Consider the following 144,179-nt stretch of genomic DNA (forward strand, 5'->3'; position numbering starts at 1 on the left):
GTCCGCTGAAAGCAGGAAGAACAGCGCTGAGAAGATGGAATAAGCGGGGGGGGCTGGAAGAGACATGCAGGAGAGGTGAGTATGTACTTAATTGCACTTCCCGGGTAGCGCCGATCGGAGCCGGGGACCCGGGCCCCTATATAGGCCGGGCCCCAAAGCAACCGCTTCAGCTGCTACCCTGGTAGTTACGCCAGTGATGTAGACACAGACTGTACGGGCTCCTGTCAGATATATATTATTGTAGATATAGACTGTACGTTCTGCTGTGAGGTATATCGACTGTATGGGCTCCTGTCAGGTATATACAGTGCTGTGCAAATTAATTGGGACAAAGCATTTTTTTTAAGTAAAATCGTAAGTTGGTTACTAGTAAGTGATTCAAGCCAGTTTTAACTGCTTTGAACAGGCACTCACACCTGTTCAAAGCAGTTAAAACTAGTTTGAATCACTGACTGGTAACCATCTTACGATTTTACTTAAAAAAATGCTTTGTCCCAATTAATTTGCACAGCACTGTAGTATTGTAGATCAACTGTATGAGCTGCTGTCAGGTATATATTATTGTAGATATAGAATGTATGGACGCCTATCAGGTATATATTAGTGTCACGCCGTCTCTGCATACTCACCCGGCCACCGCTCTCACGCCGCAGCCCCCCGCCATCCTCGGAGGTCACCTCTGACAGGCTCGCGGCCAGCGGCGTCTCTGCATGCAAAGCGCATGCCCCATAGGCCATGCCTCCCTCTTGCTTCTTGTGCTCCGGCTATGTCCTGACCCGGAAGCACCCCCTGACCAATGGCAGACCAGACAGGGGCATATCAGGCCGCTTCCCCCTGAGGGAGGCGCCTGATCGTTGTGTTTCCTAGCACACTGGGCCTCGCTTCATCGTGTGCTCTCTGCAGTCCCGTTCTCGTCTGCTCCCTGCAGTAGCCTCTCAGTCCTGCTATCCATGTTCCCTGCTGTATTCCGCAGTCCTGCCTCCGGTGCTCCCTCCGTCCTTCTCCAGTCCTGCCTGTGGTGTTCCTGTTCCATCCTGCTCCAGTCCTTGTGTCCTACTCCAGTCCTGCCTCCGGTGTTCCTGTTCCATCCTGCTCCAGTCCTTCCATCCTACTCCAGTCCTGCCTCCGGTGTTCCTGTTCCGTCCTACTCCAGTCCTGCCTCCAGTGTTCCTGTTCCATCCTGCTCCAGTCCTTCTTCCGGTGTTACAGTTTCATCCTGCTCCAGTCCTGCCGTCCTACTCCAGTCCTGCCACCGGTGTTCTCGTTTCATCCTGCTCCAGTCCTGCTATCCTGCTCCAGTCCTGCTGTCCTACTCCAGTCCTGCCTCCGGTGTTCCCGTTCCATCCTGCTCCAGTCCTGCCGTCCTACTCCAGTCCTGCCTCCGGTGTTCCCGTTCCATCCTGCTCCAGTCCTGCCGTCGTCCTCTAATCCTGTCTCCTGTGTTACTACTCCAGCCATCCCTCCACATTCCAGTCTACTGTCTTGATCCATTCCTGTCTTGTGTTCCAGCTCTGTTCTGTCATCTACACTTCAGTCCCACAGTCCTACTCCAGTCCATCCTGAGCCGCCCCTCTCGGTACCGGCTACCGTGGTACTCGAACCCCTGGGCCTGCTCCTAACGGTCCCTGTATAGGGGTCGGTTCCACCTAGCAGCTAACCCAGGGCCCCTCGGTGCCACGGTCCAGAGGGTCCACTCCTGGAAATTCCGGCTTCAGATCAGCCACACTAACAGTACGATCAGGCCATGGACCCCGCTGGTACCACTGCTGCCACCCAGAGAGAGTTACTCTTCCTGCGGGAGAATCAGGGACACATTATGTCTATCATGAAGTCTATGGACACCCATTTGTCGGCCCTGCAGGTGGCCGATCCTGGAACTGCCACTTTACTGGCCAGTCTTCAACAGGAGCTGGGCCAGCAACAAGACACTCAAGCCCATATTTTGTCTCACATGGTCTCCTTTGATAGCCGCTTGTCGGCTCTACACTCTGCCGCCTTAGCTCTGACTCCTCCCTCCGCTCCTACAGCTCTCCCGATGCCCCGCCTGGCCAAACCGCCTCGCTACACTGGGGATCCTAAGCTCTGCAGGGGGTTCTTAAATCAGTGTAGCCTCCATTTTGAATGGTTGCCGCAGCAATATCCCTCTGAACGGGCCAAAGTAGCCTTCATTATGTCCGATCTGGAGGGAGAGGCCCTGTCCTGGTTGAATCCCCTCTGGGAACGTGACGATCCCGTTGTTTCAAGTCTTCCGGTTTTCTTGGATACTTTTCAAGGGTCTTCGATGAGCTGGGTCGGTTAGCTGCCCTCACCGAATCACTCTTTAACCTACATCAGGGTTCTCTCACAGTCGGTTAGTACACTATCCGCTTTCGCACTATCTCCTCCGAGCTCGGCTGGAATAACACGGCTTTGGTAGGGGCGTTCTGGCGCGGTTTTTCAGGCAGAAAAGATGAACTTGCAGGTCGAGATACCCCGACCACCTTAGAGGACCTTATCTCACTGGCTACCCGCATTGACCTACGCTTCCAGAAGCACGCTCGGGAGTCAGCGAGAGACAGGAGATCCACTAGGCCAGCTCCCTTTTTCACCCGTTCTGCCAGTCCCCGTTCGGCCGTGTCTTCTTCCTCCTCGGTCGAGCCCATGCAGATAGACCGTATCAACTTGGCCGAATTGCGTCAGCAAGAGGCGGGCACAAGGTCTGTGCCTTTATTGAGGAGCTTCATCACACTATATCCGCACCTGTCCTAAGAGACAGGGAAACTCCTCCGCCTAGGTCAGGTAAGAGAGGCCTCCCTAGGTGACAATGATCCCTCTCAACCTCTTACTATTTCTGTTCTTCTGTTTTCAGGGGAGAGACGTGGGTAAGAGGCGGCCAACGTGGATTCGGGCTCGGCAGGTAACTTCATTCGGCCAGAAGAAGTGGACAAATACCAAATTGCCGTGGTTGCTCTATCTAACCCTCTCCAGATTGCCACGGTGGATGGCAAACCGCTACAGGTGACAGTCACCTTGGTCACTGAAGAAGCGGAGTTGCAAGTCGGTGCCTTACATCAAGAGAAGATAGCCTTTTACGTTTTGCCTAAGCTCTCCCACGCCATTCTACTCGGTCTCCCATGGTTAAGGACTCATCAGCCTGTCCTCGACTGGTCTTTTGGGGAGATACTCCTCTGGGGGCACCCGTGCCAAGCCTGCTGTCTGGCTCCTCTCCGCCTGGCGGCCGCTCCCCGGTCACCCCCAGACCTTCCGGGTCTCCCTCCAGCCTACAGTTCCTACACCGATGTCTTTGATAAGAAGGAAGCAGAGGTCCTTCCTCCACACCGGCCTTTTGACTGCCCAATTGAACTTGTTCCTGGTTCAACCCCCCAAGGGGCAGAATCTACCCCGTCTCCCGATGAGACCACAGCCATGTCCGAATACGTCCGGGAGAACCTCGCCAAAGGTTTTATACGGAAATCCTCGTCGCCCGCGGGAGCGGGGTTTTTCTTCGTCAAAAAGGACGTAACTCTACGGCCGTGCATTGACTATAGGGGCTTGAAGGAAATTACAATCAATAACAGGTACCCTCTTCCACTCATTCCGGAGCGGTTTGACTGTCTCAGAGGAGCCCGGGTCTTCTCCAAGCTGGAGCTCAGAGGAGCCTATAATCTGGTCCGTATCCGCGCTGGAGACGAGTGGAAGATTGCCTTCAACACTCGAGACGGCCATTACGAGTACCTGGTCATGCCCTTTGGTCTCTGCAATGCTCCTGCGGTGTTTCAAGAGTTAGTCAACGAGATCTTCCGGGACCTCTTGTACTCCTGTGTGGTCGTGTACTTGGACGACACCCTCGTCTTCTCGCCGGATCTCTCGTCCCACAGAAAGAGTGTCCGCTTGGTGTTACAGCGTCTTCGGGAGAACCGCCTGTATGCGGAGATTGAGAAATGTCTCTTCGAACAGACCTCCCTGCCGTTTCTGGGATACATTATCTCCGACGCTGGACTAAGGATGGACCCTGAGAAGTTGTCTGTCATTCTCATATGGCCTCGCCCCGTCAGGGTAAGGGCGATACAACGATTTCTCTGATTCGCCAATTATTACCGGCCATTCATTTCTCACTTTTCTGCAATCACAAGACCTATCTCTGCTCTCACCTGTAAAGGGACTACTCCCAAAGATTGGCCTCCTGAGGCGGAAGAGGCCTTTCTGACCCTAAAACGGGCTTTCTCCACGGCTCCGGTCCTGCATCGCCCGGAGAGCAACCGACCTTTTGTACTCGAGGTGGACGCCTCCTCGACAGGTGCCCAGGGCAGTATTGTCACAGAGATCCGCCTCTGGTCATCTGCACCCTTGTGGCTTCTTCTCGAAGGCTTTTCTCCATCCGAGTGTAACTACTCGATCGGCGACCTGGAACTTCTGGCCATCAAGTTGGCCTTGGAGGAGTGGCGTCACCTCCTGGAGGGAGCTGTCCATTCCTTTGTCATCTTCTCGGATCACAAGAATCTGGCCTATCTCCAGTCTGCCCAGAGACTCAACCCTCGTCAGGCCAGATGGTCCTTATTTGTCTCCCGATTTGACTTCGAGCTCTGTTTCCGTCCCGGCAACAAAAATACCAAAGCCAACGCTCTCTCCAGGGTCTTCCAGCCACACGAAACCACAGAGGAACCCTCGCATATCATTGACCCCACTAGGATCATCACAGTGGCTCCAGTGAACTGGCTTGCTCCTCCTCCTGGCAAAACGCTTGTGCCTGAGAACCTCAAGCGAAAAGTCCTCGTATGAGGGCACTCCTCCAAAATGGCCGGCCATGCCGGAACTAAGAAGACCCTGGATCTTATCGCGCAACACTACTGGTGGCCCACGCTTCGCCAAGATGTACTCGATTTTGTGGCTTCTTGTCCATCCTGTGCAAAGAACAAAGTGCCACGAAGACCTCCGTCCGGCATGTTGCTTCCGTTGCCCGTCCCCGCGGTCCCTTGGGAAAACATTGCCATGGATTTCATCACCGACCTACCCTGTTCTTCCGGCTGCACAGTCATCTTGGGGGTGGTGGATCGTTTTTCCAAGATGGCCCACTTCGTCCCTCTGCCCGGTCTCCCCTCGGCTCCTGAGCTGGCCAAAGTCTTCATCCAGCAAATCTTCAGACTCGATGGACTACCTCAACGCATTGTGTCTGACCGAGGGACTGGAAGGGCTTTGGTCCTGAGGAGAGATCCCGGGAACCTCGGGAGAATATCAATGCTCCCCGTATCCTCAAGAAATTTCTTGCTAATCTCCGGGGAGGGCGGCTTAGGGGAGGGGGTACTGTCACGCCGTCTCTGCATACTCACCCGGCCACCGCTCCCACGCCGCAGCCGCCCGACATCCACGGAGGTCACCTCTGACAGGCTCGCGGCCGGCGGCGTCTCCGCATGCAATGCGCATAGGCTGCGCCTCCCTCCTGCTTCTTGTGCTCCGGCTATGCCCTGACCCGCAAGCACCCCCCTGACCAATGGCAGACCAGACAGGGGCATATCAGGCCGCTTCCCCCTGAGGGAGGCGCCTGATCTTTGTTTCCTAGCACACTGGGCCTCGCTTCATCGTGTGCTCTCTGCAGTCCCGTTCTCATCTGGTCCCTGCAGCAGCCTCTCAGTCCTGCTATCCGTGTTCCCTGCTGTATTCCGCAGTCCTGCCTCCGGTGCTCCCTCCGTCCTTCTCCAGTCCTGCTATCCGTGTTCCCTGCTGTATTCCGCAGTCCTGCCTCCGGTGCTCCCTCCGTCCTTCTATCCGTGTTCCCTGCTGTATTCCGCAGTCCTGCCTCCGGTGCTCCCTCCGTCCTTCTCCAGTCCTGCCTGCGGTGTTCCTATTCCATCCTGCTCCAGTCCTTCTGTCCTACTCCAGTCCTGTCTCCGGTGTTCCTGTTTCATCCTGCTCCAGTCCTGCCTCCGGTGTTCCTGTTTCGTCCTGCCGTCCTACTCCAGTCCTTCCTCCGGGTGTTCCTTTTCCATCCTGCTCCAGTCCTGCCTACGGTGTTCCAGTTCCATCCTGCTCAAGTCCTTCCGTCCTCCTCTAATCCTGTCTCCTGTGTTCATGCTCCAGCCATCCCTCCACATTCCAGTCTACTGTCTTACTCCATTCCTGTCTCCTGTGTTCCAGCTCTGTCCTGTCATCTACACTTCAGTCCCACAGTCCTACTCCAGTCCATCTTGAGCCGCCCCTCTCGGTATCAGCTACCGTGGTACTCGAACGCCTGGGCCTGCTCTTAACGGTCCCTGTATAGGGGTCAGTTCCACCTGGCCCAGAGGGTTCACTCCTGGAGATTCCGGCTTCAGATCAGCCACGCTAACAATTAGTGATGACATCAGAATGTATGGGCTCCTGTCAGGTATATATCAGTGATGTCAGAATGTATGGGTCCCTATCAGGTATATATTAGTGATATCAGAATGTATGGGCCCGTTACATATATATATTACTGATATCAGAATGTATGGGCCCATCTGGTGTATATTATTGGGGGAAGCAGAACATATTGGCCCCTATCAGGTGTATATTAGTGATGATCGGATTGCTGATGTTTTGGATTTGTGAGCTACAAAGGCACAGGAAACTTGGTCAGAGTTGAAGGAAAGATGAATGCAGCATGTTATCAGCAAATACTGGAGACAAATTTGCAATCATCAGCCTGGAAGCTGCGCATGGGACGTACTTAAACATTCCAACATGATAATGATTCAAAACACGTAGGCCAAGTCGACCTGTCATTGGCTACAGCAAAGCCAAGTGAAGGTTTTGGAGTGGCCATCTCAGTCTCCTGGCCTCAATATCATTGAGCCACTATGGGGAGATCTCAAGTGCACAGTTCATACAAGACCGCCCTGGAATTTACAGGAACTGGAGGCTTTTTGCCAAGAAGAGTGGGCAGCTGTACCATCTGAGAAAATAAAGAACCTCATCCACAACTACCACAAAAGACTTCAAGCTGTCATTGATGTTAGAAGGGGGAAATCCACAGTATTAAGAAATGGGGTATGTAAACTTTTGATCAGGGTCATTTGGATGTTTTGGGTTGTCATTATGATTTAAAAAGAGAAAACACAGTAGCTTGACAATAAATGGCTTCACCCAACCACTAACCATGAGTGAAGAAGAAGTTTTGGTGTTATCATTCATATTCTCTGAAAAAAGGCCAAGAAAGCAAAAATTCTGCCAGGGTATGTAAACTTTTGAGGAAAACTGTATCAGTGATGACATTAAAAAATAGAAATAAACAGAACTTTATTCAAAGCATATTAAAATCACAAAATAATGCCCACAGGTATCAGCTCTACCAGTGATCCACAGCCCACACTGAAAAAAGATTGCAGCACTTGTTAATAGTGAGTTGTATGGCAGGTTGTGAGTTCAGAAGCAGATGACATAGGTGCACAGAGATACATTGCATCTCTATGTTACTATACTGTACAGTTGAAGAAAATATTAGTTTTTTTTTATAGAAAATAAAAAATAAATACAACTGAAAAAATGTAAATTTCTTTAACCTCTTCATCCTCCAGCATTTTTTCACTTTAATGACCAGACGACTCTTGTGAAGGTTCACCACTGTTCCATGTTTTCTCCATTTGAGAATAATGGCTCTTACTGTGGTTCGCTGGAGTCTCAAAGCTTTAAGGCTGTGTGCACACGTAAGCGGTTTTTTTTCGCATTTTTTAAGCATTTTTAAGGGCAAAAACGCTTACAAGAAGCATCCCATTCATTTTAATGAATTCTGCACTTTTTGTGCATATTGATGCTTTTTTTCCGCAAAAAAACGCATTGCTGTAAAATCCGCATTACTAGCTATTTTCTATGAGATGAGACGCGTGGAAAAAAACACGCTTTTTCTGGGAAGGAGTCCGTTTTTCTGTCATGAACTTTCTGCATACATATGCACGTACCCTAAAAATGGCTTTATAACCTTTTTCCAGACTGATAGATCTCCATTCCTTTGCATCTCATTTGTTCATGAATTTCTTCGGATCGCAGCATATCGTCTACCTTTTGAGAATCTTTTTGTCTACTTTACTTTGTCAGACAGGTCCTATATAAGTGATTTTTGATTGATAACAGGTGTGGCTAGGGAAACTGAACTTCGCTTTTCAAAGATGTGAGAAACCACAATTAAAAAAAAGTAGGGGCAATCACTTTCACACAGGGCTCTGTATTTTTTCCCATTAATAATAAAGACCTTCATTTACAAATTGAATTGTGTTTCTTTGTCAAATATTTTAATTGTTACTATGAAACAATTAAGTATGACATCCATACAAAAGAGTAATGCACACTTGTGGGGTCTGGTTGGCTCCTGGGGGGGGTTAATGCAGGGCCCAACCAGATCTCACAAGCATGCATTTATCTCCCCTCCCCTTGGGAGCCCAACCCCCCCCCAGAGCCCAACCAGCCCCCACAAGTGTGTATTAAACCCCCCAGGACCCCACAAGCATGCACTACCCTCCCCCGGGACCCCACCCACACCCCACAAGCGTGCACTCACCCCCGCCGGGGCCCTACCAGACCTCTCAAGCGTGCATAACCCCCCCCCAACCAGACTCCGCAAACATGCATTAATCCCCCCAGATGACCAACCAGACCCCATAAGCATGCAAGAACCCCCCTGGAAGACCAACCAGACCCCACAAGCGTGCATTAACCCCCCCGGGACACCACCCATACCCTACAAGCATGCACCAGCCTACCCCGGGACCCCACCCATACCCTACAAGAGTGCACTAACCCCCTCGGGACCCAACCAGACTCCGCAAGCCTGCATTGATCCCCCCCAGATGACCAACCAGTGCCCACAAGCATACACTAACCCCCCCAGATCACACAAGCATGCACTAACCCCCCCAGACCCTACAAGCATGCACTAACCCCCCTCCCCCAGACCCTACAATCAGGCATTAATTCCCTCGGGAGCCCAACCAGACCCCAGAAGCATGCATTAACCCCCCCCCCCAATCAGACCCCAGAAGCATGCATTAATCCCCCCTGGGATCCCAACCAGACCCCACAAGCGTACATTAACCCCCCCCCCCAAAAAAAAAACCCAAAAAGCTCCCAGATGACCCACACATTAAGCCCCTAAATCCCACTAGATAGCCCCCAGTATCAGCCCCATCAACCCGTTAATTAATGAACACTCTTGTCACTGACGACGATGATCTCGCTCCCTACTGCTTACAACGTAGGCACCAGACGACCAAGACAAAGCTTCTCTTCCTTCATGCCTTTGCTAATGCTTAAGTCAGAACACGCCCCTTCCCTGTAACACGCCCCCCGGAAATGACGTCACACCTGGAAGCGCCAAACAGTTTCGCTAGCATTAACCATTTACCCACTAGACAGCGATCTGCACATCCATATTACTACTCCTCTGTTCCGGTCTGTAAGAGTCACAAGATGGCTACCAAATCGTTTCCGGTCCGTCACTACTCTGTTCCGATCCGTAGGAGTCCCAAGATGGCTGCCACAGCGTTTCTGGTCCGTCACTACTCTGTTCCGATCCGTAGGAGTCCCAAGATGGCTACCAAATCGTTTCCGGTCCGTCACTACTCTGTTCCGATCCGTAGGAGTCCCAAGATGGCTGCCACAGCGTTTCTGGTCCGTCATTTCCGTCGTGTGGTATCGTTAGGACACGGCCGGAAGTGGTGAGGCAGCTGTAGCTTTCTGAGCTTTGGTTGGTGTCTGAAGCTGAGCACGCTGTGAAGATGGGGAAGAGACAGCACCAGAAGGATAAGATGTGAGTGCGGCGCCCACTGCTGGAGCATGAGTGTAGTGATCCTGCCCTGTGAGCCCCTCCTGTGTGTGGTCCCTGCCTGGGCTGCACTCTGATCACACACAGAGATCCCTATTGGCAGTGTGTTTGGATCTGTCCCAGCATCCCACCACAGTGTGAACAGGACCTATATACACTATATGCATCACGGCCTGCGCACATTGCGCCTACGGGGGCTTTTATGGCGCCATACACATTAATGACTTGTGGATCTGGCAGCTATCGCTGCTGGGAACACTGGCTACGTGATTTTGGAGTACGGGGGGGAATTTTTGGCTCTTCCTCCAGAAGAGCATCGTGAGGTCTGACGCTGATGTAAGGGAAGAGGCCATAGCTCACAATCTCTCTTCTGGTTCTTCACAAACATGTTTGAAGGACCTGAGGTCAGAGCTACAAATTGTCCTGGTGAACCCTGCGGCCAATCAGCGCTGGCTTCACTCTCCACACTTACAGATCAAAGACATGGAGGAAATGAGAGCAGCTGCAGCTCTGACCTTCTCCGGATGTGTGTGACTTGTCTGAAGGCGGGAAGAGCGAAGCCAGCGCTGATTGGCCACAGGGCTCACATGACACAACAATGTTACGTCATCCCTGGGAGAGCCAGTGCTGATTGGCTGCAGGGATCACATGACACAACAATGTTACGTCATCCCTGGGAGAGCCAGTGCTGATTGGCTGCAGGGATCACATGACACAACAATGTTACGTCATCCCTGGGAGAGCCAGTGCTGACATCTGGAACGACACCAGACTTGAGTACAAGGTCGGAGATACACGTTCAGTATTTGGTCAGTATTGGTAAGCCAAAATTGTGGTGCGGAAGCCTTGAACTATCGGGTCCAATATGTTAGAGAAATCCCCGGTATAGTGCTAGTCTGCAACAAGCTTTAGTCAGACAGCTGCCAGTAGTCTTAAAGGAAACCTGTCCGGTCTGATAACGCAATTAATTTGCAGATACGGGGTTAATCTGCAGGTTAATAGCGCTATGATTGTTCCCGGCCACAGAACTGAATGTGCAGCACCCCGGACAAAATTGACTTTATTTTTCCTGTGAGCCGCCGGCTTTCAGTTGTACAGGCAAGCCTGGAGCAATGACAGTGACCGCTCACAGGACTGACAGTCGCGGCTGTATTCACACTTGGCACAGACTGACAGCTGGCTCAGCAATGCACCAGTGCAGACCTGGCAGTCAGTGTCCAGGCGTGCTTATTGCCACCACTTTTAGTACTGTGAGTCAGTCATAGATGCATGACTGAAAGCCGGCAGCTCGTGGGATAAATATAGTTCATTTTTACTGCTGAGCAAACGTGTCGAGATAAGGTGTTATCCGAGCATGCTCGGGTGCTAACCAAGTGTCTTCGAGTCCCCACAACTGCACAGCCGCAAGATATGTAGCTGCGGGCATTTGATCATTGTCTTCAGCGTACTCCAAACAATTTTGGTTAGCCCACGAGCATGCTCCGATAACACCTCCGAGCTCATCACTATTTAATTTTCTACCAGGTGCCACACTTTCAGTACTGTGGCAGGGCACCTTCATGACTCTAACCTGCGGGTTAATACCGTTATCAGACCTGAAAGGTTGCCTTTCAAATCTTTAACTTTTTGGGAGAAAAAAGGAAAACCGATTGTTTGGATTATTTTCTTATTCTATGCATAATACTGTGTGCTACTGACTTTTAGAAATGTTTAAAGGGTGTAAGGCAGTGACCCCTGTTACAGCTAGGGGCGCTGTATGTGCTCCTCAGGATATGCATGCAGGCGTTTCTTTGATTGTGATGGTGAAACTGTGACCGGCATGATTGTAAATGGCCGGTAAGTGTCGCAGAGGTCCTCTACGCTGTAAACCCGAAATAATATTGTTATCCTGGGACTTGTAGTTCCTTGAGTGTATTTACCTATAAGGGGGGCTTATAGGGCTAGTCGGGGAGCTGGGCGGGATCAGCTAGCCACACATTTACCCCCCACATATGGGGGTGGTTTTGGATATATGTTACTGAGGTCTGGTCACATGGAGTGTGTGAACCTAAGTGGTCAGAGTGCAAGGTCCTGGAAGGGCCTGTGTGTTGGAAGTTGGTAACTTCCTGAAGAGCACATGGTGAGGCCTTGGACCTGGAGGCCTGTGTGTTGGACGGTCCCAGGGGCGGACGGACGTCCTGAATAGCACCTGGAGAGGCCATATGTGAGCAGATTCTGTGACGGCCCTGCGTTGGGGAGCTACCGACCTTCTGAGGGTCTGGAGTGCCCTGGTCACAAGGACAGTGATCTCAGTAAGGCAGCTTCCCTGGGAGAGAGGATTGACAAGGAGTCAGCGGGTGGAGGAGGAGCTTCCATAAAGTACCTCCACAGACTGTTCGTGCTTATTATGTTCCATGAACTAATGAACTGTTTGATGTGCGGTTGCCCACGGTCACTGGACAGTGAGGTCTGGCGTGTTTAGGGACCGCGAGTTAAAGCTATCTCTTGTAAAGGTCTCTGGACTATGTACTTGGAGAGGAAAAAAAAAAACAGCAAGAAGGTCGCAGTCTAAGGCTGTGTGCACACGCTGCGGATTTTGCTGCGGTTCCGCAGCGGTTCTGGTGTACAGTACCATGATTCCCTATGGGAATCAAAAACCGCAGTGCAGACGGTGCGGAATTTTCCGCGCGGATTATCTGCGGTTTTCAATCCGCAGAAAGAATTGACATGTCAATTCTTTCTGCGGATTCTGCTGCGGTTTGCCATCTCCTCTATTGAGGAGATGAAAAACCGCAGGGCAAAACCGCAGAGCAATCCGCAGGTAAAACCGCAGGTATTTTGACCTGCGGTTTCACCTGCGGATTTTACAAAATCCGCGCGGATGAATCCGCACCTAATCCGCAGCGTGTGCACACAGCCTTAAAGATAACCTTTAATCCATTAGGTTAAAACATGAATAGCACGGGATAGCCGGGCATAGAAAAAACACTGTGGTTTATGATGGCACAATAAGGCTATGTGCCCACGTTGCGTGTTAAAACGTACACTGAAAGCCGGACTCCTTCCCAGAAATCGCACGTTTTTTTTCACCGCGATTTTGCTGCGATTTTCTCAAGCACTTTCCAAGCGATTTGAAGCATCGCTTGGAAAGTGATTGACAGGTTGGTCACACTCGTCAAACATAGTGTTTGACAAGTGTGAGCAGCTTTTTACTATTGAGGCCGCATATGCAGCATCAATAGTAAAAGATAAAATGTTAAAAATGATAAAAAAATAAAAAATCGGGGTATATTTACCTTCCGGCGTCCCGCGCTGCATTCCCGGCCTCAGCGTTCCCAGTAATGCCTTGTGAGACCTGTGATGACGTAGTCTCGCGTTGCTATAGCGATCTCGCGAGACCAAGTCATTACAGGGCCTTGCCGCAAGGCATTACTGGGAGCGCTGAGGCCGGGAATGCAGCGCGGGACTTCGGAAGGTAAATATACCCCGATTTTTTATTTTTTATTCATTTTTTTTTACAGGGGAATAGTACCCAGGGCCTGGAGGACAGTCTCCTCTCCTCCACACCGTGAGTACCAACCGCACATGAGACGCTTAACTTCCCGCATGGTGGGCATAGCCACATGCGGGAAGTAAGCGATTCTCATGCATTCCTATGGATGCTGAATCGCGGCAATTCTTTGCGTTTCCGCACAAAAGAATGACCATGCTGCGATTTTTTCCGCGGTGCGTTTCCACCGCGGAAAAAAGCGCAGCATTAGCACAGCATGTGCAGAATGCCATAGGAATGCATGGGGGGGCGTTCTGTACATGATTTTTTAAACGTTTTCGCACCGAAAATCGCAGCAAAAACGCTTAAAAATCGCATCGTGGGCACACAGCCTTAATTGCATGGACTGTTTATGTAAGAAAGCATCCTTGTGTGCCTCAAATCGGTTGCCAAGCGAGTGTCCCCCAACACACTCAGTAGGCGCTGCACTACAAGGGTAGATCCAGGTCTTTATGTAAACACAAAAAATGCACTTAAGCATTAACAGACCGGTAATTGCAACTTACCTGCCTGTTGTGCCGTTCTCCCCCGGCACAGAGCTGTCGCAGACCACTCCTGCTGAGGATTCCGCTGTCTCTGTTGACATGACGGAGCAGGAATTCTGACATCATTCTGATTGACAGCCGGCTCCACCAGTTAGGCAGCGGGGATCCGGCTGTCAATCAGAACGGTGTTGGAAGTCCCATCCCGTTGACAGAGCGAAGCAGGAAAGAATCCTCCGCCCTGTAGACGTGATGTCAGCAGAGGCTTCTGAATCCCTGGCAGGAGCGGACTGTGAGCACTCTGTGCCAAGGAAGAACAGCGTCGTGCACAACTGGCAGGTAACTTGCATTTACCTGCCTGTTAGGCTAAGTGCACACGTACCGGAACTCTCGCGGAAATTACTGCGAGAATTCCGGAATTCTATTCCGCGGGAAAATCGCATTTTAAATTCCCGCGATTTTCCCGCTGAAAAAGTAGCATTTTGCAAGCGTATTTAGCTTGCAAAATGCTAGCGTTTTCCAAGCGATCTGTAGCATCGCTGGGAGAACTGATTGACAGATTGGTCACACTCGTCAAACATAGTGTTTGACGAGTGTGACCAGGTTTTTACTACTGCGGCTGCCTATGCGGCATCAGTAGTAAAAGATAAAATGTAAAAAAAAATAAAAAATAGTCTTATTCTCACCTTCCGGCGTCCCACACATCCGTTCCCAGTAATCCTTTGCGAAAATGCCCGCGATGACATCCGTTCTCGCGGGATCGCGATGTCTCGCGGTAATTCGCGATGATGTCGCGCGAATGACCGCGAGACTTCGCGATCCCGCGAGAATGGACGCCATCGCGGGCATTTTCGCAAAGGCTTACTGGGACCGGGAGCGTGGAGAGAGGCGGTAATGCTGCGCGGGACGCCGGAAGGTAAGAATAACAATATTTTTTATTTTAAATTCTATTTTTTACAGGGATATGGTACCCAAAGCCCGGAGGACAGTCTCCTCTCCTCCGGACCGTGGGTACCATCCGCAATTGTTCTGCTTACTTTCCGCATGGTGTGCACAGCCACATGCGGGAAGTAAGCGGAACAATGCATTCCTATGGGTGCGGGATCGCCGCGATTCCGCAAATTAGTGAGCATGCTGCGGTTTTTACCGCAAAGCGATTCCGCCGCGGTAAAAACCGCAGCATTAGCACAGCATTGCGGAATCCCATAGGAATGCATGGGATGCTTATTTTTCGCGGCAAAATCGCGCGGATAAAACCGCCACGGAAACGCAAAAAAAAGCCACGTGTGAACTCAGCCTTAGTGTTTCGGTACATTTTTTTTCTTTTTTTTTTTTTTTTTTATAAAGTTTTATATCTAACCTCTATATGGTACGTCTCACTGGGGTACTGCCTTTTGATAACTTATTTGAATAATTTTCTTAGCTATTTTTCACTTTGTGCTCATTTCATCTTCTAGGGAGTCCATATTGTAATGAGCCCTTTTAGTGTAGGAGCGTTGAGTGGTATGGTCGTAATTGAAGTGATCGTGTACAGCTACACTGTGTTCCAAATTATTATGCAAAAAATATTTCCTCATATTTCCTCTAAATTACCTATATGAATTGCAGTCATTGTTATTTTCCAGTCATCTAATATTCTAGTATAATTGCAATGTTTTTGAACAAACTTCCTATGAAAACAGAATATTTTTAAAAATAAGAAACACTCAAAATGCATGTTCCAAATTATTATGCTCAGCAGAGTTTTCAACCTTTTTATTTTGAACAAAAAAATGGTCAATTGTGAAATTATAAGCATCAGCTTATTACAAAATGAAATCAGTTTTCAAGGCAAAACTTTATTCTAGGTGATGTTATATTTGCACATAGGACCCCTTGTTGGAAAGAAGCTTCTGAACTCTCTCGTCCATTGAATTTGTCCGTTTTTGGATGGTTTGTGCTTCAATTGTTTTGCATGTGGACAGAATACCCTCCCAGAGCTGTTGCTTAGATGTGAACTGCCTCCCGCCATCATAGACACTCCTTTTTGATGATGCTCCAGAGGTTCTCAATGGGGTTGAGGTCAGGGGAAGATGGTGGCCACACCATAAGTTTGTCCTCTTTTATGCCCATAGCAGCCAGAGATGCAGATGTGTTATTTGCAGCATGAGACGGTGCATTATCATGCATGAAAATTATCTTGCTGCGGAAAGCACGGTTCTTCCTCTTGAACCATGGCAGGAAGTGCTGTTTTAGAAACTCCGCATAGATTATGGAGTTCATCTTTACCCCTTCAGGGATCCTAAAGGGGCCGACAATCTCTCCCCCCATGATTCCAGCCCAAAACATTACTCCACCTCCTCGTTGGCGCATTAGCCGTGTTTTCATGGGGTGTCCATCAACCAGCCATCCTCCACGCCATCCCATCTGGACCATCGAGCGTTGCACGGCACTCATCGGTGAACAAAACAGTTTGGAAGTCAGTCTTCATGTATCGTTTGGCCCACTGGAGCCGTTTCTACTTGTGTGCAGTGGATAGAGGTGGTCAACAAGATGGCTGCAAACCTCTGAAGGACCCTGCATCTTGTTGTTCGGGGGAAGTTGGAGGCACCAGCAGCTTCAAAAACTTGTCTGCTGCTATGACAAGGCATTTTTGCAGCTGCTCTTTAAACCTGACGCAATTGCCTGTTGGAAAGAGTCCTCAATTTTTCCTTATCAGCACGCACACGTGTGTGCTGGGAATCAGCTACATACTTCTTGATTGTGCGATGATCACAATGAAGTGTCTTGCAATGTTGATTGTAGTCATGCCTTGACCTAAATACTCCACAGTTTGTTGCTTCTCAGCAGCCGACACATCCTTTTTCTTTCCCATTTTGACAAAAAATGTAGGCTGCTTAATAATGTGGAACAGCCTTCTTAAGTAGTCTTGCCTTTATTTGGACACACCTGCCAAACTAATTTGCACAGGTATCTGCAATTGCTTTCAGTGATATAAAGAGCCCTGACACACATCACCATCAATGAGTTTAAATGACAAACAAAAAAATTCTAACCTTATCACTCCTAAACTCTTTTTGCATAATAATTTGGAACACAGTTTAAGTGTCGCTTATTGATTGTATGAGCGGATAAAGAATTGTTGTGGTTTTGGGCAAATCCTGATCGGCTGCTTGCTCTAGGTTATGGATTTTCTTTTCTTTAATAGGTACATCACATGTGCAGAGTACACAAACTTTTATGGAGGAAAAAAAGCAGGTATGATCTTTCTGGGACAATGAAAGCAACTTTCTCTCTACAGGTGTAAAAAAAAATACTTACAGGGTTTTATTCATTATTGCATTTGCACTCTCGTTTACTTTTTGCTGATTTTTTTTTTGTAGCCTGTTTTTGATTTGTACCAACTTCTTTTAATTTGTTTTGTTTTTTCTGTTTTATGTGTTTGCCCATGTTTTTTTTATACAGTGGGTACAGAAAGTATTTAGACCCCTTTAAATTTTTCGCTCTTTGTTTCATTGCAGCCATTTGTTAAATTGAAAAAAGTTCATTTTTTTTTCCTCATTAATGTGCACTCTGCGCCCAATCTTGACTGACAAAAACAAAGATGTAAAAATGTTGGCAAATTTTATAAAAAAAAAAAAAAACAACTTAAACCTGAAATATCACGTGGTCATAAGTATTCAGACCCTTTGCTAAGGCGCTCATATTTAAGTCACATGCTGTCCATTTCCTTGTGATCCTCCATGAGATGGTTCTACTCCTTCATTGGAGTCCAACTGTGTTTAATTATTGATTTGTAAAGGCACACACCTGTTTATATAAGGCCGGCTTCACATTTGCGTAATGGCAGAGCTGCGGACTTCCTCCGTGAAGCTCCCCCCACTGCCGCACCTCCTCCGGTCTGCTCCGCCTACGTCGGCCTGCGTACCTATCTTTAACATTGGGTACGCAGGCCGTGCGGATGTATGCGGATGCCTCCGCACGCGCCATTTTGACAATGCGGCGATCCGCGTCGAACGCAACATGTTACAATTTGATGCAGTCGCCGCATCGTCAAAATGACGCATGCGGAGGCACCGCATACATCCGCACGGCCTGCATACCCAATGTTAAAGATAGGTATGCATGCAGATGTAGGCGGAGCTGACCGGAGGAGGTGCGGCAGTGGGAGGAGCTTCACAGAGCAAGTCCGCAGCTCTGCCAAATGCAAATGTGAAGGCAGCCTAAGACCTCACAGTGCATGTCAGACCATTTGAGAATGATGAGGTCAAAGGAACTGACCAAGGAGCTCAGAGACAGAATTGTGGCAAGGCACAGATCTGGCCAAGGTTACAAAAGAATTTCTGCAGTACTCAAGGTTCTTAAGAGCACAGTGACCTCAGTTTGGGACCACCAGAAGTTTTCCTAGACCTGGCTGACCAGCCAAACTGAGCAATCGTGGGAGAAGAGCCTTGGTGAGAGAGGTAAAGAAGAACCCCAAGATCATTGTGGCTGAGCTCCACAGATGCAGTAGGGAGATGGGAGAAAGTTCCACAAAGTCAACTATCACTGCAGCCCTCCACCAGTCGGGCCTTTGTGGTAGAGTGTCCCGATGGAAGCCTCTCCTCAGTGCCAGACAAATGAAAGCCTGCATAGAGTTTGCTAAAAAACACATGAAGGACTCCCAGACTATAAGAAATAAGATTCACTGGTCTGATGAGATGAAGATAGAGTTATCACCAAAAAGTACTAAGGGGTATGTGTGGAGAAAACCAGACACTCCTCACCTGCCCAATACAATCCCAACAGTGAAACATGGTGGTGGCAGCATCATGCTATGGGGGTGTTTTTCAGCTGCAGGGACATGACGACTGGTTGCAATTGAAGGAAACATGAAAGTGGCCAAGAACAGAGAGATCCTGGATGAAAACCTCTTCCAGAGTGCTGTGGACCTCATACTTGGCGAAGGTCCACAGCACTCTAAGCACACAGCTAAAATAACAAAGGAGTGGCTTCAGAAAAACTCTGTGACCATTCTTGACTGGCCCAGCCAGAGTCCTGACCTTAACAAAATTGAGCATCTCTGGAGAGACCTGAAAATGACTGTCCACCAACGTTCACCATCCAACCTGACGGAACTGGAGTGGATCTGCAAGGAAGAATGGCAGAGAATCCCCAAATCCAGGTGTGAAAACTTGTTGCATCATTCCCAAGAAGACTCATGGCTGTACGTGCTCAAAAGGGTGCTTCTAGTCAATACTGAGCAAAGGGTCTGAATACTTATGACCATGTGATATTTCAGTTTTTCTTTAAGAAATTTGAAAAAATTTCTACATTTGTTTTTTTTTTTTTTTCCAGTCAAAATGGGGTGTAGAGTGTGCATTAATGAGAAAAAATTGGACTTTTTTGAATTTACCAAATGGCTGCAATGAAGTAGAGTGAAAAATTTAAAGGGGTGTGAACACTTTCCGTACACACTGTATGTTTGTCATTGTGGTAAATCAATTGCCAACAATTGCAACTTTTTTCAAAAGTCGCAAATGTTTTTTGTAAATGTGCTCCTGTCACCCCTAGAATGCACACTTGTGAATTTTAGGACATTTTGCTCTTAAGAGGCACAAAAAAGTGAAACACAAAAATAATTTGCTTTTGTGCAAAATTCACAAAACGCATGCAACATTTTGAGATATTTGGCACACAAAGGCAATGAATTTCACAAGACATAAAAAAAATTCAAAAGATGAATAGGTTCTATAGTCTCCACACTTGGCCATCGTTACAAAAGTATAATTTGTACATTTGACTGCATAAGATGTTAATGGCAATGAAATACAGATAAATGTTTCAGATTTTCTTTTTCGTTGAACAGATATTCCGAAATCAAACTTCAGACGCTTACCATTCGATCACTGCAGGTTTGTTATTTCTGGCTAAACAGCGATTGGAATTATTTACCGTATTTTTGGACTATAAGACGCACCTAGGTTTTAGAGGAGGAAATTGGGGCAAAAAAAATTGAAGCAAAAGATGTGGTCAGTTCTGTACTTAATTTCCTCTATCCTGGTATATATGGTCTCATCATCCCCATCCTGATACACATGCCCCCCTCCTCCACCCCTGCCCTGGTGTGCGTGGCCAGCCACACACCCCTGCCCTGGTGTCCATGGCCCCCCTCATCCCCACTCTGCTATGCGTGGCCGGCCCTCATCCCTACCCTGGTGTGCGTGGCCGGCCCTCATCCCTACCCTGGTGTGCGTGGCCGGCCCTCATCCCTACCCTGGTGTGCGTGGCGGGCCCCCAGTCCCCACCCTGGTGTGCGTGGCGGGCCCCCAGTCCCCACCCTGGTGTGCGTGGCGGGCCCCCAGTCCCCACCCTGGTGTGCGTGGCGGGCCCCCAGTCCCCACCCTGGTGTGCGCGGCGGGCCCCCAGTCCCCACCCTGGTGTGCGCGGCGGGCCCCCAGTCCCCACCCTGGTGTGCGCGGCGGGCCCCCAGTCCCCACCCTGGTGTGCGCGGCGGGCCCCCAGTCCCCACCCTGGTGTGCGCGGCGGGCCCCCAGTCCCCACCCTGGTGTGCGCGGCCGGCCCTCAGAAAACATTAAAAAAAAATTACTTGCCTTCCCGGCGCTCCCTCGCAGCATCTTGTTCTTATGCCAGCCACTGCTTTATGCTTGTAAGCAGCGCATGGCAGGGACATCCTGCACTGCTTGCAAGCCGAAGGTCAGCTGCCGGAATACTCAGTGCTCTGCACGCCGGGACTGTGTGCACAGAAAGCAGTGAGTATTTAGTGCTCTCCAGCGTTCACATGTCAGCCGGAGCCTTACTGCTGCTTCCAGTGGTCACGTGTGCCGATACTTAAGAGAAATGAATATTCATGGATGGATAGGACATCGGACTATAAGACGCACCCCTATTTTCCTCCACATTTTTGGAGGAAAAAAGTGCGTCTTATATTCCGAAAAATATGGTAGTTAAATTGCACAAAATCTTAAACATTCCTCCACCCTTTTGCTTGCACAGCTCCTATGCAAACTATGGCGCTGGTTTACTAAAACAATCTAATTTTTGGAAGTGCAAACTTACAACTAGAAAGTATTAAAATGCAACACATTTATCAAAAAGCCTTGTGCTGGATGATAAATTAGTTGCATCTGTAGATAGTCTAGTCTACGTTCACACCACCTCTTGGAGGCTTATTCTGATCAACTATTTTGTATCCGGGACCCTGTGCACCACTCCTTCAGGCTGGGGTGCTCTTGAGACAACCTCCATTGAACTGTCAAATACTCCAGTAAAAATATCCAAGGCATCTTCCTCAATAAACTTCTTTATGGAAAAAACGTATGCGTTGTGATAAACTGCCTTTTTCAAGCCATGTCAAAAAGAGTAATATATACACAGACATGCAGAGCTCATTACTGTCATTATTATGAGGTATCAATGGGCCTCATTCCTCCCATTAATCCCACCTCTGTCATCATAGAAACACTAGAGGTAGATGAAAACCATTATCAAAAATTGCAATCATGTAAAATCAGAGACAATCATATTACCAAGACGACAATATAATTATCACCATCGCTATAATTGTCAAATACACCACCGATGATCCAGGAAAAGGTTCTTTATTAATATTGTTTGCACTCTGCTGCCATATCAATTCGAACTAGTCACACACCATTGTTGGTAGCCAGTACCTAATTATCACAGTTATAAAGCTGTCCAGATGAATGGGGCGTCAAGTAATAAACCTCATTCTGATGAAAAACACGTGAAGGTGGTGGCCGTACAGTGGGGTGTAGCATCAGGACGCAGATCGGGAGCGGTATGACTCAATCTGTGGCTCACAATGGTGTAATCGCTGTGATGGTCACAAGGCTAAATACCAGTCACGTAACCAGCATCCCCACAGTGTAAAAGCATGTTATGACAGAATCGACAATAAGTACAAAAGGCCGCCACCTTGCGGAAGTGCGTTTCTAACCCCGCCTATCAGCGCCCTTTCTACATCTGCTATGAGCACCGCCCTGTGGCTGGCATTTATAGCTTATGAGCTGAAGCCCAGCTATGTGTAGCACAAGTGAACAGATGAACGTATATACGAAAATTTGGTATTGCCACATTCAGAATCGCCTGATCTACCAAAATATAAAAAGAATTAATCCGATCAGTAAACGGCGATCAAAACAGCAGAACTATTTTTTTTTTTAGTCTCTGCAACATTTAAATAAAATGCAATAACGGGCAATCAAAACCTCATATCCACCCCAAAATAGTATCAATAAAACCGTCAGCTCAGCACGCAAAAAAATAAGCCCTCACTCAGCCCCAGATTTTGAAAAACAAAACAGGTTTCGGAAAATGGCGCTTTTTTTTTGCCTTCGCCTCATTTGGGGACACAGGTACTGTGGGTGTATGCTACTGCCGCCATGAGGCTGACACTAAGTGGAAAGAAAGAGGTTAGCTCCTCCTCCGCCGTATATACCCTCGCCCCGATTGCGGGCGGAAACCAGTTTTTTGCTTAGTGTCTGTTGGAGGCACACGTCGTTCTGTCTCAAGACTGATTCTTTTTTTTTTTTTTTTTTCCCATGAAGATAAGACAGGGGCGACGGAACCTATTGAAAGGGTCCGATCTCCCCAAACCAACAAAGGGCGAGCACGTGCGAGTGTCCCTCCACGTATCCTCTGCTACAACGGAGATTTTTTTCCGCATGTTCCATTTTTCAACAACGGGTGAGCACGTGCGAGTGTCCCTCCACGTATCCTCTGCCACAACGGAGATTTTTTTCCGGATGTTCCATTTTTCAACAACGGGTGAGCACGTGCGAGTGTCCCTCCACGTATCCTCTCCCGCGACGTGGGATATTGTCAGACCACGGAGGTGAGATACGGGTGACGGACCCTATGGAAGGTGTCCGATCTCCCCAAACCAACATTGGGCGAGCACGTGTGAGTGTCCCTCCACGTATCCTCTCCCGCACCGTGGGACATGATGCCGGACTTAGCCCTGTCCACCCTAGGGTATTGAAACCCTAGGCTGCACAGAGGCATAAGCGTAGACCGTGCGGCCCCCACTTCCCCACCAATGCTAAAGACTGCGGTGGGGCAAGGTGGCGGACGGTCCCTCTCCTCACCCCTTGAAGGGGTTAGATGGAGCTAGGGTGCCTGCACCGTCTTTACTTCACACGGCCACCTTCCCCTCTACCGGAGGTGGATGGCCAGAGAGGGCTCCTGCAGAGTCCGGCAGCGGCGGATTGTGGGGTCCAGCGGTAAACATCCCCCCCCCCGGGTAGATGGGGGGGGGGGGGAAATCGAGGCTGCGGCTTCAGCCGGTGCTAGGCCGCGGTCGGAAGTCCCCGGCATTGCGTCACGGCGGCTCGCCCCCCCCCCCCCCCCTGTGGCCTGGGCTGACGCCGAAAGAAATTTAGGCCTCGGCTTCAGGCCGAAGCTAGGCCGCAATAGGAAGTACCGCCCCAGGATCCTTTTTTTTTTTTTCTTCCGGGGGACGGCCTGCAGTGGTGGCGCACGGATTGAAGCGACGCCTCGCACGCTGAGGACACGGGACACAGGACTGGTGTAAGTGCTGCACCCCAGCCCCACGGAGAGGCCACGCTAACAGGATCAAAGGGCGCCCTCCCCCAACGGTTTTTTCAGCACGGAGCCCTGACAGGTACAGCATGTCAGGAAAAGCTAAGACGCATACGTTCTTATACGCTGCATGCATCTCCTGTCAGTCTGCTTTTCCGCTGGCTCAGACCAAGCGAGTATGCGAAGCCTGCGAGTAGTAACGCGCTCAGGAGCTCTCCCCTGCGACCCAGGAGCCCAGTGTACCAAGTCCCCTGGAATGGGTGTCATCACTGTCGCAATCTGTGGCGTCACTTACAAGAGCAATCGAGTCCCTTGGGCCCCAGATAGGGACAGGGACTCGCCTGTCTTAGATGGGTCCTCTACCTCACAGGAGACTCCGGCCTGCAGGGGCCGCTCTCACTCCAGGCAGACGCAAGGGAAACGAACCCAGATGGCGTCTTCTGGTCCATCCGGTGCCTTGGCATCCGTGAGCTCTGCTTCCCGCGCCCCGTCACCAGCAGTCGATAGCGAGCAAGGCTCGGACTACGACTCGGACGAACCCCTTGACCTAGATACGCCAGGTGGTCAGGAAACGGTTAACAGTCTCATAGAAGCTGTTAACCAGACTCTGGGGATTGAGGATGATTCCACTCTGGCTGCGGGCCATAAGGTGTCATTTAAGCGGGTCAAGCGTCCCCATAGAGTATTTTGCACTCACCCTGAATTTGAGGACATAGTGCAAAGACACAGAGAATGGCCGGACAGGCGGTTCTCGGGCCAGAAGGCACTTGAGGCGAAGTATCCTTTTGCCCCGGATCTGCGTAAAAAGTGGACAGAATCCCCAATGGTGGATCCACCTGTGTCGCGCTTGGCTACAAAAACTCCACTATCCGTGCCTAGCGGTTCTTCTATTAAGGATCCCACTGATCGTCTCATAGAGAACTTGGCTCGCTCAGTGTTTGAGGCATCAGGATCAGCACTCTCTCCCTCGTTCACAGCAACGTGGGTAGCCAAGGCCATGATTTCTTGGTCAGAAACTTTGAATGGAGCCTTGCAGGACATAGACCTACCAGTGGAAGTATCAGAAATCACAGATCAGATAGCCATGGCGGGGGACTACTTTGATTAATGCATCTTTAGATGCGGCCAACTGCGCTGCACTTGCGGCCACAAATGCAATCTCCATTAGGAGAGCGCTATGGTTAAGGACATGGCGGGCTGATTCAGCCTCAAAAAAGTCCTTGACAGTGCTACTATACCAGTGTGGCCGCCTGTTCGGAGAGAAGTTAGATCAGCGCATCTCCGACTCCACAGAAGTCAAGAGCGGATTTCTTCCTCAACAAAAGGTCAAACCGCCATTTCGTCATCAGTTTCGGGCATGTTTTTGGGCCTTTCGCAACCCCGGGTGGACGACAGCGGCTAATTCCGCCGCATCAGGGCACCCCAACCAGAATAGGGACCGACAAGTCTCATATAGAACCAACCCATTGAGGAGGATGCGTGCTATCCAGTCCAGGTCGAGGGGATCCAGGTCCCAAGGATCTTCAGCCAAATGATTCGGGGCATTTGTCAGGCGACACTAGCAAGGTAGGCGGCCGCCTACTCCGGTTTCACCACGCCTGGCTCAATGTCGCACATGACACATGGGTAAGAGAGCTGGTGTCCACAGGGTACAAGATAGCATTTGTCAGGTACCCCCCCAGATGATTTTTTTCTTTCCCGTCTTCCCAAAGTGGATACCCGGGCAAAGGCTCTACTAGGAGCCATTGATTTGCTCAGCCACAACGGAGTTATCATTCCTGTACCGAAAAACGAGAAGACGCAGGGCTTCTATTCCAATCTGTTTGCAGTCCCCAAAAAGGAAGGGACTGTGAGGCCCGTTTTGGATCTAAAGCTCCTGAACAAATTTATCAGGGTCAGACATTTCTTGATGGAGTCTCTCCAGTCATATCGGCAATGGGGCAGGGAGAGTACTTGGCCTCTATCGATATCCAGGACGCCTATCTACATATCCCCATTTTCCCTCCGCATCAAAGGTTTCTACGCTTCGTCATCAACGGTCTACATTTTCAGTTTGCAGAGCTGCCCTTCGGGCTAGCCACTGCCCCCAGAGTGTTCACAAAGGTCATGGCAGTCCCCATGGCCATCCTGCACTCCCGGGCATAGTCGTATTCACCTACTTAGACGACCTCTTGGTCAAGGGCCTTTCAAGGCGGGCATGCGAGGAAAGTGTCAGTATTACTCTAGATACTCTTGCCCGCTTAGGGTGGTTGGTCAATGTAAAGAAGTCCTCCCTTGTTCCAGCTCAGAGAATTTCCTTTTTAGGGATGACCTTCGACACTTGCTGAGGGTTGGTAATTCTCCCTCAAGACAAGGCCCTAGCCGTCCGGCAGGGAGCGCGGGTACTGCGCCAACCAGTCCCTCACACCATCCGTTTCTGCATGAGGATGTAGCGATGGAAGCGATCCCGTTCGCCCAGTTCCATCTTCGCCCCCTGCAGCATGCCCTCTTGTCAGCCTGGGACAAGAACCCATTCACACTCGATCATCAGTGCCGGTTGTCCTCTCAGGTCAGACTAGAGTGGTGTACAATCAGTTCCTCCCTTCTTCAAGGAAACCCTTTCACCCGGAGCAGTGGCTGGTGGTCACAATCGACGCTAGCCTTTTCGGCTGGGGAGCGGTTTTTCGCCACCACACGACCCAGAGACGGTGGTCGCCGCAGGAGGCATGCCTCCTGATCAACTTGTTGGATATACGGGCGATCCGGCTGACTCTGCAACGGTTTCATCACCTTCTAGCAGGCCGCCCCGTCCGGGTTCAGTCAGACAACGCCACGGCGGTGGCTTACATAAATCACCAAGGAGGCACCCGAAGCAGGGCAACCATGTGCGAGGTAGGGCACGTGCTTCGCTGGGCCGAGAGGAACCGCTCGCTGATATTGGTGGTCCACATCCCGGGGGTAGGGAACTGGGCGGCAGACTTCATCAGACGGCAGGGGCTTGTGTCCGGGGAATGGTCACTACACCCAGAGGCCTTTCAGCAGATTTGCCAATGGTGGGGAACACCGGCTGTGGATCTGATGGCCTCCAAGGTAAACTCCAAGGCGTCCGTATTTGTCGCTTGTTCCCGGGACCCGCAGGCAATCACCGTGGATGCTCTGGTTCTGCCATGGAGTCAGTTTCGCCTCCCATACCTATTCCCCCCCCCCCCCCCCCCCCCTGCTGCCACTACTTCTGAGGGTCATCAAGAAGATCAAGACAGAAGGGGTGCCAGTGATTCTGCTGGCCCCAGATTGGCCTCGTCGGTTGTGGTACGCAGATCTAGTACAGCTGCTCGTCGACGTGCCATGGCGACTGCCAGAGCGCCCAGATCTACTTTCCCAAGGGCCGATCTGCCACCCGAACTCAGGGGCCCTGTGTTTGACGGCTTGGCCGTTGAATCTTGGATTCTGATGCAGGCAGGGTTTGGGCGCAAAGTGGTTGCTATGATGGTTAGCGCCCGGAAGCCTGCCTCAGCACGAATTTGCCACCACACCTGGAAGGTGTTCTTTGCATGGTGTCGAGGCAACGGTTGTTCACCACTGAGATTCTCCATCCCTAATATCTTGTCTTTTCTCCAGTCTGGCCTAGACTCAGGCTTGGCCCCCAGTTCTCTCAGGAGACAGATATTGGCTTTATCCGTCCTTTTTCAGCACAAGATTGCACTACCAACTTGCAAATAAAGACTTTCATCCAGGGTGTCTCCCACTTGGTACCTCCCTATAAGGCACCTATGGACGCGTGGGACCTTAACCTGGTCCTAAGTATTCTGCAAGAAGCTCCATTCGAGCTGCTACAGGATATCTTTGTCATACCTTTCCTGGAAGGTGGTGTTTCTGGTAGCTATAATATCAATCAGGCGTGTCTCGGAGCTGGCAGCATTATCTTGCCGAGCCCCGTTTCTGACCTTTTACAAAGACAAGATGGTTCTTAGACCAGCTCCTCCTTTTTTGCCAAAAGTCGTTTCCTCGTTTCATATTAAGGAGGATATTGTCTTGCCCTCTCTTTGTCCAGCACCGGTACGCCGTGTGGAAAAGGCCCTGCATATGTTAGACCTGGTGAGAGCACTCAGGAGGTACGTGTCATGGACGGCACCCTTTCGTCAGGCGCTGTTCGTGCTCCCTGAAGGTCGCAGGAAGGGACTCGCTGCCTCAAAATCGACCATAGCCAGATGGATTCGTTTGGTTATTCAGGAGTCCTACCGCATCGGAGGCACGCCAATTCCAGCAGGGATCAGAGCACACTCTACTTTTGCACTGGGCGCCTCTTGGGCGCTTTGGCACCAGGCTTCAACGGAACAGGTTTGCAAGGCAGCGACCTGGTCCAGCCTGCACACGTTTACTAAACATTACAATATCCATACTTAGGCTTCGGCGGATGCGAACCTGGGTAGAAGGATTCTACAAGCAGCGGTGGTGCACCTTTAGACAGGAGGTGCATGTAGCCTGTAGCTGAGTCAACTTCCCACCCAGGTACTGCTTTAGGACGTCCCACAGTACCTGTGTCCCCCAATGAGGTGAAGGACATACATGGATTTTTGTGATAACTCACCGTAAAATCCTTTTCTCTGAGACGCTCATTGGGGGATACAGCACCCGCCCTGTTAGCCAAGTTGGCTTCTGTTTAATTAATATGCTCTCTGTATGAGATTAGGGTGGTTATTTTCTAGACATGTTGTTACCTGCATTAAGGTTGATGTCTGATTTTTGTTTGATCTCCTACTGCTTTTGCACCAAACTGGTTTCCGCCCGCAATCGGGGCGAGGGTGTATACGGCGGAGGAGCTAACCTCTTTTTTTTCACTTAGTATCAGCCTCCAGGCGGCAGTAGCATACACCCACGGTACCTGTGTCCCCCAATGAGCGTCTCGGAGAAAAGGATTTTACGGTGAGTTATCACAAAAATCCATGTTTGTTGTTTTGTTTTGTTTTTTTTTTTTTATATAAGCTTTGGATTTTTTATTTCACCACTTAAATAAAAAAGTAATTTATACATGTTTGGTATCTGCAAACTCGTAATGACTTAGAGAATCGTAATGGCAGGTCAGTTTTAGCATTCAGTGAACATGGTAAAAAAACAAAAACAAAATGCAATTGTGGGATTGCACTTTTTTTTGCAATTTCACTTCACATGGAAATTTTTTTCTGTTTTCCAGTACATGATATGGTAAAATCAATGTTGTCATTCAAAAGTACAACTCATCCCTCAAAAATCTAAACTATAACATGGCCATATTGAAAAATAAAAAAAAGTTATGACTCTGGGAAGAAAGCGAACAAAAAACGAAAAAAAACAGAAAATTTCCTGGGCGTGAATGGGTTAATGTGGAGGAAGCAGAGTTAGGCACAGTGCAGAAAATCTTGGTCCTAGTGACATGATCATCACTGAATTTGAACAGAGGTTTATTATTCAGGTATCTTTTCTACATACACAAATGCTGGTTATATTTCACATGTTTTGAAGTTTGTTTTAATCTTAGTATGTAACTCTGAGACCATTGTGAGAAAAGTGTAATAAAAATGTTTATTGTAGAAAATATTGCTCGAACGGACATATTATTGTGATAGTTCCAAAATGATATTTTGCCTTCCTGTTAATAATTAAAAACTTGGCTTCAGCTTGTCTTTGCAGCCCTTTGAGTATCCTGTTTGCACCCCAGATGGAATCGTGTTTGATTTGCTGTAAGTATTTACATGTCTTTGAAGGTTTTATTAAAGGGAACTTGTCAGTAGGATTGTGCACAGTAACCTACAGTGTCAGGTCGGCGCTGTTATACTGATTAACATGATACGTTGATTGATGAAATCCGTCTTGTGATTGTTGTGTAATCTTTATTTTCAGTTTTGCGTTAATGACATGCTCATGCTTCAGGGTGGGCCTCTGGGGGGTCTTCATGTGGTGCTCTGATTAGGTATTCATGTGTATGGCTTCTGACGGGTCACTGATCCCTCACTGACCTGCCCCCTAGTTTACATAATGAATACCTGTACATACTGAATTAAAAAATAAAAAAACCTTGTAGTTACTACATGTGGTTGAGCTTTTTCTGAGGTGTATATCAAAAAATAAACAATTTTAAAATGGCGCCTGCTCAGTGGCAGCTAGCGGTGTACATAGCTGAGATCTGATAACTGCTATTGCCCATGCGTCGGCGGCGCCATCTTGCTGGAGAAAAAAAAAGTTTCCTCCTCCAAGATGGCGCCGCCTGCGCAATAGCAGTTCTCAACCATCGCAGTATACCAGAGGTAGATAATAGTGACAAAAATCAACTATTAAAAAAAAAAAATTGCTTTATTCTTACAAAATTTTGAATTATTTATGTGGGGCTCTTCATTTTGCCTATCTCTTTTTATTGGTATAATTTAGGGGTAAAAAACAATGTTTCTCTATCGCTTCATTGAAGGACACAGGAATCCATGGGTGTATGCTGTTGCATCTAGGAGGCTAACACTATGCAAACAAAGTTATCTCCCCCCAGCAGTATACACCCACCGACTGGCAAGAAACAAATCAGTTTTAGCTTAGTGTCAGTAGGAGGTGGACACAGGGCTGCATTCAGCCCAGTCTCTAGCGTAGGTTTTGTTGTTTTTTTTTTATTCAGATACAGCTTATGATTTTGGGCCTCAGAGTGGAATTGTCACTGTTCTCCCCCCTAGAGCCCGGGAGCACAGTATGGGATTGCATCACTACTGTAGCCTCTCATGTCTACGAATCAAGACCGTATTCTCCCTAACGCATCGAGTGTTTGGGCATCCGCACTGAGGACCAGCGAACTGGTTCTTGCCATTACACCCGGCCTGCTCGCCCTCCAGAGCCAGACGTCCGGGGTAGGAAGACATACATTACCTGCCAGCCGCCTGACGTTCTGCGTCCAGGTCCCTTGAGAACATCCATCCAGAGGTTTGCATTCAGGTCCTTCGATGTCCATCTTACACCGCTGGTTTGCGAAGAAGGATTTGGGATCTTTAGGACAGGTATATCTATGGCAGTGAAGGATGCTTCATTATATAAAAAAAAAAATTTCTAGTGAGAGACATCATATAACCAGCTCCTGCCTGGTGTCCAAGAACTCTACCACCACTGACCAATCAGAACAGCCCTTCCTCCCATCACATGCCTATACTCCCTGACTAACCGAGCTGGAAATCTGCATGCCTCCTCAGGCTATTCCCCTCCTGCCCGGCACCATCTTATACGCTCTCCACAGCTCAACCCCACCTCGTACCTCACTGCAGACTTAGCCGTCCAGACCCCAGCTTCTCCAGGAGTCAGTGGCACCGCAGGCTCTGCCTTCCAGACCTCAGCCAGAATCTCAGCTCTGAGTAAGATGTGCATCTGGGGTGTGGGGGCAGCTCTCATTTCTCTCAAGCTCATCCTGGCACATACTTTCTGTATCTCTCTATGCCTAACCTCAGGGAGTCTCACTCTCTTCCTCTCCCTATTGTCCTGCACATCACATACTCCACCTGTAATAGAAAGTTCCCCTCTGGTCAGACCTTGTCCCTCTGCCCAATCCATCCAGTATGCCACCCAAAGAGTGCGACTCCTGCCGAGTGAGCTGCATCTCTCTCCCAGTATGTAGTTAACCTAACTAAAGTATCCCACACGTTGGTCTCGGTCTTAGAACGGCAACCCAATCCTGTGTCTGCCAGCAGGCTCCTGTTAACTCCCCCGGGTGTTTTGAATCTTCCCTCCTCCCATACTCTTGGAGTTTCTGCAAGGGGTACTCTTAAGAGTTAAAGCATGCCTGTACCAGCTCATCATCTAGTTGCCCATTTGAGTCCTGCCCACCAATCTTCCTTAGTGTCCAAGTTTTTCAAAGCTATCAACTCGCTCTCTAAAGCAGGTGCCATCATTCCTGTACCCCCCTCCAGAGCGCTTTTTGGATTTCTATTGAAACCTGTTCGTAGTTCAAAAGAGGCTCAGTTCATCCCATCCTGTATCTCAAATTATTTGACACATGCGTCTGCGACATTTCAGGATGGAATCTTTTCGGTCGGTAATGGCCTCCATGGAGTCGGAGGAATTCTTATGTTTAGTGGACATTCAGGATGCCTATCTGCACATACCCATTTTCCCTCTCAACCAGAGATTCCTCCACTTCGCAATCCAAGAATCCCACTTTCAGGTTACAGCACTGTCATTTGGCCTAGCCACAACATCCAGGGTTTTCTCAAAGCTAATGATAATGGTTATGCCCATTCTTCAATGCAGAGGCATCACACTCTATCTAGATGACATATTCATGAAGGCTGTATCCCCCTCAGCGTGCCACGAGTGTCTACAGATCACTCTGAACTCTCTTTCTCACTTTGGCTGGATCATCAACACCAAAAGTAGTTTCTGATCCCGATCCAATGAATCGTTTTTCTGGGAATGCTGTTCGATACCGCATGAGTAAAGGTTTTCCTGCCCGAAGAAAAGTACTTGACGCTTAACACGTGGACTTCGCTATTTGAGGTCCATCTTCTTTCTCTCTCCGCTTCTGCATGAGGGTACTAGGCAGGATGATTGCTTCTATGGAAGCTGTTCCATTCGCTCAATTTCACACACGCCCTCTTAAACTTTTTCTTCTAGCAAGATGGGACAGATCGACCCATTCCCTGGATTATTTTTTCACACTTCCTCTCCCCCTGGATAAAGAAGGCCCTAAAATGGTGGAAATGTTCTCCCTTAGTTCGTTTTGTAAGATCATTTCTGCCTCTACTTTTGAAGATTGTGATGACGGACGCCAGTCTACTTGGTAGGGGAGCAGTTTTTCAAAACTTAACAGTCCAGAGCTGATGGACCTCTCAGGAATCGTCTCTTCCCATCCAAATTCTGGAGCTCTGGGAGATCTTCCTTGCTATGCTCCACTGGCATAACATCCTCTACAGTCGTCTTAATTCGAGTCCAGTCCGAAAATGCCACGGTGGTAGCATACATCTATCATCAAGGGGGAACCTGAAGTCAAGCAGTGATGTCAGAGATCACTTGGATTCTGTTGTGGACCAGGGAGAATGTTACTGCAATTTCAGCAGTATACATTCCAAGAGTGGATAACTGGGCCACAGACTTTCTTAGCCAAAAGTGTCTCACCTTGGACGAATGGTCCCTGAATCTGTTAGTTTTTCACAAGTTTTTTCTCAGATGGGGAACTTCCAACGTCAACCTGATAGCATCCAGACTGAAGCACAAGGTTCCGAAGTTCGAATCCAGATCCTAAAAATTGGCTCCAACTCTCTAGCAATTCCATGGACACGGTTCTCCCATACCTGTTTCCGCCTCTACCGCTGATTGCAATGGTGGTCAAGAAAATCATACTAGTCACTCCAGAGGGGCCCAGAAGACTCTGGTATGCAGAAGTAATCAACCTTCTCACGGACACTCTGGGGAAACCCCCAGATTTTCCAGACCTTTTGTCGCAGGGTCCTTTCTTCCACCAGAATTCTCAGTCGCTCAATTTAATGGCATGGCTTTTGAGGCCGCGGTCCTAAGATCTGCTGGGTTCTCTGATCAGGTCATTCAGACAAAAATCGGGGCAAGGAAACCCTCCCCTTCTGCATTTACCACCGTATCTGGAAAGCCTTTTTCCGCTGATGCAGAGCTAACTGGACCACACCGATGGTTTTTCATCTCCCATCCATTTTTTTCTTTTTATAGTTGTGTCTGGAATCTGGTCTGTCCCTCGGTTCTCTTTAAAGCACAGTTGTCAGCTCGCTTTTCAAAGGAATCTGGTTTCTCGTCTGCAGATCAAGACTTTCAAGGGATCGCGCATTCTATTCCTCCCTACTGGCCTCCGGTAGAACCCTGGGATCTCAACCTAATTCTCAACGTTTTCCAGGATTCTCCATTTGAGCCATTACGTGATGTTTCTCCCACCTTTCTTTCCCGGAAAGTTGACTTCCTTTTTGCTATTAGCTCCTTAGCCGAATTTCCAAACTCGCAGCTCTCTCCTGTCGTTCACCTTACCTTGTGTTTCACCGGAACACAGTGGTCCTACATCCGATTCCTTCTTTTCTTCCTAAGGTGATTTCCGCTTTTCACCTTAATGAGGACATCGTGTGTCCTTCCTTTTGTCCATCCCCCTCTCATGTTTGAGAGCGCTCACTAAACAGACTGGATCTGGTTAGAGCCCTCCATATTTACCTTTTTAGAACAGCACCTTTTAGACGTCCGTGGAAGTGCCTCCCTACTTCCAGGTCTACCATTGCCATGGAAGTGCCTCCCAGCTTCCAGGTCTACCATTGCCCGCTGGGTTTGTTCTGCTATTCTGGAAGCCTACCGACTAAGGGACAGAATGCTTCCACTCTGAGTCACGGCATTCTCCACCCGCGCAGTGGGGGTCTCGTGGGCTGTTCGACACGAGCGTCATCTGGTCTTCCATTCATACTTTCGCCAAGTTCTACAGGGTTCACCCCTACGCTTCGTGTGATGCGAACCTTGGTAGAAAGGGCCTGCAAACCGCAGTGGCCTGAGCTGACTTGAGGGTACTACTCCTTTACCCACTCTTGGGACTGCTTTTGGACATCTCATGATATCCTACGTCCACCAATGAAGCGATGAATGGAGATTTTGAGTACATACCGTAAAATCACTTTCTCTGAGCCGTCATTGGGGGACACAGCATCCGCCCTTTTTATTGTTGTATCAGTTATGTTATAGTTTGTTATATTCATGTTGCTTCTCCTACTGCTTTCTCACTAACTGGTTAGCTTTGTGCCAGTTGGTGGGTATATACTGCTGGGGAGGAACTAACTTTTTGTGCATAGTGTCAGCCTTCTAGTGGCAGCAACATACATCCATGGTTTCCTGTGTCCCCCAATGAAGGCTCTGAGAGAGATTTTACAGTAAGTACCTAAAATCTTAATTTTTATAGCTGTTTATTGCATTTCTGGAAGGTGGTGCAGTGGCCAAATGCGTTCAGTTCTGGCATTTAAATATTTTTATTCTTAATGCTGTTTACCATATGGGCTAATTAATTTGTATATTTTCGTAGCTCAGACTTTTACAGACGCACAGTACCAATATATTTAGTGACATAGTATTTAAGATTAAAGGGAGACTTTAAGTCCATCTAGTTCAACCCATAGCCTAACATGTTGATGCTTTTTTATTTAATTTTCTTTCAAACTTTTGATATATATATCTATATCCTACAGACCAAAAGTTTGAACACACCTCATTGAAAGCGTTTTCAAAGCAGTAATCAAAGCAAATGGTGGCTACTTTGAAGAACCTAGAATATAAGACATATTTTCAGCTGTTTCACACTTTTTTGTTAATTATATAATTCCACATGTGTTAATTCATAGTTTTAATGCCTTCAGAGTGAATCTACAGTTTTCATAGTCATGAAAACTCTCTGAATGAGGTGTGTCCAAACTTTTGGTTTGTGTGTGTATATGTGTGTGTGTGTGTATGTGTGTGTATATATATATATATATATATATATATATATATATATATATATATATATATTCATATTATCTCTCTCAAGAAAAAAGGGCAGCACTACCAAAATAATATAGTAGGTGCAAAACCTATTCAGCAGTGTCCAAACAGCCAAATTAACAAAGTCGGGCCACCGTTGAAACGTTGCCACCTGAGGATCAGTAAAGTATCCACTGTTTTCACATTTAATTTGAGTGCTGCCTATTTTTTTCATATATATATATATATATATATATATATATATATATAATATAATATTCTCACCAACCAATCACGCAGATTGGGACGTGGTTGGAGAGCAGGGCTGAGGACGGAGATACAGCAGGACAGTGCATGGAGAGCGGGGCTGTGAGGAAGACAGTCTTCAGGAGTCAGGACAGGGGCCGAATTGTGCCGGCACCCTCCCAGCCCTGTCCCGGCTCAGTCGGCGCTCCCCGTCGCCAACTGCGCTATCCCCCCTCTCCCTTGCAGCTTCCCAGCCTAAATTTAGCCCCGGCTTCTACTGCGGCCTACTACAACGCTAGGCAATGCGCCCCGCAGGCCGCCCAGTCACACACGCTGCAGCTCCGCTCTAACTCCGCCCACTCCAGCAAGCTCCGCCTTTGCTAGGCCACGCCCGCAGGCCGCCCAATCGCATGCGCTACATGCTCTTCCTTCACAGCCCTGCTTCTCCCCTCCACAGCCCCGTTCTCTTCCTGCACAGCCCTGCTCTCCCTGTCTACAGCCCCATTCTCTTCCTTCACAGCCCTTCTCTCCCTCTCTCCCTCTATAGCCCCGCTGTCTTCCTTCCTCCACAGCCCCGCTCTCCATGCACCACACGCGGTGACGCCGGGACCAGGAGAGAGGTGCGCAGATTGTTCGTGCGGGCGGAGCTGCAGCGCAAGTGATTGGGCGGTCTGCGGGGTGTGGCCTAGCGCAGCGGCTGGAGTGGGCGGATCTTGCCGGAGTGGGCGGAGCTGCAGTGCATGTGATTGGGCGGCCTGCGGGGGCGTGGCCTAGCGCTGTAGTAGGCCGCAGTAGAAGCCGGGAACAAAATTTAGGCTGAGGAGAGGGGGGATAGCGCAGTTGGTGACGGGGAGCGCCGACTAAGCCAGGACAGGGCTGGGAGGGTGCCGGCACTATTCGGCCCCTGTCCTGAAGACTGTCTTCCTCACAGCCCCGTTCTCCATGCACTGTCCTACTGTATCCATCCTCAGCCCTGCTCTCCAACAGAGTCCCACTCTGCTGTTTCATGATTGGTTGGTGATACACACACACACACACACACACACATTCAGATTTATATATAGAGATTGCTTATATTTTGTGTGTATTATTATTGTGCTGAAAAATAGCGATTTTATTTTTTTTACATGCAGTAAGGCACGCTATTGAAATATTTTATGACTTGGTAAATCTAGTTAACTAACTCTTTCCTTTTAGTATAGACAGTGGAATTGAAGGATTAGGCTGTAACTGCATAAGAACAGTGAAGTCTTTCTGTGATGCCAGGCATTTAGATGTGTGCCAATTAGGATCTTTTTCCCTTTGCATTGTGTATAAATACTTTTCTTTTAATTTAACCTGCCTATTTGTGTCTTCTAGAAGCATTGTTCCGTGGATAAAGAAATTTGGAACTAATCCCATCACAGGCGAGGTGAGTGTTTTACTGGGTCTAGTAAGCAAAAAGTGGATCCTTTACAAATGGAAGAAAGAGATGGGTAATTAATGGATCTGTTCACCATAGACTTCACTGTTAAAGGGGTTGTCCACTACTTTAAATTAAACTCCCCCAATGTATCCCCACGGGGCCTCTAACAAATTTTGTAAATACCTCATGTTGCCTATACTGCCTGTGAGCGACGCTATCGCTGGCCGCTCACAGGCAGCATGTGACCTCCTGCTGCAGCCGGCTTTCTTCCGCTGACGTCCCGACAAGTGCTGGAAGCAGCCGGGGGTCCCTCTTCCTCCTGCCGCGCTGGCTGCCAGACTGTGGGCGGGGTTATTCCCCCACGTCACACCTGGCATCCACCACGCACCCATTCATTAAGAAATCGCGCGGTGGATGCTGGGTGTCACGCGGGGGGTAACCCCGCCCACAAACCAGCAGTCACCGCGGGGACCCAGCGCTGGGTCACGCCTCACTTGTCGTGACGTCAGTGCTGGGTCACGTGCTGCCTGTGAACGGCCACGGATAGCGCCGCTCACAGGCAGTATATACCGTTCATAAGTTTAGGGTCACTTAGAAATTTCCTTATTTTTTTTTTAAAGAAAAGCACAGTTTTTTCCAAATGAAGCTAACATTAAATGATTCAGAAATACACTCTATACATTGTTAATGTGGTAAATGATTATTATTATAGCTGAAAACATCTGGTTTGTAATGCAATATCTTCATAGGTGTATAGAGGCCCATTTCCAACAACCATCACTCCAGTGTTCTTATGGTACTTTGTGTTTGCTAACTGTGTAAGAAGGCTAATGTATGGTTAGAATACCCTTGAAAACCCTTGTTGCAAGTATGTTAGCACAGCTGAAAAGAGTTTGGTTGATTAGAGAAGCTATAAACCTGACCGACCTTTGAGCTAGTTGAGAATCTGGAGCATTACATTTGTTGGTTACATTAAACTCTCAAAATGGCCAGAAAAAAGTAACTTTCATGTGAAACTTGACAGTCTGTTCTTGTTCTTAGAAATGAAGGCTATTCCATGTGAGAAATTGCCAATAAACTGAAGGTTTCCTACATCAGTGTGTACTACTCCCTTCAGATGAGAGCACAAACAGGCTTTAACCAGGGTAGAAAGAGAAGTGGGAGGCCCCGCTGCACAACTGAGCAGCAAGACAAGTACATTAGAGTCTGTAGTTTGAGAAATCGATGCCTCACAGGTCCTCAACTGGCAGCTTCATTAAATAGTACACACACAAAACGCCAGTGTCATTGTCCACAGTGAAGAGACGACTCCGGGATACTGGCCTTCAGGACAGAGTGGCAAAGAAAAAGCCATATCTGAGACTGGCTAATAAAAGCAAAAAATTAATATAGGCAAAAGAACACAGACATTGGACAGAGGTAGATTGGAAAAAAGTGTTATGGACGGATGAATCCAAGTTTGAGGTGTTTGGAGCACACAGAAGAACATTTGTGAGATGCAGAACAACTGAAAAGATGCTGAAAGAGTGCCTGACTCCATCTGTCAAGCATGGTGGAGGTAATGTGATGGTCTGGGGTTGCTTTGGTGCTGGTAAAGTGGGAGATTTGTACAAGGTAAAAGGGATTTTGAATAAGGAAGGCTATCACTCCATTTTGCAACGTCATGCCATACCCTTTAGACAGCGCTTGATTGGAGCCAATTTCATCCTACAACAGGACAATGACCCAAAGCACACCTCCAAATTATGCAAGAGCTATTTAGAGAAGAAGCAGGCAGCTGGTATTCTATCTGTAATGGAGTGGCCAGCGCAGTCACCAGATCTCAACCCCATTGAGCTGTTGTGGGAGCAGCTTGACCGTATGGTATGCAAAAAGTGCCCATCAAGCCAAACCAACTTGTGGGAGGGGCTTCTGGAAGCATGGGGTGAAATTTCTCCAGATTTCCTCAGTAAATTAACTGCTTGAATGTCAAAGGTCTGCAATGCTATAATTGCTGCAAAGGGAGCATTCTTTGACAAAAGCAAAGTTTGAAGGAGAAAATTATTATTTCAAATAAATCTTTTTTTTCGAACCTTGTCAATGTCTGGACTAGATTTTAAACTCATTTGGCAACTCATTTGATTAATAAAAGTATCAGTTTTCATGGAAAACACAAAATTGTCTGGATGACCCCAAACTTTTGAACAGTAGTGTATTTACAAAATTCATTAGGTGCCCCGGGGGGGATACATTGGGGGGTCATTTAAAGTAGTGGACAACCCCTTTAATAAAATGGATCCAGCAGAGATCAATTACTTAAAAACAGACTAAAAAGTTATGCAGACAGATTGCTGCTGGATCCATCCTAACTGATCACTACTGGACATGTGAACATAGCTGTATATGTTTTTGCAAGAATAATATAATGAAAATAAGAAAATGCTTCTTAAATTCTACAGTCCTGGATCTTTACATGTAATAATGGTGATTACATATTCAGAGCATAATTGTGTCCAAACATTCGCGCCACTTCCCCCTCCGGCGGTCACCAGTTGTTAATTTAGGCCCCGGCTTCTACTACGGCCTAGTCCTCCTTAGCTCTGCCCCCGTCTTGTCAGTCTTTGGGCGGGCTTTTCTCCTACTCGTCTCGTCTCCGCTTCCTGCGCCCGGCGCAAGCTCTGCCCACTCCACCCAGCCTCACAAGTGGTGCAGGGAAAGTAGTGATCGACGCCATCTTTCTGCCCCCAGAGCAGGCGGTTAGCTCCGCCCCCCTTTCCGGTTGTACAGAGCGGGCTTTTTCACAGCACGCCCAATCTTCTGCGGCGCGCAATTTCTTACACCGACCTAGTCATCCTCCTTGCGGTTGCCATTTTTAGGCGTGTGGACCCGGATGGTGCCTTCTCCCAGCAGGACCAGCTCTTCTCTGCCTATCTTCGCTCAGCAGCCTCTACAGCCTGGAAGCAGACTACGGGACAGGATACTGTGAGTAGCTCTGCTTTGCAGACTGACGCCCTCCTCTGCATCTTTTCTGTCCCCTAATCTTCTGGCATCAGTTAGTGGGTTTTCTCATCATGCCTAAGAACAAAGCAGAGCCTTCTCGTCCTACGGCTTCTTCTTCCTCTTCTCTGATCAGACAATTTTTGTGCTCTTCTTGCCAAAGCAGACTCCCTTCAGGTCTGTCCTCTCCTCTGTCAGGAATACAGCAACCCCACAGTATCCACTGCCTAGGAGTCCCTTCTCACCCCAGGCGAGAACGAGACCCCTATCCCCAGGGTGGGTTTCCTCTCTGTCGCAGTCTGTGGAGGACCTCACCAGGGTGTCACAGACCCTGGTGTCTGTGCGTGACAAAAATACCCCTTCCACAGGTCGCCAGTGGGTCACAGGATTCTCCGTCCGGCCCTTCCAACACAGGCCATAAGAGACCCAGACAGGAGCTCAGTTCTAGGCACTCTTCCTGCTCCATCTCACCATCCGGTCTTTCACGGCGAGATCCCTCTCCTGGATCCTCCTCTCCTGAGTCAGGCGAGGCGTCTTCGGACGTGCTTTCAGAAGATGAGTCGGACCTAGATTCAGAACAGGCCTCCAACATGGGAGAAATGGTCCAGAGCCTGATTGTTGCGGTCAACTAGACCTTAGGCATCAAGGATGCCTCTACGGAACCTGCAGATGAGGCGGTTTCATTTAGACAGTCAAAACCACCTTCCAAGCTCTTTGCCCCACACAGTGAATTTGTGGAGGTACTTAAAAGGGAATGGGAGAACCCTACCAGACGCTTTTAAAGAGGGAAGCGCCTCAGCATCTAATATCCCTTCTCCCCGGATCTCACCGCTAACTGGACGACTTCCCCTGCTGTGGACCCACCAGTCTCTAGACTGTCCATCAACACGGTCCTCCCGCTTGCTAATGCAGCATCCCTCAGACTTCAATGATAGGATTATAGAATCATTGGCAAAGTCAAGTTTTGAAGCGGCTGCTTCTACATTATGCCCGGCCTTCCCCTCTACCTTGGTCTCAAAGGCCATAGCCAGATGGGCCAAAGAACTTCGCAAGGGCATCCTTGCGGGAGCTCCTCCGAAGGAGCTAGCTGACCTTGCAGACCAAATTTCCTATGAGTGGAAATACTCGGTATCTGCCTCCCTGGATGCCGCTTCCTGCGCTTCTCAGGCATCCAGCAATATGGTGGCCATCCGGAGGAACATTTGACTGAAAGCATGGCAGGCGGACCTATTGTCAAAAAAATCACTTACCAGCCTCCCCTTCCAGGGGAACGGCCTGTTTGGCTCCATGTTGGACCAGATTATTAAAGATGCCACAGGAGGTACGAGTTCTCTCCTTCCCCAGTCCAGGCCTCTCCGGCCTTCCCGGAAGTGGCAATGCCGTTCCTTTCGCCATTTCGCGGCGACAGAGGATTCTTCCTGTCAACGCAGGCTGCAGACCCGCCGGGTCAGGAAAAAAGCTTCCTTTATGCTCACTCCTTCCTGGCGTCCTCAAAGCTCCCACAGTAGATCCACCAGGTCCAGACCTGGAAGATCTTCCTTGGCATGACTCGTGTCCAGATCCCAGTGTATCTCCCAGGCTAGGCGGTCATCTCCTGTATTTCAGGGACGTTTGGCTAGCCTCGGTGGAGGACGCATGGGTCAGAGAGATGGTATCCTCAGTATACAAAATAGTTTGCTTCGCGTCCCCAAGATCGATTCTTCGAATCCCGTCCTCCAAAAGATCCTGCTCAGGTTCCGGGTTTCTTTGCTTCCGTCGCCTCCCTTCTCAGTTCCTCTCAGTAATTGCTTCCATGGAGGCGCAGGAATTCCTGTGTTCCATAGACATCCGAGACACCTACCTCCACGTTCCGATTTTCCAGCTCATCGAAGGTTCCTACGTTTCGCGGTGCGGCGGAATTATTTCCAGTTTGTCGCCATGCAGATCGGTCTCGTAACCGCTTCCAGGGTCTTCACAAAGATCATGGCGGCATTGATGGCCATTTTCGAGATCAGGGGCCTAGTGCTTATCCCGTACCTCGACGACTTGCTCATCAAGGCTCCGACTCTTTCTCACGCCCAGGAAAGTCTGTCCATCGTCCTTGACTCCCTTGCGCTGTTCGGGTGGCTAGTCAACAGGAAAAAGTCCTGCCTTGTTCCGACTCAGCGCCTTGACTTCCTAGGCATGCTGTTCAACACCCAACAGGTGAGGGTTTTTCTACCTGAAGAGAAGAGAGCAATCCTCCAGCAAGAAGTTCGCTCTCTTCAAGGCCTTCGGCTTCCTTCCTTCCGTTCAGCAATGAAGGTCTTGGGCAGGATGGTGGCAGCCTCGGAAGCAATCCCCTTTGCGTAATTTCATTCATTGAACAGGCTAGACCTGGTCAGGGTAGTGAGGATCTATCTGGCTAGGACCGCTTCCTATAGGAAGACGGATCTTCTATTCGTCATTCCAGATGGTGCGCGAAGAGGCCTGCCGGCCTCCAAGGCTTCGATTGCTCGCTGGATCAGAACTGCAATTTTGGAGGCTTACCGGGATAAGAACAGAGTGCCTCCCCCGGGGATTAAGGCTCACTCTGCCATGGCAGTGGGCGCTTCCTGGGCGGTACACCATGAAGCATCTGCCCTACAGCTTTTCAAAGCGGCAACCTGGTCTTCTATCCACACGTTTGCCAAATTTTACAAGGTCCATACCTACGCTTCAGCAGAAGGACCTGAATGGGGTTTTCTGCTGTTTTCCTCCCCAGGGACTGCTTTGGGATGTCTCTTTATCACTCTTTATTCTGCTTTTAGGGAAGCAGAATGAACAAAAAAACAGCAATTTATGAATTTGTTTTGGGGGAGGGGGGGCATTTATGCCGTTCCACGTGTGGTAAAATTGATAAAGCAGTTTTATTCTTCAGGTTAGTAGAATTACAGCGATACCTCATTTATATAATATTTTTGTGTTTTGGCGCTTTTATATAATAAAAACTATTTTATATAAAAAAATAATTATTTTTGCATCCCTTTATTCTGAGAGCTATAACTTTTTTATTTTTCCTGTGATGGAGCTATATGGTGGCTTGTTTTTTTGCGGGACAAGATGATGTTTTCAGCGGTACCACATTTATTTATATCCGTCTTTTTGATCGTGTGTTATTCCACTTTGTATTCGGTGGTATGATGATAAAGCATTGTTTTTTGCCCTTTTTTGTGGTGTTCACTAAAGGTGTTAACTAGTGGGACAGTCTTATAAGTCGGGTCGTTACGGACGCGGCGATTACAAATGTGTACTTTTATTGTTTAGATTTTTTTTTTTTTTTTAAATTTTGATGGAATAAATTTTTTTTTTTTTTTTTTTTAAATATTTTTACAATTTAAAAAAAAAAAAAAAATTTTCATTCTTGCTTTTACACTTTGTCCCACTGTGGAACACTCATTTTGTGCAGGCTGATCGATTCTATAGCATGCAGATCTGCATGCTATGGAAGCTGTCAGCGCTGCAGCTTCTGTAATACTAACCTGAGAGACTTCCCGACATGACAGGAAGTCTTTCAGCTTTGGAGACATTGGGTCTCCATGGCAACAATCGGGACCCCGCGTCATGCCGTGGGGTCTCCGATCCAAAGGCAGAGGGGCCATTAGAGCTGACAGCCCCTCTGCCTGCTCCCGGAATCCTGCGATCATGTTTGATTGCAGTGTCCCGGGGGTTAAAGTGCCGGGAGCGGTCCGTGACTGCTCCTGGCACTTAGTGCCAGGTTTCAGCTGTGAAAATCAGCTGACACCCAGCTGCAATCAGTCGCGCTCCCCCCGTGAGCACGGCTGATCACACATGACGTACTATACTGTCCATGGGAATTAAGGCCCAGGGCACATGGATGGTATAGTGTCTAATGTTGTGAAGGGGTTAAAGGGAATCTGTGAGTTTGATTTCACCTCCCAAGCTACGGTATTTTTATGTGTATGTAGCTCTTTCAAAGCAAAGACCAGAAATTCCTTCAGTCAGTTCCTTTGTTACATAGAAATCTGCGTTGGAAATGATATACAAATAAGGCTGAAGAACTAACTGTATATATAGACCTGAATCCTCTGTCACTCCAGCTCTATTTCCCACTTAACGCTGCCAGTTCCTGCTTGATTGCCGGCTCCGTTGACTGATATCTCACAGTATAGAGGCTGTCTGTAAAGCAGGAGACAACGCTGGCGCTGAGCGAGGAATAGCGCTGGAGTGACAGAGGCTTCAGATTTACATCCTAATTTGCATATCATTGCAAACGCTGATTTCTAAGTAATAGATGAGAAAAGCCAGCACCAAACAACTGAAAACATACCTTTTCCAGCTTACTCGGCAGACCAGCAGTGTACAGCTAGCAAAATCCCGGGTGCAACACCTGAAACGATCAGCGTCGTACAGAGTCCAGGCCAAAGGGGAAAAAATAGGTGGCACTCCGTGATGCAGAAAAACAATCCTTTCTTTATTCAATGCAAGTAGTACATGGATGCAGGGGAGCAGGTGCAGCGGAGGCCCACGGGACAAGGTCAGTAGAATAGAAGACTGGATATGTAATTCTTGAACTTGTCTTTGAAAGAGCTACGTGCACGTATAAATAGTTTGTCATATAAAAATCTGCTGACAGATTCCCTTTTAACCCCTTAGTGACTGAGCCAATTTTTAAAATTCTGACCAATATCACTTTATGTGGTGATAACTCTGGAGCGCTTCAACAAATCCCATTGATTTTGAGATTGTTTCTTTGTGGCACATTATAATTTATGATAATGGTAAATTTAGGTTGATATGTTTTGTGTTTATTTATAAAAAATATCAGAAACTAGACAGAAATGTAAAAAAATTGCAATTTTCAAACTTTGAATGATCTGTTTAATCCAGATAGTCATACCACACAAAAACATTAATAAATAACATTTTCCACATGTCTGCCTTACATCAGCACCATTTTTAAAACGCTACCGTATATACTCGAGTATAAGTCGACCCCCCTAATTTTGCCACAAAAAACTGGGGGAACTTATTGACTCGAGTATAAGTCTAGGGTGGGAAATGCTCCATAGATTATTCCCCCATATGGTGTCCTCAGAAGAAGCTCCATATATTGTTCCCTCAGATGCTGCCCCCATAAATAGCTCCATGGATTGTTCCCTCAGATGCTGCCCCCATAAATAGCTCCATGGATTGTTCCCTCAGATGCTGCCCCCATAAATAGCTCCATGGATTGTTCCCTCAGATGCTGCCCCCATAAATGGCTCCATGGATTGTTCCCTCAGATGCTGCCCCCATAATTAGCTCCATGGATTGTTCCCTCAGATGCTGCCCCCATAAATAGCTCCATGGATTGTTCCCTCAGATGCTGCCCCCATGCCGCTGCTGCTGCATGTAAAAAATGACATACTCACCTCTCCGTCGCTGGGTGTCAGATTCTCACCTGTCCTGCGTCCATGGCTGCTCACCGCTATCTGCCACGTCATCAGTCAGTGACGTTCAGACTGCAGGGGGCGCGTCGCGCACTATCCACGTCACCGCACCCTCTGCTGTCCTAAGTCACTGACCGATGACAGACAGCAGCAAGCAGCCATGGACGCAGGACAGGTGAGTATCGCTATACTTACCCGTCCTGACGCTGTCTCTTGAGCCACCAGCTTCTCCGCGCTCTCTCTTCCTGCATTCAGCGGTCTTGTGATACCGCTCACTAAAACTCATTAATATGCGCATATTCATGAGTTTTAATGAGCGGCACGACGTGACCGCTGAAGGCAGGAAGAGAGAGCACGGGGAGAAGCTGGGGGCTCAAGAGACAGCGTCAGGACGGGTAAGTATGACCTGACACCCCCTCCCCCTCCCCCTCTGACCCCCTTTGTATATGACTCGAATATAAGACGAGAGGGGGACTTTCAGCCCAATTTTTTGGGCTGAAAATCTCGACTTATATTCGAGTATATACGGTAATTTATTTTTTTTCTAAGGCCGCTATTTGGCCATGAACTGCTATGGCAAACATCAGGACCACACAATCATGATCTCAGTGTGTCAATTAGATTAAAGCGGAAGCCCCCACAATCTCTTAAACATTTTTCTGATGTAGTCACTTTTGACAGCAGCAACACTGATTGTTTGTGATACAGCAAGTTGTCAGCTATAGTGGACTGCTGACAGCTGCTGGATTGTCACCTGTGTGGGGATGATATTCTCTTATATCTCAGGTCAGTAAAAAGACGTATTTTCTGTCATTAAGGGGTTAAAACAAAAAAAAAACTTGCTATTTACCTGCAGGTAAAAGTGCCCCTCCTATGTACTGTGTAATGGCTGTGTCTGACCGTACAGGAACACGGTCTGATCATACCACATCTCCTGGATGGGGGAGGAAGCAGAAGAGTATACAGACATTACAGCAGGGGATCAAAAATTATTCTTTATTTGAGGTAAAACATTTTTTTAACAGGCAGGGAAATTTTTTATCTCACGAAAAGAATCAGCTGTGATCTTATGCTGTAGTATCTGTATAAAAAAAAATATAGAAAAGTTGTATATCGGCTCACCAGCTGTTGAAAATTGCCTTCTGGGTGTAGATATAGCAGCAAATTGCAAAAATTCAGCATCCGCAGGAGATGAGGTAAGTATATTGATGCATTATTTTATATAGCAACACGATGCGTTCGGCGGGCACGTCAAAACAACGCACAGGGACGCATCCGCATACAACGCATGGCCCTGCGTACACAATGTTAAATATAGGTACGCAAGACTCATGCGGATCTTAAGGAAAGAAGTACGCAGGCCTATGCTGTGCACACAAAGTATAATGTGAAACCAGCCTTACACACAAAAATTGTAAGGCTCATTTTGAGATTGCCAAAAGACGTGGGAGACTCCCCAAATGTATGGAGGAAGGTGCTGTGGTCAGATGAGACCAAAATTTTAACTTTTTGGCCACCAAGGTAAACGCTATGTCTGTTGCCAAACCTGCACAGCTCATCACCCCAATAACACCATCCCCTCAGTGAAACATGGTAGTGGCAGCATCATGCTGTAGGGATGTTTTTTGGCAGCAGGCACTGAGAAAATGGTCCAAGTCAAGGAGAAGATGGATGGTGTGAAATACAGGGTTATTCTTGAGCAAAACCTGTTTGTCAGTGATTTGAGACTGTGACGGAGGTTCACCTTCCAACAAGGGAATGACCCAAAGAATAGTGCTAAAACACTCGAGTGATTTAAGTGTAAATGTTTTGGAGTGGCCTAGTCAATATGTAGACTTGAAGATTGTTTTTCACTAGAGGAAACTATCTAACTTAAAGGAGCTGGAGCAGTTTTGCCTTGCGGAGTGGGCAAAAATCCCAGTGGCAGGATGTGGAAAACTCATAAAGACTTGTCAAACTGACTTGCAGCTGTAATTGCTCACAGCCCAACACCGTGCAGGACTCTTGACATTTGCCACAGAACACCAGGATTGGCAAATTCGCCACTGGCGCCCTGTGCTCTTCACAGATGAAAGCAGGTTCACGCTGAGCACATGTGACAGACGTGCGAATCTGGTGATGCCGTGGAGAGTGATCTGCTGCCTGCAACATCCTTCAGCATGACCGGTTTGGTAATGGGTCAGTAATGGTTTGGGGTGGCATTTCTTTGGAGGGCTGTACGGTGTTGGGCTGTGAGCACAATCCCCACCTGTGGACGTCGGGCACTCAGACCATCCTCATGGAGTTAGTTTCTAACCGTTTGTGCAGACACATGCACATTTGTGACCTGCTGGAGGTCATTTTTCAGGGCTCTGGCAGTGCTCCTCCTGTTCCTCCTTGCACAAAGGCTGGCTTGCTGCCCTCCTACGGCCCCCTCCACGTCTCCTGGTGTACTGGCCTGTCTCCTGGTAGCGTTGTTATATAGGTGACTTGGGATAAGCACTATAACATACGTCCTGACATTTGTAAATAAGAGGGACAAGTATGTGTCATATTGTGCTATGCACGCAGTAAGAGCACCCTTTTCTGCCAAAGTACTGAACAGAGGTATGTTGGCATTAGACGCCACCTGTGAGATCTGGCAGAGTCACATTCCAGGACAGTGGGTCAGTGCTGACAATGCAGATCCTGTTCTCGACCGCTGATATGTGGGAGTATCATTATTTGTAGCCTGTGAATCATGCAATCTATGGGAACTAATCTTTGACAGAAGGTTAATGTAATATAACAACAAACGGGTTCAACTGAGCACAAAGACTACCTAAATGTCCCACTATTCTTCTATGCAGGTCCTAGTTTCACCACTAGATGGTAATAGCTAGCTGGGGATCTACGTGTAGTGCATTACTTACAGCACTCAACATGTTAATTCGGGGACAGATCATAATGGTGCTGAAAAGTGACTCATCACATGCTCCAGCAAATATGTTTAGAAGGGTTATTGTTTTTGCTAGACTTAAAGTTGCAGAGATGTTGTAACTGGATCAGTAGGTTAATGATTGTGTGTGATCACCAGCAGTGTTTTTTACGGCCATACCCTGAAGACGAGGCAGACTGAATTCATGGCATGTTTCAGGTTATGTTACTTTTTTTTTTCTTCTCATAACTGTGGTTACCAAAAGTAGAATAAATTTCCCGTATTTACTTTGTAGTAACAGGTTTAGAGCCACCCGAGAACAGATGTCAGCCTGACTACAAATTATGTGACAATTTTTTTTTTATTCGGATTCCTAATTCTTTGCCCCCCATTCAGACAACCGAAGTTCTGGCATCTCAAGGAGATCTGTGCATATCCTGTTACCAGCATATTAATACACACATAATTATAGACTCTATTTTCACCAGCTCCTTGGATATTAATTATCCGTTCCACCCTGGCCGTCTGCATGCTTTGAATATCTTGCATTCTATGAGTGTGCATAAGCATGTCTTGCACATGTCAGCCTTTATATGCAGAGGCAGTACATGCTTCATTCATGTCCTACAGGTATTTGGCCCATGTCACAACCTCCTGGACCAAGGCCATTCTAAGTCCTCTATGGTGGATGCCAGGTGTGCCGAGGTCTCCTTAGCCAAATGGAGGTATACAAGATACCCCATACTGTATGGGGTCAGACTTCAGGCACTCCCTAGAGGGTGCTGGACTCTCTCTAAATTCTGCCTGTAGAGTATTCTCCCATTTTCTATGTATACTTAAAAGAAGCCTGTCATGCACACACACCCTGCACAATCGTATGTCACCAAGCCTTCAGGCTCCTAGTGCCGGCTTCTTAGAAAGTAGGTCATGGACTCTCCAGTTGACTATTAATTAACCTGCCTCCTGCCAGAAGCAGAACCCCAGATAAATATTGTTGTGTATATTAGTTCACTTCTTGCACGTTCTCTTGCCAGAATTGCCTGTGATACATGGTTGGTTTTGGATGATGGTGCTAGGGAATGTAAAAGGGATGGGTGTTGTAATACAAGAGCTAACAGATTCTAGGTAGGCATTAGAGAAGTGGCAGCTGAATGATCTTTTGGCCCTTGGCTGTCAGCTCAGGTTTCCCTGTATAAGCAAAAATAGCATATTATTTTCATAGATCAGGGTAAATGAATTTCACTTATGTCCCAGAGAAACAAGCGGCACAATCCATCATGGTGCCCTTTTCCTGCCATTTGGTCTCCAAAGCCCTCAGAGGCTTTTAAGAGAGAGGTGTAAGGATGGATTGCAGAAGAAATGTTATCTAATGTCATATTTTTGCAGATTATGTAATTTCTCCTTTAGAGAAAATTTGTCATCTCTACTGACATGTTAGTTTTAGTAGCACCTTGAATTTTGAGGCACATTTTCTCATTTCTTTGTCACTCCTCCGTAGTTGTCCCTGATTGTTTATAAATAAATAGACAATTGGGTGTTGCTATTCCTTTTGTAGGACACACCCCAAAATGGTAAGGGGAACGGGTCAGTTGGGTCATGCTGTACAAACCAGAGGCCCTCATGAGTCAGAGCCTGGCTGCACCTTTTCAGCCAGGTTTATTCAACTCCCCGACCGGTCCCAGCACCGCTGCAGGTGATTGACAGGTCCCTCCCATAGTGAGATACCCGTCAATCACCTCTAACTAGGAACTTCTAACTATATTTTCTCAGCGTGCAGTCATGCAGAGGGCTCTGATTCATGCTGCCCATGGTTTGGGCCACATCAGTCTGCTGTCAGGTTCTCTTTAATAAACTCATCCATTTCTAAAAGGAATTCCAAAGAACAGCGCAAACCAGAGTTCTAATAACACACCATTATTATATTGTAAGGAATGGCATTATTTACAACAATTTGTAATGTCACTATTTCAGTATAATAGACCATTAACCTTTACACTCCTGCCTTGCTGTATTTTTATGGGCCACACTAACTCTTGTTACTTTTATTTTCTGCAGAAACTAGAAGCTAAATCTCTTATTAAGCTGAACTTTGCAAAGAATCAAGATGGTAAGTTGGTTGTCTTTAATGGTGGCACATGTATCTATATAATATATGGCTGTAACATAAACTAAGAAGATGATAGTTCTACTTAAAGTACACTTCTTGAGCCTTTCTCTTTCCTACTCAGATATTGACTTGTAAGAGTTAAATTTAGTGGCAGTATTCCCTGTCCCTATATGATTTGCATGTGCTTAGATTACAAGCGAAACGTGTCCAAAGGTCGCTAGCACCAATTCTGTTCTCCCCACACCTTTTTGTAGAAATGTTGATACTCTACTCCTAAATATCTCTTTTATCAGTCTATAGAGTGACATACAGTACAACTAACAGTATGCTATAACATACTTCTGCAAATCTGGTCAGCACAGCAGGGTTTGGCAGTCATGGCTTCAGATGATTTTCTGAGAATCAGACTGAAGGAGAAACACTACTAAATACGTCACCATACGTGATGATAAATATATTTCAATCATTTATCTGGGACATCATACATTTCTATCTAATAGCCTAGCCTCCCGTACCACTGCTCAGGTAAGTCCTGCTGGGGTGTATTTTAGGTTTTACAATACAGTATTCTGTAAACCACCAGTGCAAACACAAAGTTAAGGGGTTCTCTGAGTCTAGAAAAATGAAATGATTAAATTAAGTGTCATTGCAAAAAAATGTAATAACTATCTATAATTTATTTTTATTTTACTCACTTATATAGCACCATTAATTCCACAATCTAGATTCCTATCAGTATGTCTTTGGAGTATGGGAGGAAAGCCACAAACACGAGGAGAACATACAAACTCCTTGCAGATGTTGTCCTTGTTGGGATTTGAACAGAGGACCCAACACACCAAGATTGCAGTGCTGACCGCTGTGTCACCAGCTGGCCATAATTAGGAAGTCACATTTGTTTTGTCTAGGGAGGTAATTACTATAGAATTAAAATTGTGGCCATTCAGAAAGACAGGGTTGGCAACATTGTAAGTAGCCACATATTACCTCTGCACCCCCTGGTATCTCCAGTATTAGATCAGAAAGACAGGATGGACAGCAGTGTGAACAGCCTCTTACCCCTGGATTCTCCAGTATTAGATCAGATACAGGGTCTATAGAAGTGTGAGCAGCCTTTTCTTACCTCAGCACTCATGGTATCTCCAGTATTGGATCAGATGGGCAGGGTGGACAACAGTGTGAGGAGCCTATTCTTGCCTCAGCAACCCTGGTATCTCTTATATTAGATCAGAAAGATAGGGTAAACAGCAGTGGGATTAGCCTCTACTTACCTCCGCACCTCCTGGTATCTCCATTACTGCATCAGAAACGCATGGTGGAAAGCAGTATGAGCAGCCTCTTCTTACCTCAGCACTTCTAGTAACTCCAGTATTAGATCAGATAGATATAATGGACAGAAGTATAAGCAGACTCTTCTTACCTCTGGATCCCCTGGTATCTTCATTTATTAGATCAACTATAAAGTGAATAGTAGTATGAGCAGCCTCTTCTTGCTTCAGCACCTCTGGTATCTCCAGTATTAGATCAGATAGACAGGATGGACAGCAGTGTGAGCAGCCTCTTATCTCAGCACCTCTGGAATCTCCAGTATTAGATCAGATAGACAGGGAAGAGAGCAGTGTGATCAGCCTCTTCTTACCTCAGCACCCCTGGTTTCTCCAGTATTAAATCAGATAAAGAGTGGACAGCATTGTATGTGGCCTCTTCTTACCTCAGCACTAATGGTATTTCCACAGTAAAAAACAATTGAATATTCACCAGGAACATGTGTTCCTACAAATGAAGGGAGGGAGAGAAGCTTCCTACCTGATATGCTTACAGACACCGGTCATTTTATATTGTAGGACAGGTCTTTGTCAATGTTATAAAATGACAACCATTTTAATGATCTACAGTGAAGTGTGATCTGTTATTTATAGTGACAGTGATTTTTTTTTTTTCTATTTTCATAGAACCCCTTTAAGACTTAAATAGATTTTGAGAGTTCTATGTTAACGTTTTGTAATATTTTATTGAACTGGATGTAGGAAAAAAAAAATATTTGAAATATACCGTATTAATCGGATTATAAGACGCACTTTTCTTCCCCCCAAATTTGGGGGGTGGGGGGGGTGGAATGGGGATGCATCTTATAATGCGGATATACCTTACTGGCCGCGGTGGAGCCAGGGTCCCTGCTGGAGGAGGCAAGAGTGGCGCGTTGCTGCAAGCCACAGGCTGGAATGGGGGGATGTTACGATGTGCGCCGCTTCAGGTGAAAATGGCTGCTCTGTGGTGCGGAGGGGGGGCTCTGCCAGCATTTTAGGAAAGCCTGGAGCCCCCCAGAATATTCACTACTGCGATGCGGTAGCCTCCGGGAAAATGGTCGCCGGGTGCGGTGCATGCTCAGATTGAGAACTCTGCAACAAGATCTTGTCCCAAAATCTCGAGAGACGAGATCTTGGCACCCAAGATCTCATTGCTGAGATCTCAATCTGAGCATGCGGCGATGTGGTGGCTTCGGGGAAAATGGCGCATGCTCAGATTGAGAACTCAGCAATAAGATCTCGTCACGAGATATCGGGAGACTAGATCTCATTGCCGAGATCTCAATCTGAGCATGCGCCGCTCCTGGCAGGCATTTTCCCAGAGGCCACTGCATCGCAGTAATGGACTTGTGAGGGGGGCTCCGGACTTTCACAAAATGCCGGCAGAGCCCCCCCCCCGCTCCAAAGAGCACTGCAGCCATTTTCACCCAGAGCGGCACACATAGGAACATCCCCTCATCCCTGCCTGCGACCTGCAGCAATGCGCCTATCTTGCCTCCTCCAGCAGCGACCCTGGGACCCCGCTTCACCGCAGCCACCACCCCCAGTAAGCAATAGGACGCATGGATTATAAGAGGCACCACCATTTTATTTACGGTATTTAAAAAAAAAAAGTTTTTATTTATTTAAAGATTTAGTTATTTATTTTTTTTAAAAAAATTTCTCCTAAAAATTTGGGGTGCGTCCTATAATCCAGTGCGTTTTATAATCCGCAAAATACGTTATTTACCGTCCCTTGCATCTATTGAGATGTTCCATTGACCATGGCAGACTGCCTTGACATAATGTCGTGGATACTACATAATTTCCAGGCTGTGGTTGCCACGGTCATGTGAAACTTAAGGGGTTTTCCAGTCCAAATCGATAAGTGTGCAGTCACTCTGTGTGACTTGTAAGATATACACATATACGTTATACATACTCTCGGCTAGTGGGCTTGAACACATCACTAGACGGGGCATGGCCTCGCTCTATGCAAGTGTATGGAGCGAGGCAGCACTCACTAGACTTGCCTTGACTGGGAGTGTGTATAATGCATACATACCCTCCGGTCCCTGCTCACAAATTGGCGAATCCATACATCGCTCATTGCGTGCCCTGGGGGGATTCAAATGTCTAAAGACATACAGAGTTACTGTTACTTATTGATTTTGAGCGGACAACCCTTTTAAATGGATGTGATGTGTCTATCTGAAAGACTGGCAATGAATGAAGCAGAAGGCTTGAAGACTATGGGAACTGGAGTGGATTGTAGTAACTGTCATCATAAGTTATTGTTAAAGGGGTTGCCTGGTTTAGAGAACTTCCAACTAGAGTCAAGTTTTTTTCTGCTAGAGCCAAGTTTCAACAAATGATTGTTTGTCCGAGAGCTAGCTCTCCTAACTTTCCATATGCAGAAACGCTCGGCTCAGCCAAGTATCCTTGTGTTCTCTATGAGAGAGCCTCTGCCAGACTCCTGTGGCAGCTACTTATTGTCACGCCAACAAAAAGATCTGTCTATTCGCTGACATGTTGGGGAAGAATAGATAGACCCCCAATACACATTAAACTGATGACCGATATCAGCAGATGCTGCCGACTTTAGTCTAATGTATACAAGGGCCTTAAAGGGGTTTTCACACAAAGTTCATTTTAATCAATAATAGATCCTGTAATAATAATATGTTCCACAATTGAACATGTTTGAATAAAATGTTGCTGTGCTGAGATAATCTTATAAATGTGCCCCTGCTGTGTACTGTGTAATGGCTGTGTCTCACCATGATGGTCTGATCATACCACATCTCCTGGGCAGGGGAGGAAGCAAGAGTGTACAGGCAGGGGATCACAGCTGATTCTTTCTTTGCGGTAAATGAAGTTTTTAAATAGGCAGGGAAATGCTTTACCTCACAAAAAGAATCAGCTGTCATCCCATGCTGTCCTGTCTGTATACTCTTTTCCTTCCTCCCCTGCCCAGGAGCTGTGGTGTGATCAGACCATTGTACCTGTATGATCAGACACGGCCAGTACACAGTACACAGCAGGAGCACATGTATAAGATTATCTCCGCACAGGGAGACTTTTTTTAACACATCCAATTGTGGAAATTATTAATATTCCAAGATCAGTTGATTAAAATGAATTTTGTGGCAAAACCCCTTTAATAATAATAATAAATTTTATTTCTATAGCGCCGACATATTCCGCAGCACTTTACATTTCAGAAGGGACTTGTACAGGAATAGACATTACAGCATAACAATAATCACACAGAGTGTAAGCTTGTGAGCAGGGCCCTCATTCCTCTTGGTATCTGTTATGATCTATGTAATCAGTGCAATTTGTTGTAAACTGTCACATGTTGTGTAACGTCTCCTTTTCCCATATTCTGAGAACTCTCTTCTGTTCTAGGGAAGTATCACTGCCCGGTGCTGTTCTCTGTCTTTACCAATAATTCCCACATCGTGGCCATCAGCCAGACAGGAAATGTCTTCTCATATGAAGTAAGTGAAAACCGCCTTACTATACATTGCCGTTAATGTACAACTACTGAGAGGTAGACGGTTCTGTTGGCACAGAGTAATAGTAAGATCTAGTGTACGTGCTTCATAGTGTTCACTTTAATAGACCTATCCATGTTCAACCCTTGTCATAAAATTAACTCTGTCATTTCCCCACCCAGGCTGTTGAGCAATTAAATATTAAACCGAAGAGTTACAAAGACCTACTAACTGATGAACCTTTCACCCGCCAAGACATCATAACTCTACAGGTAGGAACTTGCATCATCCAGTTCTGTGGGGGCACTGAGCTGTAAAAAAGTATAAGTATTTGCTGCAGGTAAAAAAAGCTAAAGGAATGATAAACTAAATCACATTAGCCTCATGGAAAAATGAAGGCTGCTATATGGAAGTGTATTGCATTGTGGACAGTAATGCCCCATGCCATCGGCTGTATCCCTCATATTGCCCCGTAGACGCACCAAACAATGTTTACATGGCAGATCATGGTCCATTATTTGGCATCCAATGGAATGTGCTGTAGCATTTTTTTTTTTAATTGATGATCTGCCTAAAACCACTGCCATATACATGTACAATGACCTATATGGATCCATTAACCCCTGCATGACATGTTGTTTAGTGATGATCGTTCATTCTTGATAAGGTGATAATTGAGCATGCTCTGGGGCAAACCGAGTGATTTCAGCATTCTCGAAAAATATGTTTGCGTCCCTGCGGCTGCATGTCTCGCAGCTGTTCAAAAGCCACAACACACACAGGGATTCCCTGTTAGTTAGGAAATTCCTGGATGTGTTTAGGCTGTCGAACAGCCGCGGGAACTCGAACATATTTTGCGAGCACGCCGAAGATACTCTTCAAGTGGGTTGAGACGGTGCAAAAAATTCTAAACTTTGTCAAAATAATTTTTTTTGGCACCTTTTTATGAGATTCTTTTGTAGCATTTATTAATGAAGCGACTGCAAAAGAACAAATTCTGGTGTCTCATTTATTATTTAATGTACAGTTTTAGACAACTTTATCATTGATGGATCAGAGTTTTATGAACACAATACCAAATACCGTACATATTTTTTTTAACTGGTTAATGGGGGTTTAATTTTTTTTCAATATTTTAAAGCATTTTTTTTTTTATTTGTACTTTATTTTTTAGTTCTCCTATGGAACTTTTAATCATTTGGTCACTTATACTATATGCTGTCATGCCACAGTATGTGGCTAAATTAATGTTCTACTATGCCGCCTGGCTTTATAGGAGGACCAATGTGGAAGGCATGGGGCCTTCAGCAGCCCGCGACTGCCATGGTATCCCGTTGGCACCCCACAATTGATCTACGGGAAAATGAGTGCTGGTGCTCAACAACAATTGCACCCCAGCGATTTAAATGCCACGGTCAGTGATTGGAGCTAGCTGTGGTTGCTGCTTGGCGGTGTTACAGGCAGATCATGGCTGTATAGCACAGTCTGCATCTGCCAGCTGTGGTTTAGACTCGGCTACGGTGCTCGCTCCATACATCGCTTGCGCCCATGTGACATCAAATTACGGTAATTTCAGCCATGTCTGTCTAATCCTAAGGCCTACCTTCCCTGCCTTGTACTGGACAAGCTGGATAGAAGTAATTGACTTCACATTGGAAATTACTGACATTCATGAAATCCTTTTAAAACCTCCCATCACATTTTGGTAGCGGTATAAGGAGTCATAAATCTTTGTGTATTACAAATATAATTACCAGATTTTTGGGACATAAAGCATTATATTCCTTTCTTAGTCCTACTTAGCTGTCGATTGCAAACTGTAAAATGACGAGGGAGCGCAACAAAGAGCTTTGCTGATTGTATTAAAATCCCTCCATATTGCATTTTCTCATTTGACCGTAACATTATTAAATTTTATTGCTCTGTAAGATCAACGATGCATTAAAATCGAGGCTCATAAACTGTGATCATGTCATCTAGTGAGTTCCTAGACTGGAACTCCAGTGATCCAGTGACAAACGATAATTAATTAGTTGACTGCACCTTTTGGGAAGGGATAAATGTGCTTGTCAGTCGCCAACACATCCCCTCATGTAAACTCATCTGCTTGCTTTATGGTAATTTGTCGATTGTTCTGGGCAGCTCATCTGCCCTTTAAAAAGACCCTTACTCAGTGACAGGACCGGAATTGGAGCCTTGGTACGTCTCCGGCGTGATTTTACATGGAAGTGGTTAAAGGCAGTCTTTCAGCACAAAATAATTGCACATTATAGAGGATATAGACCTAATAAAAACTGTTCCTTTGGGCCACAATTTTTCATGACAGAAGGGGCATTTGGAGTCAGATGTTCACAATTCATTAAGAGGCATGAGCCCTGACAAATCTTACTCCTGTCAGAGACTGGAGTAAGATTGGTGGCATAAGGGGTATGCCACAGCTCGTCGTGAATTTGTTGAGCGGGCCGAAACTGGCAATGAAACGTTCAAAAGTGGCAACATTTTTAAGCAACTTAACTCTGCAAAAATTTAGTGACTCTTCAAAGCATTTTACACTAGATTTGTGGCGTAATTGCTTTGATGAATCTGAGACTTAGTAATTGAATATGTTGTCCAGATATAATAATGAGGTGCTCGGTGCACCCTTTGCCATGGGTGAGTTATATGGTACACTCACCTACATGTTATACCGTACACATTACAGGAGTCAGTGCTGTCAATTTAAAAAAGAGTGGGAGTGGGGGCAGCGATACATGTATAACAACTAGGTGGGTAGATGCCCCGAACCACTTGGCCAGAAGTGGAGCATTATATGCCTGTTAACAGATTTAAAGGGCTTGGTGAGTGAGTTAATGAATAGGAAAGTGAATTTGATTTGATATTAAATTGTTTTGATCAATGAAATTTAGTGTTTGTCTGTAATCATCATTTTATCGCTGTAGTTTGATCCATCTTCAAAGCTTTTAAGAAATAGAAGTGAAGATAAAGGAAGCTAGCATTTGATAAGATAGAACTACATCATTGTTCTGCAGGGTTTGCCAAGATGTCAGACATGAGCAGTGACTATAGAAACTTAGTTTGTGATTGTAAATCATAACATGCTTTCACTTTTTTTTTTTTTTTTTTCCTTTTACTAAATAAGCACAAACATGTGTAATGCGTTCCTACTGCTAAGTTATTAGGTTCAAGTAACTATATGGGATAGGTTATACCAGAGGTCTCAAACACGCAGGCCGTGTGTGGCCCCTGAGGCAGGCATCTGCGGCGTGCAGTGCACCACATGTCTCACTCCCTGAGGCAGGTGGAAGGCGCGCATTCAGGAGCGCGCGATGGCTGTTCTGTGTGCACAGGACCTGGGATGAGGTCACAGGAGAGGAGGAGTCAGGGGTCACAAGATCAGGGGCCTCAGTGTATGCAGTATGCTGCTGTCTGTGCTGGTTGTCATGGTGCTGGATGAAGGTAAGTTTGTGTGGGGTCAGGAGGGGTTTACTGGGTGGTTGTAGCAGAGCCGTGTGTGTACAAAGTGTATGGAGCGCAGCTGTGTGTGCGAGGTGTATGGAGCGGAGACGTGTGTGTGCGAAGCGGACGGAGAGGAGCCGTGTGTGTACGAAGTGTATGGAGAGGAGCCATGTGTGTACGAGGTGTACGGAGCGGAGCCGTGTATGAGGTGTACGAAGCAGAGCCGTGTGTGTACAGAGCGTAGCCGTGTGTGTATGAGGTTTACGGAGCGTAGCCGTGTGTGTATGAGGTTTACGGAGCGTAGCCGTGTGTGTACGAGGTGGACGGAGCGGAGCCGTGTGTGTACGAGGTGGGCGGAGCGGAGCCGTGTGTGTACGAGGTGGGCGGAGCGGAGCCGTGTGTGTACGAGGTGGGCGGAGCGGAGCCGTGTGTGTACGAGGTGGGCGGAGCCGTGTGTGTACGAGGTGGGCGGAGCGGAGCCGTGTGTGTACGAGGTGGGCGGAGCGGAGCCGTGTTTGTACGAGGTGTATTAAGTTTGAAAGGAATGCGGCCAGCCAGCTCAAATTTCTTTTTATGTGTGGCCCATTTACTCTGCCGGGTTTGAGACCGCTGGGTTATACATTATGTACACTGCTGCCCAAATCATTCTAAGTGTTGTACTATACAACAGCAGCAGGCTTATACTGGAAACTATCCTGAGCAGACCATGAATGGCACCATCTGCTAGTTTGACAATATCCTTAGTTCTTAGCACAGAACATCATACCTATGATTGATCAAAATATTGGACTTAAATCCGGGAGGGGCAACTCTATAAACAGACACACTACCAGAGAACCAAATGAGTTCAGAAAATGCCCAAATAATACTGTTGCACAGTCATAAATTAAATACACAAAGAACTTGGTCTTGTGCAAAAGGTATACATATTTTATTCAAAAGTTACATCTCTAAAATATCAGTAAATTTAAAATATGAGACACATATAGTGGAGAACAATATGGCCAAACCACCCGACATCAGTATATGGTACCACAACCAAATGGGCGATCTATTGATAGCTCTCAGGAAAGGGTTAAAGGAAAAGAATACCCCCTAATTCCTAGTCAGGCACTTAGGTTAAATTACCCTTCTAAATATGTACTACATTAAAGTGCCATAACTATGGCCCACCAAATAACCCCAAAATGCTGCGTCCTGAGCTCCTATCAACAGACCACTGGTGCACATATAACAAAGAAGGTTTTCTTACCCATAGTGGGAGTCGGGGGGGGTCCCGCCAATACCCCTACGCGTTTCGCACACAAGGGCTTCCTCGGGGGGTAATTTAACTTAAGTGCCTGACTAGGAACTAGGGGGTATTCTTTTCCTTTAACCCTTTCCCGAGAGCTATCAGTAGATCGCCCATTTGGTTGTGGTACCATATACTGATGTCGGGTGGTTTGGCCATATTGTTCTCCACTATATGTGTCTCATATATTTTATTTACTGATATTTTAGAGATGTAACTTTTGAATAAAATATTTATACCTTTTGCACAAGACCAAGTTCTTTGTGTATTTAATTTATGACTATGCAACAGTATTATTTGGGCATTTTCTGAACTCATTTGGTTCTCTGGTAGTGTATCCTTAGTTCTTATAGTCAGCACAGAGTAATCTCACTGGTTTATTTTTGCAGATTTCTCCTGTAATCCTCCATGTGATTGCTGTATGACCAGACAAAAATTGTTTATTCTGATGATTTTGCTGAAAGTCGCACAATAATTCTGCTGTAATACATTATATCCTTCTCAGGGTAAAACTTCTAAACCGTAGTTTCATGAGCATGATAGGGGCCCACTACTAGAAATCTCTTTAGATAAATTGGGAACCTTGCATCAGTTTCCTTTCATGACTTTATGCTCACAATTAAATTGCCTGAAATATTTTATTTTACACTGCGATATTGAGTTCATATTATTTGTTCATCAGGATCCTTCAAAGCTAGAAAAATTTAACGTCTCAGATTTCTATCACGTCAAGAACAACCTGAAAGTTGTAGACCCCGGTGAGTTTTGTTATTTGCTACATTTGTCAGTTGTATGGATTGGTATACAGCATTACAACCCGGTTTTTACTTATAACCAGGCAAGTGGAGATGCATCTACCAACGGTTCTCATAACGAGAGTCCCCAAACGCCTTCTGGATGATCGCTTTCTGTCCTTTATCATAAAGATGATTGGAATCAGTGTGGCCAGTGCTCTGGGGCCATAGCATGGATTTGAGGACCTTCAATTTTGAAAATGGGCTCTTGTTGAACATCTCATGTACTCATCCAATTTAATGCCTTTGGGTGTAGGATAATGTTTACACAGGACTGTGTAACCAAGAATGATTATTTTTAAGCAAGCTTACAATCTCGCGTGACCCTAATTCCTAGTAAAGCATGTTCCAAGTTATCGGCACAGTAAAATTCCCCCTTGCACTGTTTATCTGCAATGAGCGTTGATTTGTTATTAAACCACAGTCTGATATGTTGCGTGCACTAATTTGGCCCAGCCGCCCATCACCCTCTGTGCCATCTGGATGGCCACCCAGCTTCTTCTGCCTTTAGTGAATCACTTCATTACAATGTAGCCAGAGCCAATTTGCTACTCTGTTCATATGGCTGTATTGAAATTAATATTCTAGATGAGGAAAAAGCTCGTCAGGACCCATCCTACCACCTGAAAAATGCCAACATGGAAACCCGGGAGACACTTAGTGAACTGTACAAGGAGTTCAAAGGAGACGAAATGCTGGCGGCCACCATGAAAGGTCCAGAGAAAAAGGCTACAGATAAACTAAATGCGGTGAGCGCCAATTACCATATGTTCTACACTGGGTCATGTTTACTAGTACATAGTAATGATTGTGTCTCTTATACAGGCTCATTACTCTACCGGTGCTGTGAGCGCATCTTTTACCTCCACTGCGATGACTCCGGAGACCACCCACGAGGCGGGTACGTCGCCACCCATCCTTGTCGTTCATGCCGCTCTGTTCCATTTTCGTACCATTATATCGAACAGTTTTTCTCTCGTTCGGTTCCTGGTAATTGATCATTTTTCCTTTCTCACCACAACATAAAGCTGCCATCGCGGAAGATGCCGTCCGTTATCAGTATGTCAAAAAGAAGGGTTACGTCCGGCTCCACACCAACAAGGGTGACCTTAACCTGGAGCTTTATTGTGACAAGGTACGTGAGGGGTATATGGGGGGTTTTTATTTAACGTGGCCAGGACATGGGGATCCGTGCGCTGTAATTGTTAATCGCTCGGTATGATTCATGGCGTGGGCGGATGTGTCTAGTCTGAGATAACTATCAATATGCCGCTCTTCACGTTTCACATTTTTATGACTGATGTGGTGTTTGCTGAAATGTTATGGAAAAATGCTACATAATTAGAAACCTAACGCGGCGTCTTAGAGGCTCGACAGCCGAATCATAAGTGAACGGTTCTTTACCTTTAACTCTGCCTAATACAAGACACGGTGGCTACCATAGCAACACCTTATCAGCTTCTATAATTTTTTCTTTTCTGTTACTGTGGCAACAGGGATACGGGTGTGTCCAACAAGTTACTAACTATGGGGGGGGTGGCGGAGAAAAATAAAGTGTTAAATATTTAAAGAAGTTGTGACCCATTTTATGTGACCTGAAAAGCACAGGGATGTAATCTGTTATAGTTCATATTAAACCAGGAAGAAATAACCTAGGGAATTTTGGTGGGGAAAAAAAAAGTCATGACATCAGTATGTCAATGCAAAGAAAAAGCACCCAAGGCAAAAGTTACATTCTGAGATGTATTATTTCTTTTTTTTTTTTCGGGGAAAGGACAAGGGATGGCGTCTTTGGTAGGTTAAGAAAAGCAACACGTATGAAAATCGTTACTTGGAGACACGGGGCTTTAATAAACTTTGTGTAATTAATACTCAGTAGTTCTGGCAGGACTCCAAATTGCTACAAAGTTTAATTGTTTAATATGTCGTAGTAGAGTGCTAGAAGTGACAGGGCTAGAATGCTCTTCTGTAAGGCGAAGTTCACCCGACGACTATTTGATGCATTTTTTTTCTTTGCGTGTTGTCGTGGGCAAAAAGCGCAGCGCATTACAGTTCCAGCAAGGTGGCTGAGTTACAGAAATCTCACACTCGGCGTGCTTTATATTTTTTAAGGCTGCATAAACTGACCTGCAAGCGCGTCTTTGAAATTCACGGTATATCATTTTATTTGCTGATTATCCCCATAGACTTGCAAGATGAGATCCAAAAAACAAATCCACATATAAAAACGAATGTGTTCGAAACACGTACCTCGGATGTGACCGTAAAGAGGGGCTCTACTTCCCACTCGCTTGTCCACTCACCTATTACAATGGGTTAACAATGAGCTTGGAGCACCCCACAGACAGTCCACACATCCACGCCACACATTACGCTGCCATCCACATTCATTTTACCAGCAAAGCGAGATACCTGCACCGGGTACACATGCACACCCAGCTCTCACAAGCTCCTGAACGGTTCACTACTTGCACTCTGGCTACAAGGTAACACAACCTGTTTTTTCTTCTCGGATCATTGGAGCAACAAGGGACGAATTTACTATGTTTTTTATTTATGTTACAAAAGTAGTACAGTGCTAAAAAAATAAAAAAAAATACAAATATGGAATAATAAAGAACCATACATACAGGCAAAAAACAGTATAAAATAAATATGAAGTGTAAAATAAAAGGGAGAAAATACAGACGCGCCTTACAAATTAGATCTGTGAGAGCTTCTGGTGGAGGAGAACTCCAGAATCTGCCGGACATCTGCAATACATGTTGATTCTCCTAGGGTTTGACATTGATATTCCTTAGATGACATATTATAAAGGGTCTCACCAGATCCCTTACTCCCCCACACCCCTCAGCTGAGGTAAGAAGGGGGCAGCTTATTAGATTTGCTTTGAATCCAGTTTTAGCCCTCATGTCTGCTGTAGATCATTATTTCCGCAGAAACCTAGAGAAACAATATGGCCGTCATCTAACCAACCATCCTTTAAGCATTTTAAACATTCCACGGATAAATATATATCTATAATTCAAGGAGATATTGTGCTCCTGTCTGTTGACAGCTACCAAAATTTTTAAATTTTACCCTCAGATGCGAATATGCTCCCTGATCATGGATATATTCATGGATTCTACAAAACTAAAATTCTAATACAAAAAAAAAGCAAAATCTTTTACATCGTCCTGTATGCAGTACACACAGAGTGGTTACTCAAGGTGAAAGCATTGAAGCCCATGCGTTTAACGTTGATGTGCCAGTGGAGGCCATACATGGACACATCTGCTAGCCCAAATGACTATCTAACATTGACAACTACCTGTCTGCTCTTCATCAGATAACCTGCTTCAATGACCTGGGTGGTGCAGACAGTGATCAAATGCCCCTCCTGCCTTGGATCTGTATAACTCCACTTATGACACAAAGCAATAAAACACAAGTAGCCTAAATTAGGTAATTGGTGCAGAAAATATGCAGCATATCAAAACAGCACCAAATTCTCATCGTGGGAACTTGGCCTAAGGAAGTAGCATGTCCTAAAGCCATTGGTGTGAGATTTGCCACTTGCGTCTATCTCCCGGACGATGTCCCTGAATCGGCCAGTTTAGATGCTGTCCAGGCAATGCACTAACATCTCGAGTCCACCAGAGTGGGAGCTACAGAGAGCTGTTCTTTGTCCTGGCACATAGCGACATTACCCCCATGTTGTGCCACCTTCTCCTTCTTGTATACCCCAAAAGGCCATATGGACTGGGTTAGACTCCTCAAGGTTCATTAACAAAAGTAATTTGAAGATATTCTTGCTTGTCTTCTTACTTGACCCAGACAATAGATAATTTGAGTGTTGAGTTGACCATACATTAAATGTATGCAGTGTTGAGGTTTATTATCCCCATATGTATTTTCTCTTAGACACCAAAGACATGTGAAAATTTTATTAAACTCTGCAAGAAGAATTACTACGATGGGACAACCTTCCACCGCTCTATTCGGAACTTTGTTGTATGTATATGTCCAGTATAATCATAATAATTTCTATGTAATAACTCTTTTAAGTGAGGGGGGTTTAAAAATGAAGACCCCCCTCTAATTAGGCATTTTCAAAGTGACATGAGGATATTTTATAAACCTGCATTTTTTTTCCTGTATATTTACAGATACAAGGAGGAGATCCTACAGGAACAGGCACAGGTATAAAGCCATCCGTTCTGTGTAGACATACGATTTCTCTCCAGTCCTCCGCCCTTTATTCTAGCACTATATCATGCACTTCTATTTTTGTTCCCTATCTTAAAAGGAGGTGAATCCTGCTGGGGAAAACCTTTCAAAGATGAAATTAAGCCAAACTTAAGTCACACGGGTCGTGGAGTTCTTAGCATGGCAAATACTGGCCCCAACACCAACAAGTCCCAGTTGTAAGAGATTCTTCTACTTGTGGGTCTCAATCAACATTTTCTGCGTGATTATCGGTGCGGTTCATTTATATGATTTCCTTATCCTACAGCTTTATAACTTTCCGCTCCTGTACATATCTGGACAAAAAGCACACAGTGTTTGGACGGTAAGTGCATCGGGTTCTTTTAGACCCCAAAATGTTTTACTCCTTCAAGTGTTTGTATCATGGATTTTTAAACTTTGTCATTTTAGTGTTGTTGGAGGATTTGATACCCTAACTGCTATGGAAAAAGTGGACACTGACTCAAAGACTGACAGGCCAAAGGTGATGTTTTCTACATAAACATTCCTAAAGGACTCATTTCTAATAATATAGAGAACATTTGCAAAGGGATGGGGTTTTTTTTTTTGTTGTTTTCTAAATGCCAAACATTCTTAGAGAACAAAGTTTGCCAGTTTATTAGAGATTGTGTTGTTGACTAGGCACCTAGAGTACAAATAATATGATATCAGTGTGTAAGTGTCACCTTGGAATAACAGCATGGCTATCAGAAACACTATACTTATAAGTAATTATAGAACCGTCATATCTTTGTCATGGAAATTACTCATACCGTTCTGGATGGATTGTGCCCCACTAATTACAAATGTTGCTCCATTTAGGAGGACATCCGAATAGAAAGTACTGTGGTTTTTGTGGATCCATATGATGAGGCGGATGCACAGGTAAGCGCCATCATTCCTCTTGCCTTAAATCAGCGCAGAACATATAAATACAGATGCGTATAACCACAAGTGCTGCTAATAATTATTATAAATCTGAAAGTCAATGAGTGGAGATGCCAGTGTAAGTATTAATCAAGGAGACCGATGTGTATATATATCTGGACTTCTTGTCCTTGTTGTCACTTCTTTCACCACTTACAGAACTATTGCACCTGAAATACCGGTTCCTCTCGTCGCAGTCAGACAAACCTCCCAATAACACGAATAAAGTCTGGCATTTGTCAATAATCTTGTCTAGACTCTGATATTCTGCCATTGTTATCAATCCTTTTACAGTGAGAAATGTTCTTCTCTACATTCTTCTTGTGATGTTGGCAATCTTTAGAATAATTTTGTAGTTGCACAATTCTATGACATGGACAGGTTGCTTATAATCTGAGAGATGCAATCTGATCTGCGAAAGCTCGGCTTTCTTTGAGTGCCCTCTTACATAGGGTATTACCTTACATATAACCTGTATAAGCCGACCAGAGTATAAGCCGTGACACCTAATTTTGCCATGAAAAACTGGGAAAATGCATTGACTTGAGTATAAGCCCGGCTATGCATTGTCACCTCATCTCCATTCTGGAATGCATGGCTCCTATTTCCCATCCTTGTGTACATGGCTCCTTTTCCCTGCCAGAGCAGTAAATATTCATATTTCTCTTTAGCAGGGGGCTCAGGCTTTAGCCGCAGCCGCTTGCTCTGCCTCCTGTGACCTGCAGCTCCGCCGTTCCCCCTCTGTCACAATGATTCATGTATAAGCCGAGGGGGGGTGTTTTCAACATAAAAAGTGCTGAAAAACTTGGCTTATACACGAGTATATACGGTAATTGTCCATACGATCATAATAATCATTGTCCAGTGTACACATGTCCAGAAGTAGAATGGCAAATGGTTACTTGCTGAATAAATGATTGATCACATCTAAATGGGCATCTGCTTTTCAGTTCAACTGGAAACTGAATTGGGGAAGAGGACAATGCTAATACGAATGGTCACTCGTCTGAAAACCCCATGGTCATAGAAATGCACATAAACAAATGCCGATTGACTTGCTATATTGTCGATGGGCACTTGTTATTAGCAATTTATCTGCTAGTGTAAAACAATTAACCTGGAAGATGCACTGGGGAAGGCTTGTGTTGTGTTAAATACATCTTTCATGCTTCTTAGGTCGCTTTAGAGAGGGAGAAGGCTCTGAAAGAGGAAGAAGAACAAAAAATGAAAGAACGGCCAGTGCTGCCAAAAAAAGAGCAAACACAAGAGCCGAAAACCTACAGAACAGGCGTGGGAAAATATATTAATATGACTGCAGCGTAAGTATCCTAAAATAAGAAAAACGTGTATCTTGTGCGCCATTAGGGTTTTTAGGACTCTTCAATGTAGTGGGAATTATTATTAGTCTTTGTGATTCATTGGTAGAGATGGTAGCTTATGCTCTGTAGACGCTGAATGGTTTCAGTGGTTAGCAATTATCTGCTCTCCTGGGATGATCAGCTGCTTAAGAACCATAACTTTTTTTTTTTTTTTTTTCCATTAATTTTTTTGCAAGAAAGAGTTCCTTAGGGTAAACCCCCAAGGAACACTTTCTACCCCCAACAGCAGCTGCCACCACCTGATCTGCAGTCACATGAAGGTATGCAGCTGCACCTGGACAGTGTAACACTTATTTCTCCAGATACAAGACCCAGACATGGCTGCCGCAGCATTTTTTTTTTTTTATATACTACCTATAAACAAGCTTTAATTTTTTTTATTTTTTTTTTAAGAATACTGCCAAATACAGGTGCCTCTCTCAAAATTAGAATATCATCAAAAAGTTAATTTATTTCACTTCTTCAATAAAAAAAGTGAAACTCCTATATTATATAGAGTCATTAATTACACACAGTGATCTATTTCTAGTGTTTATTTCTGTTACTGTTGATGATTATGGCTTACAGACAATGAGAACCCAGAAGTCATTATCTCAGTAAATCAGAATACTTTATAACTCTAGCTTGAAAAATGATTTTAAAATCCGAAATGTTGGCCTACTGAAATGTGTGTTTAGTAAATGCACTCAGTACTTGGTCGGGGCTCCTTACTGCATTAACAGAAATAAACACTTGAAATAGATCACTGTAATTACTCTATATAATATATGAGCTTTCCTTTTTGTATTGAAGAACTGAAATAAATTAACTTTTTAATGATCTTCTAATTTTGTGAGATGCACCTGTACATACTTGGCTTGATGTCATCTGCATTTCATTACTAAGAAAGCACCAAAAGACACACAAAATGTATCTATTCCTATCAAAAACTGATCTTTAAATGCATGCATGTATATAGAACATAAAGCTTGATAAAGAGCATTGGATATTAACAAAACATATTGCTTCAAAGATTGCATAATACAATAAAATTGATCGTACCCTATTTCCAATAAAACCTGTATGGTCAACCAAGCATGCGCTTTCCTATCAAGAGATCGCCTGGTGCTGAATATCAGTGCTGCTCTGAAGTTCCCTGGGAATTTAGGGGTTCTCGCGTTAAAATCAAAATATTTCCTACACGCATTATATTGCTTGCGATGTTCATCTAATATCTAATGTGAGAGGTATGTACTGGAAACTGCTGCAAATAATGCATGGTTTGGTTTTAATCCTCAGGAAACGTGCTGCTGAAGGCGACGATAGCGGCGCCTCTACTAGCAAAAAAGAGAGAGTGACTCGTGGCTTTGGAGATTTCAGCTCTTGGTAGAGACTTCAGGGTAGTGCCCCCTTGAACTCCAGACTACATCTTCCCTCTTGGATTTCTATGACATTTTTGGACAGTTGTTCTTCTCTCTAACATCACAAGCTATATTTTCTTTCTATAGCTGATATTTATTCCGTGGATTTTGTTGCATTATGGACCTGTATCATTTATGGCCAAGAAAATATTGATGAGGAGAGAACAGACGATGCGTACGGAGGCGCACAACCCAGTAGTAGGCAGGGTTTGTGATTAGTCTCTGCTCTCTAACATAACGTAAAATGTTTCTTATTGGTGCCAGAGAGCAGGCGCTTTAGGGTATGGTATTGGTTGCTGGAAAAGTCCATAAAAATAGCTGTCCTCATGACTAAAACTTTGTTGCTCGTAGCTCCAGTGCTGAGACCATCCAGAATAATTTAACATCGTGCTCTTGAATGGTAGTAGCACCTCTTTTTCATACATTCACTTTTATTACCTGTCTACTTTACATTTGTTATTTTAATATTGTCTGCCATAGATCTGAAGTTATTGTAAAGCTTCACCCTATGTTACTGAAGCCTCCTGAATATCTTGAAGAAGATGTTCTGCCAAATTGGTCTTCTCCTCAGGGTTTCCACATCACTGAGAAGACTGTGAATGCTTAGTGTGTGTCTTTATTACTTTTTTTGGACCATTTTAGTTTTGTTTCTGTACATAAAGTATATTTTCTTGATGTGTTTCTGTACAAAGTTTTTGTCCGGTGCATTGCTCCCAAAAAACCTCAAGTGACTTTTATTATGTAAATGTTGGTAGTTGTTGCATAAATAAATGAGATCAGAGGTTCCCAAACAAGTCTATAGTGGCAGCAAATTAGGCATGTGTCCTCAGGGTGTTACTAAAACCTGGAAGTGTTCTTTGCATGTTAGACCACCCAAACACCCCCGCTGTGCTGTTGATTGACATGACTAGGTGTGTGCACCGTTCATGTGCCCTGTATTGTGGCTGGCGTCTACTACACCAATAAATAGCAATGGGGTGTAGTTGGAGATTCTTTGCACCCTAAGACACTGGACAGAGTCCAAAATGCAATGTGATATGGAAAGAAGTTATTTACAAATTATGGAAAGCTTTTGCTATCCGCTGTTAGGATAGAGCAGTGTCGGAAACATGGAATCGTTATGGCTGCTAAACATGACCCCAATCAGATTTCTCTAGTACTGAATAACCCAGCACTCTCATTTGTTGTAGTGACTTTCAGACATAAAAACAGCGTATCATGCTCTGCCCCTTACACTGTGTGGTGGTCAGGTGATGTAAAGCTCCTGCATGTGACGCTGTGCTCATTTAGTGCTATCTATATCATAAATGATAAATCATTAATTCTGGAAGTGTGTTTAGGTCTCATGCAGACCTCAGTGCTGCACTTTTATGTATTGTATCTGTTTTTTTTTCTTGGATAAACCAGGTACCCATTATAGTCTATAGTGCTACTCACATGTTCGTGTTTTTTCCCAAACCGTGTGTCCATGAAAAACTCAAGGAGACATCTATTTATTTATTTTTTAAGAAAAGGGCCAATATAAGTCTATGGGTCCACTAAAAAAAAACACATGCAGCACACGGATGGCACCAGTGTGCTGTCTGTATTTAACATGGCAAAAGAAGCTTTGTCATTTATGTATTTATCCATGAAAAACACTGATGACACACCGATGGTGGAAACGGACAAAACAATGATGACACACCCACCGATGGTGGAAACGGACAGAACAATGATGACACACCCACCGATGGTAGAAACAGACAGAACAATGATGACACACCCACCGATGGTAGAAACGGACAAAACAATGATGACACACCCACCGATGGTGGAAACGGACAAAACAATGATGACACACCCACCGATGGTAGAAACGGACAGAACAATGACGACACACCCACCGATGGTAGAAACGGACAAAACAATGATGACACACCCACCGATGGTAGAAACGGACAGAACAATGATGACACACCCACCGATGGTAGAAACGGACAAAACAATGATGACACACCCACCGATGGTAGAAACGGACAGAACAATGATGACACACCCACCGATGGTAGAAACGGACAGAACAATGATGACACACCCACCGATGGTAGAAACGGACAGAACAATGATGACACACCCACCGATGGTAGAAACGGACAGAACAATGATGACACACCCACCGATGGTAGAAACGGACAGAACAATGATGACACACCCACCGATGGTAGAAACGGACAGAACAATGATGACACACTGATGGTAGAAACAGTCACACGGACAAAACACTGATGACACACTGATCCAAAACACTGACTCCGGCACTATTTTTTTTCACATGCAACGCAGACAGCAATGTTTTGCGTCTCTGTGAAGCTTTTGCTTTTACTGTTCCTGTAAGGTATAAAACAATCTAACAAAGTAGATGTTCACCTTCCAGTTTTGGTTTCACAGTCAATAGCTCATTGAACGGAGCCATACTAATGCATACATGTAGCTGTAGCTATGGATCTACAATAGTAATGTCCGGTCTTTGTTCATCTTGCAGGCTTTTCTTTTGTGTGAATAAAACCTGAAGATGTGCAACAATACTCCCATTAAAAGAAATGTACTCATCTCTATGCATAACTGTATAAAGTCCAGGCTTAAATGGTGAAATATATTGCAGTAATGTAAATAATAATTGTAGGCATTGATTACAGTGAAGTACTCTCCTTGAGGCATGAGGTAGTAGCGTTGATTCAACCTGGGAAACTCTGGCTTCTGTCTTTACAACTTTAGGATTCTGATAAAACCAGGTATCTGGAACGAGTGCTACCCTTTGGCCTTCTACCTCATACCTGCAGAATATTTGCACACTAGGTTTTTGGGGGGGAGGAAAAGGGAGAATATAATATTTTTGTGGTCATATCTGCTCCTCAGGCTGCATTATTATTTTAAGGAACTGTGCATGTGACCATGACTGTCCCCCTAAGCAAAAACTGCATCAACTACAAAATCTTTTTTTTTTTTTTTTTTTGACACTCACAATCACCAATATACATTGTCGAACTTTCCTTTTAAAGACTACCCCAATGTTAATAATCCCAAAATGTTTTCAATAGCAAATTTGTTGTAGCCACCGGACACTATGGCTGTGTATGGCTCATACACTAATATGTATGTATTTTTGGGGTATTTTTCTGAACACGCCAATGTTTATCATGTTTTTATCATGAACCGTACATGAATGCAGGCAAATAAAATCATTACGGTGTGGTCATGCCCCTTTTACAGCATCCATTAAATCATACCGGCCAGTGACATTTATTCTGCTTGTAAGCTGCGCTTTACTGTAAGTACGGCTGACATCTCTGCACGTCATCCCGTGAGTCACTGATTGTAATTGCAAGTGTTTAGCTATTGTGTGCCTTTATAACGTCTGACATCCTCGCTTTGCTTGATGATTCATATCACAGGTTATATTCTTTTCATTGAGAAAAAATTCTACCTTTTGTATATTTCTCTGATGATCACCTGTGTGCTTGTGTGGAAGAACCTGATGTAATAAGCATTGAACTGATTGAAGTGCACAGTACAGTCTGAGGACAGGATGGCGCTGTACTACTTAGAAACGTTCCTAAAATTTACATGTATTCTGACGTGACATGTTTATGGTATAAAGGATCAAAGAAACGCACAGATCATCTGTAGCTGCAAAATATGAAACATTTAGTACCTGTACCGTAACTGCACTCATGCTGCTTTCCCCTTAGGCTATATGCACACGCTGCAGGTTCACCTGCGGGTTTTTCCGCGCGGATCCGCAGGTAAAATCGCAGGTAAAGTGACCTGCGGTTTTGCCCTGCGGTTTCACACCTCTACTATGTTAAAAGTGTGAAACCGCTGCGTAAACCGCCCAAACAATTGACATGCTGCGGTTTGTAAACCGCAGCAAAACCGCGCGGAAAAAACCGCACCGTCAGCACAGCGTTTTTGAAAACCCATAGGGTTTCATTGTACTGTACTTGGTCTGCGGAACTGCTGCATTTCCGCAGGGCCAAAACCGCTGCGGAAACGCAGCAGAATCCGCATCGTGTGCACATAGCCTTATGGATGACTGCAATTCAATGGGTAGATCTGCAAACACATGTTGAATATTGTAGCTCGATATATTCAAACACGTCCTGCGCTCGTAATACAACATGCTTCAGAGCCCCCCCCCCCCCCCCCCCTCGTACTGATACCAACACTGTAGATTAATGTGGGTGCTCACAATGTCCACACGAGAAAACACCCGGTATTATCACAGAAAACCCTTGGTGCTCATGCACGGTATCTTGCAAAAGTGAATACACCGCTCACATTTTTGTAAGTATTTTATTATATCTTTTCATGGGACTACATTGAAGATATGACACTTTGATACAATGTAAAGTAGTCAGTGTACAACTTGTATAACAGTGTCATTTTTTGTGTGCCCTCTAAATAACTCAACATAGCCATTAATGTCTCAACCGCTGACAACAAAAGTGAGTACACCCCTAAGTGAAGATGACCACATTGACCCCAAAGTGTCAATATTTTGTGTGGCCATCATCATTTTCAAGCACTGCCTAAACTCTCTTGGGCATGGAATTCATTAGAGCTTCATAGGTTGAAACTGGAATCCTCTTACACTCCTCCATGATGACATCTCGGAGCTGGTGGATGTTGGAGACCTTGCGCTCCTCCACCTTCTGTTTGAGGATGCCCCACAAATGCTCAATAGGGATTATGTCTGGAGACATGCTTGGCCAGTCCAGCATATTTACCTTCAGTTTCTTTAGAAAGACAATGGTCATCTTGGAGGTATGTTTGGTGTCGTTATCATGTTGGAATACTGCCCACTGGCCCAGTTTCCAAAAGCAAGGGATTATGCTCTGCTTCAAAATGATACTACATATTGGCATTCATCGTTCCCTCAATGAACTGTAGCTCCTCACAGCCGGCAGCACTCATGCAACCCCAAACCTTGACTCTCCCACCACCATGCTTGACTGTAGGCAAGACACACTTGTCTTTGTACCCCTCAGCTGGTAGCCTCAACACTCGCTTGACACCACCTGAACCAAATAAGTTTATCTTGGTCTCACCAGGCCACAGGACATTGTTTCAGTAGTCTATGTCCTTAGTTTGCTTGTCTTCAGTAAACTGCGGCTTTCTTGTGCATCATATTTACAAGAGGCTTCCTTCTGGGACACCAGCCACGCAGACCAATTTGATGCAGTGTCAAATGGTCTGAGAACTGACAGGCTGACCCCCACAACCTTTTAACCTCTGCAGAAATGATGGCAGCACTCATACGTCTATTTTGAAAAAACAACCTCTGGATATGATGCTGAGCACATGCACTCGGCTTCCTTGGTCGACCATGGCGAGGCCTGTTCTGAGTGGTACCTGTCTTGTTAAACAACTGTCTGGTTTGGCCACCGTGCTGCAGCTCAGTTTCGGGGTGTTGGCAGTCTTCTTATAGCCTAGCCTTTATGTAGATCAACAATTCTTTTTGTCAGATCCTCAGAGTTCTTTGCCATGAGATGCCATGTTGAAATTCTAGTGACCAATATGAAAGAGTTTTAGAGCGATGACACCAAATTTTACACACCTGCTGTTCACTCACACCTGAGACCTTGTAAAACTAATGAGTCACGTGACAACGGGGAGGGGAAATGGCTAATTGTGCACAATTTGGTCATTTTTACTTGGGGGTATCCTTGCTTTTGTTGCCAGTGGTTAAGACATTAATGGCTGTGTGTTGTCATTTAATGGTCACACCAAATTTACACTGTTATACAACTGACCATTTTACATTGTTTCAAAGTGTCATATTTTCAGTTTTGTTCCATGAAAAAATATAATCAAATATTTACAAAAATGTGAGAGGTGTACTCAATTTTATGAGATACTGAATGTATGGTAAACCTTTCTCTTCTCTGTCTAGTGTTCTCGGAGTCCCTCGTTAGTGGCTTCTTGACTGTACAGTTTGAACACACTAGCGTTAATCAATAAAGATACTTGCTAATATGGAGGCTCAAAGGAATCTAACTTTGATTCTATGTGTTTTAGAAAATAGCGCTTTTTTTCATCACAGGTTCCTGACAAAGGAAAATGCTCCTTATGAAACACGTAGGATCGAATTGTTAATAGCATGCCATCTAGCATCTGTATCTCATGAAAATGCTATGAGAGTGTGCGGTTTTTTTTCTCACCTATCATCCATCTGTTTGACATCCGTTTGCAATGCGTTTTTAACATCAGCTTTTACATACAGTAATTCTGTCATTTCAAGCTAGTTTTCTAACTAATAAAACAATCTTAGATATCTATAGATGATAGAAAGAAATATGCCGGTGAGCTATATAATCAGTGCTTTGCATGTGTAGTTTTCTGTACTTGTATTTAACTAGTAAAAGAAAAAAAAGGCATGGGGTCCCCCTTATTTTTATTAACCAGCTGAGGGAAAGCAGACCATTGAGAGCTGGTCTTAATAGTCTGGGAAAGTGGCAATAAACATGGAGCTTCCCAGCCTATTACGATCAGCTTGCACCTGTCTGCTTAGCCTTTGCTGGTTATTGAAAATAGGGGGGACCCCACGTCTTTTTTTGGGAGGGTCCTCCCATTTTAATAACCAGTTAATTCTAAGTAGACCGCTGTGAGTTGATATTAATAGACAGCCTGGGAAGCTCCATGTTTATTGCCCCCCTCTCAGACTATTAAGACCATCTGTAAGCTGTCTGCTTTCCATTAGCTGGTTAATAAAAAAAAGGGGGACCCCAAACCATTTTTTTCTTATTTAATTAGCTAAATACATTTTCAGTAAGCTACATATGCACTGCACTAATTATATCTCTCACTGACCACTTTCTATTTATTCTATTCTGACGGTTCACGCTGTGAATTTACTGTACTCTGCTTATGAAACGTTATGTTTACCTTAAGAGGAGTCCTTGGGCCATGCGATTTATTTATTTATTTTTTCTCTCAGCCATTGACTTGATCTGTGAGTCTCGGCCGTTTTACGTGACCATGTGAAGCATGCTGCGATTTATTTATTTATTTATTTATTTTCCTCACCTCAATTCCAGGTGAGGAAAAACTAGCAGATTAACACTGCCTGATTCCACAGCAGTGGTGCGAGTGCAATGTGATTTATTTTCTCACAGATACGCAGATGTGAGCGAACCCTAATATTCTGTTCTTGCTGATATGTGCAGACATAAATGTTTTAATCATTTTGAATTATTATTAGATTGTTGTACATTTTCAGTTTCCCTGCCTCTCCCACTCCCAAATCGAGTAAAGCTCCTTTAGTGGTCCATGGCAGTCTTTTTTGACAAGCTACCAGCATGTGACCTCTGCAGCAAATCGTTGTCCTTGGCGTTCAGTAGGGTCAATAAGTGCATCATGTGACTTCTGAGGAGCTTATTTTTTTTTCTAACATTTCCATTTTCTTAAATACTGTGTGAGCCCACCTGCCACGGCAAAATGACCCCAGACATGGAGGTTGTGAATGCCTCTATCATGGACATACACTATGGATATCTTGGCTACATTCTACCTCTGGTAAGTACTGAGTAAGCTATGGCCCACAATGGAGACTGAGTCTCCTGTTGCATAGATATGTTAGAGTTTGGGCCCAAGTGAATAAGTAGTGGCAATGGGGCCACACCGTTTGATCAGGGGTTTTCATAAAGAAATAATTCTAAATTGCCTCAAGAATCCGTAGAACTCTATGTTCAGCTATATATCCTTTTATTCCATTTACAAAGAATTCTGTCCCCAGGGTCCACCGGTACATCAAGCCAGAAGGTGCTTCTTGCTTCACGGTGTAACCTCATAAATGGAAGCTATAAGCCGGTGGCTTAGTGGCGTGCGACCAAAGGCTGCATTCCTGGCACCTACCAAACTAGTTTCTGTTTTATCTTGTCGGTTTTCTGAACTATAGCAGCCAGTTGCAATCCCCTCCTGTTACACATGGTAATGGACACCGCAGCGCTGCTGCTAATGGTAAAAACTATTCCACTTTGTTATAATCACGAATTTGACAAATATTACTGTATTCTAAACTTTTTCAACTAGTTGCCCAATTTATAACGTCAAGTATATATGGGATTATTTTTTTTCTACAAAAATCAGCAGTACGATGTGGAAAAGAGTAGTTTTAATAATAATTTAATGAAATTTCCAGGACATTGGTTCAGTAGTGACATTGGTAATCCATGGCCACTGGAACAGGGCACGCGTACCTCCTCCAACCTTCCAGCATCCATGTTGCCTCTTATGATTACAAGGCTCACTGTGATGTCATCATTGCGGCACTATGCATGCATGACGGCACACAAGGCCTACTAATCAACAGAGGCACTGGAAGGTAGGAGGAAACTCGCATGGCTCTGGTGCAGGAGCCAGGGACTACTAACATGGCTGCTGGGCCAGGGACTTGCGAATCTTTTTGCTCAACTCTAGTTTTAATACAGTCTAGTCTTCATACTCCACCAAATCAATGGCTATTCACATGTCATACTACACTTACACATTAGGTCTTTTGGTATGTTTTTTTTTTTTCTTCCTACCATGTCACTCCTGCCATTCCATTCATTTTACTTTAAAGAGTATTTGTTGAAGTATCTTATCCCAAAATCTGCTTTAAAAAAAATAATTGTGACCATACCCTTCGGCATTGATTTCCAAGCTATCAGTTTTTCTACAAAGATTGTGGTGATGATGAGTTCATAGTGGGATTGTAATGAGGAGAGGCAGCTCGGCCGCAGCGAAGCCACACCATCCCTAGCATAGCCTTTGTTATTTAACCGATTAATTTCTAAAAATAGGTTTGGATGAACCTTTCTAAAACTACAGCAATGTATTCCCTAAATGCCGGTCCTCTGCCCATTTAAGGTGCTTAAGTGTAATTGCACCACTTATTCATCCTCATCTTGACACTTTCATCAATCATCCATCATTTTAATGCATTTCAGTATCACCTTTAAATGTCAGAACGCAGATGTGTCCTAACAAATTGTATAAAGCATTTATTCTAGAATGTTCTTAGAAGAGCGCTGATGGCAGTTCATCCGGTAGAAAAGAAATCTGGAATTTTCTGCATGGACATTGAACTAAACTGGACAGAACCCAAGCCAATCTGACATGCTCAGTGCTTTTAGTTTTCCATTAAGTGACACCGTTCTAAAGTCTAAACTCCTTGTCACCCGGCTAGAAAAACATCTGAAAGCGTGTCACCAGAAAATGCTGAAGACTTGGATATGTCGCAACTGCTGTGAGACGGATGTAAACTTTGTCTGAAGACTCAATAAACATTGTGTAACGTATTTATGAAGCTCTTTGCCAACCATTGCTTTTTTTGTGCCCCACAGCTGGTTTGTTGTGGTTTCTTTGGCTGTTTTTCTTGGTAGTTGGTATTACAGGAGTTGTTTCGTCAGAATAACCCCTTTTATACCTTGCCACCCTCTCTGAGGTTTATGTATAGAGCTTTATAAGGTCATTCTCAAGAATAGTCATCCCATAGCCATAGGTTCCTGAAAACAGAGCCTCCTTATAAAAGGAGCAGAAACGTGCATTCTTCGACCACAGCTTCATTCATTGTCTGCAGTGCTTGAATGGAGCGGAGTTGCGCATGCTTGGCTATTTCCAGATGAAGCTCTGCAGAGCCTGGTTTCTGGGTCCTACAGACTTGATCTTGGGATTGCTGAATGTCTCAGTGGTCTGAAACTTATTCCCTATCCCATTTTATAATGAGTCGAAAAAGTTTCCTTTTGTAGTGTTTGATATTAATATTAGGCGAATGCAAAAATAACAGATCTGAAATGTTTCTTGGAGTCTAGTACAGATTTTCTTTCTTCATTCTAACAAAAGGGAAAGAAAAATACCCCAAAACATGAAAAAAGGCATACTAATAGTGTACGGCTCCCCCAACTTCTTTTTTTGCTGCTAAAATTACTTTTTTTAATGGATTTAACATAGCTGATTTTTATTTTTTTTAATCTATAAGTTTTTAAGGGGTAAAATATTCTACTAAAACTATTTAAAGAGCCGCTACCATCAGTAAATTACCTATTGTTTAAGTCAAGTTCTTATTTTACATGTACTTAAAAGATTAAAAAAAAAATTTTCATGTTACATTTAACTTTAAAGATTAAAAAAAAACATTAAAAAAAAAAAAAAGTTATTTTGCAATATTTATACTGGACACTGGGAATATTTAGACTCGTACTTCATGTGCTTTCAGGAAGAGTTTTCAGCAGTATCCTTATCAGCAGAGGCAGGATTACAGTGACAGGTAACACCTCTTTACACAGTTAAAATATAGGATCCCCTATTCACAATAGGTGAGGTTAATGCTCCATTCATTGTGGCTAATGTACTTGTGGATTGCCTGAAAGACAGGAGACATTGATATGGTAAACAAATTCCCAAAAATTATATAAAAATATTCAAACAACAAGCAAAAAAAATAATTTCAACAGTAGTTAATTTTCTGATGATAAATCGTGTCACCACATTCTGGTTTACACTTGGAAAACACGTGGGTTGACAGGTACCCAAAGCAACCTGAATAGAATGGCTGGTGTGACACAGTAGGTAAATGTGCAAAGGTAATATTAATAAAGAGAATATATAATAATATAAAGAAATATAAATGAAGATGAATGAACCAGACATCAGCTCACTATCAGGACCAATACCAATAGTGTGGAGAGGGATATGAAAAGAGCAGATGGTGGAGATATTTGGGACCAGGTTGTGTTGTGCATGTTATATGTTACTCTTGAAAGTCAATTTTAAAGGCATTCTTAACATTTAAGAGCAAGAGTAATGGTCCAGTGCTGTAAGTTGAGCAGGATAGTCACAGCTCAGGAGAAATCCTGCAGACCAAAGTGAGAAAATTAAATAACATTGCATGATGGTTGTAAGTCATTGACTGAGTGAAAAGCAGAGGCAGGTGATACACTCTAAACTAGACATGGGCAAACTACAGGCCGCGTCCGGCCCTTTGGCTGTCCCTGTCTGGCCTGCGGACCGGGACAGTATAAGGACTGGAAATACTGGTGTACTGCACCACGTGGCCGCCATGTGTGGATACAGATACTGTTAAACAGAATGGTGGGACAGGGACCTATCTGATCCCTTTTCCTCCATTCAGTCTGTGCATCGTAGTTACGGCACATTAGGGGTGATGACATCACTAGGTCACATCTCCTGTGTGGAGCCTCTGCACAGACCTGGTAACAAGGCAAAGGGAATGTCTTATTTAATTTTTTGTTACGTGTGTGGAGGCCATTATACTTTATGTGTAGGGTAGACTGTGGGGGGATCAGTATACTGTGTGTAGAAATGTACTATGGGGCAATCGTAGTGTGACGGGGGGCAGTGGGGTCAGGGGCATTATATATTGTGTATTGGTGAAGCTGTGGGGACATCATACTGTTTGTGGAGGAATGTACAATGGATCATTGATACTATATGGGGGAGCTGTTGGGACATCATACTGTGTGGGGATGGTAGCTGGGGCTTCATGCTGTGTAAGGGACAATAGGGGCATCATGCTGTGTGCTTGGGTGGCAGTGGGGGGAATCAGTGGGAGAGGGTGGGGCTGTAGGGGCCATTATACTGTCTGTTGGCCAGCAGTGGGGGCATCAACTGTGCAGGTGTATCATAATGTGTGGAAGCGATTATACATTTATGTGTGGGGAACCTGTGTCTATATTATGCTCTGTGTGAGGAAGTGTTGGGTGTGTGGACATTATACAGTGGAGGGTGTATCTCTAGGGGTACTCTGAGTGTGGGGGCATCATATTGGGTGGGTGGAGCTGTTGATCAAGGTACATCTATGAATGACAAGAGCATATGATTTATGTAGAGCAGTAAATTATGTCATTGATTAGCTGCTATTAAATAGAATACATGTTACAATTAAAGTATTAGCAGTAGCAGCTAGTTAACCCACTTAATTCTAATTAATAAGCAATAAAAATTAATATGATAATATTGACCAAAAATGAAGAGTAGTATGTTGGATCAGCCCTCCTCAACAGTCACGGTAACTCATGAGACCCTTTAGGAAAATTAATTGCCCACCCGTGCTCTAAAGGGACAATCAACCCTCATTAAAATCGATATTTAACAGTAGATGTAAGATGTAAAAGCATGCTAACATGAATCAATGGTCGTCTTGCTGAACCTGTTCTCTTTATTAGCAGGGACAATTCAGTAAGTAGCCAGGGAAATTCAAGATCTGTTTCTGAACAAACAGCGAGAACTGAAGGCCTCAATGTTCCTGTCAGGCATAATGAAGTATACAGCTTTACACTACGTGGACAGCAATTAGTCATACTTCTCTTACACCATACTAGGACATAAGGACAAGTCAGATACAGAATGAGCAGCTAGGAAAACTTTCAGCGCAGGTTCTGAGAGGTTTGTGTAGTCTCCTAGGTTGTATGAGATGCCCGGTTATACACTCTTATGGTAGAAAGCTATAATCCCTGCAGCAACCTGCATTGTAGATGTCTGATCTCAAAATCTGATTCAGTATATCACAAAAGTGAGTACACCCCTCACATTTACGTAAATATTTTATATCTCTTCATGGGACAACACTAATGACAGTGTAAATTTGGTGTGACCTCTAAATAACGCAACACACAGCCATTAATGTTTAAATCGCTGGCAATGAAAGTGAGTACACACCTAGGTGAAAATGGCCAAATTGTGCCCAAAGTGTCATAATTTTGTGTGGCCACCATTATTTTCAAGCAATGCCTTAACTCTCTTGGCCATGGACTTCAATAGAGTCTCACAGGTTCCCACTGGAATCCTTTTCCACTCCTTCATAACGACATCACAGAGCTGGTGAATGTTGAAGACCTTGCGCTCCTCCACCTTCTGTTTGAGGATGCGCCACAGATGCTCAGTAGGCTTTAGGTCTGGAGACATGCTTGGCCAGTCCAGTACCTTCACCCTCAGATTCTTTAGCAAGGCAGTGGACGCCTTGGAGATGTGTTTGCGGTTGTTATCATGTTGGAATTCTGCACTGCGGCCCAGTTTCCAAAAGGGAGGGATCATGCTTTGCTTCAGTATGTTACAGTACATGTTGGCATTCATGTTTCCCTCAATGAACTGTAGCTCCCGACAGCCTGCAGTACTCATGCAGCCCTTAACCATGACGCTCTCACCACCGTGCTTGACCGAAGGCAAGACACGCTTGTCTTTGTACTCCTCACCTGGTTGCTGCCACACACATTTGACACCATCTGAGCCAAATAACTTTATCTTGGTCTCATCAGACCACAGGACATAATTCCAGTAATCTATGTCCTTAGTCTTCTAGTCTTCAGCAAACTGTTTAGTATACTTTACTGTGCATCATCTTTAGAAGAGGTTTCCTTCTGGGACAACAGCCATGCAGACCAATTTGATGCAGTGTGCGGCGTATGGTCTGAGCACTTACAGGCTCACCCCCCACACCTTTAACCTTTGTAGCAATGTTGGCAGCACTCATGCGTCTATTTTGAAAAGACAACCTCTGGATATCACGCTGAACACATGCAGTCAGCTTCTTTGGGCAACCATGGTGAGGCCTGTTCTGAGTGGAATCTGTCTTGTTAAACCACTGTATGATCTTGGCCACCGTGCTCCAGCTCAGTTTCAGGGTGTTAGCAATCTTCTTATAGTGTAGGCCATCTTTTAGTATTGAAATAATTATTTTTTGTCTGATCTTCAGAGAGTTCTTTGCCATGAGGCACCATGTTGAACTTTTCAATGAACAGTATGAGAGATTGTGAGAACGATAACACCAAATTTTACACTCCAGATCCCCATTCACACCTGAGACCTTGTAACACTAATGAGTTACATGACATCGGGGAGGGAAAATGGCTAATTTGGCATGATTTGGCCATTTTCATTTAGGGGTTACCAGCAGTTTAGACATAAATGGCCATGTGTTGAGTTATTTAGAGGTCACACCAAATCTACAGTGCCTTGTAAAAGTATTCGGCCCCCTGGAACTTTTCAACCTTTTCCCACATATCATGCTTCAAACATAGAGATACCAACTGTAAATTTTTTGTGAAGAATCAACAAGTGTTTACTAAATACCCTTATTATTATTACTACCTTCATGCAATTTTTGCAATTTATTTTTTACTTTTTTATTTTAGGATATTTTTTTTTGTTTTTGGTTTGCTCTGTGTAAAGGTCATGTGTTTATATGCATTTACATTTTGCATACACATTAATTTACATTTTCAGCTCAGACCTAGTTTCTCATTTAGTTCAATGTGCAATCTGTGCATATAAGGGTGTGACCGCCCTGTTTCTGAGTTGGAAAATCCATCCTGTCTGGCCTATGCTATTACTTCTTGGTTCAGTCCCTCTGTCCTTTTTCACATTTACGTCACTTGACAAGTGGAAAGGTTTTAAATACAAGAGTTAGGACTGTCCCACAAGGGTTGCCTTGATGTGGCGGGATGGCTTGTACATTCTTTTGATCAAAATTATATTTACTAAATACCCTTATTATTATTACTACCTTCATGCAATTTTTGCAATTTATTTTTTACTTGCCAAGGAAGATTGGACAAGAATTTCAGTCTCTCGATGTACAAAACTGACAGAGACATACCCCAAGTGACAACAAAGTATTAAGTTAAAGGGGCCGAATAATATTGCACGCCCCACTTTTCAGTTTTTGAATTTCCACAAAAATTAACCAATACATTTTGTTCAACTGCACAATTGTGCTCCACTTGTTGTTGATTCTTCACCAAAAATTTACATTTGGTATCTTTATGTTTGAAGCATGATATGTGGGAAAAGGTTGAAAAGTTCCAGGGGAGTGAATATTTTCGCAAGGCACTGTACACTGTTATGCAAACTACCCACTGAGTATTTTACATTGTATCCGTGTCATATCTTCAGTGTTGTCTCATGAAAAGATATAATAAAATATTTCAAACAAAAAGTGAGGGGGTGTACTCACTTTTGTGATATACTGTACCTATCTGTTCAAGTGGTTGTAAAAGTAGAATCTATTCAGATCCTGACTACACAATTGTTGCTCACCTAGTACATTGTTCCCAAGCTTGCAAGCCTTATTTCTCTCTCAATGTGGCTCCCAGAATATCTGTGACAACAGATCCATGTAGTGGTTGTAGGGTCTCGTGGAGAATCGCTGCACTGATATCAGACCGACAAGCATGAGTGTCTGCAGCTGCTGCTTGTCATTCTCAGTAACATGGGAGAGGAAGTCCGCTGTGTCACGAGGAATGAACCCTGCTTCTCCAAAACCAAAGCTGCTTGCTAGTCTTTGTTTGTCTTATTTTTTTTCTTATGGCCAATACTTGATTAAAACAAAACAACTTATACAAAACCTGTGACTGCATGTTACCAAGTGAAGACAAAAACAAGTAAGGAAGATGTGCAGTTTACTGTCCCATACATGCTTGATCTACTTAAAGAGAACCTGACACCAGGTTTGTCCGATATGAAATACGGCCACCACCTTTCAGGCCTGATATAAACCTTTCTAATATGCTGTATATCTGCCCCCAACTTCACCTGTAAGACAAGAAAAACACCTTTTATTATACTCACCTGTGGGGCGAGGGGTGACGTGGGTCCTGGATCGGCACCTCCCTTCTTGCGATGTCGTCCCTTTCCTTCTTGTTTCGTGTAGATGACGCCTCCCTTCATCATTCACATTGGATCCCTGTCATCGTGTTCCTGCGCAGGCGTACTTCTCTGTCCTATCTAGGGCAGAGTAAAGTACGGCAGTGCGCATGCTCAGGGGCTCTTTGACCTTTCCCAGAACCTGTGTACTGCAGTACTTTCTTCTACCATCGTCAGGACAGAGAAGTACACTTGCGCAGGAGCGCAATGCTGGGTAGATGGCGTGGATGACGTAGGAACTCGTCATCCACACGAACCAAGACGGAGAACCGCATTGCAAGAAGGGAGGTGCCGGACCAAGACCAGCGACATCTCTCTGACCTGATCGCCCCGCAAGTGAGTATAATAAAAGGTCTTTTTCTTGTCTTGCAGGTCGGGTTGGGGGCAGATATACAGCATTATAGAATGCTGTATATCAGGTCTGAAAGGTGGTGGCCGTATCTCATATCAGTCAAACCTGGTGACAGGTTCCCTTTAAAGGAGAGAGATGCCGTGAGGTCAGGTGTGGGGCATAAGGTAAGGATGAGGCTAGCCTTAAAAGGGAGCTGTCACAATCTCAAAAGTAGCCAGCTTTTTCCTTTAATTAGTTCCCACTTCTTCCCTGAGTATTTTTTTGTTTGTTTATTTGTTTTTAAATTTGCGATATAGTTCCAAAGATATGAGCCTTTATATTTCGTGCTAATTGATTTGAATATTTATCTTGTAGAATTACTCTATCTTTGGCCTATACTTGTACAGTCCTCTATGTGACATCTTGGTAATGCTTCTTGTAATTTAAAATAGTATCAACCTTCAGAGGAAAGGCCCCGTTACACATAACGATGTCCCAGCGATCCCACCAATGATCCGACATGGATGGGATCGCTGGGACATCGTTAGGCTGATCGCTGGTGAGCTGTCACATAGACAGCCCCTACAGCGATCAGGACCAGCGAGCAAGCTGGTATCTAAGGTAAACAGCCGCGCAGCTCTTAGAAACCTGCTGTTTACCTTAGATACCAGCGTGCACGCTAGTTTCCAGGCTAAACAGCGGGTATCCAAGAGCCGCGTGTCTCTTAGAAACCCATTGTTTACCTTAGATACCAGCATGCAGTGTCGCTGATCGTTGCTCTCCTGTTGCCACATGCAGCGATGCATGCTGGCCAGCGGGAGACCAACGATCAAAAAATGGCCCAGGACGATCCTGCATGATCAGCGATACCCGGCGGGGGGGGGGGGGGGGGGGGCGGTCGCTGATGTGTGTCACACACAGCGAGATCGCTGATGCGTCACAAAATCAGTGCTCTTGCTGTGTGTTATGGGGCCTGAAGACTGGATAAATCACAGGGTGAAAGGGCAATCCTTCTCATTAATGTTAGAGGGAAAAAAATGCCCTCTTACCAGACTACTGTCAGCCCTACATGGCGCAAAGGTTGGCACCCTAAAAACACAGAATTGGTACCCCCACACACGGTGGCTCAGTGGTTAGCACTAAGCCTTGCAGCGCTGGGGTCCTGGGTTCAACCTCCCACATTCCAAAGACATGGAATACTGATGAGGAATTTAGATTGTGAGCCCCAATAATGTGCCATTAATGTATGTAAAGAGCTGTGGAATTAATGGCGCTATATAAATGAGTAAAATAAATAAAATTTCTCTATTATACCCTATATGTATAGAGGGTTTAATAGAGCATATAATACCAACAGCATGTAGCAACAGGGTCAAAACATAATCCAGGGACCAAATATACCACAGTTGGGTGTGTCAATCCTAATCCATATATACCATGCTGTCACATAGATCATGGTATATATGGATTAGGCTGTCCAAAGATAGAGTAATGCTACAAAAAGATAAATATTCACTTTAACAAGGGGCTAAGCCAAATATGCATAATGCACCATTGTCAGTGCAAGTCAAAACAGTATAACCAAATGTACAACGTATGCTAACTCGATGCATTTCCCCTAAATAGGTTCATCAGGAGCATATACTGAGTAAGTTAAGCATAAGATCATTAACTAGTCAAAAATATGTGAATACTTAGTTTCAAAATGCGGTAATAGTAGTTTCTATATGATGATATAGGTTGTGCATAGGTTGAACATGGTGTTCACATAGATATTACAGGTGATTGCTTCCCACAATACAACAGGGAGCGCAAATTTAGGTTTAAATGGTAATGACATGTTTCTGGACCGCATTTGCATTCCAACTGCCTTGCGCATGCATAGGAAATGACATCGTGCGGCGCTAGGTAAATCCTTTAAAACATCTCTATGGTAGAGGGACCGGAGGGAGGAGGGACCAAAAGATGAGAATATATAGATTTGTAGTGCTTCCAGAATAATATGTTGGGGCAAGATTTGCCCTCCTTACTGAATCAACAATGTCTACCCACTAGCTATGGAGCAAATTGGTGTATGTGGGGGCACAGTGTCCTTCAGTTGCTGGTAGAACTTCCCCACCAAATGTGAAATAGTTGTGTTTTAGCACAAAATCTAGTAGTCCAAGAACACATTTATTGTGTTAAATCAGATATGTTCCTCTCGATCTCAGGTAGTATTCCACAGCTTTGAGACCAGCGTTGTGTGGGATGCTGCTGTAAAGTGCCTCTACATGTATTGATGCTAACTGCATTCCTGTGGCGATAGTCATGTCCACTAATCTGAGTAAGTCCGGGATCACACATGCGAGAAACACTAGCGAGTTTCTCATGTTAATACCCGGCACTCAGGAGCGGCGCTGTTGGCTCCATGTATTGCTATGCAGCCGCACGCTCCGCTCCTGAATGCCGGCGGCAGTGCCGGTTATTAACATGCGAGACTTGGTCGTGTTCCTCGCATGTGTGATCCTGGCCTAAGAGATCAGATGTATCCCTTATGTAGGAGGGCAAGGAGATAACTAATGGTTTAAAAATTCTGTCAACATATACATTGCTATTTGCATGCAACCCATGAGGACAAACACCCTAGTTTACAAGGCCAACATTGATGGACTTTGCTGCACCCTGAAAAAAATATAAAGTGCAAATATATATATCATATATGAGGTATTGGTCGATATTTTGGCCTTTTTGTGTGCAATTTTAATACTAAATAACCACCCCCTCCATGAATTGGCAGGATAGACTGGTTGTCTCATCAGTATTTTTCACCTGTGTTGCCTCCATCTTTATTAAGTGTATTTGCTGCATCCTGATAGTGAATCAGTTTCTGAGACTCGGACAGGTAAATACTGTTGATTTTTTTTGCTATGTTAACTCTTGAATTTGGAGGGGGGGATTTTTCCTCTTTCTGTGACTTTTTATTTTAGTTAGAATACAGTGCCCTATATAGAAGTCCTTATAAATAGTCTACTGCACCTTGCAATAATAGTTATAGTTGTGGCCAGAAGTATTGACACCCCTGCAATTCTGTCAGATAATACTCAGTTTCTTCCTGAAAATGATTGCAAACACAAATTCTTTGGTATTATTATCTTCCTTTAATTTGTCTTAAATGAAAAAACACAAAAGAGAATGAAGCAAAAAGCAAAACATTGATCATTTCACATAAAACTCCAAAAAATGGGCAAGACAAAAGTATTGGCACCCTCAGCCTAATACTTGGTTGCCCAACCTTTAGCCAAAATAACTGTGACCAACCGCTTCCGGTAACCATCAATGAGTTTCTTACAACGCTCTGCTGGAATTTTAGACCATTCTTCTTTGGCAAACTGCTCCAGGTCCCTGATATTTGAAGGGTGCCTTCTCCAAACTGCCATTTTTAGATCTCTCCACAGGTGTTCTATGGGATTCAGGTCTGGACTCATTGCTGGCCACCTTAGAAGTCTCCAGTGCTTTCTCTCAAACCATTTTCTAGTGCTTTTTGAAGTGTGTTTTGGGTCCTTGTCCTGCTGGAAGACCCATGACCTCTGAGGGAGACCCAGCTTTCTCAAACTGGGCCCTACATTATGCTGCAAAATTTGTTGGTAGTCTTCAGACTTCATAATGCCATGCACACGGTCAAGCAGTCCAGTGCCAGAGGCAGCAAAGCAACCCCAAAACATCAGGGAACCTCTGCCATGATTGACTGTAGTGATTGACTGTAGGGACTGTGTTCTTTTCTTTGAATGCCTCTTTTTTTCTCCTGTAAACTCTATGTTGATGCCTTTGCCCAAAAAGCTCTACTTTTGTCTCATCTGACCAGAGAACATTCTTCCAAAACGTTTTAGGCTTTTTCAGGTAAGATTTGGCAAACTCCAGCCTGGCTTTTTTATGTCTCGAGGTAAGAAGTGGGGTCTTCCTGGGTCTCCTACCATACATTCCCTTTTCATTCAGACGCCGATGGATAGTACAGGTTGACACTGTTGTACCCTCGGACTGCAGGGCAGCTTGAACTTGTTTGGATGGTAGTCGAGGTTCTTTAACCAACATCCGCACAATCTTGCGTTGAAATCTCTTGTCAATTTTTCTTTTCCGTCCACATCTAGGGAGGTTAGCCACAGTGCCATGGGCTTTAGACTTCTTGATGACACTGCGCACGGTAGACACAGGAATATTCAGTTCTTTGGAGATGGACTTGTAGCCTTGAGATTGCTCATGCTTCCTCACAATTTGGTTTCTCAAGTCCTCAGACAGTTCTTTGGTCTTCTTTCTTTTCTCCATGCTCAATGTGGTACACACAAGGACACAGGACAGAGGTTGAGTCAACTTTAATCCATGTCAACTGGCTGCAAGTGTGATTTAGTTATTGCCAACACCTGTTAGGTGCCACAGGTAAGTTAGGCTAGTTTCACATTAGCGTTTTTTTGCGCAGCGCATCGGGCGCATAAAAAACGCAAAGAAAAACGCAAAACAAACGCGCGTTTTTTTAACATCATGCGCACGCTGATGCGTCAAAAAAACGCAGCGTTGCTTGCGTTTTACATGCGTTTTTGCATGCGTTTGCGTTTTTTATGCACATGCGTTTTTAGGTGTGACATTTTTTCCATTGTCTAGAGAACATTCTAGACTTGTTTCACTCAAAAACGCATGCGCAAAAAAACGCAACCGTGCGCAAGACCATGCGCACGCATGCGTTACCATAGACTTCAATGTGTCGTTTTTGCGCATTCCGTGCGCAAGCGTGCGCATGCGTTTTTTTGCCGAGACAGGGCGCACCAAAAAATCCAACATGTTGCGTCTGGCACGCCTGGCGCAAAAGACAAAAAAACGCATGCGCACGAAAACGCAAGTGTGCGCAAGACCATGCGCACGTCATGTTAAACATAGGTGCGCAGTGCGCATGCGCATGGGTGCGCACAAAAGCGCAACTGTGAAACCAGCCTTACAGGTGCTGTTAATTACACAAATTAGAGAAGCATCACATGATTTTTCCAACAGTGCCAATACTTTTGTCCACCCTCTTTTTTATGGTTGGTGTGGAATTATATCCAATTTGGCTTTAGGACAATTCTTTTTGTGCTTTTTAATTTAAGACAAATTAAATTAAGATAATACCAAAGAATTTGTGTTTGCAATCATTTTCACGAAGAAACTGAGTATTATCTGACAGAATTGCAGGGGTGTCAATACTTTTGGCCACAACTGTATAGATGGGCCCCAAATTCATTACAGCTCCCAATGTTAGAAAGCTATTATTATTTATTTATATAGCGCCATTAATTCCATGGTGCTGTACATGAGAAGGGGGGTTACATACAAAGTTATAGATATTGTTAACAGTAAACAAGTTTCCACAACAAATTTACAATGACAGACTGGTACAGAGGGGAGAGGAGCTATAGCTATAGTAAGCTATAAAGTTATAGTATAGTAGCTATATAGCTATAGTAAAGCTATAATAAGGTACCCATAGGAGAGCATGTGGCCCTACTGTATACTACTACGCCTCTGAAAAAAATGTAATTAGATGCCTTATGTACTGAGCTATTCTCATAATTTTTTCACTAATTTTTAGAGAAGCCTATATCATAGCAAACTTTGTAGATTTACAAGCCACCAGTGAGTGGTAACCTGTTTCTGATCCCTAATGTCATGGGATTAGAGCTGATAGTATATTATTGATGGCCAGTAAACACACCGCTACTTCCCAAGGCATGTGAGTGATCCATAGTATAGCCATGTCCTCATGCCCCCCCCCGATGCACGCACACACATACACTAATACGTAGTTGTGAAATCAATGCAATAGTAATAATTCTATACATACCTTATATGCATCTTTACTGTAAGCAGTCGGCAATTGGCCTTTGGACAGTTTCTCATGAGAAAATATAAGCAGAATTTTGACCCAATTTTACAGGTTCAGTGTCTGGTCTGAGTGAGTGTCTACTGCTGATAGCTTGGATCACTAAACCTGATGTCTGGATTGGGTGAGGTGACATTGTTGTGTTATGTGCAGGCTGCAGTGCTGTTTGGCTGCAATAATGGCTGCTACCAATATTTTGTCATGAAGGACGTCCACTCTGATAACATAGTAAAGACTGTAGCAAAACAGTGACATTACACAAACCGCGTCTATAGTTGTCATGTCACTCTGCGGGAACAATCGTACCGACATCGCTGGAATGGCGCCGCTCTGGAAGGTGAGTATGCATTCTTTTCATCTTAATTGGGGCCCTGAATTGATTAAGGTGGGATTGTCCAGTAGTGGACAACCCCTTTAAGGTCCCACCACACATTAGATGAACGTTGTCCTAACCTAATGTGTATGAAAGCTCCCTAACTCTCACCGACGATGTTGGTGAAAAAGAGTAGGGCTGATCATCTTGTTCTTGGGCAAAAAGTTTCTGCCACATGTGTCTGCCATCGACCTGCTCTTCTCTTGCCTTTCAAGGCACATGTACACTTGGCCGAGGATCCATGGGTGAGCACGGAGAGAGAGTGTCATCTAAACACTCAGTTGGCCAACAGCCACCTCATGTGTATGGCCTCCATTTTACTTCTCCTTCCTGTTAGTCAACTTCTAGTTTTGTCTCAGAAACTGCATCAACACCAATGCCAATTTTTATTAAAACACTGGGGTCGATTCATCAAGACTGGTGTAACTCCTACGATGGTACCAGTGGCCAGTAAACCTAGCTCATTTTGTTCCAAATCAGTCCTCACTATGTTGGAAAGGATGTGGGGAGAAAGGTACATTGGGTCATCTGTGGTGGTTTTGTCCCATAGTCACTAAATTTTGGGAGGGGGTAGCCAATCTTATTAAAAAGGTTCACATGATTCAGATATTACTGGACCCCAGCTTAATGGTACTTCACATTGGAATGGATAACTTTCCTTTTGACCTTAGAGGTTCCCTAACTAAAAATTTAATTGCAGCTAGATTAACTCTCGTGGCTAAATGGAAAGATCAGAATGTACCTACTATTACAGAAGTGGTTGAAGGAATTAACGTAAATTGTCAACATAAATTATCTTCGGCTCAGTCCTTAGCAGCTAAGAATAGAATATCCCGCATATGGGATCCCTGGTTAGACAGTCCTATGTCCACCCCACTTCATTGAGACAGGACGAGAATTAGGAAAGTAATGGAATCTCCAGCTCCTATGTGACTATGCACATGTTGACTTTGGGTGTAATTATGGAGTAACAGTTCATATTGCCTCCTTGTCCAACACATTATGTTTGCTGCTTAATATTTAAAAGTTAATATACAATACATTATTACTTGATAGAAAATCTGAGATCACAGTGTTATTGATATATAGCAGAGATATCGTCTGTTAGTTATGTGGTTCCGCCAGCCATGGTGGCAGGTGGCTGTTTGTATTGATTTTTGAAAACCCATTAAAAATTTGTTGGAATAAAAAAAAGACTGGTGTAACTCACACTAGCGTTATGACAGTCTTACTGGAGTAGAAGGAGTCAAATTCATTAAGAAGCGCGTGCCACTTAATAAATTCGGTGCCTCATCTGAGTGACCAGCGCCTCCGTACTAGAGTAGCATTTCTGGAGTACAAAATGTTGACAAAGTTGATGAATTTGAAGGATGGCTATACCCCGGCCCAACCCGTATCGGCTCTTTGCCAGCTCTGCCCATTGCGGCTGATCTTATTCGAACTGGCCTGTAAGCGTCAAAATTTGTGACTTCTCAATGCTTTAACGGCCATTTTCTATAGTAAAAGCGTTGATGCATCGGCCCCACTGTGTCTGAAACTCCCTTTAAACCTTTTTTTTTTTAAAGCTCTTGTTTAAAAGCTGTATAGGGCTCTATGTTGATCTAATTTTGACTTTGCAGAACTGCTTTGTTTCTTCTGAAAGAAGGTCGCCTAAGGGATTGATCAGTAGGAGTATTTTGAAGTGGATTTTTCTGTCGGAAAACAGCTGTGGGCTATGACAAAGTGGGGGCATGTTGCGTCCCTCTTAAATTACTGGCCGATTTGTCCATGTATCCTGTCCTTCCTTGTTTGGACTTGTCAACTGGAGAGCTGGAACAAATGAGCAATTTTGACTTATGTATTTTTCTTTATTTGGGGAGTGGTAGAAAACAAATTAATTTCATCAAGTGGGAGAGTTGAAGACATTTGTGTGAAAAAAAAAATGTCGTATGTGAACTTACCATTATAGTGTCATTTCTGCAACCATTTGTACAAGGACATCAAAATAATGTATCCCATTTGTTTATATTACCTCCCCCCTTCCCACCCATGAAACCCTGTCCTCTCCTGTCAGTTCAGGGACACTCAGCACTTCCAGCCTCCAGCACTTTCTCCCATTTGTTATGTTAGGTCACGGGATTGTTTGGGGTTTGTTCTCGTGCTGCATGAAGCTTTTTTTCTGTGCACTGTCCATTTTGTCTGACCAGCCAGACTAGTAAATGAACAATGTGTTCAGCTTAACTAGTAGCATATCCGATTCCTATGTAAAAGCTCTGACGAAAGTAATTTATATAATGATACTGTCCAGAAAAAGTAACTTGTTTGTACAAGTACCCCCTGAATTGAAAAGTGCTGCGGAATATGTTTGCGCTACAGATTATATATATATTATTAAAATGTTTAAGGTTCAGAGACAATTAAATGTTATGTTGTTGACAGTGATGGACTGGGGTGTCAAGTGCCCACCAGTAACCAACCCCTCAGGGCCCCACTTTTCAGCTACATGCAAATGTGACATTATCCTCAATCACAAATGTATCTAACAATGAGCTGGGGAGATTGTTACATGAATGAGATGCGCCTCTCTGTACATAGTGAATAAAGGATATTGTGCCAAGTACTGCTCAAATAATGGGGTAGTGGCCCACTCTTGGACATAGGCCCACCGGAGGATTCTCCTGTGGGCCAGTCCAAGCTTGATTGTTGGTTCATAATATATGTATCTAAAGGCGAATCTAGATTTTCCTGCACCTCGGGCAACATTTGCATTTGGCAACCTCTCCTGTACACAGAGCCTAAGCAGTTTGAGTAGTCGTGTGCATGCTCATATGCGATTTGCAAAATTACATTTACTGTATGTGCCGACTAGCTGCTAAGGGAGCAGTCTTTACTAGCTTTCTGTGTACACTGGATATAGGCAGAAAGCTGCTAATCAGTGGTAGGGGCCAGGGTTACAAGAACAGTTGACTAAGGCCGGGGTCACACTTGCGATGAATACGGAGGAGTGCATAGCGCTCGGACCAGTATTCATCTATGGGGCAGCACACACAAACGTTATTTTCTCGGCGTTTTTTTCAGTGTCCGAGTGAAATTGCAGCATGATGTGATTGATACTGACACTCGGCCGAGTCTCGGTGCACTCGCACCCATATAAGCATCTGGGTGCGAGTGACACAGCGCACATCACTCAGATATCATCCGAGTGCTGTGCGCTATACGCTGACGCCGGCAATGGAGGAGATAGAAAAATTAGTTTGGTCATTGGTAATCCATGATTAAGACTCTTTTGAGTTGAAACACGTCAGGTTTTGTACCATCCACTGGGGTATCCACTGCCTGTAATATGCTCTTTTCACGTAAGAAATAAAGGAATCATTTTTATACTTACCTTCCTGCTTGAGATCACTGGAGATTTCTGTGTATTTGGACTTGTATCCGCCAGGCCAGGGCGGCTCCGTGCGACGGTGTGGATCCTGTTGTCCAAGGACGCCAAGGGGTGAGCTGAACATTTTTTTCAAATTAGTTTCTCTGCCTCCTCTGTACGAGAGGCTCAGAGCACAGTCGCAGGACACTCGGCTCCTGCTCGCAGCAGAGCAGGAGCCGAGGGTCATTAGCATACGCATCCGATACTCTCGCATCGGATGCCAAATGCAAGTGTGACCCCGGCCTAAGAGTTCTGTGACACCTAGTCCTATAGTGATAATCTCCTGCTGGTAAAATATTGATTTTATTGAAAATGCAGCACACAGCACAGTAAATGGCATATCATTGGAATCAAACTTACATCATGCCTGTCTCAGATTACATAGCAAAAACCTGCTGACAGATTCCCTTTAATAAAAGTTGCTGTCAGACTGGTTCTTTTTGGGCTCATCAGATGAATTGTTGCAAAAGGATCCACACTCCAAGCACAGCATTTGTGATGAAAGAAAGATAAACAAAAAAAGTACACATAATTGGTATCACCGCATCCAGAACGTCCTGATCTACAAAACTGGCAAGTTATTTATTCCGTATGGTGAATACCATATAAAAAATAATAAAAAAACAAATCAGTCTTAACACTTTAAACGAAGAGTTAACCGGAACCCAAAAAAAAAAAAAGATAAAAACAATTATTGAATTGCTGGTTTTTGTTTATTCCATGTCTGAAAAATCTGAATAAACAGCAATAAAAAAAACTTAATGTGCCCCACAATGGTACCAAAAAATCTGCACGAGGAACGGCATAAAATGTGGAGGTACGGAGGAGTGCAATGTGGGAAAACATCGCATTGTGCTCTGACCAACTTTATTCAATGAGACATAGCTCATCTAATCGGCGTCCGGAAAAAAAATCAGAGCATGCTGCGATTGGCTGCGTATATCAGACGAGACTCACCAATGCAAGTCAATGCGTGCAAGAAAAAAAATCGGATGGCACACTGGACCCTGTGTATGCCCTATGAGTTTTACACACACATCTCAAAATTTTATCAGCCAAGAACAGTAAATTTACAGCCAAAAATGAAAAATATTCAGAATTGAGAGTCCTCAGTGGTTGATACCATCTTTTCAGTTACCCATTAAAAGGTAACACATTGCAAGCTTTCGAGACTACTCAGGTCTCTTCATCAGGCATTGACTAATACACAATCTGAAGAGTCACATATATATGCACAACACAGCACAGAAAAAATGCAATAGATAAGACAAGTGAAGCAGAACTATCATTGTGGGAGAGGGAGGAACATAAATATTGGACCAGTTCATAGATAAGGAGTCTGGATGTTTTATTGTCCTCTGAATGGTCTCCTTTTCTGTGCTGTATTGTGCATGTGTGTGTTTTTATTTTTTATTACTGGGTTAGTGCACGCTGATACAGTTACAGTGGCATAGCTTCGGGTGGGCCCTCTCAGAGCTCGCCCCCTCTGCCCCCCGGTAGCTACGCTACTGATGGGGCGCTACAATATATAACCTTATGGGTTCCGCAAATGTCGCCCACAAACTGTTCTAGCAAAATCTGGCAATATATATATATATTCACCTATGCACAAAGATCTAAATGGTTTGCACAAAATGATGTAGTTTCCACTTCCTCCTGGTGACATCACATTTTTCCTTTTATTAACACCCGTGTGTTTTTTGGAGCAAACGTGCGATCTTTTTTACATCTGCGTTTTTTTCTAACTTAATTTAAGTCAATGGGTAAAAAAAAACGCTGAAAGAATTGACATGATGCAGACTGGAATCTGCAAGTCATAAATAAGCAACGTGTGCATGAGACTTCAGGATTCTCACTTTGCTGCCATCAGGAAACCCTTCAGGTTTTGTGATAAAGCCGCACGGAAAAAAAAAAAAAAAACACAACGAAAATGCGGCCTAAACTCAACGTGTGCACACAGCCTTACAAGTAATTAGTCATGGTATAAAAAGTGTGCATGGTAAAAACATATCTGTGATGTTTCCAGATCATAACATAATGCTTCTCTCAATACTGGGGACAGGAGCGGGCTTCCAATCATCAGTGTCTAGCTGTTTGGTACATAAGCCTGCTAAGTATCTTGGCTCTCTGCCTGTCATGTAGCTGGCAGCCGCTCCCTGTACCGTGAAATAACAAGCTCTGTTACGCAGTGACATCATCTACTGTATGAAAGTGACCCCGTTACTGAATAAGCTATTTGTGATGGTGACGACACGTGAGCTGTACGCTTCATTTTTACATTTGGATCTGGAATGTAGGAGTTGCTGCTCCAAGTTGGACAGATCTCCCTGTCCCCATGTCCCCCTCTCTTATGACTCGGTATCAGATCCCCAGCAGCTCTCCTGCTTTGCATCCAGTCTCTTTCCAGCAGCTGAATCAATTGCACTGACTCACACGCTGCTGACATCTTCCTCGGGCTAAGCTGTGACATCAGCTTCTTAAAATAGAGCTTGCTGCTGGAATTGCTCCCAGTCTCCATCTATAGGCCCTCTGTGGTTAGCTGGTCTATAGGTCTCTTATCTACCCTGTGCCTCACGCATAATGCTTGCATGGAAAAACTGGAGTGTCGGCTTTCATTCTGCTCAATAACAATTTATGCCTCCTATCTCCATCTTCATAAGCGTTGCCTTATTCCCTTCACCCCCAGAATTAATTTACCAGCTAGATATTAACTAACACTTTCCTGAAATGATGACCAAATATTCTATGAAGAATAGAGTACACGTCACTCCGTCTTCGAGGTGCACGGAAAAGGATACCACTCCTCAAAATGAATAGTATAAGAAATTCCAGCACTCAAAAGAAATATATGCAGAAGAAATTTATTAGTACAACAGATTCTCCCCAAATTATATGACGTTTCGGTCTACAACTCAGACCTTCATCAGGCTAGAGGTATGGAGATATATTTGAGCATGGAAAGTCCATGGAAGGCAGCCACGATAAGTAGCAATATTCTCCTTTTTGGAGGGGAGGAGAGAGATATCAAGGTCTTGGGACAAAGGGAGAGAGTCCCATGGACTTTCCATGCTCACATATATCTCCATACCTCTAGCCTGATGAAGGTCTGAGTTGTAGACCGAAACGTCATATAATTTTGGGAGAATCTGTCGTACTAATAAATTTCTTCTGCATATATTTCTTTTGCGTGCCGGAATTTCTTATACTATACAAATATTCTATGAACACATGGAGATAGTCAACATGAAGTCATCCCGTAGGCTCATACATAATGACACAACACATCTGGTAGCATCATTCTGAATACAACATAAGGACATCAGTATTTGCGTTGGAAGGGTTACAGTGTTTGATCTGTCATCTCCATTCCTTCTTTTGATATTTTCTGAAAAATCGGCTGTTCTTGAAAAGAAGTCAATTTTGAGGCTTGTTTATGCAGTATTATTCATGTGCTTTGTTGTCAGCTCGCCAAACGCTTTAGATGGCTATGGATTGAAGACTGATGAAAACAAAAGGATTTTGGGCATGTTAAAGTTCATTATGCCCGACGAGTCTTTTTGCAGTAAGGAGAACGTCAGGTCTACATCTACTGTAGGGAGAACGTTGGGACTTCTCTAAACATTTCTAGAATTCGACCTTTTCTTACTTTTGACTCTGCAAAAACTCTTACTGTTTCTCTTATTCATTCTCGTCTCGACTATTGTAACTCTCTTCTAATCGGTCTCCCTCTTACCAAACTCTCCCCTCTCCAATCTGTCTTGAATGCTGCAGCCAGGATCATATTCCTCGCCAATCGTTACACCGATGCCTCTACCTTGTGCCAGTCATTACACTGGCTACCCATCCACTCCAGAATTCAGTATAAATGTGACATCGGCGGCTATGCCCGCCGATGTCCCTTCCAGAGCAGCGCGCACCGCAGCGTTTCCCTACCTGCGCGCCCCCGTCCGGCCTCGCGCCCGTCGTCCACGCTCCCTCACGGCGGCTCCTGGCTTCCTCTCTCTGTCACGCGCGCGCCCCCTCCTCTCCTCTGTCTCCAGCGGTGGGCGGCGCTGAGGGCTCGGCCTGGCACACGCACTTCCGGGGGCTGGTATATTTCAGGCGTCCTCGCTGTTAGGAGGACGCCTGATGATTGTGTAGCAATCTGGCCCCTACAGTTCTTCTGTAGTTAGTCCTATCTCTGCCCATTTCTCCTGCCTGTCTCTGTGTCGTCCTTCCCCCTCTCCCCAGTCGGTCCAGGCCCTCCGGTTCTTCCATTCCACGTCCCGTCCCCTGACTCCAGTTCACCTTGTTTCCTCCTCTTGCCATTCCGTATTTAGCCCTTCCCTGAGCCACCTGTCCCTGCTAGTATTTTTGTCCGCTGCTTCTCTAGGCCTTTTGTTTGTGGAGCCGTCCCTCTTGGTTCCGGCTGTCGCGCCTCCGTCCTCTGTGGTCCTGCCCCAAACGGTCCCTGTATAGGGGTCGGTCTTCACCTGGCGTGCTCGACCCGGGGGCTCCGGATCCGCGATCCAGAGGGTCCACTCTCTGACATAGTTTTCGTCAGCACTACAGTATCATCAGGCCATGGACCCCGCCGGTGCCGCGGCGGCCACTCAAAAGGAACTGCTTTTCCTAAGGGAAAATCAGACCCGTATCATGTCATTCATGAAGTCCATGGACACTCGGCTCTCCGCCTTGCAAACCGCTGACCCAGCGCATGCACCCCTCTTAGTCAGTCTCCAGCAGGAGCTTGCACAGCAGCGCGATGCGCAATCTCACATTTTGGGGTATATGGCGTCCGTGGATGATCGGCTGCTTTCTTTACAGTCCTCAGCGGCCGCTTCTAACCAAGCCCGGGACGCTGCCTCTTTCCCTCCTCCCCGTCTTGGTAAGCCGCCTAGGTACTGTGGGGACCCAAAATTATGTAGGGGATTTTTAAATCAGTGCAGATTGCACTTTGATCTTCTACCCCAACAATACCCCACGGACCGTGCCAAGGTGGCCTTTATTCTCTCCCATCTAGAGGGGGAGGCGCTGGCTTGGGTGAATCCGTTGTGGGAGAGGGATGACCCGGTGGTGACTAACATCCAGAGTTTTTTGGAAACTTTCCGTAAGGTTTTTGATGAACCCGGACGTCTTGCTTCCTCTACAGAGGCCCTTTTTAACCTCTGCCAGGGGTCCCTTACTGTAGGGCAATACGCCATCCGTTTCCGGACCCTGTCCTCGGAGCTGGGGTGGAATAACGAGGCCCTGGTTGGTGCTTTTTGGAGAGGCCTTTCTTGTAAAATCAAAGACGAGTTGGCCGGGCGTGACCTTCCCACCACCCTGGAGGATCTCATCTCCCTGGCTACCCGTATTGACCTGCGTTTTCAGGAACGCGCTAGAGAGTCAGCCAGGGAGAGGAGGTCCTTTAGGTTATACCAAGCTCCCATTCCGCGCACCGTTGCCCTTCCTAGTAACACTGTTCCCGAGCCTATGCAGGTGGATCGCATCAAGCTGTCCGAACAACGCCGTAAGGAGAGGATGACTAAGGGACTCTGCCTATATTGTGGAGGGGCCAATCACTTCGTCCGCACTTGTCCTGAGAGACCGGGAAACGCATCCGCCTAGGCCAGGTCGGGGGCGTGGCTCTGTGGAGGCGTATGTGGACTCGGGCGCAGCAGGCAACTTCATCCGCCAGGAGGAGGTTGACAAACTCCAGATTCCCGTGGTCACCCTAAGTAACCCTCGAGCAATCACCTCCGTCGATGGCAAACCTCTTCCTGGGCTCATTACCACGGTTACCATTGAAGTAAAGCTACAAATTGGCGCACTTCATTCTGAGAAGATTGCCTTCTACGTCCTGCCTCAATTATCCCATGCCATTCTCTTAGGACTTCCGTGGCTTAGGCGGCATGAGCCTGTCATCGACTGGCGCTCCGGAGAGATCCTTCGTTGGGGGCACCCCTGCCATGCCAGCTGTTTACGTACCCTGGTTCGTTCCCATCCTCAGCTTAGGCCAACGGACCTCCCCGGCCTTCCTGCTCCATACCACGCCTACGCTGATGTTTTCTGCAAAAAGGAGGCGGATTCCCTGCCTCCGCACCGGTCCTACGACTGCCCCATCGACCTGATTCCTGGAGCGGTTCCTCCCAGAGGTAGAACTTACCCTCTTTCTCCTGCCGAAACCTCTGCCATGACGGAATATATCCAAGAAAATCTGTCCAAGGGGTTTATCCGGAAATCCTCCTCTCCTGCGGGCGCAGGTTTCTTCTTCGTCCGGAAGAAAGACGGATCACTGCGGCCTTGCATTGATTACCGGGGTCTAAACAATATCACCGTAAAAAATCGTTACCCCCTTCCGTTGATTCCTGAGCTCTTTGACCGTCTGAGAGGAGCCCGGATCTTCACGAAGTTGGATCTGCGGGGAGCCTACAATTTGGTCCGGATCCGTGCAGGGGATGAGTGGAAAACGGCCTTCAATACCCGTGACGGGCATTATGAATACCTGGTTATGCCCTTCGGCCTCTGTAACGCTCCCGCTGTATTTCAAGAATTTATCAACGAGGTATTCCGGGATCTACTCTACTCCTGTGTGGTCATCTATCTGGACGACATTCTCGTTTTCTCGCCCGACTTGTCCTCCCATCGCAAAAGCGTACGCTTGGTCTTGCACCGCCTTCGAGAGAACCAACTCTACGCCAAGATTGAGAAATGCCTTTTTGAGCAGTCGTCACTGCCCTTCTTGGGATATGTCGTCACCGATTCCGGCCTAAAGATGGATCCCGAAAAACTCAGTGCGGTACTCAAGTGGCCCCGTCCAGTGGGGATTAAGGCCATCCAGCGATTTCTTGGGTTCGCAAATTATTACCGTCAGTTTGTGCCTCACTTTTCTACGGTTACCAAACCCATCACGGCCTTGACCCGCAAGGGTGTGAAGCCCAACAGCTGGTCCCCTGAAGCTGAAAACGCTTTCCAAGCCTTGAAACGTTCCTTTGCGTCAGCACCCATTTTGCATCGGCCTGTGACCAGCAGGCCCTTCGTCCTGGAAGTGGATGCCTCCTCCACTGGAGCTGGAGCAGTCCTGTCCCAGCAGGCTTCATCCGGACGGTTGGTTCCTTGCGGCTTCTTTTCTAAAGTCTTCTCACCTGCGGAGTGCAACTACTCCATTGGAGACCGAGAATTACTGGCCATTAAGATGGCTTTGGCTGAATGGCGGTATTTACTCGAGGGGGCTGTACATCCCTTTACCATCCTCACTGACCACAAGAACCTGGCGTACCTGCAGTCTGCCCAAAGACTCAATGCCCGGCAGGCCAGATGGGCCCTGTACTTCTCCCGCTTTGACTTCCAACTTCATTTTCGTCCTGGTAAAAAGAACATCAAGGCCGATGCCCTTTCCAGGTCATTACAGTCATCGGAGAAGGAAGAAGTCCCATCCCATATTATCGAGCCCACCAAAATGATCACCGTGGCCCCTGTGAATTTTGCTATTTCTCCGCCCGGTAAGACTTTCGTCCCTCAAAACAGACGTACGGAGGTGTTGGACTGGGGGCATTCCTCCAAAATTGCAGGGCACGTTGGGTCTAAAAAGACTCTCCTACTGCTGTCTCGGTATTACTGGTGGCCCACGCTTCGCCAGGATGTGATGGACTATGTTGCCTCGTGCACAACCTGTGCCCAGAACAAGGTGGCTAGGACCTTGCCCGCCGGTCTTCTTCACCCATTGCCAGTTCCTGAGGCCCCCTGGCAACAAATCGCCATGGATTTCGTAACTGATTTACCCCGCTCAGCCGGATGTACCACCATCTTAGTCGTAGCAGATCGTTTTTCCAAAATGGCCCACTTCATTCCCTTACCGGGACTACCATCCGCTCCGAAGTTGGCCGAGATCTTCATCCACCAGATCTTCAGGCTGCATGGTCTTCCTCAGCGGATTCTGTCTGATCGGGGGGTCCAGTTCACCTCCCGCTTCTGGAGGGCTCTCTGCCGGCTTATGGGAACATCTCTCGACTTCTCCTCCGCATACCATCCTCAGACCAACGGGCAAGTGGAGCGAATTAATCAGGTGTTAACCACCTACCTACGTCATTTCGCCAACGCCCATCAGGACAATTGGGTCGCGCTCTTACCTTGGGCTGAATTCTCGCACAACAATCATCCCAGCGAATCTACCACCAAGTCACCTTTTTTTGTGGTAACCGGTCAAAACCCAGGTATTCCGTTACCTTTCTCCACGTCTACAGGAGTACCCGCAGCCGATTCTCTTGCTAAAGAATTCTCGCAGATTTGGAGAGAGACCAGGGACGCGCTCAAGGGTGCCAACAACCGAATCAAGAAGCATGCAGACAAAAGACGGAGGGACGTGCCTCCGTACCATCCAGGTGACAAAGTCTGGCTTTCAACTCGACATATCCGTCTGAGAGTTCCCTCTTATAAGCTGAGTCCTCGGTACATTGGGCCGTTTGAAGTAATTGGACGCATTAATGAGGTGGCTTACAAACTGAGGTTGCCTGCTTCGCTCCGGGTTCCCAACGCCTTCCATGTCTCGCTCTTGAAACCCGTAGTCCTGAATCGGTTCCAACCAGTTTCCATCGTCCCTCCTTCACCTGTTATCTCGGACAACGTCTTCGAGGTCAAAGACATCCTGGCCATGAAAAGAGTCCGGGGTAAGACCCTTTTTCTTATCGACTGGGTGGGTTTTGGTCCCGAGGAACGGTCCTGGGAACCCCGGGAGAATGTCAATGCTCCCCGGATTCTGAAAAGGTTTTTTGCTAATCTCAGTAAGAAGGGACGTAAGGAGAGGGGTACTGTGACATCGGCGGCTATGCCCGCCGATGTCCCTTCCAGAGCAGCGCGCACCGCAGCGTTTCCCTACCTGCGCGCCCCCGTCCGGCCTCGCGCCCGTCGTCCACGCTCCCTCGCGGCGGCTCCTGGCTTCCTCTCTCTGTCACGCGCGCGCCCCCTCCTCTCCTCTGTCTCCAGCGGTGGGCGGCGCTGAGGGCTCGGCCTGGCACACGCACTTCCGGGGGCTGGTATATTTCAGGCGTCCTCGCTGTTAGGAGGACGCCTGATGATTGTGTAGCAATCTGGCCCCTACAGTTCTTCTGTAGTTAGTCCTATCTCTGCCCATTTCTCCTGCCTGTCTCTGTGTCGTCCTTCCCCCTCTCCCCAGTCGGTCCAGGCCCTCCGGTTCTTCCATTCCACGTCCCGTCCCCTGACTCCAGTTCACCTTGTTTCCTCCTCTTGCCATTCCGTATTTAGCCCTTCCCTGAGCCACCTGTCCCTGCTAGTATTTTTGTCCGCTGCTTCTCTAGGCCTTTTGTTTGTGGAGCCGTCCCTCTTGGTTCCGGCTGTCGCGCCTCCGTCCTCTGTGGTCCTGCCCCAAACGGTCCCTGTATAGGGGTCGGTCTTCACCTGGCGTGCTCGACCCGGGGGCTCCGGATCCGCGATCCAGAGGGTCCACTCTCTGACATAGTTTTCGTCAGCACTACAATAAACTTATTACCCTCACCCACAAAGCCCTCCATGGCTCAGCACCACCCTACATCTCCTCCCTTGTTTCAGTATACCACCCTACCCGCGCCCTCCGTTCTGCTGATGACCTGAGGTTAGTATCCTCAATAGTCAGAACCTCCCACTCCCGTCTCCAAGACTTTACACGTGCGGCGTCAATTCTTTGGAATGCACTTCCCAGGTCAATACGATTAGTCCCCAATCCCCACAATTTTAAGCGTGTCCTGAAAACGCATTTATTCAGACTGGCCTATCGTCTCAACACATTAACCTAACCTATCCCTGTGTGGCAGAGCCAAAAGTTTTACCATAACCAGGTTCCCAGCATCATGTTCCCACATGCTTTATGCATCCATTAGCCCTCTGTGTCTGTACTGTTACACACTTAACATTATGGCTGGTCCATACAATCAGGGCAACTGTTACCACCCACCTTTCGTGTCTCCCTCTTTCCTCATAGACTGTAAGCTTGCGAGCAGGGCCCTCATTCCTCTTGTTATTTGTTATAATCTACTGTATGTGATTATTGTTATGCTGTAATGTCTATTGTCTGTACAAATCCCCTCTGAAATGTAAAGTGCTGCGGAATATGTCGGCGCTATAAAAATAAAATTTATTATTATTATTATACATATTATATGGTTCGGGAATCATGGGCACCTTTAGATTTTGTTTATTGTTGTGTTGAGAGTCTACATTTAGAGTTCTTGTGGCTTTTCCAAGCGTTGTGGAGACAAGGACAGGCCAGTCTGCAGTACTATCCCTGATGTTCTCCATTAAATTCAAAGAAGTCCGTCAGTGTTACATTTGGGATCCATTACAGCGTCATGTCACAAATGTGACATTGGAAGCTGAAAGTCCAGATGTGGAAGGCTTATGTTTATCAGACTGCTGACACTACATTAACATTGGACATTTATAAATAATGTTTTTCTTTAGGAATTTGTATGTTGGGAAGTATAATATTCCTCATTTTTATGTAATAGTGGTAAATGTGTAGGTGGTTTCCAGACAGGAAAGAACAGTGCTCAGGACAGATGCCGTTCCTGATGACATGCTCTGTATAAGCACATGTGGGATGCAGCTGTTGTGGAAAACACATGCCTCTAACAGTAGGAATGGAAAATCGTCTTCTTCAGCTTATCCCAGAGGGAGCGAGTGAGAACACAAGATCATGAATGCTGCAAATGATATCAACCTAAAACATTGTGTTCGCTAGCTTATTGCACCCATCAGGCCTGACATCTAATGTCTTCATTAGACATATTTTTAAGACTAGATACAGAATATGCTGCTTTCGCTATAATAAGACCAAACTAAGGCAACATTAATTACATTTATGCTTGACTCATAATATATAATTAAAGGTTTATTTTCACTACCTATTATTTAAAGGAACCTGCTCGGCAGTCATTAAGGGGTCATGCTCCTGAATCTCCCAGAAGTTGTATTATAGTATTATGCTGTGCCAATTTATATCGATAAACAACCATGGTTATGCCAAAGTCACACATCCGTGTCATGATGTGAGCACATTCCATAATGCATGGACTATCCGTGATCTGCGAGGCTACTGATCCGAAGTTGACAGCCTCATCCATGTATCACGGTTCAGGCACGCACTGACTGTGGGACTCATGAGTCAAACTTGACAGCCTCATTGACATGTATGAGGCTGTCCGGTTCGGGGCAGAAACCAGCAGACAGTCTGTGCATCATGGTACATGTTTGAACTGTGACGCAAGGATGAGGTTGTCAAGTTCGGGTTTGAAGCCCCACAGACAGTCTGTGCCAGGAACGTGACACACGGATATATGAATGCAGCATTAAGCCTCATTCAAACATAACTGTTGTGTACATACATGTTGTATGCAAGTTTTTTCACAGATCCAGCACATTATAATCTATGGTGCTATTCACATGTCCGTGTTTTTTCACGGATCATGTGTCCATGCAAAACACAAGGAAACGTGTCAATGTTTTTTTCTGGCAGTACAGATAACAAGGGCCAATAAAAGTTATGTGTTATGAATGGGTCACCGAGGAGAAAAAAGCAAAACAAGCTAAGTTACAGAAAACCAGAGAGGTTGGTAACTATGCAGATTGCAGATCCCTGATCTTACCACACAACTAGCACTAGCTGTGGAGCGAGCCTACGATGTTCCTAGACGCCTCGTCACGGCCGGAGGACTAAATAAGCCTAAAGCAAGAAAAGGGAAAACTAACTGCCCCAGAGCAGACCCCAAAGGAATAGATAGCCCCCACACATGTATTGATGGTGAAACAAGATGAAGGCACAAACACAGGCACGAAAATAGGCTGAGCAAATGATGGGGCCCAAACTAACTAGACAGAAAAGGAAAGGAAAGACACTGTCTGCAACCTGCAAAAAACCCTACAAAAATCATGTCCAACACTTCTGATAGCAAAATTAACCCTGAAGTCACTAGACTTCTCCCACTATATCAGCACTCTGAAATATTCTGAGACAGAGCAAAAAGAGACCAAACTAGTAAGGGACAAAAAGCCAATTGGCAAAATACTGATAAATAAGAGTGGAAATTCAGCACAGCCTCCAGCCGGGGCTGGCTGATCACACAAAAAACTGAACAGACCAACAAAATCAAGTGTGAACATTAGCAGAAAAACTTAGCTTTAGATGACTGGAACAGAGCTGAAAACCAAGAGCTGACAAGCCAGAAGGAATTACCAGCAACTGAATAGGGCGTCGGCTGTCTTAAATCCAATCTGAGAATCCTGAGGTCCAATCGTCATCCTCATTCTCAGGTGGCAGACCTCCACCGATCAAACCAGCCTCACCACCTCCTGTCACCACCAGAGGGAGTCTGGAAGGGGAACTCACAACTGGTGAACCAGGGAATGAACTCACAACAGTACCCCCCCTTGAGGAGGGGTCACCGAACCCTCATTCACGCCACCAGGCCGATCAGGATGGGCCCGGTGAAAAGCACGAACCAATCAATTGGCATGAATATCGGAGGCAGAGACCCAAGAAGTATCCTCCTGACCATAACCCTTCCATTTGACCAAATACTGGAGTCTCCGTCTAACCAAATGAGAATCCAATATTTTCTCTACCTCATATTCCACATGGCCTTTGACCAACACAGGGTCAGGAGGTGCTGCCATAGGAACCACTGGCTCAACAAACCTTTTCAACAGAGATTTGTGAAATACGTTATGGATCTTGAACGTAACTGGAAGAGCCAATCGAAACGAAACAGGATTAAGAATTTCCAAAATCTTATAAGGACCAATAAATCGTGGCTTAAATTTAGGAGATGCAACCTTCATAGGAATATTCTTAGACGACAACCAAACCATATCACCCACTTTAAACCGGGGACCAATGGTCCTATGCCGCTTGGAAAATCGCTGGGCCTTTTCCTGAGAGAGTGACAACTTATAGACCACTTGGTCCCATATCTGCTGCATTCTCTTAACCACAGTGTCCACACCTGGGCAGGACGAAGATTCCACTTGCCCTGAAGAGAATCGAGGATGAAACCCAAAATTACAGAAAAAGGGTGACATCAAAGTGGCAGAGCTAGCTCTATTGTTCAGTGTGAATTCGGCCAAGGGCAAAAATGAGACCCAATCATCCTGATCAGCAGATATAAAACATCTCAAATAAGACTCCAAGGTCTGGTTTGTTCTCTCAGTCTGTCCATTGGTCTGGGGATGAAACGCGGAGGAGAAGGATAACTGAATTCCCAGACTGGAACAAAAGGCTTTCCAGAATCTGGAAACAATCGGGACTCCTCTGTCGGACACAATGTTCTCAGGAATCCCATGTAACCGAACCACCTGTTGTAAAAACAAGGGCACCAACTCAGCGGAAGATGGCAACTTTGGGAGTGGTACAAGATGGACCATCTTCGAAAATCTATCACAAATCACCCAGATAACAGTCATTCTCTGAGAGACTGGAAGATCAGAAATAAAATCCATTGAGATATGGGTCCATGACCTCTTGGGCACCGGCAAGGGCATCAGCAACCCACTAGAACGAGAACAGGGTTTAGACCGAGAACAAGTCCCACAGGACTGTACAAAATTCCTGACGTCACGAGATAAGGCAGGCCACCAAAAGGACCGACTCACCAAATCTCTGGTACCAAAAATACCTGGATGACCAGCCAATGCGGAGCAATGAATTTCAGACATCACTCTCTTTCTCCACTGGTCAGGAACATACAATTTTCCCATAGGGCAACGTTCAGGTTTATCCTCCTGAAATTCCTCCAGGGCGCGTCTCAAATCGGGCGAAATGGCAGAAAGAACTACCCTCTCACCTAGGATGGTAGTATGTTGTGAGTTCATTTTCCCCTTCACCATTGAGGTCTGATGAACTCCCTCTTCTGGTGAAGGAAGGTAGTGAGGCTGATTACCAAGCACCTGAGCAGAATGATGATGACTGGGTGACTGGAATTGCTGACTGGATATAAGGCAGCCGACGCCCTTCTGCCTTGCGGGTGATTTCTCTGAGGGATTCTAGGAGACCAGTCTGATTCCTGCTCCTCAAAAGCTAAGTTTTCTGCTCTGCTTTTTGCATTTGTGTTTTGGTTTTGTTTTGCCTTGTTTTTCTGGATTTCTGCTATTCCCTTCTGGGGTGAGCTGAATTCCTTTTTGCTCTGTCGTCAGAATATACCTGAGTACTGATATAGTCTTTTTGAAGCCTAGCGTCTTCAGGGCTTTTTTCCCTATCAGTCTGTTGGCTCTTGTTTTGATAGGGTTTTTGGCGGATTGCAGACAGCAGCTTTTCTATCCTGTCCTATTTAGTTAGCTTGGGCCCCATCATTTGCTCAGCCTATCTTTCTATCTGTGTGAGTGTTTTTTCATCTTGCTTCACCGTCATTATATGTTGGGGGCTGCCTATTGCTTTGGGGTCTGCTCTGGGGCAGTTTAGATTTCCCTTTCTGCCTTTAGGCTATTTAGCTCTCCGGCTGTGATCGAGGGGTCTAGGGCACCGTAGGAACCCCCCACGGCTACTGCTAGTTGTTGTTGATAGGTTCAGGGGTCTGCAATCTGATAGCTGCCAACTTCTCTGGTTTTCTGGAGTTAGCTAGTATTTCTGTTTTTGCCTCCTACGGTGACTCATTCATAACAGTAGTAGGCTCGGTCACACTAAGAGAATCGGCAAAGAAACTCCTAGAAAGGGCGTCTGCCTTAACATTCTTAGTGCCCGGAAGAAAAGAGACCACAAAATTAAAACGCGTGAAAAACAAGGCCCATCTAGCCTGTCTAGGATTCAAGCGTTTGGCCGACTCCAGATAAATCAAATTCTTGTGATCGGTGAGGACCACAACTTGATGTCTAGCTCCCTCCAACCAATGTCTCCACTCCTCAAATGCCCACTTCATGGTCAACAATTCCCGATTCCCCATGTCATAGTTGCGTTCAGATGGGGAGAACTTTCGAGAAAAGAAGGCACAGGGATTCATCTTAGAAGTCACAGGGTCTTTTTGGGACAAAACCGCTCCTGTACCAATCTCAGAAACATCTGCCTCCACCTGAAATGGAAGTGAGACTTCAGGTTGCCGTAAAACTGGAGCTGAAGTAAATCTCTGCTTAAGCTCCTGAAATGCTGAGATAGCCTCAGGAGACCAATTCAGCACATCAGCGCCCTTCTTGGTCAGATCAGTCAGTGGTTTGACAATACCAGAAAAATTACCTATAAATTTACGATAGAAATTAGCAAAACCCAAAAACTTCTGGAGGGCCTTCAAAGAAGTAGGCTGAACCTAATCATAAATGGCCTGTACCTTGGACGGGTCCATTTCAATAGTCGATGGAGATAAGATAAATCCCAAAAATGAAATCCTCTGTACACCAAAGAGGAATTTCGATCCCTTAACAAACAGGGAATTCTCTCTCAAAATCCGGAACACAGTCCGGACGTGTTCCACATGAGAATCCCAATCACTAGAAAAGATCAAAATATCATCCAGATAGATGATCAAAAACTTATCCACAAAGTCACGTAAAATATCATTCATAAAGGACTGGAAGACAGAAGGAGCATTAGTGAGCCCAAAAGGCATCACTAGGTACTCAAAATGTCCCTCTGAAGTATTAAACGCCGTCTTCCATTCATCCTCGTGCTTGATGCGAATAAGATTATACGCCCCCCTGAGGTCAAGCTTAGTAAACCAGCAGGCACTCTTAACTCTGGAGAATAAATCAGACATCAGAGGTAACGGGTACTGATATTTAACAGTCATCTTGTTAAGGGAACGATAATCAATACACAGTCTTAATGAACCATCTTTCTTGGCCACAAAAAACCCCCAGCACCTAAAGGTGACGAGGATGGTCTAATATAACCCTTCTCCAATGATTCCTTAAAATAGGATCGCATAGCATCATGTTCAGGTACTGATAAGTTGAAAAGCCGACCCTTGGGAAATTTACACCCAGGCATCAACTCAATTGCACAGTCATAACTCCTATGAGGAGGCAAAGACGCATACTTGCTCTCACTAAATACATCAGAAAAATTAGCTAGATAATCAGGAATATCATAAGACTGAGGAGAGGTGGAGAAAACAGGAGCGTCCCTAAGAACACACTGACAACCCCAACTCACCACAGACCCAGATTTCCAATCCAAAACTGGATTATGAGTTTGCAACCAAGGAAAACCCAGAACAATTGTATCATGCAAATTATGCAGCACCAAAAATTTACAATTTTCTTGGTGGTCTGGGGCAACCCGCATCATCACCTGGGTCCAAAACTGAGGTTTATTCTCCGCCAAAGGAGTAGCATCAATACCCCTCAAAGGAATAGGCGTCCGCAGAGGCGTCATGGAAAAACCACAACGATTAGCAAAGTCCAAATCCATCAGATTCAACGCTGCTCCTGAATCCACAAAAGCCTTCGTGGAAAATGTGGATAAGGAGCAGATCAGAGTAATTGCCAAAAGAAACTAAGGTTGTATACTGCCCACAGCAAATGTGTGTGCAAAACGTTTCTCTCGTTTTGGGGAGACAGAAATAGTATGAGAGACGTCTCCAGAGAAAAAACACAGCTTATTATGCCTTCTAAACTCCTGACATTGCGCCCTAGACAAAACCCCATCACATTGCATAGGTTCAGACGTTTGTTCAAAAGGTGGCAGCGCCTCCCATGTAGTTTTACGGTCACGTAAACGCCGATCAACTTGAATGGCTAATGACATAGAATCATCCAGACCAGAGGGAAATCCCACCATAACATCTTTTACGGTCTCTGATAAACCCTTCCGAAAGAGAGCTGCCAATGCACTATCATTCCATGTAGTAAGGACCGCCCACTTTCGAAATTTTTGACAGTATAACTCTGTAGAATCCTGACCCTGGTTTAATGCCAACAGGGTTCTCTCAGCTTGATCAACAGCATTAGGTTCATCATACAAAAACCCCAAGGCTTGAAAAAATGCATCCACATTAGTCAGAATAGGATTTTCAGGTGTCAGAGAAAAAGCCCAATCCAGGGGATCGCCGCGCAGCAAGGAGATGACAATTTTAACCTGGTGCACAGAGCTCCCTGATGAACTAGGCTTCAAGGCCAGAAATAATTTACAATTATTCTTAAAATTCAGAAATTTAGACCGATCCCCAGAAAACAAATCAGGAGTAGGGATCTTAGGTTCAGTAGCATGTAACTGAATGAGTTAGGTGGAAATTCCCTGCACTTCAGCAGCCAGCTGCTCCACACAATCAGACAATTGCTTAATCTCCATTACGAAAAAGAAAAAAAATCCTCCTACGGCCCCAGAGAAAAAAGAGGAAAGAATATATAAAAAAAAAAAAAAATTCTGACACTTTTTTTTTTAACAACTTTTTCCTACTTTTGAGTACCCTAGAATCTGCGGTATGGCTGGTGATTCTGTTATGAATGGGTCACCGAGGAAAAAAAAAGCAAAACAAGCTAAGTCACAGAAAACCAGAGAGGTTGGTAACTATGCAGATTGCAGATCCCTGATCTTACCACACAACTAGCAATAGCCGTGGAGCGTGCCTACGATGTTCCTAGACGCCACGTCATGGCCGGAGGACTAAATAAGCCTAAAGCAAGAAAAGGGAAAACTAACTGCCCCAGAGCAGACCCCAAAGGATTAGATAGCCCCCACACATGTATTGACGGTGAAACAAGATGAAGGCACAAACACAGGCAGGAAAATAGGCTGAGCAAATGATGGGGTCCAAACTAACTAGACAGGAAAGGAAAGACACTGTCTGCAACCTGCAAAAAACCCTACAAAAATCATGTCCAACACTTCTGATAGCAAAATTAACCCTGAAGTCACTAGACTTCTCCCACTATATCAGCACTCTGAAATATTCTGAGACAGAGCAAAAAGAGACCAAACTAGTAAGGGACAAAAAGCCAATTGGCAAAATACTGATAAATAAGAGTGGAAATTCAGCACAGCCTCCAGCCGGGGCTGGCTGATCACACAAAAAACTGAACAGACCAACAAAATCAAGTGTGAACATTAGCAGAAAAACTTAGCTTTAGATGACTGGAACAGAGCTGAAAACCAAGAGCTGACAAGCCAGAAGGAATTACCAGCAACTGAATAGGGCGTCGGCTGTCTTAAAGGAAAGGTGCCGCAATTTTATATAATTTGCAAAAAAGAGTAAGTAACAAAACATGTTGTTAAAGCAAATGTTGTACTAACTAGGATTTATGATTTGTTTGTAATAATGTTTTAATGTAGCCACTGAGCGCTGCCATCTTGATTTGCAGATCTGTGGAGGACTCATACAGTCTGCAAATATTGCCGTCCCTGGACATAGGAGACTGTGGTCGGTTCCCGACCCCACCATGCAGCCTCATTAGCAGAGAACTGGGCACGCCCCTGTGGGCTGCACCATTCACTGCTGTAGGTGTGGCTGGGCGCCATTTTACTGTAGCCCAGTGCTATCTGCTGAGCTCCACTTTCTGCACCGTGCTTCCTGCTCCAGCTCCACTGTCCTCCTGCTCTGTCTCCGCCTCCTCACTCAAACACAGCCCCAGTGATCTCCGGTAATCTGACACCTTTGCTTTAATGAGCGCTTTTATGGCTGTCTGAGGAGGACAGTGACATATACAGCCCATAGTCTAGTGTATAATTGGGGGGGGGGGCTGGAAGTTTCACCAGTGTGGGCATATCTGTAATACTGTCTCCTCTGATACTGCCTGCTGAGCTGTGTATCTAATCCTCTCCTGTGTGATACTGTCTGCTGAGCCATGTATCTAATCCTTTCCTGTGTGATACTGTCTGCTGAGCCGTGTATCTAATCCTTTCCTGTGTGATACTGACTGCTGAACCATGTATCTAATCCTCTCTTGTGTGATACTGACTGCTGAACCGTGTATTTAATCCTCTCCTGTGTGATACTGACTGCTGAGCCGTGTATCTAATCCTATCCTGTGTGATACTGACTGCTGAGCCGTGTATCTAATCCTCTCCTGTGTGATACTGACTGCTGAGCCGTGTATCTAATCCTCTCCTGTGTGATACTGACTGCTGAACCGTGTATCTAATCCTCTCTTGTGTGATACTGACTGCTGAACCGTGTATCTAATCCTCTCCTGTGTGATAGTCTGCTGAGCCGTGTACCTAATCCTCTCCTGTGTGATACTGACTGCTGAACCGTGTATCTCATCCTATCCTGTGTGATACTGTCTGCTGAGCCGTGTATCTAATTCTCTGCCGTGTGATACTGACTGCTCAGCTGTGTATCTAATCCTATCCTGTGTGATACCGACTGCTGAGCCGTGTATCTAATCCTATCCTGTGTGATACTGTCTGCAGAGCAGTGTATCTAATTCTCTGCCGTGTGATACTGCTCTCCTGAAATACTCTGTGCTGCTGTCGCCCTGCTGGTTTTATGTGTGATCTACATGGTGGTATTGTGCATGAGCTATATGGCGGCATTGTGTGTGAAGTATATGGCGGTATTATTTGTGATCTGCAAAAAGGGGACCCATTCTAGCGTGGTTCTGGCTGAGCACCTGCACACGGGTCAGGGGTAATAGGTGCAGTCAGAGGAGGGCTGGTGAAGCAGCTGAAGAGAGGGGTCTCATTTTTATCATTACTGTATGGCTCCATTCCCCCCCCCAGCCTGCTTCCCAGCGTCACCCCGGACTGCGCCTGTCGCCTCGCTTTCACACATCGCCAGGACAGGATCAGAGGAGGGGAATGGGGTCTTTGCATGCAAAGTCTGGATCAGAACAGGCCATCAATCAGCAGAAATGGTTCCTGGATTTCTGTGCTGCTGTCTCCCTGCTCCTCCCCCATATATTTCCCTCTGTGCCCCCCATAGACCAGTACACTGTTCTCCTGAAATACTCTGTGCTGCTGTCACCCTGCTCCCTCCACCATATATCTCTCTCTGTGCCCCCCATAGACAAGCACAGTGCTCTCCTGAAATACTCTGTGCTGCTGTCACCCTGCTCCTCCCCATATATCTCCCTCTGTGCCCCCCATAGACCAGCGCACTGCTCTCCTGAAATACTCTGTGCTGCTGTCACCCTGCTCCTCCCCCATATATCTCCCTCCATGCCCCCCCATAGACCAGCACACTGCTCTCCTGAAATACTCTGTGCTGCTGTCACCCTGCTCCCTCTACCATATATCTCTCTGTGTGCCCCCCATAGACCAGCGCACTGCTCTCCTGAAATACTCTGTGCTGCTGTCACCCTGCTCCCAGAATTCTTGCTGCCTGCCATCCTCGGTGACAGAAGACCCCATTCCTCTCCTCAGATCCTGTCCTGGCGATGTGTGAAAGCGAGGCGACAGGGGCCTGATATATGGGGGAAGGAGCAGGGTGACGGCAGCACAGAGTATTTGAGGAGAGCAGTGTGCTGGTCTATGGGGGCACCCTGTTCGGTGCCAGGGATTGTACACGCAGCGCTGTGTTTTATACACATGGATGGACCGTCTGCTTGTCTGCTCCACAGAAATCCAGGAAACATTTCTGCTGATTGGTGACCTGTTCTGATCCAGACTTTACATGAAAAGACAGTCAGTATAACTTTGCAGGCCCCATCAAAATGGCTGGTCACTGTGCTCCTAAATGTCATCCTCTCTTTTCCCTTAGCAAGCACCCAGTAGGGGAGGAGAGGAGTGACACCACACCCATGTCAGCAGATTCCGCCCATACAGTGTCCATTTTAGGGCATGATCATATATCAAAATCAAACATCATGGACACTGTACGCCCATAATTACTGCAGGACAGTAATGTGAGCTAGTTGTACACTAGGTTTTTGTGCCAAATTTCAGTATCTGCTCCCCCTAGTGTTAACAAGTGGAAATGCCAAACTTTTTAAAATTATTTTTCATATTTTACAAAATTAAAAACAAATGATAATATTTTTTAAGAAAATGAACATTAATTCTTTACATTTTTTCAATTGCTGAAAATTTTTTTTGGGGATGGCACATTCCCTTTAAATCCAATCTGAGAATTCTGAGGTCCAATCGTCAACCTCATTCTCAGGTGGCAGACCTCCACCGATCAAACCAGCCTCACTACCTCCTGTCACCACCAGAGGGAGTCTGGAAGGGGAACTCACAACTGGTGAACCAGAGAATGAACTCACAACAGTTATGGGTCAGTCAAAAACACCTACAGCACATGGATGGCATCTGTGTGCTGTATGTGTTTAACATTGCACAGTGTAGGAGAAGCTTTGTAATTTATTTATAATCCATCCGTGAAAAACACTGATGACACACTGATGGTGAAAACGGACCCACGGACCATACACTGATGCCACACTAATGGCAATAACGGACCATACACTAATGCCACACTAATGGTAAAAACAAACCCACGGATCGTACACTGATGCCACACTGATGGTAAAAACGGACACACAGATGCACAACACTGAAGACAACAGTACTATCTTTTTAGTCCAGTCAAAATACGGTTTGACCCGGAACAAATTCCAAGAAAGCGTTTTATGATTTTTTTTTATTGCTATTATATATGGGGAACAACATATTAAAAGTTTTCCAAAAATTGATCACCACAAAGGTCCTAACTATGACTTCATAAGACGATGACAGCCATCGCACTAAAAATAACGAATATTTCCCTATTTCAAAGCTGTAGCTTTAGGTTACAGAAGAGTTTGCATTTTGTATACTATATATTTTCATATTACAATTTTTATACAAAGTTTTATACTAACTACATGGACAGGCGAGGTCATGACATCATCAATGACGTCATGACATATATGTGCATTTCTAGAAATTATAGAATTAATACACAGTGCATTTTAAGACCTACTTCATCACTGAATAAGCGTGTCAGGTCAATAATCACTATTTTCATCATCAGACACTGCTTCCTCACTCATATTGTCACAATGCCCTTCTTGACATGGTCCGCATACTCTTGAACAGGTAAGTCCATGTCTTTTGCAAGTGCACCGAAGTGTACTACAACCACGAGAACAACTGCAGTAAATTATTTTCAGAAGTGTTTCTGGCGCGGGTGAAGTATCCATCATCACTGGAACTAGACTGTTGTTCTGCAATTCCCATCCCCATTCTGTAGTGTCCATGACCTCACCATTGTCCATCCAAAGCATCACTTGGAGGTAACTCCGAAGGGCATGATACTTCATTGCAGAGGAGGTCGGTGGCAGTCGTTCAGGTGTAACAAAGATTTTGGCTGAACCAACTTTTTTGCAGAGAGTAGAATACCTCATTGCAGACAGATTGTCTCCAGGTTTGCCCCCGAACAATGCCACCATCGCTTTACACCCAGCGTCTTCAATCTCAGCTCTGTTTTAGTTAGGTGTGGAAAAGATTTTAGCACAGCTATTTAAGACCGAGTCTCCCTTCAAAACCTTGTGTAGTCCGAGTTTTTTTCCGATTCCAAAAACCGCGGAAGTGGTATCGCAACCCGTGAATGCATGAAGGAACAGAAGACTGCTGCAGACATGGTTTCCCAGGAACTTCTTCATAACCTTAATGTGGTATACTGTTGCAGGACTCCCTTTATCCGAGTAGAAATAAAGCTTGTTGCCATCGCTGGTTGACGCGGGATGAAGTAACAACACCAAAAAAATCTGTATCTTCGCCAATGAGACTAGTACCTTTGTTGGATGACATTGACACTGCTGCCTTAACAATCTCCACATCTGCATCCCCCTCTGATTGTATTACGTGGCAACCTCTGTCATTCATGCGCTGTGAAACGAGATTGATAAGAGACTGTTTGTTCTCCACATTCGAAAGGAAGTCCTCCTTTTTCCCGACAAATTTCGTTCCTTCAGCAATGTTCACTTTGTTACTTGTTCGTTTTTTGCGCCGTCGCTGATGGGTAATGTACTTAGTGTTTGGTCCTCCAATGTAACCATCAAATACTATCGTAGCCTTACCATAGTGCTTTCGTGTGAAAGATGCATAGTCTTCAGCGATTGAACAATATGTCTTTCCTTCTGACCACTTCAGTCGATGGAGAAGAGAACCTCCGTCAAGAACATAATGTTCCACTTCTGGTACATCCTTGAGTACTACGTCATCTGAATTCTGTTCTTTTATAGCAGCCATCAGTTGTGCTTTGTTTGGTTTGCGTAAGAGATGTTTTGCCTCAAAGAGGGATGGTGGGTATGGTGAAAGTTCATAGGCCATCACCTCATCAAGGGAAAGATCAGCAGTTTGAGACACCACAAGAAACCTTTGGAACAAAAGAGCGAAGTCTATTGTTTTGTCCTTAGCAACGTCAATAGCCCCACTGGATGCCAGGGTCTTGGCTTTCATTGACCGCTTGTACTTTACTGAAAACAGTGATTGACCCTCCATTGTTGCCACTATTTCTCTGCCAATGGTGAACAGGTTATGGACATTCACATCCTTATTTGCATTGACACCGGTGATAATGTTGCGAAGAGACACTTCATCAGAGAAAGGTGAAAAGGTCTCGAGTTTATCTGCAATTTTCTCCAGGTCTTCACAATCTCTTCTCGTCCTTGATGTTCTTGCCTCCTTATGTTGTTCACTGGTGACAAAGCTCTGGCGAGTGAAACCCTGCATTGCATCACTGTAGGAAGAGGACACTGGCACAGACAGAGTCCACAAGGCCCTCTGATGTTCGGACATTCCACTTCCTCTGGTGAGTCCTCCTGCAGTTTTTAGGGAGCACATCAGAGCTTGCTCGATGACTAGGTCGCAACCCAGGCCTGCCCAGTACTGATCAGTCCGCCTTACAACATGCAAGCCATTCATAAATCTATGGAAGACTGATGGCATATCATCTTCCAGAGTGGTCATAGACTGGAGGTAAAGGTAGGCGGCCTTCACATAGTTCCCATGCCCAGCAGCTGCAAGAATGGGCAAACATTCGGCTGCAGCATGAAGGTGCATCAGCCAGGATCCTGTACGATCGGCCTCGATAAGCTCCCTTGCAATTCCAACCATCTGTTGGTAATTCAGCCATAGTTTACTGGTGTGAGAGTGAGCGGATAATCCGTTTCTTTTGGTGGACAAGAGGTGGACTAAGGCAGGTAGAAGTGATGACCGAATTCAAGTCACTCTCCCCTGTCAGTGTCCGAGCATACAACTGCTCAAGTTCTTGCAACAGGTCTGCAAAACCGGGATGGTCGCGAAGTACTTTGTCTGCAACTTGCTGAGTAAGACACTGATCAAGGAGGAGATGGCCACGAACTGCACGCTGAACTGCCTTTCCAGTCATGATGTGTTGCACAGCATTGTCACCGTAAATTGTTCCCAAGATCTCTTTGATTCCACTCCCATCCATCAACGTTCCTATGGCACCCATAAGATTCATCAATGTGTGGAAGCTCCCGAGCATCAGGACAACATCTCGAACCGGGCTGTCTTCAGGCACCTCGTGTTTGATTTCTGACGCTTTCCAGTAGAGTGGCTGATCGAATGTAACAACTGCAGCGGATCGGTGTTTATCAGCAAGGTAGCACAGATACTCAAGAGTAGAGAAGATGCATGACTTGTCTCCGGAATACATGTCAATGATGGGCAGGAAGATTACCGAAGATGACCCCGGATGATCAGTCTTTATGTAGCATGTGCATCATTCCATTCCAGCTCGGTGCAGGCTGTTTGAAGCGTAAAGACATCTCCCACAATACATCAACACGATGGTCAATGGCGTCGAGAAATGGCAAGGGCTTGAATTTTATGTTTCGGCGAGTGTGTTTTGCGAAACGGTATTCCCTTACATCAACTCTGCTTTGTTCAACTATCTCCAAGTCCGCAGTCTTCCGTCTGAGAACAGTCCGACTGACCTTCCTTCCTGGAGTCACAGTAGCTACCATCCCCATGTCATGGAAAGTCCCTTTCCCATCTAACGTGATGATATTATGATCGATGTTGTCCGCAGCGAACAGCAGTGCCGTATCCAGTCTGTCTATGGTACCACCGAGTACATCCTGGCCAACAGAAGCGTCAACGTTTTCCTCAAATCGCTGAACTTCCGAATATGATGAACAATATCCCATGGCTGAGAGACTGTCTACAAGAAATCGAGACCTGAAATGATGATGGAGCTGGACTGCTAACCCAAGCTGCAATGGAGCTACTACAGCCCTGGGACGTACAGCCTGAACAACTGATTGTCCAATGCTTGCGACCTTCCTGTGAATGTCCTTTCCAACAAAAAGGGTTTCAAGCAAGCAAAGCAAACTTAGGGGGAGATAATTTAAGGCAGACTGACATTCAAGCGAAGAAGTCTTCGGATATTCATCGGTTGAAGATGGGATCTTAGACTTGATATCGCTCTTGATTAGTTTGGCCGCAGTCTCCATGATGGCTCTCTTCTGGGTTTCTTCATCCGTTTCCTGACTAGGGAAATAGTCCCTCAGGATTATTCTGGTCTTTTCACGGAACGTTACAATGTTAGGCAACCCTTCACACTCTGCTATGAATAGCGAATCGCCATACCTCTCCTCCAGCCTATACCTTAGCCATTTATTACTATAGGCAGCACTGTCTCATTCTACAAGATACTCCATCATTTTCTTTGCAATATTCTGTGACAGTCAGTTGCTCTTCATCGTTGTCCTCGAGAAATGCACACATTCTCAAGAACACTTGCTCTTGGTCCATGTTCATCGGCCTCCCTACCTTCTGCGGTTTCTTTGTAGTAGATCCACCACCATGACGCATAGGAATACCGTAATTTGTCCGAAAGTTAATGTCACATGAACGATGATACAGACAGTCTGCAGCATGTAAGTCCTTCCCAAAGTACGCGATTCTCCCTTGAATGGTGATTGCCCAGTCATCATTACGCTGTTTGCAATGTGACAAGATGGACCTTACAAATCCATCCGTTTTAACAAAGCTATAGTCATCAAAATCACTACTAGATCTTGTCTTCACCACTTCATGTCCACAGAACAAACACTGCGTCGTGCTATCATAGGATCCAGTAGACACCCATGTACCTCTCTTGGCAGGTGAACGATGAACGGAAGTAGCTTTCTTATCCAAGTCTATTCGCTTCTTGTTTATGTAGTTCATACGACATCTCTTGTGCACCACTGCTCCAGCAGCTACCACAGTGCTAACGCCCCTCTCAATACTGGCTTTTTTGATCCCTTCAGCTCCTTTCGCACCAATCACCACTCTTTCTCCGTCATCTTCTACTTCATGGCTGCATAAGGGGCAAGTTTCTTGACTTTCCATCATTCTCAGCTCTGTAAAAGAAGATAAATAAATCGTTAAATAATAAATATAATAATAGTAGTAATTGTAAAAGAAATATGATAGACACTGAAAGGCGAGTTGCATTTAACATTTTACACCTTTGGCGGCCATATTCTTTGACGTCACATTTGGACCCTTTGTGGTAACCCTATCTTGGTAAACTTTTAGTATGTTTTTCCCTACATGTAATACTACCAAAAAAAACAATAAAACGCTTTGTTGGAATTTGTTCAGGGTAAAGGATTTTTTTTTTGCATTTTGACTGGACTATTTCATGTATGTGTTTAAACACAGACGTGTGAATGAGGTCTTACATGGAGTCTACCAGCAAAGGAGCTGCTAATTTCTAGCAGATCTGAATAATAGAAGGATCACCTCCTATGACATTTAATAACACAGGTCTGCGAAGGTCCATGTGTTCGAAAAGTAAGAGATGATTTTTATATCTTTGATTACTAAACTCAGAAAAAATTCCATCACTTACATTTTTTTCACAAACACTGACTCCATAGGCTTTTTCTTGCACCATACTTTGACCTCTTTGCGTGACCTTTGGTGGATGTGGGTCGCCCCTCAAACCCAGGGCAGTGGGGTACTCGGTACCGGGCCGGTATCAGGGGGAATGTGTGTTACAGCAGCGGTGACCCGGTCCGTGGCCCTGGGCGCCCAATATCAATGGCGGTGATGTTAATGGTGTAATAGTTTATTTGGATAGATCGTGACGCCACCCGTGGTGTTTGGCAAGTGAGATGTTGAGCCATCACTGCATGCAGATCCACTGGGACTGATGGTGTGGTGCAGCAAAGATGGTGTAGCTCCCCAGAGGTGGAGCTGTAGTCCCAGGGCAGTGTAGGTGCAATGGACGAGGAGAGGCACAGAATGGTATAGATGTTGTTACCCAGATGTAGCGGTGCTGGAATAACTGGAGGACACCAGAGTATGCGGTTCCAAAGCTTTACTCACTGTTTGCAGTTTGCACAACTGCCTGCCTCCGCACTGTGTTCTTCAGGTCAGAGCCCCAACCAACCTCCAGGCAGGATAGGATTCTCCCCTCCACACTCCGCCAATATGTACCTTACTGAACGACTCCTCCAATGCGCCTTTAGGTGCGAAGCACTCCAGTACTTAGTTACCCTGGAATGCCTCTCTCTAGGTGTTCCTAGTCTTTACTTGTATGACAGACAGCGGTAGCCTGCTTCAGGGACTCCTCTTTGCGTCCTGGCTCACTATCCAGTTGCTGTTGTGTCCCAAGTCTACGATGGGAGTAAGGCGTTAGTGGCTCACTACTCCTCCGGTGTCTGTTGCCGGACATAAAGATCCAATCAACCTCGGGGACCGGGCCCCGGTCTTTGCGCTCTGGACTGGAAGGGTTCTCTCTCTTTCTCAACCTGCTTCCCACCGTCCTATTCTCCTTCGTTCCGATCTGTTCTATCTCTCTTATGGAATCTGTAGTCTCCAGTCTATGTCTCCTTCCTTCTGTTCCTTTCCCGTGCCAGCTGGCTCAGGTCCCTGAGGCAGCTGCAGCACTCTTTCCTCCATCCCTCCTTCCAGGGATCCCCACTCCTCACCGAGTGGCTGTCCTCTCCTACTCCTCCTGCCCTCTTCTGCAGACTGACCTGAAATCCTACACCTTCCCTCTCTTTTATAGCTAACTCCACCCGCCTCCCCAGCACCTCCCGTGTTACGAAGCCAGGGACCACAAAAGGCATCCTATGACCTTTCCAGCATAAAGCATGGATGGGTCCCTGCTGAACTATCCTGTGTGTGGTGTGCAGGTGTTGGAATGTGAAAGGGAGTTCCCACCCTATCTGGATGGTGGGGCACCACACCTTAGGAGAAGGTGCAGTACCTCTGTGGCGACTGAAGCCTCAGGGGCGCCACAGATGATTTTGGTGTCATTAGATTGGTTAGAAATCAATGGATGCTGTGCTGCGATTGGCTGCTGTGGGCAGAGAAGATTTTCTTAACCCAGTTTCCAAAGAGTGTGAGGGGCACTTCAACGCTTTATTGGATGCCCCTGACTGATGGGCCCCATTTACAAGGGGTTAAAGTTTGTGTCCAATATTCCTTGCATCTCCTTATCTCCTTCCTTCCTGCTTGTCATTATGGCAACTTCCCTCTGTTTCTTCTCCCTTTGTGCTCCCTTTATAAATGATGTCACAGCCTCTTCCTGCCTCTCTCCTCACTGGCACCCGGACCCGGAGGCTGCGTTGTCCCTCCCTCTTTTACCTTTTATTTGTTCACAGTGTTTTGATTGATATGTGGTTTTGGTGTTTAAGTCACAGTGGCGGTCAATTTGTTATATCATAAGAGTTTTTATGTACGAAAACAGACTTGCGCCGGGAGTCCGGCTGGGCAAATAGATTCATATTATATATATTCATGATTTTGATACTTATGTGCTGTGCACGCCCCTTTCACTGTGACCGACCTTCACCCATTAAAAGAAAAAAGTGTTTTGGTTAAATATGTGTATTGTCGTTTATTACATGGAACACCCCGGGGAGAAAACATGGTTTTGTGGGTCTCACCAGTCTGGTGGTGTCCACAGCATCCAATCATAGCATATCTTTCATTTTACCTTAGCAGTATAAGAAATGAAAGCTGCACTGTGATTGGTTCTTATAGACAGTAAAGACAGATTTCTTTTTAGTTAAAGTTCTTAACAGTGTGGTGTTGTTCATAGCAGCCAATCAGAGCATAGCTTTCATTTTACCTCAGGAGTATAAGAACTGAAAGCTGCACTGTAATTGGTTGCTATGAGGAGCAAAGGCAGATTTTCTTTTAGGGTACAATCCTACGGTCAGTAATCAGCAGCGCTTTTAATGCAGCACGTGTCCACTAAGTCCAAAACTCCGCCGGCTTTTGAACGCAGGTGATTCTGCGTCTCCTCAAGATAAATTGACATGCCACGGTCTGGAAAGACGCGTCGCGTGTCCTTCTCCGCTGGTGAGCCGCAGGCATTTGTGGACGCATAGTGGAAATGGGATTTCTTGAAATCCCATCCACTATGCTGTAACATCTGAACTCTGCGGGTTAGACGATGTGGCTGTACGCAGTGTCCACCCGCCGCGTTTACTGACCGTGGGAACATACCCTAAGAATTCATGAGTATGGTAGTGTGCTTAGCACAATTTATTTCAATATTTAGTGGTTGTGGTGGGTTAAGCTTTTGTTTCTAACAACGTGATCAAAATGGCTACAAGGGGGTGTTGTAATTCACCTGACACATTTTGCTACATTTACGGTTCTTTTATACTAAAGAAACAAGAAAGTAACATTACGTACTTCGTTAGAAAAGTGTATTATGCGTACGTTGGTGTAGAAATAGGTGATCAGGACAAGTCATGGGCACCACATGTAGTGTATTCTGCTTGTGTAGAAGATTTACAACAGTGGTCTAAATGGAAGACAGAGAGTGTTTGTTTTGGCGTGGAGGGAGGGAACCGCAGAATCATAGTGATGACTGCTATTTTTGTACGTGCAACGAGGAAGGATTCACCCTTTAAAAATAAGGAAATTATATGCTCAGACCTCCTGTCAGCCCTGTGCCTTACAGTCAAGGAATACCTGTCCCTTCACCTCCGGAGAAACTTGAAGATACACCTGATTCAGAACATGAAGAGCAGGATTCTGACCCAGACTTTCACGTTTGTCCCAACGAACCACAGCTTTTTTCACAGCTCAAATTAAATAATTTAACACGTCCAGATATTTCTAGTACCGGAAAACACGGAATCGGAGATGTTCATGTGACACATCCGTGTGGCACACGTGTGCCGCCTGTGTGCCGCATCAGTACCACACAGATGGCCGCAGGGGAAGTAGCACTACAGTAAGCGCTGTTCCCCTGCATGTGGTGCTGAACGCGGCTGTCATTCTCCCTGCTCTGCCGGCAACAGCGCGAGCAGGGAAGAATGAATGGAAAAAAAATGACGTGGGGTCCCCCTTATATGTTTAACCAACCCGGCAAAACTAACAGGTGAGGGTTGCTATTCTCAGGCTGGTAAGGGGCCATGAATATCGGCCCCCACAGCCTACAAATGGCAGCCCGCAGCTGCCCAGAAAAGGCGCATCTATTATATGCGCCTATTCTGGAGCTGTGTCGGGTTCCTCCCACTTGCCCTGTAGTGGTGGCAAGTGGGGTAATAAGGGTTTAATGTCACCTTTCTATTGTAAGGTGACATTAAGCCCGGCTTAGTAATGGAGAGGTGCCAATAAGACACCTATCCATTACTAATCCTATAGTAAGTAAAGGGTTGAATAAAGTATTTTCATGAAATAATCCATCACACACTTTTCCGATCTTTATTACACTGCTAATCCCATCTTGAATCCCTCGATCACCTGTAAAAAAAAAAAGTAAAAAAACAAACAAAAAAAAAAATATAGATACCTGTCCGGCACTCAGTCAAGTCCCACGGCGTAAATTCATATCTGGGGGTTAATCAGCTTAAAGCCGGAGCGGTGCTAATGCGACCACTCGGGCTGTAAACTACTGGGGAATGAATGGGATGCAGCACGCACAGTCTCAGTCACGAGCGGTGATGTGCTCGCTGACGGCATGAACTCCTGTGACCTCTGCACCATGGAGATAGATATAGGGATAGATAGCAAAATTCTCACAAAATTAGAATATCATCAAAAAGTTAATTTATTTCAGTTCTTCAATACAAAAAGTGAAACTCATACACTACCGTTCAAAAGTTTAGGGTCGCTTAGAAATTTCCTTATTTTTGAAAGAAAAGCACAATTTTTTCCAATGAAGCGAACATTAATAAAAGTATGAGGTTACATGGAAAACACAAAATTGTCTGGGTGACCCCAAACTTTTGAAAGGTAGTGTATATTATATAGAGTCATTACCAACAGAGGTTAGGCGTCGGGTTTCTATCGCTGCACAGCAGGAATCCCGAGCCTTGCCTTTGGCGGTCTCCCATTCCTCTCCTGCCACAGAGGAGCCTGCTCAGCAGACTCGTCAATCCCGGCGCTCTGCTCAGACCAGCTTTGTGCGTTTGGTTGCTGCTGCCACCTCTGGTCCAGCTATAGTAACGCATGCTGGTAAGCAGCGAACAACTCCAGGGACTAAGTCCTCCTTTCGGTCCACTGAGCATGCCCGTGGGATGATCTCCCATTGGAGATCGGAGGTCACATGCTCAGGTCCTTCTCCAGCTCGGCTTGGACCATCAGGATGGTCCCGGAAGGACGCTGCTATAAAAGGTTTGCATAGCCCCCCCCGCCATGCGCTATGATAGACATTGATTCTATGTTGTTTAGTGGTGTGTGCGATGATGGATGTATGAGACTTGTGACTGACTCATTAAGACTCCCTCCCTTTGATACGCATGAGTTAGGGTCTAAGGCCGGGGTCACACTAACCGATGCAAAATACGGTCCGTAGTTTACATGCGTAATACGGATGAATGACCCCTAAATAGTGCTCCGTATCTCATCCGTAAGCAAGGTGTGGTCCCGTATTTTGCGCATGTCAGCATCCGTATGTAATCCGTATGGACTCCGTATGGCGAGATTTTCTCGCAGCCTTGCAAAATGGACATTTAACGGTTTTGAGGCCTGCAAACTATTTAAATCATTAGCCTGCACCCTATTTATTGCCTCAGGAACAGGTGGCTGCCTTCATTCTGTCCATTTGTGACCTTGCCTTCAATAGGTGTGTTGCTGTTGTATGTGCAACATGGCAAACAGTCTGAGTTTCAACGCAACTGAGCAGGTTCTCTTCAACTGGCTTTTGTGACGCCGCTTTGGCCAACCATATCCAGTGATAGTGGATCTGCGGAGGAGGAGATGCATGTGGGTACATCCACTTTTGAGGCAACGACTCACAAGAGGTCATTTTCACCGCCTCTATTCTTCTCTGCGGGAGCATCCGGCTAAATTCTACCAATACTGTCGCATGAGCCTTACAACATTTGATAGACTCTTGGAGACAGTGCGCCCTGGGATAACCTTTCAGGACACAAGGATGCGCAAAGCTATATCTGCAGAGGAGCGACTTCTACTCATAATACGGTATGTACTACACAACCATATTCTCTATGTTCATGATGTGTTGCCCAAAGTATGTATTTTTTGCTTCTTGGAGTAACTTTTATGCCCTCATCTTAGTCCACATATGTGTTAACTTACAGACCAGAATGTTATGTGTAATATGTACTGAATATCACTAACTCATTGTGCAAACAAAGATGTGTGTGTTATTTGCCATGAAATCCTACCAAGTTTGTTATGTTTGGACCTGTTTGTTTTGTAAATGTGTGCATTCTAAAATATTCCTTTTCTGTTGTTCTTCAGCTTCCTGGCCACTGGCCTGTCTTATGCTGCCCTACACCATGAGTTTCTGATTGGAAGATCTACCATTTCTGGCATAGTCAGGTCAACATGTAGTGAAATCTGGACAAGACTACATCAAGTCGTCATGCCCGAGCCCAGGATGGAAGACTGGTTGAGGATATCAAGGGACTTTGAGGAGGAATGCCAGTTTCCAAATTTTATTGGGGCCCTTGATGGCAAACATATCCGGGTGCGTAAGCCGCCGAACTCTGGCTCCCAATTCTTCAATTATAAACAATACTTTTCTGTTGTATTGTTGGCTCTGGCCGACCCTCAATACAAGTTTATAATTGTTGACATTGGGGCCTATGGTAGGACAGGAGACTCTCGAGTCTTCAATACTTCCATTATGGCTCGGCGGCTACGCACCAACCAGTTGGATCTACCACCACCACGCCAGCTACCAGGCTCCACTCAAGAATCTGTCCCTTATGTCCTTGTGGCAGATGAGGCGTTTCAGTTAACACGCAATGTCATGAGGCCATCTCCCCGGCGCAACCTTGACCACAGGCGCAGAATTTTTAACTTGCGCCTATCACGTGCTCGGCGACTGGTAGAGTGTTCCTTTGGCATTCTTTGTGCCAAATGGCGTGTACTTCAGTTTGCCATTCAGCTGAGTGAACAAAATGTTAATGAAGTAGTGAAAGCCTGTGTGGTTCTTCATAACTTCACCAGGATACATGATTGTTCCTCCTCTGCTGGTGTTGTGCGTAGGCCGGACAATGTTCGTAGGGTGAGACCACCTATCAACCCTCAACGTAGACCGCTCTCTGGCCTCAAAGTGCGTGATATTTTCACTAATTACTTTCTGGCACCTGAGGGGGAAACTTCTTGGCATGCTGTCTCTATGTTGTAAATTTTTGTTTGATGTGTGTCCAAAAATATATATTTCTACCCCTTCTGAATCTATGACTGTTTAATTGCATTGGTAAGCGTATGTTGATGCGGTTTTTGAGAATTGAGACAGAGACGTAAGGTGTAGTAGACAAATTTTTACTTTTGCCTTTTTTTTTAGGGTTTTTTTTCTTAAAGGCAAACATATTCTTGCCCTATATAAAACTTGGGCAATGGGCCAAATTGGCCATTTTGTAGATTTGAACATTGTTGCAAAATAAACTTTACAAACATATCCAACAAAAGATATAATGCAATTACAACATTGCAACATTAGACAATTATATTCCAAAGTCAAAAAGAGGAGGTCTCCATCATCAAAATGATATAAAAAATATAATACAAACATTTATTATGACTGTTTTCAAATCATATTAATAAGCCACATGACAGGCAAGGCTACTTTACGCGTTTCTGAGACATATTACATGTCTGCAAAAAAGACAATATTTCAGCGCACTATACAGGGAAACTCAAAGGATCACATTACAATACTCACTTGATAATACATAGAGAGAGCGTGATGTTCTTGAGGCTGTTTGCCTTGATTTGGAAAGAAAGTTAGCTGCCCACAAATTTACGAATTTTATATGGACAGCACAGCTTTTCTATGTATTATCAAGTGAGTAGTCTATTTTGATCCTTTGACTTTACCAGTATAGCGCGGTGAAATATTGTATTTCTTACAGACATGTAATATGTCTCAGAAACGCGTAAGGTAGCCTTGCCTGTCATGGTGGTTTATGAATATGCTTTCCAAACCTACATAATAAATGTTCGTTTTATATTTTTTACACCATTTTGATTATGTAGAGCACCTCTTTTTTACTTAGGATTGTGATTTTTAGCACCAGTTGTAACACACTGGACATCTCCTGCCATCAGTCCGCTTATGGACACTGATGTACAGTATGCATCAACAATTTGCATGTTTGTAGCCACTTATAAATTGTGGAATGTTGGGGAAGGAGAAGGCGGAAGAGCAGCTTGTGGTTGCTGCTGAATATTTTGAGCATCATCGCCCTGTGTGGGGGCATACTGTTGCCCATGATGTTGGTACTGACCTTCCTCCTGTGATTGTTGGGGGTAGTGGCCAGAGTAACACTGCTGAGGGGCTTCTTGTTGGGGCGGGTAGGCCCGTGTCTCATACCCACCAATATAGCCATGTCGTCCCCAACCAGGTTGGGACCAGCCTCCAACACTGGGTGGGAAAAAGTGGCCATATTGGTGGGGTTGGCTAGAGGCAGACATATGTTGCTGCTGTAGGGAAGGTTGGGTAGGGGGAGGAAGGGGGTGAGGTGTAGGGCCACGTATTTGAGGATGTTCAGACCCTGCTTGAGCAAGCATCTCTGTGGGTGGTCTCATGCACATAAGATTTCTGGGGGAAAGCTGCCACCTCTCCAGATATTCAAAAAGCTCATATGGGGTATTGGGGGGTGTGCTTGCATCAAGCAGGATCTGAAAACATCCTCGAATACGGAGCCTCACCTCACGGGTAAGGGCACGGAGATAAAGGGCAAGGCTACGTGAGTAGGCCTCCTTCCCATCATCTGCATTGACTCTAGATAGGTAATTTAGGACCTCAGTGTCCACATTGGTCCTGGTATCTTGAACAGCCATCTGCCGCCTTCTTCGTCCTCGCCGGGATGTTACAGCAGCCTGTGGGGAGCCCCGAATCTGGGCAGTTGGGCTGCTGCTCATGTTGCCCTGCTCCTCCAGTATGGGTGATGGCCCAGCAGCAGACGGTCCTGGTGGTGGTGTTTGTTGGGCAGGCAACGGGTTCTCTTGTGATGCTTCTTGTTGGGGGAGAAGATGGTCCAGCCGCCTCATCCCCTACAGGATCAATTATGGCCTCTGTCTCTGAGCCCGTTCCTCGATCCGTAAGATTGGATTGAGTTCTGTTATGAAATAGAACAGAGCCAAAAATACATCAATATTTTTGGCCCTGTAAAGTATGGGTGCAATGTGGTGTGAGGTATCTACTTACGGTCTCAGATCCAGAATTGGGGCGAGGAAGGAGAGACGGTCATAATATACGTATTTTCTTTTTACGTAGCCCGCATCCCCACTCCTGGACCGCTGCTGACGTTCCCACCGGTACTGATCCCGGATGCTGCGCCAGCGTTTCATAACATCTTCCACTGCAATGGGACAGGAAATATTATCAATTTCACATATTTGATCGGTCACATTTGCTACCAGTAGTCTAGGCATGTGGCCTTCTGGGGTGTGCTTTCTAGGCAGGGTGGCATATCTAATTGGCCCATCCAGGCCAGATACACAGGGTCTGAATAGTTCATGTATCAAGTAACTACACTTAATAACTTGGTTGGCTAAGAGGATGAGGAGCTTGTGGCCTGGGCAAAATTATGGCAGTGTCAAACTATGTGTCACATCAAAATCTACCCGCCTCATGAGGAAAAAAAGTAGAAGCACAGGATGGGTAGTGGGGCAGAATCTGAATGCATTTTTGGCTGTGAGGTAATTTTAATCATTTTTGGGCCTTGTACTTACTCAGTTTCTGCTGCGCCTCACGGGGCCGATCACCAAAGTCATGGAACATCTGGCGACATATGCGCCTCCATGACGCCTCCTTTCTTGCCCGGTTTGCATAAATGGCATCCCGTTGGTCCCAGAGTTCTGGCCGCTCCTGTACCAGTACAATGAGCATCTCCACATTTAGGAAATATGGCGCCATGACGCTGCTGTACTCCGTGGAGGCTGACTTCCTGGATGTCTGGAGCGCTATTTATGGTGATTTGCATGTCTAGGCTTCCTGATGATGGATTGGGCCATTTCCTATCACCAGCCAAAAGACCTGCGTATTTCTCGCAAGTCACATGTGTGGTCCGTGTGTAATCCGTATTTTTTGCGCACCCATAGACTTGCATTGGCGTATTACAGGCGTAGTACGCTGACAATCGCAGCATGCTGCGATTGGCACGGACCGTAGAATACGCCCGAGAAATATACGGCTGTTGGGAGCAAACCCATAGAGAATCATTGGTCCGTGTGTAATGCGTGCTTTTAACGCCTCTCACTCGTCCGTATTCCACGCCAGTGTGACCCCGGCTTTATAGTTGAGTCAGTACCTAGCACTTGCACTGCTCAGCGCCGCAGTGTACTTAGCTCTCCTTCCTGTAGCACCTGTGGGCATCAGTCAGTACAGGCATCACATATCGCAGATACCGCAGCATCTGCCAGAGCGGCGCCGTGTGCAGATTGGTGCGCTTTCCAGCACTGTGCTTATGCTGGTTAGTGGCGACCGCCAGGGTAGACATGGTACCCGCTCTGAGCGATAATTTACACTGAGTCATGACCTGTGACGCTTAACAGGTTACGCTTATACGCCGCCTAGTATGTGAAGTAACAGAGTCTATCCTTGCACGCACCGTGTCAGTGGTTACCCGCCGGTGTCCGGCTATCTCTTATATCCCATTCGTCATTGTCTAGCAGCAGTTTACACCTCTGCACGGGGGACCCGGGCTGCGAACAAACCCTATACCATCTTCATTATTTGGTGCATTCCGCTAGCCCTTAACACAGAGTGATCTATTTCAAGTGTTTATTTCTGTTAATGTTGATGATTATGGCTTACAGCCAATAAAAACCTAAAAATCGTTATCTTAGTAAATTAGAAAACTTTATAACACCAGCTTGAAAAATTATTTTAAAATCTGAAATGTTGGCCTACAGAAATGTATAGTCAGTAAATGCACTCAATACTTGGTCGGGGCTCCTTTTGCATCAATTACTGCATCAATGCAGCATGGCATGGAGGCAGTCAGCCTGTGAAACTGCTGAGATGTTATGTCTTCCCTTCTTTTGAGGTCCATGCCTTCAGACTCTACACCCCTTCTCCATGCGAGTGGCGGTGGTATATCGTCCTCCCGGCCCCTCCCATCAGTTCCTGGATCATTTTGCCACTTGGCTTCCACATTTTCTCTCCTGTGACATCCCTACCCTCATCATGGGCGATTTCAACATCCCCATTGCTCTTCCCCTCTCCCCATCTGCTACTCACCTTTTATCTCTAACCTCCTCGTTTGGCCTTTCGCAGCTTACTAATTCTCCAACGCATGAAGACGGAAACTCCCTCGACTTGGTCTTCTCTCGGCTTTGTGCAGTGGATGATTTTGCAAACTCCCCTCTCCCACTCTCTGACCACAACCTTCTTTCATTCTCTATCAAGAACTGCCAGGCCGCTCAGGTCACTCCCCACTGTCAATACTTATAGAAACATACAGGCCATTAACACCCAGAAACCTATGAAGAACTTGCAGTCTTCATTGGCCCCTATCTCCTCCCTCCTCCCTCTCATGTCCTGATTCTGCATTGAAGCATTACAATGAAACACTTCAAAGTGCCCTGGATGAATTTGCACCTCCTTTACATAGAACAACACGACACAGATGGCGACAACCCTGGCACACCCTGCAAACACGTTTCCTGCGGCAGTGCTCCAGGTGCGCCGAACGTCTGTGGAGAAAATCCAATCTACACGAATATTTCATCCATTATAAGTTTATGCTTCGAACATACAATTCTTCCCTTCACCTCTCAAAACAAATCCAATCCGGTTTCCGCTCTTTACACTTTTCTGAAACTGCCCTCACTAAAGTCTCTAATGATCTACTAACAGCTAAATCAAATGGTCATTACTCCATGCTAATTACTATCCTTTACTGTATCTTTTGCTGGTTCCTCCTCCTGTCATCTTCCCCTTACTGTTGGGGTTCCTCAAGGATCAGTCCTAGGCCCCCTACTCTACTCTTTGTACACTGCCCCTATTGGTCAAACAATCAGTAGATTTGGTTTCCAGCACCATCTCTATGCTGATGACACTCAATTATATGCTTCTTCTCCTGACATCACGCCTGCCTTTCTAGAAAACACCAGCGATTGTCTAAACGCTGTGTCTAACATCATGTCCTCACTATATCTGAAACTGAACCTGTCAAAGACTGAACTCCTTGTGTTTCCTCCCTCTACTAATGTACCTATACCCGACATTGCCGTTTCCGTGTGTGGTTCCACTATTACTCCCCAGCAACATGCCCACTGTCTTGGGGTCATACTTGACTCCGAGCTTTCCTTTGCCCCCACATACGATCACTGGCTCACTCTTGTTATCTGCACCTCAAAAACATTTCTAGAATTCGACCTTTTCTTACTTTTGACTCCGCAAAAACTCTTACTGTTTCTCTTATTCATTCTCGCCTCGACTATTGAAACTCTCTTCTAATCGGACTCCCTCTTACCAAACTCTCCCCCCTCCAATCTGTCTTGAATGCTGCAGCCAGGATCATATTCCTCGCCAATCGTTACACCGACGCCTCTACCTTGTGCCAGTCATTACACTGGCTACCCATCCACTCCAGAATCCAGCACAAACTTATTACCCTCACCCACAAAGCTCTCCATGGCTCAGCACCACCCTACATCTCCTCCCTTGTTTCAGTATACCACCCTACCCGCGCCCTCCATTCTGCTGATGACCTGAGGTTAGCATCCTCAATAATCAGAACCTCCCACTCACGTCTCCAAGACTTTACACGTGCTGCACCAATTCTTTGGAATGCACTTCCCAGGTCAATACAATTAGTCCCCAATCCCCACAATTTTAAGCGTGCCCTGAAAACGCATTTATTCAGACTGGCCTACTGCCTCAGCACATTAACCTAATCTATCCCTGTGTGGCACAGCCAAAAGTTTTACCATAACCAGGTTCCCCGCATCATGTTCCCACAGCCCTCTGTGTCTGTACTGTTACACACTTAACATTATGGCTGATCCATACAATCAGGACTATTGTTTCCACCCACTTTTCGTGTCTACCTTTTTCCTCATAGATTGTAAGCTTGCTAGCAGGGACCTCATTCTTCTTGGTATCTGTTATGATCTATGTGATTATTGTTATGCTGTAATGTCTATTGTCTGTACAAGTCCCCTCTGAAATGTAAAGTGCTGCGGAATATGTTGGCGCTATAGAAATAAAATTTATTATTATTATAGGTTGCTTTGATAGCAGCATTCAGCTCGTCTGCATTGTTGGGTCTGGTGTCTCTCTTCCTCTTGACAATACCCCATAGATTCTCTATGGTTTTAAGGTCAGGCAAGTTTGCAGGTCAATCAAGAACAGTGATACTGTTGTTTAAAAGCCAGGTATTGGTCCTATGGCAGTGTGGACAGGTGCCAAGTCCTGATGGAGAATGAAATTTCCATCTTCATAAAGATTGTCGGCAGAGGGAAACATGAAGTGCTCTAAAATTTCCTGGTAGACGGCTGCACTGACTTTGGTCTTGATAAAAAACAGTGGACCTACACCAGCAGATGACATTGCTCCCCAAACCATCACTGATTGTGGAAACTTCACACTAGACCTCAAGCAGCTTGGATTGTGTGCCTCTCCACTCTTCCTCCAGACTCTGGGACCTTGATTTCCAAATGAAATGCAAACTTTACTGTCATCTGAAAACAACACCTTGGATCACTGAGAATCAGTCCAGTTCTTTTTCTCCCTGACCCAGGTAAGACACTTCTGGCATTGTCTATTGGTCATGAGTGGCTTGACACAAGGAATGCGACACTTGTAGCCCATGTCCTGGATACGTCTGTGTGTGGTGGCTCTTGAAGCAATGTCTCTAGCAGCAGTCCACTCTTTGTGAATCTCCCCAAAATTTTTGAATGGCCTTTTCTTAACAATCCTTTCAAGGCTGCTGTTATCCCGGTTGCTTGTGCACCTTTTCCTACCACATTTTTCCTTCCACTCAACTTTCCATTAATATGCTTGGATACAGCACTCTGTGAACAGCCAGCTTCTTCAGCAGTGACCTTTTGTGACTTACCTTCCTTGTGGAGTGTGTCAGTGACTGCCTTCTAGACATCTGTCAAGTCAGCAATCTTCCCCATGATTGTGGAGCTACTGAAACAGACTAAGGGACATTTTTAAACGCTTAGGAAGCCTTTGCAGGTGTTTTTTGCTAATTATTATAATTTACGGAAATAATGACTTTTGGGTTTTCATTGGCTGTGGGCCATAATCATCAACATTAACAGAAATAATCACTTGAAATAGATCACTATTTATAATGACTCTATATAACATGAGCTTCACTTTTTGTATCGAAGAACTGAAATAAATTATTTTTTTGATGATATTCTAATTTTGCAAGAAGCACTTGTAGATAGATAGATATAGATAATAGATTAGATATAGATAGATAGATAGATAGATAGATAGATAGAATAAAGGATACAGGATAAAGTAAATTTCCTTGTAAGAAACAAACAGTTGAATCACTTTTGTGACCACAGGCTTTGTATCCCAGCCCAGGTGGGTCACACACGTGGTGCACTTACGACGATACTGCAGCTATTGTATCACATAAATGTGACACAGTCCTGGTATCCTGCATATATCTGACTAACTATAAAGTCTGGGCCAGGGGGGAGTATGAAGGGGTGAACCATTGTTTCATGGGGACTGGTTTCCTGCTATTTAGGTTCGGTTGAGCTCAGGAAATGGGATGGCAATGCTTGCAGACAGCAATATGTAACGTCTGACCTAGAATAAAAACATTAACTCCATCCTTACTAAGGAGTCTAGAGCAGGGGTGGGCAATTAATTTTCCCGGAGGGCCACATGAGAGACCATGACTGTTGTGGAGGGCTGAACTAACTAATAGCCTGAAATTAATTCTGCTCAATATTAATTTATTAATATTAATTGTATCACTTAATATTCAGCATAATTAAGTATGCTGACACCCCCTATATATCTTTGAAACCCCCCACAGCCCCTTATATACAGCATGAGCCTCACACAGCCTACTGCATATGTGGTATGAGCCCCACACAGCCTCCCTATATATGGAATGAGCTCCACAAATCTCCCTATATAAGGCATGAGCCCCACACAGCCTCCCTACATACGGCATGAACCCCACACAGCCTCCCCATGTATGGCATGAGCCTCACACAGCCTCCCCATGTACGGCATGAGCCCCACACAGCCTCTCCTTGTACGGCATGAGCCCCACACAGCCTCCCCTTGTACGGCATGAGCCCCACACAGCCTCCCCATGTATGGCATGAGCTCCACACAGCCTCCCCATGTTTAGCATGAGCCCCACACAACCTCCCCATGTACAGCATGAGCCCCACATAGCCTTCTTATATACAGCATGAGCCCCACACAGCCTCCCCATGTACAGCATGAGCCCCACACAGCCTCCTCATGTACAGCATGAGCCCCACACAGCCTCCCCATGTACAGCATGAGCCCCAGTTTCCCCATATACTGCATGAGGCCCCACACAGCCTCCCCATAAACTGTATGACACAGCCTTCTTATATACAGCATGAGCCCCACAGTCTCTCCGCATACTGAATGAGGCCCCACACAGCCTCCCATATATTGCATGAGGCCCCCACTGCCTCCCCATATACTGATTGAGCCCCACACAGCCTCCCCATATATTACATGACAGTATACAGCCTTCCTATAGCCTCCCCATGTGCAGCATTTCACCCCCATAGCCTCCCCATGTGCAGCATGATACCCCCATAGCCTCACCATGTTCAGCATGTCACCCCCAAGCCTCCCCATGTGCAGCATGTCACCCCAATAGCCTCCCCATGTGCAGCATGATACCCCCATAGCCTCCCCATGTGCAGCATGATACCCCCATAGCCTCCCCATGACTGTTGTGGAGGGGCGAACTAATAGCTTGAAATTAATTCTACTCAATATTAATTTATTAATATTAATTGTATCACTTAAAATTCAGTATAATTAAGTATGCTAATACCCCCTATATATCTTTGACCCCCCACAGCCCCTTATATACAGCATGAGCCTCACACAGCCTACTACATATGCGGCATGAGCCCCACACAGCCTCCCTATATACGGCATGAGCCCCACACAGCCTCCCTATATAGGGCATGAGCCCCAGTCTCCCTATATAGGGCATGAGCCCCACACAGCCTCCCAATGTACAGCATGAGCCCCACACAGCCTCCCCATGTACAGCATGAGCCCCACATAGCCTTCTTATATAGAGCATGAGCCACACACAGCCTCCCTATGTACAGCATGAGCCCCACACAGCCTCCCAATGTAAAGCATGAGCCCCAGTTTCCCCATATACTGCATAAGGTCCCACACAGCCTCCCCATAAACTGCATGCGCCCCACACAGCCTTCTTGTATACAGCATGAGCCCCACACAGCCTCCCCATTTACAGCATGAGCCCCAGTTTCCCCATATACTGCATAAGGGCCCACACAGCCTCCCCATTAACTGCATGAGCCCCACACAGCCTTCTTATATACAGCATGAGCTCCACAGCCTCTCCACATACTGAATGAGGCCCCACACAGCCTCCCATATATTGCATGAGGCCCCCACTGCCTCCCCATATACTGATTGAGCCCCACACAGCCTCCACATATAGTACATGACAGTATGCAGCCTTCCCATAGCCTCACCATGTGCAGCATGTCACCCCCATAGCCTCCCCATGTGCAGCATGATACCCCCATAGCCTCACCATGTGGAGCATGTCACCCCCATAGCCTCCCCATGTGCAGCATGATACCCCCATACCTCACCATGTGCAGCCTGTCACCCCCATAGCCTCCCTATGTGCAGCATGATACCCCCATAGCCTCCCCATGACTGTTGTGGAGGGTCGAATTGAAATTGAAATTAATTCTACTCAATATTAATTTATTAATATTAATTGTATCTCTTAATATTCAGCATAATTAAGTATGCTAACACCCCCTATATATCTTTGACCCCCCCACAGCCCCTTATATACAGCATGAGCCTCACACAGCCTACTACATATGCGGCGTGAGCCCTACACAGCCTCCCTATATACGGCATGAGCCCCACACAGCCTCCATTTATATGGCTTGAGCCCCATACAGTCTCCCTATATACGGCATGAACCCTACACAGCCTCCGCATGTACAGAATGAGCCTCACACAGCCTCCCTATATACGGCATGAGCCCCACACAGCCTCCCCATGTATGGCATGAACCCCACACAGCCTCTCCATGTACAGCATGAGCCCCAGTTTCCCCATATACTGCATGAGGCCACACACAGCCTCCCCATAAACTTCATGAGCCACACACAGCCTTCTTATATACAGCATGAGACCCACACAGCCTTCTTATATATAGCATGAGACCCACACAGCCTTCTTATATACAACATGAGCCCCACTGCCTCCCCATGTACTGATTGAGCCCAACACAGCCTCCCCATATATTGCATGACAGTATACAGCCTTCCCATAGCCTCACCATGTGCAGCAAGATACAACCCATAGCCTCCCCATGTGCAGCATGATACCCCCATAGCTTCCCCATATGCAGCCTGTCACCCCCATAGCCTCCCCTTGTGCTGCATGTCACCCCCATAGAATCCCCATGTTCACTCCCATAGAATCCCCATGTTCACCCCCAATAGAATCCCCATGTTCACCCTCATATTCATACACATAAAAAACAAACAAACACATACCTCGGTCCCGTTCCAAGGTGCCCTTCTTCTGCTTCTGTTGTGGTCTCTGATGCGCTGACTCTCTGGCGAGACGTCATCACGTCAGCTGTTTCACACGCTGATTGGTGGAGGACGTGGCTGGAGGTCCCTCCTCCACCAATGCTTACTGCGGAAGACAGCAAGCGAGTGGGCAAGCACGGTGTGGCCCGCGGGCTGGACTGAGACAGCCAGAGGGCCGGATGTGGCCCACAGGTCGAACTTTGCCCAGGTCTGGTCTAAAGGAATATATTACATAGAGCGTTATCCAGATATTTCCAGTACAAATACCCTGGGATGGCAAAATGAACAATATGGACACCCCCTTCCGCATGAGCTAGAGCAGATCCTGCGTGGCTATAGGCATTGGAGCACCGCATACGCTCTGCAATGCTCGGTGTACAATGCATTTGAAAATTGGTTATTAGACTTTTACTGATTATTAAAGAGGCATTGTATAATGCCCCCATCAATTTACACTTTTTAACTACCGGTAAATATTTTTGTAAATACCTTATGCTGCCATATGTGCCTGTGAGCGGCGCTATCACTGTTTGCACAGTCCGCATTATGTGACCCCCGGCAGATGTCACGTCAACTTCTGTACTTCCTTGATTCATGTTGGCGTGATCCAGTCGCACGCAGCCCTCTGACTGGTCTGTGGCCGGTGTTTCACCACACATCACAGCCCAATATCCAGCGCGCACTTTCTCTCTCTCCTCTGCTTTCATTGGTGTGCGCTGGATACTGGGCTGTGAGGTGCGGTGAAACACCGGCCACAGACCAGCCAATCAGAGGGGGTGAATCCAGGAAATCCAGAACTTGACGTGATATCAGCTGATATCAGCGGCGACTGCAGCCGAAGTCACGTGATGTAATATTATTCTTAATGGGAACCTGACAGGTGGTACAAGCTGCCCAATCTACACTGGGACGTTTCAGTGAAAAACATCCTTTAATAGTTTTAACAATGCAGAGACAATGTCAGTCAGGGCCGGGGGTGCATTTACAGCAGTCGCTCTGTATTCTCAGAGCGGTGACTGAAACCGGGGCTCTACCGGTGGAATAAAGTTCATTTTCGCAGCGCTTGGCTATGTACAGGCACTGGCAGGTTTGTAAAGCTATTAACCTGCCTGTCACGAGGTCAGTTGTGGCCAGTTTTTGCCTTTATTCTATTCCCACTACTCCCCTGATCAAAGTGTCTTGTTTTGTGTGTTTTGAATCCGCCACAAGGTTCCAGATATATAGGTCTTTTAATTTAGTAATCATTTTTATGGCCTTTACAAGGTGGCATGTTTTCAGGTTGTACCGCCCCGTTGTAAAAATCATAAAACTTACCACTAAATAAAAAGGCCCATATCTCTGGAACTGAACAGCGGATTAAAAAAAAAAAAACAACAACAACACCACCTAAATAATCAGGGGAGCAGCGGGAATAAAATTAGAGCAAAAAAAAAAAACAAAAACAAAAACTATTTACATTTTTTGAGATGAGGTCAATTTGACTTGATCTAAGCCCCATCACAGGTCTGATCACACAAAGTGACAGTATAGGAACCTATCCTGCAGTTAGTTCGGACAACTTACTGGTAGTACTGACGAACTGCAATGATTCTAAGGGTATGTGCACATGTCGCGGATTTGGCTGCCGATCCGCAGCAGTTTTCCATGTGGTGTATAGTACCATGTAACCCTATGGAAAACCAAATCCTCTGTGCACATGCTGCGGAAAATTCCGCACAGATTTACTGCGGTTTATTTTCCGCAGCATGTCACTTCTTTGTGCGGAATCCGCAGTGTTTTTACACCTCTTCCATTATAGGAATCCGCAGGTGTAAAAGCGCAGGTGGAATCCGCATAAAATCTGCAGGAAATCTGCACTAAATCCGCAGGTAAAATGCAGGCATTTTACCTGCGGATTCAGACAAATCCATGAGGAAAAATCCGCAGTGTGTGCACATACCCTAATAGATATTTCTTTATTATTGTGTGCCACTTTATGTTTTACTTTGTTTGCAATGATCCTTATTGAACCTCCATCATAAAAAGGGGCAATATGTGAGGTGGCATAGCAATTTTATATGCACTGTAATGTTATGGTGCACTGTTGTTTTTTTTCATATAAATAAGTTGACCTGTAGGAGGGGGAGAAAATGTCACAAATAAGCAGCAGTGTGGAGAACATCCTTATCTTATAAAGATAAAACATAATAACCCATTACAACATCCTAGTGCTTTTTTCCTGCCATGGAGTGACAATTATTGATGATTGCAGGGCTTGTATGCAATACTGTGTTTTACAAGAACATGCGCTCACGTCCTTTGGGGATGTGGGTGGTTCTGGGGATCATACTTGCATGTGAACAATAGATATAGGTTTTCCCCTGTCATGGAAGTAGATTATGTTCCAGCTAGTGCCATAACAAGAAAAACAAATAAACTGCTGAACAATCAGATTGTAATTCAATGTCAAATTCCTGTGACGAGATCTGCTCCTGGGCAAGGAAAGATCTGTAAAGAACAGTACAGTTTGTGCATCATTGTCGTTGATAAACTTTAAGATTTTTCTGCAGCAAGCTAAGCAATTAAATATTAGATGAATATCAGCTGAACACACTTTCAGGCTTCATTCACACCTGCGTGTCTGAGTCTCCACTAAAGCCCCCATACACTGTAGATAGCAGTAGGCTTTATGATGGTTTGTCTAATTGTTTGGCCAGCAGCTATCTCACCCAACTCTGCCATATTCACTAGCGTTTGTGGGCCCTCTATGAGGGAGCCACTGGAAGACATCCTTGAATGCAGCTTATTTTTCAGAGAACAAAATGATGAGCGGTCCAAAATTGGAAGAACAAAAGGATGAGCAGTCCAAAATCGTAAAATTACTATTTATTAGATATGCGTTAAAGAGTATATAGTTGCTAAGGTTATAAACAAGGTTCGACGGAGCATGCGCTGGGTACACATCATCAGTATGATGCAGTACGCGTCACGGACATCAGAGCCTTTACTCTAGTAGTGGATATCAAACACAGGGGGGAAAGGCGACTTTCAGGCAACCGGTGTATTTAAACCTGGCGTATGAGTCCTGGGTCTTACCATCCTGACAGCATCACACTCTCGTTACTCCATCAAGCCTCCTGATGAGCTGACAAGCGAAACGCGTTGAGGCGATATCAGTCTGATGACCAAATCTGATGCCATAAGTACAGTGCCTTGCAAAAGTATTCGGCCCCCTGGAACTTTTCAACCTTTTCCCACATACCATGCTTCAAACATAAATATACCAAATGTAAATTTTTGGTGAAGAATCAACAATAAGTGGGACACAATTGTGAAGTTGAACGAAATTTATTGGTTATTTTAAATTTTTGTGGAAAGTCAAAAACTGAAAAGTGGGGCGTGCAATATTATTCGGCCCCTTTACTTTCAGTGAAGCAAACTCACTATAGAAGTTCATTTGGATCTCTGAATGATCCAATGTTGTCCTAAATGACTAATGATAAATATAATCCACCTGTGTGTAATCAAGTCTCTGTATAAATGCACCTGCTCTGTGATAGTCTCAGGGTTCTGTTTGAAGCACAGAGAGCATCATGAAGACCAAGGAACAGAACAGGCAGGTCCGTGATACTGTTGTTGAGAAGTTTAAAGCTGGATTTGGATACAAAATTATTTCCAAAACTTTAAACATCCCAAGGAGCACTGTGCAAGTGATCATATTGAAATGGAAGGAGTATCATACCACTGCAAATCTACCAAGACCCGGCCGTCCCTCTAAACTTTCATCTCAAACAAAGAGAAGACTGATCTGATATGCAGCCAAGAGGCCCATGATCACTCTGAATGAACTGCAGAGATCTACAACTGAGGTGGGACCATCTGTCCATAGGACAGCAATCAGTCGTACACTGCACAAATCTGGCCTTTATGGAAGAGTGGCAAGAAGAAAGCCATTTCTCAAAGATATCCATAAAAAGTGTTATTTAAAGTTTGCAACAAGCCACCTGGGAGACACACCAAACATGTGGAAGAAGGTGCTCTGGTCAGATCAAACCAAAATCGAACTTTTTGGCAACAATGCCAAACGATATGTTTGGCATAAAGGCAACACAGCTCATCACCCTGAATACACCAGCCCCACTGTCAAACATGGTGGTGGCAGCATCATGGTTTGGGGCTGATTTTCTTCAGCAGGGACAGGGAAGATGGTTAAAATTGATGGGAAGATGGATGGAGCCAAATACAGGACTATTCTTGAAGAAAACCTGTTGGAGTCTGCAAAAGACCTAAGACTGGGACGGAGAGTTGTCTTCCAACAAGACAATGATCCCAAACATAAAGCAAAATCTACAATGGAATGGTTCACAAATAAACGTATCCAGGTGTTAGAATGGCCAAGTCAAAGTCCATACCTGAATCCAATAGAGAATCTGTGGAAAGAGCTAAAAAAATGGCTGTTCACAAAAAATCTCCATCAAACCTCACTGAGCTTGAGCTGTTTGCCAAGGAAGAATGGGCAAGAATTTCAGTCTCTCGATGTACAAAACTGATAGAGACATACCCCAAACGACTTGCAGCTGTAATCGCAGCAAAAGGTGGCGCAACAAAGTATTAAGTTAAAGGGGCGAATAATATTGCACGCCCCACTTTTCAGTTTTTAACTTTCCACAAAAATTTTAAATAACCAATAAATTTTGTTCAACTTCACAATTGTGCTCCACTTGTTGATTCTTCACCAAAAATTTACATTTGGTATCTTTATGTTTGAAGCATGATATGTGGGAAAAGGTTTGAAAAGTTCCAGGGGGCCAAATACTTTCCCAAGGCACTGTACAATGACCAAATGATAAGTCATTACCATCCCTTATCTCTTATTGAAATCTTTCAGACTGCAGAGTGCTATCGCAAGTTTACATTTGTCTGTTATATTAATCTGGCAGTGTGTTGTACAAGGGATTATCATGGGATTGTGTGGACGGCCCAGTTGTGAGCAGGCATATTAAATTTTATATTTTTAGCCTTTGCCACAGGAGGATTTTTTTTGTTTTTGGGTCCACAGATAATTTTGAGAACGTGATTTCTTGTCTTTGTAGATCATTTTGAGTTCTATTTTTTTTTTTGTTACCTATCATCACACTTTACCCTATACCATGATTATCATAAGATTTTCACCTTTTTATATAAGATATATTAGTTTCTTGTTGGGGATAGCCTTCTCATGATATTGTTATGGCTACATACCATGTGGTCTTCTTGACTTTGCCCCAGGGTCTGTGGTAGGGCCTTGCAGGAATATTAGGGGCAGCCACCAAGGAGTGGGGGCGCCATTATCGTTTCTTTTAGGGTGCCAACCTCCGCTGGTAGGTAGGTGACAGAGAAGGATTTGTGCAGGGTAACATCAGTGGTTAGCACACTATAGGGTTCTGACTTCATTGATTATACCCCTACCATAATTATTAGTTTCACTTTCCTTTTTGACTGGTCCCATAGAGATTATTTTTTGATTATCTGTCATTCCCTTGGACACATTAGAATCAAATAAATAGGGTGTTTGTCCAGGGAACGGGTTGTTTTTCTTTTGGTTTATTTGCCTAGGTCTGCACACATTTATATCCCTCTTTATATCTAGGGTCATCTAGGGCTAATAGGGACCCCACCAAGGAGTGGGGGAGCCACTATCATATCCCCTTAGGGGGCCAAACTCCGGTGGTAGGTAGGCAACAGGATAGGGTGTGTGTAGCATTTTTCGGTTCCCATCTATATATATTTTTAAGATATTTTTTTCTGTGTATGTATGTCTGCTATCGGATGTTATTCATCCTTTTATCGCATATCTAATAAATAGTGATTTTTAGGTCTTTTTTCGATGTTAAGTAAAATTTATTAGAGATCATATGTTCATTAATTTTTTCACCAGTCCAAAATCGAAAGAACAAAAGGATGAGCAGTCCAAAATGGGAAGAACAAAAGGATGAGCATGATTGGAGACGCCGGATCCTTATCTCCCCCGAGAATCATCTATTTGGGGCCTCCATACTTATTAGATGGTGGGACAAATTGGCGGGTTCAGCAGAGGTTATTAGAATCTGAATGGGTGGCTTAAGAGGCTGCATCACAAGTTCCATCATTCTCATCAGAAGAAAAATCGAAGTATACTCTGCTTTTTTCAGTAATATTGCTGACACCATAACTGAAACTCAACAGACCCTATTATAGTTAACGAGGTTCATCTGGTGCATCTTGTGTCCGTCGTGTGACGATTTCATTTCCTGTATGAATTCTGTTATTGTGTTCCTATAAAAAGAACAGAAAAGAAATTCCTATTGCTGGTGTGAGCATTGCCTAATGTGTATGTAAGTGTGTCCACCCCTATAGCAGATGTTTGGAGAAAGAAGGGTCAGGCTTTTGGATGATTTGACCTAATCTTTTTGTTCTCATGCAAGATAATCTCCCCCCCAGAGATGTCTAGCAGCAGTCTTCTTCCCATTGAGAACACATTGCA

General features: G+C 45.3%; 1 protein-coding gene across 5 annotated transcripts; it reads left to right on the top strand.

Moving 5' to 3' along the window:
* The first annotated feature begins 9,557 nt into the window (after positions 1-9,557).
* Positions 9,558-68,690, top strand: PPIL2 (peptidylprolyl isomerase like 2). Of its 5 annotated transcripts, none has more exons than XM_073559107.1 (21): positions 9,558-9,736; positions 16,950-16,999; positions 19,590-19,635; positions 28,939-29,001; positions 34,072-34,149; positions 36,338-36,389; positions 49,701-49,752; positions 54,450-54,541; positions 54,721-54,810; positions 59,968-60,043; positions 60,668-60,828; positions 60,905-60,980; positions 61,108-61,214; positions 63,986-64,075; positions 64,231-64,264; positions 64,371-64,488; positions 64,578-64,634; positions 64,721-64,793; positions 65,132-65,194; positions 66,413-66,555; positions 67,894-68,690. In XM_073559107.1, exons 1-21 carry the CDS (start codon positions 9,705-9,707, stop codon positions 67,982-67,984), a joined length of 1,644 nt encoding a protein of 547 aa, XP_073415208.1. In that variant the 5' UTR covers positions 9,558-9,704; the 3' UTR covers positions 67,985-68,690. The 5 variants fall into 5 exon arrangements, with proteins under 5 accessions (XP_073415208.1, XP_073415206.1, XP_073415207.1 ...); XM_073559105.1 differs by lacking the exon at positions 9,558-9,736 and adding an exon at positions 10,446-10,570; XM_073559108.1 differs by lacking the exon at positions 9,558-9,736 and adding an exon at positions 10,453-10,560.
* Positions 68,691-144,179: the final 75,489 nt, after the last annotated feature.

Source organism: Dendrobates tinctorius, unplaced genomic scaffold (assembly GCF_039654945.1).
Source record: "Dendrobates tinctorius isolate UK_male_01 unplaced genomic scaffold, ASM3965494v1 ptg000265l, whole genome shotgun sequence".
In the NCBI taxonomy this organism is placed as follows: Eukaryota; Metazoa; Chordata; class Amphibia; order Anura; family Dendrobatidae; genus Dendrobates; species Dendrobates tinctorius.

Bases quoted from the DNA above. Each gene is read 5' to 3' on its own strand.
- PPIL2 (XM_073559105.1), top strand. From the start codon at position 10,461: ATGACACAACAATGTTACGTCATCCCTGGGAGAGCCAGTGCTGACATC. The intron at 34,150-36,337 runs GTAAGTACCTAA...TGTGTCTTCTAG, and splicing joins GCTCTGAGAGAGATTTTACA to AAGCATTGTTCCGTGGATAA. The intron at 60,829-60,904 runs GTGAGCGCCAAT...TCTCTTATACAG, and splicing joins CTACAGATAAACTAAATGCG to GCTCATTACTCTACCGGTGC.